We start from the raw sequence: 144,179 nt of genomic DNA on the forward strand, positions 1-144,179 counted from the left end.
TTTCACCCCTATTATATTTGCTGTACGTATCCGACTTGCCCACTACTCCTAACGTACAACTTTTCCAATTTGCTGACGATACAGCATTTCTGGCTATCGGTCGGACAATTACTTCTATTCAATATAGCCTTCAACTGGCCATTGATGCTTTTGTTGATTGGTGCGACATCTGGCGCTTGGCAATCAATGCTACGAAAACGCAAGCGATCGTTTTCTTACCATCTGGACGACGATCACGGGTGCATCGAAATCCCCAACTGCTACGTCTTCATGTTGATAACAGCCCGGTTACAATCCATAGTACTCTTAAATATCTTGGCGTTGTATTTGACTCCAAGCTCACTTGGATGCCTCATCTTCTTACTGTCATCGAGAAAGCCAAAAACCGACTCAATTTACTAAAGCGCCTAACAGGTACCACGTGGGGTCTAAACTCTTCTCTCCTTCTCAATACCTACAAGGTTTTCATGCGCCCAATTCTAACCTATGGTCACACAGCCTGGATATCAGCTCCCTCTAAATATTATCTTAAGTTAGCCATTCTTGAACGCCATGCGTTTCGTTTAGCCTTCCGCATCCGTCTTCCGCATCCGACACGCCTTCTTTATGAACGCATCAATTTTCCTCCACTATTATCACATCTTGAGGCCCTCCGCTCAAACTACGTTCAGAAACGCATTGAAGCTGCTCATCCCATATTCCTGAGCATTCTCCGCAATGACCGAGACCATGACACTCCCGCTGTATATTATCCCACACCTCTTCAGCATCTGATGACCCTTTATCATCTCAACATCGGCCAAGACAACATTGATCCAGAAGTTTATGACATTTATCATCCTGGCACAGTTTCACCACTCATCTATCCATCTCATGCACAGTAAAACCATCCACTAACAGGGCTGCCTTTGTCTCCATCAGTTCCTGCGTCGCCCCAGGAACAGAAGATAACAGCATTTGTCTAACTAACATCACCCATGTGTTGTGGCGTCGTAGCACTTCACCCTCATACCATCCATCATTACAGATATAATGATTGTCATATACTTAGCTGTTAAAAATCATGCTCTCATAGCTCTTCATGTATTCAACTAACCACTATATGTTTGCTATATCTATTCATTTCAGGCACCGCAGTTCCAGTAAGATCATAACTTGTATGCCAGCCAGCCAGTCTGGACCAGCAACCACCGTAACTGAGGCTTGTCCTCACACAATTGATGACCCTCCCTATGCAATATGAAATATGAATAAAGTTCCAAATGAATTGATTATTAAATAGCACCTAGACCCTCTAATGATACCTCTGACCTCTTATGCTTTTCTCTCTCTTACCGAAGAAAGGGCGCAACCCTTTGAACGGGTAAACGTAAAAAAAAAAAAAAAAAAAAAAAATCTTTGTTGTTCGCATACTGATCCAAGGAGCCTAACCTCTCTTGTGTATGTTAATGTGCTAGCTAGGACCAAGTGTAGCATACGCATTTGTGAGCACAGCACACGTACAACACTTAGAGGGTTGACGGAAGTTTTCACTTTCGGAGGGCAAACTTGCTTTTTGAATCTCATTAATAATCTTCTCTTTCATTTTCATCTTCGTTTGGGCTTCGGCCCTAGGATTCATCATCACTATGTCGGACTCTGGCAATTCACTTGGACAATCGAATCTTGGTCGACATTCTGGCTTACCTCAAACTCTTCATACTAATCCAAGCACTTCACTATCACAACCGGCATACCGAGGACCATCCACTCGCACCCGGCATTTCTCGTGGGGAAACGAGCCTTTGCCAAACGCATCTAAAGATCGGCATCCATCTAACGAGTCTACACAATCTGCGAAACGTATACGGTCCCGTTCACCTCTCGCTTCAATGGATATCGAGGTCGATCCACAGCACAACACTACTGCGGTGTCTTCAAATCTTGTTTCAACACAAGCTAATATCGAACTTCATCACTTCCTTCTTACTGACTACGACGTTAAATACACAAATCCAAAAATGATCTTTCTTCAAATAATGAAGTACGTTCCTCGAGTACGGGACACCCTAGCTCAAATAGTTAAGACCAAAAATGGCTATATTCTTAAATCGAAGGATCCAAATTTTGGAATAACTATACGGAATAAAGCTTCTTACGAAATCTTTGGTAAGAATGCTAAACTGTCGAAACTAACGGACAAACGACAGAAGCAGCCTCCGCCACCTAGAAAACCGCCTTTTCTATCAGTTGTGATCAAAGGTGTTTCACCCGATCTGACAGATGCAGAAATTCAGGAGGAACTTAAACAAGAAGGCATTTCAGTTGACAAATGCATTCGCATAAGAAATAATAATGGCCCGACATATCTAGTCCGCGTTCTGTCACAGCGACAAGACACAATTGATTACCTTCTTCGTTTTGGTGCACCTATATATAAGCGAATCCATCGGGTTGAACCGTCTAAAACTAACGGACCATTACCGATTCGCTGCGAAAAGTGTCAGATATACAATGACCACAATACAGCCAACTGTCCTAATCAACCGAAATGTGGCTATTGTTCGGGGCTCCATGACACCAAAACTTGTCCTAATCTCAAAGGGCCACCTAAATGCAACACATGTGGTAGTGGACTTCATCCCACGTACAGCTACCGTTGCAAAGCTAAACCAGCACCAGCACCTGAACGTCCAGAATTAACTGTGCCATTAAAAACAACAGACACTACAGTTCAACCCAATCAGTCCATATTACCTCCACTCACAGTAGAAGATTTTCTCCGCTTCACCAGTTTAGTTCTTCAAAACATTTTTCCATTCCAGAGAGCCCATATTACGCAACATATCATTTCTGCCGCAAAGTCAATTTTTCACATAAATCTTCATGCCACCTACTCCAACAATTATGTTCACTTCCATGTTGGATCTCTGGAAACTGCAGTCTAAATTCATATATATACTTTTCATTATGAAGATTAGTTTTCTCTTTGTTAATATTCGATCATTTTTTCAACATAGACGTTTATTAGAAGCTCTGTTACTCGAGGAACATATCAATGTATTTGCACTCAATGAAACAGCGTTGAAATCAAATATATTAGCTCGCATTCCTGGATATCTACTACTACGTCATGATTATCATGACCACATGGCTCGTGCCCAAGGTGGAGTCGCAATAGGACATTCTCCAAAATATCCGATTAGAACATATACCCCACAAGCTTTCGATAATATCCCGGAATACCTTCTTTGTTCCATATACTTCCCATCAATAACCATAAATTTCAGCACAATCTATATTAGACCACGCCAACCTATACCGTTAGAATATTTCAGATACATAGCGAATACCCTTTCCAATATCATTATCATGGCAGATATTAATATCCACAGTCGGAGTGCTCGAGAGAAAGATGAATTTCAACAGTATATAACTGATCATCATCTTTATATGAATGTTCTTCCTAAGCACACCAGGCCTATAAGCCAAACTACACCAGATGTTGTCATTACATCTCTGAATCTCATAAATAAGTGCCAGCTTGAAGTGCTTGATTCTATTGGTAGTGACCATCATCCAGTTAAACTAACGTTAACATATGGACTTCCAGCTCGTCCTGTTATTGCGCCTCGCTCTGTCTTGAGATACGATAAGGCTCATTGGCCTGAATTCCGACAAGAAATTGAGGATACTCTTCATAATGTAACACCACCTACGAATGATATCGACCTCGCTTCTTGTCTCAATACTATAACTACTGCAATACAACATAGCTATCAACATCACATTTCAATAGAACAAGTTCATCCTTATAAACCGAAATTGCCTCCAAGCTACCTCGCACTTGCACAGAAGGCGCGGCAACATCTTCGCGATTATTATCGAACAGGAAACCGTGAATCTCTTCAGCACCACCGTCAATGGCAACGCACAGTTAAGAACTATCTGGATGCATATAAACGCAGGAATTGGATTAAAACCTGTACCAACTTATCTGAGGATGCACATCCTTCTCGATATTGGAAGCGTTTCAATCAACTTTCTGGAAAGAACACCAAAACTACCTATCCTCTCATTGACCATGGCACACCTCTGTTTTCGGATCAAGATAAAGCAAACGCCTTTGCTACTCAGTTACAGTCAGTATTTACTCCCTCTGCCGCTTCCACACGTTCAGAACGGATAAATATATCTAGCATCCCTGCTCTGCAGCCCTCCACAGAGCATGTCATAGATCCGGAACATCCTCTTACAGCACCTATCACCACTGCTGAACTTCACACCGTACTAAAGAGGAAAAAGAATACAGCACCAGGAATTGATAATATCTCTTACCGTCATATCCAAGAAGCTCCACAATCATTACTGGTCCTCCTTGTTGCAATCTTCAATTTCATCCTACAAACTGGTTACTATCCACTGGAATGGAAAGTATCGAAGGTCTGCATGTTTCACAAACCAAATAAGCCTATACATTCTGTCAGCTCATATAGACCAATCCAACTTACTTCAGTGTTCAGTAAGCTAGTAGAGAAAATTCTCGTGTGCCGGCTTCATTCATATCTGGAAGAACGCAACATACTACCTATTCATCAAGCAGGCTTCAGACCACGTTTCTCAATTAATGACCAATTGCTTCGCCTTAGCACTATAATCACAAACCAGTATAACAAAGCATTCCCATCATGTCTTATACTCATGGATTTAGAAAAGGCTTTTGATAAGGTTTGGCATTATGGACTAATTCAAAAACTTCAGTCACTCAACCTTCCTATGTGCTATTTGAGGCTCATTCATTCTTTTCTTACACATCGTATTGCTTACGTCACTGTTGGTAATGTGCTCTCTTGGCCTATATTTCCGTTTACTGGAGTTCCTCAGGGATCAGCTCTTAGCCCCTTACTTTATATACTTTATTCTTCCGACATACCTCCAACTCCGCACAATGTATTTACTTTTCAATATGCGGACGATACGGCTTTCCTTGCTCTTGGCAAAACTGTACATCAACTTAATACTGCTCTTCAAACTACACTTAATAATTTCATCACCTGGTGTAAGAAGTGGCATCTAACTATCAACGAAGAAAAAACACAAGCAATAGTGTTCTTGCCACCTAAAAGACGTTCCAGAATTCACAGGAACCCAACTCTTTTCCGAGTCACCGTAGATGGATATCTTATACATCCTACATCAACTGTTACCTACTTAGGCGTGGTCTTCGATTCCAAGCTCACCTGGAACGCCCACTTGAAGAGACTAACAGATAAGGCTAAAAATAGATTGAATCTCTTACGCCGACTCACTGGAACAACTTGGGGCCTCAAAGCGGATGTCTTGCTTCACACCTATAAGGCGTTTCTCCGCCCCGTCCTCACTTATGGACATACGGCCTGGTGCAATGCTTCTGCTTCATATTACGAAAAGCTCTCCATACTGGAGAGACACGTGATTCGTCTAGCCTATCGCCTTAAACTACCATATCCCACATGGCTCACCTATGAATACATCTCCTTTCCGAAAATTACTGAACATCTGGCAGAACTACGTATTAGATACGTCAACTCTCGCATACACACAGGTCATCCGCTCTTTTTAGACATCCTTCACTCCGACGCTCTCACCGACTCCACCTTTCGGTACAAACTTTCACCATTAAATATATTTATATCTATATATATCAACAACACGCACCTGACACCGGACGAACGAGAAATCTACGACATTTATTTCATTGGTGATCACATTCCTCATCTTTTTCCATTATTGCACAGAGATCCTTACCATTAACAAGGGCTTCCACCTGTGTTCATCAGTCCCGAGTCGCCCCGGGACAGAAGATATAACCCTGCATCTGTCTGATTAACACATTTATGTTTGTGACGTTCAAGCACTTCATCTCATTTCTCATCTTCATTACTTTACAATTTCTCTGGCCACATGTTGCACCTATTCCTTATCTTTGATTCTCTTGCACTATATCATATATATGTATGTTTTTTGCACTATATCATTATGTACTGTTACAGTTATTCTAGTTATATATATTATGTTTATTAGCATTAATAAAAATAAATGTAAAATGTTGATATGAAATTAAATGATGACGAGTTCACAACCCTCTTAATAGATGTTCCACTTCAGCTGATAATAAAGAATACCTCATAGCCCATCCCCTACCTTTTATTGCACCTATTTTTGTATATAAGAATCACATGCCAAAGAGAGGGCGTAACCCTCTGAGGGGCAGGAGGATAAAATCTATTACCCACAGACTCGAATTCTCTCTAAGAGTAATTATAATGTCTCTTCCTCCTTAACTAACAAAAAAAAAAATTGTTGTTATAGATGGTGTTACTGCGTAAGACACCAAATATATAAACTCTTTTCTTCGTTGTCTCTCGAATTTGCTTTTACATCACCTCTGTGCTACGAGGAAATCACCTGTGCACTACATGTAAGTCATCTGGGTACTGCTTCAAATCACCTCTATCGTACATGTAAATCATCTGGGTACTGCATGTAAATCACCTGTGTGTTACGTGTAAATCATCTCTGTCCTACATGTAAATCATCTGGGTACTGCGTGTAAATCACCTATGTGCTACGTGTAAATCACCTGGTTACTGTGTGTAAATCACCTGTGTGTTACGTGTAAATCATCTCTGCCCTACATGTGAATCACCTGGGTACTGCGTGTAAATCACCTGTGTGTTACGTGTAAATCATCTCTGTCCTACATGTAAATCACCTGGTTACTGCGTGTAAATCGCCTGTGTGCTACATGTAAATCACCTGTGTGCTACGTGTAAATCACCGCTGTCCTACATGTAAATCACCTGTGAACTACATGTAAATCGAATACGTGTTACTTGTAAATCACCTGCGCGGTAGGTATAAATCACTTGTGCAGGACGTGTACGTGTGCATTGCACATGTTCTGTGCACGTGAAGATGTTGAATAGGACCTGGCATGTATATGTGCATCACATGTACAGGCGTGCATTTATACAGATGATGCACATGTTGCATCTGTGCAATTGTACATGTACTATACGCATACTGTACGTGCATTGTGCTGTCTGGGTTGCTGTAGTCATTCACTAAACCTTGTCGTTAACAATGCAGCCACCGTATCTCAGTACGCCGTTTCATTTTTTGTATAGTTAAAAAAACTTTTACTTTTCTTCGCGTCAGTTCAACGTTGGGCCATAATAAAGGAACATATTAGCAGTCTCATTGCACCACAAGGTGGGGAGCCGAATTGATGCTCTGACTCAACTTAGATACCCAATAGGGGAGGTTTATGATGCCTTACTTCAAACAAGTAATGATAATAGAACAGATAGAATATTTGCCCACGATGCTCTGTGTATAACAAACCAGCTCCGTGACTTTTCTTTCCTTTACTCATTCGTTATCTGGTATGACTTTTAACTCCACATAAACATAGTAAGCAAAAGTCTCCAAAGCATTGATTCTCATGTGTTGCATGCAGTCGGGTTTCTTGAAGTTATATGTAAGTACTTTGAGAGGAGCAGAAATGATGCAAAGTTTCAATTTTACTTAGTTGATGCGACGGAGTTCGCATCAGCATTAGATATGGATGATTCACGGACAGGTAATATTTTTTCTACAGTGGAAGCTCGAAGTCGAAAGAAGAGACAGTTTAAGTACGAGGCAGAGGATGAATCTATTGAAGATCCACAAACTAGATACAAGATCGATTTTTATTACAAAGTTCTACGTAGGCGTGATTGTATTAGCTTTAAGAGAAAGGTTTGGACAACTTAAACATCATAGCGGGTACTTCGGTTTTCTTTACGATATCAATAAATGATAATCTGATAGATCAGCGTTTCCCAACCGGTGTGCCGCGGCACAGTGGTGTGCCGCGAATGGGTCGCTGGTGTGCCGCGAGGAAATCGAAACAAAACTATTAATTCTATAGCAATAAATTGCAAGACATAGAGAAAAAGGTGTATTTATATTTCACATTACTACTATGAATCTAAAATTTAAAGTTTCATACTGTGTTACTTTTCTGTAGAACATCTTTAATTTTCTGTAGACCATTTTTCTGTACATTTCTAGTTTTTAGAAAAGTATCATTGTTATGACCATTATTGCTTCTTTATTGTTGCAGACTATTTCGTAACTTTAAATTTTAAAATATTATTCAATCCTTCCGGCAAAGTAAACGCATACGAATTACCTACATTTGTGTTTTAAAAGTAAAAGAGATTCGTTTATTCGTTCGTTATTTAGTGATCCTCCTCCTTAATGAAAGGTTGGATACAGTTTTCGAAAAAGGTGTATTTTTAACAACTTCAACCCTATATTTGATTGCAATTGTTTTCTATTTTTAAATTAAAATGAAAAATAAGCATAATGATTTACCACGGGGAAAAACCAGTGAACGAGCTTTCTTCTCTGTGAGAAGGATGTCAGTAATCAGAAAAAAAAATTACTACAGTATTTTATATTTTCAAATAATAATAATAATAATAAGATTAATAATAGCCTAATAATAATAATAATATGTGTGCCGCGAGAATTCAAGTTACCCTGAAGTGTGCCGCAAGTTGAAAAACGTTGGGAAACGCTGTGATAGATGATAGTCTAGAGATGATATCAATAGAACACGAATTGGCTGAAACGTTGGACAACGCGAATGTGACAAAGGAATTTGCTCATATCAAAGCAAGAAAGGTTTCTTTCAATTAAAATATGTTAAATTTATGTTCAATTTTCCATTCATTTAAAAGCATGGGACATCTTACTTTTCGTGACACTTGAACGTCTTCTGTCAAAATAAGGTTTGCGGATTAAAGAGGTGGCATGTGAAAGTACCGCCCAGGGCAGCAAAACTGCGAGTGCCGGCCCTGTCCTGCATGTATCTAAATTTAGAATTCAGGAGGTTCCAGTAGTAATAATTTCCTATGTAAGGGTTATTTTGGATCTGTGCGAAGTAACCCCTAGTAGAGGCAGAAACTGCCTTCTCCCAGTTTTACTTTTCTTTATGACTTTAAAACGTTCCACATTTCAATTTCAACTATTGCATCAAAGTCCCATTATAGTATACACAGTAGATTCTACGAAACTGACTTAACTTTGACGGAAAATCTTGTACGTGATATCTTTCATATTTTGGTGGCCTTTACAGTGACTGCTTTCCATATTTCTACAACAACAAACCCTCAGGGGAATTAGAACTGATGTTAACCGCCTACATTATAGCCAAAATACAGTTAGATGTTCTTTCTTACGGCGGCAGTTGAAACTTCCTCTTTACAGTTCATGGTTTTACCGACAGATGACTGTAAGACTCTTTACATATTTTGTCTTACGAAACTAGACAAATGACAAGCAATAATGATTTTCTGGAAATTTCACAAAAATTTGTCTGCAGCGCTGCTGTACAACTGTATAAGAGAGGCCGCGTTAGTTTCGGGAGAGGCGTGGATACACGTGCTCATAACTGGTTGCGCAACTGCCTGTATATAAATACGATGTTATGTTTTGCTTGTGTCCCAACGTTGGTTTACGTTCAAAACTTCAACACAACCACAATAACATTGGACATCCATTTTGGTTACTCGGCAACAGTGACACTTAAGTCACCTCCAGTAAATTGTTAGAAGGATGATATTTCTTCCAGAAAAATTACTTGGGGAAAAATTCCTCGTCAACACTCAAGATTTCATACTCTGAACAATAAAAAGCTTTTTTTTCTTCCCTTGCGAGTTGCTGTAAGAAATTATGCTCAATAGATGGCAGCATAAGTACATCTTCAATTACATTAGACACACTGCATTAACTAATGAAAAATAGCTTTCCTTCTTAGAATCTGTAAAATATAGTTAAAATTCGAATCAGTAATATTTAAATTGTTGTTTATACCTGAAATAACAGATTTAGTATAAATGAATTATTATCAATTCACGCAATATCTTTATTACACATGAATAAAGGCGAGGTAAACACAGGTGCCGAGCACCTAGGACAGAAGACAAATGCAAGACTTTTTTTACCGACCCCCTGGTCGGTGGTTTTGATTTTTTAGAGGGCACAGTTGAACTACAGTGCTCGTTTTTTATTAATGAATTACAGAGTTATATCCTCAACCATTCCGTATTGGTTTATTATAAGCGAATAGGGTTTTTAATTATGTTTACTGAATCATTTGTAATTTTCATTTATTTCTTTTTATTTGCCTTGATCGAAATGTGTGAGCGCTGAATAACGAAATGGCAACAACCAATTCTTATTGTTTGGTTTTGCAACTGTAGTTGCAGAGAACTGGGCAAAGAAAAAAAAAACATTGCACTTCTTAAGTTTGTGATTTCAAGTTTTTTTTTTTTTTTTTTTTTTATTGATATGCATATATGTGTTTGCAACATCTTGCGTTTTAGTAATTGTTAATTACGAAAATTTTCTTTCACAGCACATTGCCCAACAACAAATGTAATAAAAGTTAATTGATGCTTCCACATCCCAAGCCAAGAGAGAGGGCGAAACCCTCTAGTGGCAGTTTTTCATATTTCCAAATAGGCCTATTATGAGACAATAAAGATTTCAATCAATCCTGTCTCCCTCAAAAAATAAATAAATAAATAAAATAAAATAAAAAAATAACGAGAGAATGTAGAAAGGAAGTTACGTTGTTAGAAACAGAGTAATTTAAAAATACATTTTCCTCCTGCTTTGCTCCTCACTATCTCAGAATATGAACTATTGACAGCAGGGTTGCCAACCGTCCCGATTCTGTCGGAACTACCGATTTCTTACTGATTTGTCCCGAATCCCGACCGGACACTCGTCGGGACGCATATTGTCCCGATTTATCGATTTTCAAAGTTTATAATTAATATTTTACTGGGCCAATTTTTATAAAGGAATAACTTATTCTTTTACAGTTTTATGTATACAATCAATCTAACAAATTTGTGTTTTAATTTGACATGTTCCGGACAAATGTTCGGAACCGCTGTTCTATTGACGTAATAAGAGCTGAGCTATTAATTTCTTTAAACTTGAACATATCTTATGCTGACTTTTACAACTTATAAGAGCAACCAGAAATTGATCAAGGCTACTAGGAGTACCAAAAAGTACATTTTCAAAAAATGTTAAATTCTGCAGGAAGAACACAAAGCCTCTCTTGTATTTTTTAAATTTAAGTTTACCAAAGGCAATAGCCAAAGAAAAGACTTGTTTATTTAATAGTTTGTTTGTCATTATTTAAAGGAACTCATTTGTTTGTGATAAAAACCAAACATTCTAATATAGTTTTTCTTTTAAAGGTTGCATATGCTAAATAAATCATAATTGTTTTGGTTTGAATTTGTTGTAAGAGGATAGGCAAAGAATAAGATTGGATTTTAGTAATACCTTTTGTCAGTAATTCCTTAACCATGTTATGCCCTCATTTGTGATAAAGAAAAAAATCTATATAGTTTCTTCTCTATACTTTGTTTATGTTAAATTGCACTGGTTTTGGTTTTAATTTGTTGCATATTGCTTACACCCAGTGACGGATCTAGCCCGGGGCCGGGGGCGGCTATCTCCCCAGTATTCTGAGTGACAAAAATAATTTAAGCTATTATTTATATATTTCGAAACTTTATAGTAAATTCATGGTACTATCATGGTACAATTCATGGTATCGTAGTCCGAAACCTGGTAGGCCCCCCAGTTCTTACCTTCTAGATCCGCCACTGCTTATAGTGATGAACAGTGATGGGAAAAATAAAAATATAATAGGTCTAATCATAAGGTTCCCCTTTCATTCAGGTCCGTGTTATTCAGCTGATTTTTTTCAACGACTCGCCGTACATGCAGTCGTCTCCGGGGGGGGGACTCCAACAGCGATTGTCCCGTCTCTATTTTTTCTTAAGAAAAGTTGGCAACCCTGGCTGACAGTGTTGTTCGATAAGATGTAGTAAAATTGCATTCTTAGTTTCAACATGCTCTCGAGCGTATCTAGCGTTGGGCGGTGCTTTACATTGGCGTAACTATGATATTTTTCTAGGGGGGCCATAGCCTCTCAGTTCTGAAAATTGGCAGAACCTTTGAGAAGACCTTGCTATAATGATTTTTTATTTCCTTTTTAGTCCCCCTTATCTCTCACTCATTATCATCTCTTCAAGTTATGTAGCTCTCTTAACACGACACTATCATGTAACAGTTCTGTGAAAATCTAGTATATCAGAAATTTTGCTTAAAGTTGTATATTTCCTATATTCTATTGCTACTAAATAACTACCTAAAGTCTACTCTAATTATAAAAACTCATAATTTTATATTACTGTTTTACTCGTGTAATTCTGAGCGAAAGTACATTATTCGTAAACGTTAATTATCATGTTCTTAGTTTACTCTTATATCTAATGGAAACAAATAAATAGACAAGCAGTGACATAATTTAAAATTATAATTTTTTAAAAACCAGTTATGGGCTAATATTTATTCATTTCTATATTTAAAGTAAAGTCTAAAATCTTTTCATTTTATCATAGGCGTGCGCAACGTGGGTGCCATGGGTGCCTTGGCAACCCCATTAGACAAACTTTTTTTAATGTAGAATTATTACAAACTGAGAAGAGATTACGTGTAAATTATTTCCGTCTGCATGTGTGCCGTGCGTCGCCGACGCAGCGTCGGGTGCAACGACGCTATCATTTCTTAGGGGAAATGGGGGGAGGAGGACGACATTCCATATGGTGCTACTTTAGATCTGGTACCCACATTCCCAATGTCCTGCGCACGCTAGTGCTATTATGTTTTTACAATAAATCGTTGTTGTTTACTAAAGTACGGAACGTATAACGTCTTTGGCTTCCCGCGGAAAGTTGTAGTGACGTTTATGAGAAGTGGCCAGCTTGGTTACTCGTGGCTCGCTGAGCGCGGTGAATGGTGGGTGGTGATTGGCTATCCTCTTACCACACCCCTAGTGACGAGCAGGTCCAAGTGCGGGAAGTCAATGACGTTATACCTTCTGGACTTACAGTGTTGAAGCTTAATTACACAAACCTTTTGCGAACAAAACAAATACAACCATTTTTTATACACAAAACATTTTTAACTAAAAAAAAAACTAATAATGGTATGTAAAACTACCGAATCGGAGAAATATAGTTGGCTAATTTTCCGTAAAACAAATATTTTAAAAAATAAAAATGAAATTAGAAGAGAAGCAGGTGAACAATACGGAAGGAGACGGACTTGAGGGACTCCTTTTGCTATAAAAGATGTTTGTTTTCCATTGTCTTTTCAATGAAATATTAAATTACGCACCTTACAATTTAAAATTTTCGGGAGGACCTATGGTAAGTGGCCCTGATGGACAAGCAAAAGTGATTGTACAATTTGAAATAACGAAAGTTTAATGAAACAAAGATTTAACCAGCAGAATTGATTGATAATAATGTTGATCGCAATATTTTAACCAAGAGAGAAAGAAAGCGAATTAAATTGTATAAATCATTAAAACAGATTTTATAAGCAATATATTTAACGTTTTGCAGCTAGGGATGCACGCGAGATGCGAGAAGTCTCGTCTCGTCTCGCATTTGCGAGACGAGACACGAGACGGGACTGAAAATTTTATGCGAGACGCGAGACGAGACTCAGTTAAGTCTCGCACGAGAAGTCTCGCGAGACTTTTCGCAATCTCGCAACATTTATGAATTACATGTAATTATATATTTAGTGATTTAACATTTATTGAATTTTCTAAGTTGAGCGTTAATGCCTCCAGGAACAAAAAAGTGATTTGGGCAGTAGCTATTTTATGAGATTTATTATTATTCAAGGTTGATTTTCAGAATTAAAGCCTTCTTTAGTTTCTAAACATCATTAAAAAAGAAAAGCTTTATAAATTGGAAATTTATTACAACATCGATTTAGGACTTTATTTTGCGACACAAACACATACACGCGGGCGCGCACGAATACATGAACTTCTGTTTTTTGGTCTGAAAAGCGAATAAGACTCCCTATTGCTGCAAAATGTGATATTTCTGTTGTTTCTGTCTTTTTCACATTACTACTAGCGATTTATGTTGGGGGATGGCGGGGAAATCCCCTCTCGTCAAAGTTTATCCCGGGTCCGGCTCGCAGAATTAACATGATATTTTTACATGGAATAAGTATTTTCTTTCTATATATTTATCAAAAACATCCCCCTCTAGTTCGGAAGTTTGATTCAAACACTGGTTTGGTAGGACGGCCCTATAGGTTTGATGCGAGATGGTAGGAATGGCCCTATATTTGTCAGTAATTTTATTTACTAGATTTGGCAACACTATATAAGTTGAAAGCGAAAGTTGATAAAATGCGATAATGCAACATTGCTACAAGCGCGAACGAACCAAAAGAATTGGGTCGTATTGTGTTGTGAGTTCTTTTGTTGTCTACAAGCGCTTTTGGTGGTATAAAAACATCTTTATAATGGAAAATCACCCTTTAAGGAAACGACCAAAACGTGTAAATGTTGATAGTGGCGACGATATTTTAGAAGAGCCAAATATTACTGGAGACCTCTAAGCTGGAAAACAATTTTGGAACCAGCAACAATTTATGCTGGTTTTGCTGTAAATTATGCTATTAACCCTTTGGGGATCCCATGGTACAATCTGTACCATACGGGGTGTTTCATGGTACATTGCGTTATAACTCTCCTATTTGAGCTTTTTCGTCCGTTTTTTTTGTTTTGTTTTGTTTTGTTTTTCAAGTCCAGAGGCATTGTAGAAGATCTTACGTATGGTTTCACACCTTCCTGCGTCGAGACATAGGAGGTGATGACGTCATAATTCTAAAATATATATTTTCTTTTAATATTGCGGGGCCGGTTTATGTTCATTATTTTTTGGCGGGCTTATTTTTACACGTAGAAGATTGAAATTTTGCACAAACATTCAGTCCACCGAGTAGTATTTACCAGATTTTTTCAGGTTTCTGCGTTAAAACAAGGGGGGATCCAGAGGGGCAAAAATTTGAAAAGAGGTATATTTACCAAAAATCCCTTTCTTCGCGATTTTCCCGCCTTAGATACATGATGGAGACAAGTGAATGGTACCGCCTGAAAGGCAGTTCTATTCTGAAGAGAATGATGTGCGACACATGACCCTAGGGTAATTAGGGAAGTGTCAGAGAATTTTTATGAAAATATACTTCTGTATAGGCGAATTTTGGACATTTTCGGTATTATTTTTTGCGGGCTTATTTTTGCACCTAGAAGATTGAAATTGTGCACAAACATTCAGTCCACCGAGGAGTATTAACGAGATTTTTTTCGTACTTCTGTGTTAAAACATGGAGGTACAAAGGGGCTAAACGTTGAAAAAGGGATTTTTTTACCAAAAAATCCCTTTCACGAGATTTTCTCGCCTTAGATACGTGATGGAGACAAGTGAATGGTACCGCCTGAAAGGCAGTTCTATTCTGAAGAGAATGATGTGCAAACCATGATCCTAGGATAATTAGGGATGTCTCAGGGAATGTGTAAAAATTTCCCTCTGTATACGGGAATATGGGACATTGTCGGTATATATATTTTTTGGCGGGCTTACTTTTGCACCTGGAAAATTGGAATTGTGCATAAACATTCAGCCCACCTAGTAGTATTTATCAGATTTTTTCAGATCTCTGCGTTAAAACAGGGGGTCCAGAGGGGCTAAAAGTTGAAAAAAAGGATATTTAGACCCAAAAATCCCGTTTTAGGAATTTTCCCGTCTTAGATACATGATGGAGACATGTGAGTCATACTGCCTGAAAGGCAGTTCTAAGCTGAAGAGAATGATGGGCGAAACATGACCCTAAGGTAATTAGGGATGTCTCAGGAATTTTTTTTTACCTGAGATCATGGTGTTTTAGGGTAATTTTGGGCATGGTGGGAATTCCTGATAAAATTTCTTCCGACCTTACTATTCAAGATAGAAACTTGAAATTTGGCACACATATTTAGTACACCAAGTACTATTTATCAGATTTTTTAGATGGGTACGTTCACACAGGGCCGCACCAGAGGGGCCCAAAGTGCGAGAAAAAAATTCCCTCCTTAATTTTCCCTTTGACATCATTTTTCCCGCCCCTGGTATATGATATGAGCATGCAAGTGGTACCATTTGAAAGGCAGCTTCATTCTGAAGAGAATGAGGTATGAACCATGATCCCAGGATAAATAGTGACGATGCAGTAACTGCTTGACTGAAAGTCTTAAAAAATAGCCCATAAAGCCGGGTACCGGAAAGGGTTAATTTGAAGAAAATTTATGGTCCAGGAATCAAATTCCAGCACAACTTTTCTTTTAATTTCGAGCGGAGGGGACACAAGTTCGAGTACCATGTTGAACTCTAGGTTCCGTCTCCTTAGGATGTTATGAACATTAATCCATGGAAAGCAATGGCAAACCACCACGGTTCACCTTGCCAAGGGACTTTTAGGTCAAATACCTGCCTTCGGACAGAATATCACATCATCATTCATTAACAGCCATAGAATAACACATTGCAAAATTTTGACTAGACTATATGCGAGACTGCGAGACCATGCGAGAAAGTCTCGCGCGAGACAAGACTCAAAATATTATGCGAGACGCGAGACGAGACTTCAGATTTGCGAGACGAGACCAACATTTGAGGCTGCGAGACGAGACGAGACTTTTCCATTTCTCGTCTCGTCTCGTCTCGCGTGCATCCCTATTTGCAGCATAGACTATATAAAACAAGTCTTGTAATATTCCTGAATTACATATGAGCTTCTTAGCGTACTTGTAGTTGCATCGTTAGTATCAATCGTCGGGTAATATGTAGATGCCAGGGGGCACACACGGAGGAATCCACTGGATCCGGACTCTCTCTCTCTCTCTCTCTCTCTCTCTATATATATATATATATATATATATATATATAGAGAGAGAGAGAGAGAGAGAGAAGAAGTCCATCCAATCTGGACCGCATGCAATCGTAGTAACTTGACAGACATTTGTGCACTCTATTTACTTTAACAGAGAAATTATTAATGTGGCTTAAAGATTTGATCTTGCACTATATCTGTATTCTTTCCTTTCTTATAAAAGCAATCTAAGTAGTTCTTTATTTCTTTTTTCCTGTGAATATAGGTAAGGTAGGGAAAGTCGTGCGTTCCAGAGACATAATGTATCAAGGGCACATGGTACCTACAGCTCTCCTGAATTTCGTACCAATTTTGCCTTCCGATCACTGAATTCAGTTTTCAATATTTCATTTGGGTAACATAAAGTAATTGCATATAGAGAGAAACAAGTGAACTGGAGGGCAATTGTTTCTACTCTCTGTTCAGCGTAAGCTCTAATCTCCGATAAACAAAATATTTGTATCCTTCTGCTTGTCACAATTACGATTGACTAGTAATGTATCACTCTCACTCCCCACGGGGAAGAGCAAATTATACACGTGCATTTTGACAATACTGTCGTGTTGTCTAGATACTTACAGCAGCAGCAGAAAAGAAAGAAAAAACTCGGAAGATTAAAAAAACAATTGAATTTCGCTGGTAAACAATTCTTGCTTAGTCAGTAAAGGTTTACCTTGGTGTTTTACCACAACACTTTCGACTCGCGGAACCGGGATTCATTCTAGCCGTCTTTCAGGCTTGAAGGTAAAACGCCCGTCCACAGTTGAATTCGCGCCATAATTACTGCGCATGCTTAGTGTTTATTTCTATTGTTTCATTACCCACACTCGATTGCAGCATTATTATATAATCCGTATTATAATTTTTTCATTTCTAATAATGTAGTAGTTTTATATCGAGCTTCATAGTGAAAGTAATAATCAAATCATATGAACTATTTTGCGGAGGAGTACAAGCGTCGCTAGGCCAACAGAAAATCCGCTACATTTAATTTCGCGTGGCTTTGTTTATTGCAGTTTAGAGCTTAGGCCAAACAGGGATTGGTATATCAAAGTTTTTTTTTTTTTTTTTTTAACTGACATTTGGAGAGTTTTTCTTGCTGCGCATAAGTGGAAGTAACAAGTAAATGCTCCAGCATATATGTATTGCTTCTACATTCTGATCATTTAATTCATTATGCACTCCTTTTGTTAAATTTACTTTTATTTATAAATATATACCAAGAGACACCAATTTTATTTGTTGTATGTAATATTATATTCCTTGTAGTTACCGGTACCAAGTTACTTGACAATGCAAAAATTCCCATTCTATTGACAATGAGGAAGCAAGCTATGGTTTCTGTATGGTTATTCCTAGGTACAATAAGTTACGTCTCTTGGTGCATGCCCCCCTCCTCCCCCGTATCAAGAGACCGCATGACTTGCTCGGTTAAAATTGCTCTGGCTCTTGTTATTGCTGCGATACCCATGTGATCTTTACAATATGAAACTAAAATATCAGGTTACCAGAAACATACTTTTTATTTTCTTTACTTATCAAAAGCAAAATAGCCTATAAAAAGTGTTCCTGAGGTACACGACATCCGCTACTTGGAAATTACACTAGTTAACAAATTTAAACCTTTTGTTTGTTACATGAGAAAAATCACCTGATCTTAAAGGAACTTTTTGCGCTGAATTCGAATATGCACTCGGTTTCTATCCATCACGTACAGTTTTCCCGTAACAGAGGGATTTTCGGGAAATTCCCTCAAAAATTTCCCTTTTTCAGATATTTTATTCCCCTAGCTCCTGTCCCCTTACATATAGTATCATAGAAATTATACCTAAGTATACCTTGATTTATATTTAATAATGATTTATATTTAATAATGATTTATATTTAATAATTTAATAAACCCTAAAAGTTTCGTAAAAATCGCTTTGTTCTTTCTAGAGAAATAAATACTGTATATTTGTATGTATGCTGTGTGCACTGTTTATTGCACCTGATAGTAATGCTTTCAGATCTCCTGAGTTGGGGTAAAAACTATTTGCTTTATTACTACAAACACAGACATAAAAATGAATATTTACAATAGTCAACAACACACTTGTATTGCTCTCTGTAAATTAGAAACGTGTATAAAAATAGAATGTACTTCCAACGTATATTTTTTTTAAACGTACAGTATATATATATATATATATATATATATATATATATATATATATATATATCTTAATACATATATATATACAATTCTCCAAGTTTTTTTCGTTTTGTTCATGAAATGGTTATCAATATTTGTTATCAAATGTAACAGAATGCAAAAGAAAGAAAGAATGGAATACAGACTCATTGTTGACAACAATGAACTAATGCAGTCTGAATTTTCCACTACGGTATCGTTTCCCCCCTCCCCCCACGCATTTCTTTCTTTCTTGTGTTCTTGACACCTGGTGAGGGAGTTTTGTACATTTTTATATTGACGTGTGGTTTAACACTACTTCACTTTCAAAGTTGTCTTTGCTGCTAAGAGTGCTTTCATGTTTGATCTTAACGGCATTATACCCAACTAAGACCAGAAGTTTGGTTTGTGATCAGTACAATGGCGTCAAGAGGACGGCGTTCGTGTGTTAACTCACCAAATAGTTTTTGTTATGTGTGTGGCCAGTTTGTAGTTAAAGGACAGTGAAGATCAATTACGCCATCGGTGAAACTAGCATATTATATATATTTCGGATGTCGTGTGGGAGATCAGGACAAAACTTGGGCACCCAACATAATTTGTGCGTCGTGCTACGTCACTTTACTTGCATGGGCCAAAGGGAAACGGAGGTTCATGAAATTTGCTGTACCAATGGTGTGGAGAGAACCCACCAACCATCTGGATGATTGTTATTTTTGTATCACAGTAGTTAAGGGACATTCTAAAAAAAACAAATACACAATAAGTTATCCCAACGTTAAATCTGCAATTAGACCTATTCCGCACGGGGATGAACTTCCACTTCCCGAGCCCCCTACCAACTGGGAAGAGATATGGCCAAAAGACTCTGATGATGATCATGACCTTGATGAACCATCGACATCAACATGTACATCCAAGGATCCAACGTTCATCCCTGACTGTGTTCGCGAGCCACATTTCATCCGGCAATGTGAACTTAATGACCTAGTCCGTGATTTGCACCTGACAAAATAAGAGGCGGAACTTTTGGGATCAAGGCTCCAGCAGTGGAACTTATTGGATGCAGAAACGAACATATTAGTGTACAGGAAAAGACATGTTCAATTTTCAAGCTATTTCTCAATGCAAGATAATGTGTGCGTATGTACGGATATAAATGGGTTGATGGCGGAGCTAGGAATTCCTTACGTTCCAGAAGAATGGAGGTTATTTATCGACGCGTCAAAGGTCAGCCTTAAAGCTGTCCTTTTACATAATGGAAATAAAAAACCTTCTATACCACTTGCGCACTCAGTGAAGATTAAGGAATCCTATGACACCATGTCAACTTTGCTAAATCTTATAAATTACAAGGACCATTGTTGGCAAATATGTTGTGATCTCAAGGTAGTTGGTATTTTATTAGGACTGCAGTGCGGTTACACGAAGTACCAATGTTTTTTATGTTTATGGGATAGCCGAGCTGATGACAAACATTATGAAGTGAAGGAATGGGAACCTAGAGTGAATTACGTACCTGGAGAATGCAACGTCAAATACGCTCCTTTGGTAGATCCTAATAAGATATTACTACCGCTACATCATATCAAGTTAGGACTTATGAAAAACTTTGTCAAAGCCATGGACACATCTGGTGAAGGTTTCAAGTATTTGCGAGATAAGTTCCCTAACCTGAGTGATGCTAAGATTCCAGCGGGAGTGTTTATTGGTCCCCAAATTAGGAAATTAATGCTTGATGATAGCTTTGACAGCAAGTTAAACAGTGCTGAGCTAGCTGCCTGGACAGCATTTAAGTGTGTTGTGCGCAACTTTCCGGGCAATAACAAAGCTGAGAGTTACACAGAAATCGTACAGGACATAATACAGAAATACAAAGAGTTGGGTTGTAGGATGTCTTTAAAAATCCACTTTTTGCACTCCCACCTCAGCTTCTTTCCTGCTAACCTAGGTGCTCTCAGCGACGAACAAGGGGAAAGATTCCACCAAGATATAATGGCAATGGAGAAAAGGTACCAGGGACGATGGGATCCTTCAATGATGGGGGACTATTGTTGGGGTCTTGTTAGAGAATGCAACATTTCTTACAAAAGAAGGAAGTAGTGTACGTTTTTGTAACCCAATGGAAGTTTCATATATTGTGATAGTTTTGATTGTCTTTTCATGACCTTTTGGTACATTTGTACCGTGTCCTGCGAAAACGAACTAAGCGCCACTTTCATACTTTTAAGAAAATTACGTTTAAAGGTTGATGTCCAGCATTAATGTAGCCGTAATCAAAAGTGAAATTATGTTCCTTTTTCTGGAAAGGTGTTGGTTTTCCTCTCTTTTCGATTGTGCAAAACTTTCTAATGCTTATCAGGAACCAATCGTCGCATTTACGTGGATTTTCAAAATTTGGCGCTTAGTTCACTTTTGCATAACACGGTACATTTGTATTATTGTTTATTGTAAATTGTCACACTTGTAAATTATATTGTATTATATTTTATATATGTGTTTGTGGTAATAAAGCAAAACGTTTTACCTCAATTTAAGAGATCTGAAAGCATTACTATAAGGTGCAATAAACAGTACACACAGTATACATACAAACATATTTATTTCTCTAGAAAGAATAAAGCGATTATTACGAAACTTGGAGGGTTTGTTAAATATGAATCAAAGTATACTTAGGTATAATTTCTATGTTAGTATAGGCAAGGGGACAAGATCTTGGGGTGTAAAATAAACGAAAAGGGAAATTTTTGAGGGATTTTCCCGAAAATCCCTCTGTTACGGGAAAATCGTGCGTGATGGAGAAAAACCGAGTGCATATTCGAATTCAGCGCAAAAGGTTCCTTTAAGAACAGGTATTTCCTTTGTTGTAACAAAACCTTTGTTAACTAGTGTTATTTATCGTCTACTCGAGTGCAGAATAACGTCGCGTCTTTATCTTGCAATATTGTACCGATCCTAGTTTTCGACACCCTGCACAAAAATTTTTGGGTGCCCGCTTAGTTACAGTTTATACCTTAAGAATGTAAACACAAACTTCAGTTCATAAATAATAATAATAATAATAATAATAATAATAATAATAATAATAATAATAATAATAATAATAATAATAATAATAATAATAATAATGAAAAGCAATTAACGAAATTGAATAGTGACTTTTGAATGGGTATTATATGCCTTTATATAGAAGGCAACAATCACTTGCGTTTAGCAGTTCAAGAATTCGGCTCCTTCTTTCTTTCCTTTCTGTTGTTTTTAGTGTACCTTAATAATTTGTTCTCAGAATCTTAACTATACAAACATTACTATGCTGTGAATAAAATAATAACAATAAGACTGGCTTATCATACATATAGGCTATAAACAAGAAAAAATTAAAAAAATCGATGGGCGGACGAGTATAGACACTATTAAATATGTCGAATGCAAGCACCACTAAAAGTTATGCAAAAATTGAGATAAATTAATAACGTTATTTTCGTCCAGTAGAAAAATTCTGGGAAGAGTCAGCTTTGCTTCTGAGGGGGCAACCAGCCCCCTGGCCTTCCTCTAGTTTCGCTTATGGTGTTTCGTTAGGTGTTCCCGGTGAAACAGAAACAGCAATTGAATTTTGTTTCTTTTTTTATTTTTTGGGCTAATGTAAAATCTAAGAGAACAGAAGGACCACAGTTTGACAAACGCTGAGATAGACAAGTAGAAAGAATAGACACATTTTTTATTTTACAGATTACACTCCTTATCCTGTGTCTTCTTCAGGTCGGTAGCCAGCACAAAAATGTAGGGGGGGGGGCGATCCAACCATATTATAGTTTATCACCATATTATAGTTCATTTGCAAACCTACCGTGAAAATTTTAGAGGGGGGAACACAAAAATTTAGGGGGACGGCCTCCTAGACTCCCCTGGATACAGGCCTGCCACGATTCCCGATAACAGAGCGAACTGGAATTAGCTAATTCCTTAAAAAAACAAAAACAAGTATAGATAAACAGTGAAGGGGGAAAGAGAAAAATGATACAGAATATGACGAATCTTTTCCTTTTTTTCAAATTTCCAAACTATTCTGTGCATCAGTGGCGGATCCAGGGGGGGCTATAGCCCCCTAGAAGAGGAAACTTTTTTATTTTATATATATAAATAAAACCCACCCAGAGTTTGAAACTGTTAAAGGTAGTTCTAAGTAGCAGTATGACAACCCACCGCCCCAGAAGTCGGTCCTAGATCCGCCCCTGCTGTGCATAAGTATCGGAAAAGGTACAGAACGGTTATGTCTGTCTGTCGATATCTGTCACAGCAGAAACGGTAAGAGATCTAGAAGTAGTCTTCTGCAATCGATTCAGAGTCCTAAGAATAGGTTCCATCTCATTCGTTAACCCGCTATTCAAGCCAGAAGTGGTAGAAATGAATCATTTCCGGTTTCAATGTTGATCGTCATAGAACGGTAATAGATAGCGAAAGCAATTTTGTGGAATCGATCCAATGTCTGAAGGAAAGATACATACCATTTCCATTATCATTAGCTTTCTACTAAATCGGAAGTAGAAGAAATTTCTACTTTCGGTTTAAATACTCCGTAAACTGGGTCAACTTTGGCTCTTTAAAGGCAACTTTGGCCCAAAGAAAGAGAAAGATTTGATTTTTTCCTATATGGTTACTATAGATTCCATCAGTAAGAAAAGTTGTGGATCGAATTATTAGAACATTGAGAACATGAATATTGACGCTAGTGATTTGTTTCGGGAACGTGGGAAGCAAAATGCTAGCAATTGTTAGCAAGTAAACATTTATTATATTTCAAGTTCCATAAATTTTGTTTATTGCATTAAAGTGACACATCTTGAATTCACAAGTAAGTAGAATATAAAAACATATTCATTAGCGGATATTGAGAAGCTAACACCTTAAATGTTTGTTCAATTATGCACAAATTATTAAGCGTTTAATTGCGTGGGGGTAACATTGGCCCAATTTTGGGGGCAACATTGGCCCTACTTTGTAAGTGTTGAAAATGGCCCAATATTAAAGATGAAATGGTGTACAAATGGTACGATATAAGGAAGAAAAGCCCCACTAGCTTGTAAAAAGAAGATACTATACAGTGCAGAATTGCAAGAATTTGCTTCCAGTATGATACCGGTAAAGTACTCTATCGCAATGAAGAATATGGTGCTCTCATCCACTTAGTAAGATTTTCATTCAACGATATTTTTGTTTGCCTCTAAATTGAACAAAGTTATTTCACTCCTATGTTTCCAATACAGGCACTTTCTTTTATAGATGTTTCGTATTCACTCATGTAGAATACAAGTATTTTCATTGAACGATATTTCTCGTCAGATTGAAATTGAGTAAAAACATTGATAATTTCACCAATGTGCTTATAATATCCTATTCTTCTCTTCTGTTTCTGAAATGCAATATTAAAATAATATTTGCGTGTATTTATTAATCATTTTGTCAAATGGGCTAAAGTTACCCCAACCATGATAAATCTAGCATGGCATCAAAAAATTGAAACTATTATCACCACTTTTGGTCACACTGATTATTTATTGCTTTCAAAAGAAAGCCAAAGGATTGCTTTTTTTTCTTAACAAGGAGAAATGTCATTAAATTACCTCCCTAATCTTAAGAGATATTAGAATGGGAATTTTGAAAATAATAATAATTAAAAAATGGGCCAAAGTATACCCAGTTTACGGTATTGATCACCAGAAATTGTAAGATGTTGCGAATATGGCTTCCTGATATGGAAGCGATGTTCGAGGAACAGATTCTCTCTTTGGTCTTACTGCAACTAGAAATTAAGATGTGTTGCTTCCACTGTTAGTATTGAATTCATAGTTTGTAAGTCTACTGTATTTTCATACTGTTAACCGAAATTCACTCGTTCTTATTTCTATCCATTCGTGAATTTCAGTTACTACAGGCACGTAGCCAAGGGGGGTCCGTACCCCCTCCCCCCTTCGAAACTAGAAATGAAAAAATATAAAGGAAGGATTAAACAAAAAGAAACGAGAAAAAGAAGAACCAGTGTTAAAAATAAAAGGTTACGCAAACGGTTGCTTACTCTTTCTTATGAGGAGCTTTACGTGGAATGCATTATCCGAATTACTTACAATACATGGTGGCGAATGAGGGGGATATCCCGGAAAAGTCTGGGAATTTGACATTTCTAGAAAAGTTACGGAATTCTCAAAATTTCTGCTACTAATCAGAGAAATTTCAAGTTTTTGAAAACATAGTGCCGTTCTGTAATAGTGTAGATATTTTCTATCATAATTTTTCATCATCGCTTCTCTGCAATGTCAAACATGTTATTTCAAAAACAGTTTTAGCTACTGCTTTTTTAACTTGTCAATTGGAACAGACAGTATTCTACGGAATAATGAACCAAAAATGTTATGTGGAAAGAAAGTTCTGTTGCTATCATTTGATTCAACAGACAAAGGAACGTAGATATTGTAAAATATTTTACAAGACACTATTGGATATGCGCTTTGTATAATAGTGGATGCACTGTACTTTATATATGTAATTGTTGAGATCATAATGAAAGGAAAATTTTTATATTTGAATGAACAGAAGAAGGAACGTAGCTATTGTAAAAAAAAAAAAAAAAAAAAAAAAAAAAATCCTTTTTTTATTAGTCGAGATTTTTTTATTTTTGTTATTAAAATACATACTAACATATCTTCATTTTATTGTCCTAACAAATCAATATATGTTGAAGTAAAATAGTTTAAATTCATCGAGCCGTTGGTGTTATAACCACCGTATTTCATGTCACGAATACCCCCTCCCATTACGAATTTCTGGCTACGTGCCTGGTTACTACCATGAAAATTAAACTGTGCCCAGCCATTATATTTATAGATATAGAATATAACATTGCAAATGTATGTAATGACAGGGTTTCAACCGACCTGGAAATCCTAGAAAACCTAGAAAAGTCAGGGAATTCAGCTTACTTGTAAAAAGTTGTGAAAATCTGAACGAAATCTGGAAAAGTCATGGAATTTTACGCATTTTTACTTCTCAGTACTTTACCCGTTTCACTTTTTGCTTTACTCGGCTATTTGCTAGGGGAAATTTTATAAAATAAATGAGTTTGCTTTGAAAAATTTATCTATCTACATACACACTATATACATGTACGTACATGCTTATTATACGAGACATACCCAGCTTGGGAAATTATAGTTGCTTCTTAGGCTTTATATAAAGACTTGGAAATTTGTAAATCATGATCTGGGAAACCTGGGAAAGTTAGGAAAGTTGTGATTAGCGTTGCCAACTCTGGAAAATAAAATTACCGGCACCCTCTCAAAATTCCCTATGATATAGGCCTGAAATATATGTGTGAAATATCTCTGTTCGGACCCATCCATAGGAAGGAAATGTATTATCGTGGACAAAAGTGCATTAGCATCTCACCTGTATTCTGCATGTCCTTAGTACATTCATTAATGAGTTTAATAGATGCATTGTGCTAAAAATGAGAAATTGAAGTCGGTATTGATAATTCTGTTATATTTACCAATAATTGCCATTTCTTAACAATTATCGAAGCAGATGAACAAAAGTATACTAATCCTTACGTGACAACTTTGGATTTACAAAATGAAACTTACTCTTTCAACTTATATTTCAACTACAGGAAATTGCTTTAAGAAGTCCTTAGGAAGGAATATCTTAATGTTATATGTTTATCTTAATGTTAAGGATTAATTAAGATATGTTTAAATGAATCCCAAAGTAAAGTCCGGGTAGGAAAATATTTGTCCACGAGCTTTCACGTCGAAAATGGCCTGAAACAAGGAGATGCGTTGTCGCCATTATTATTTAACTTTGTTCTGGAATACGCTATAAGGAAAATCCAAGATAGCAACTAGGGCCTAGAGTTGAACGGTATTCACCAGGTTATTGCATATGCTGATGATGTAAATTTAATAGGTGATGATAGGAGAACAATAGAAAGAAATGCAGAGATCTTATTAAACGCTTGCAGGGACATGGGTTTAGAAGTAAATGCAGATAAAACTAAATACATGGAAGTGCATCGGGACCGGAATACAACAAATTATGGATGCGTTAAAATATTAAATAATACTTTTGATAAAGTGGATAGTTTCAAATATCTAGGATCAATATTAACAGAGGAAAATCATATTCACGAAGAAATTAAATGTGGACTAAAAGCAGGGAATTCGTGTTACTATTCGGTTCTAAATCTCTTGTCGTCGCGAATTCTGTCGAGGAATTTGAAGCTTAAAATATACAAAACGGTAATCATGCCTGTTGTTTTGTATGGCTGCGAAACATGGTCCCTTACTCTGAGGGAAGAACATAGACTGAAAGTATTTGAGAACAAGATCCTGAGACGAATATTCGGACCCAAGAGGAACGGGAATGGGGAATGGCGGAAACTTCATAACGAGGAACTACATAATTTATATGGTTCACCCAACATTGTTAGGGTCGTGAAGTCTAGGAGGCTTAGGTGGGCGGGTCATGTAGCTAGAATGGAAGAAAGTAGAAATGCTTTCAAAGTCTTGACTGGAAGACCAATCGGAAAACGACCATTAGGAAGACCTAGGCGCAGATGGGAGGACAATATTAAGATGGATCTCGCAGAGATTGGAATACAAAGTAGAAACTGGATGCAGTTAGCTAAGGATAGAAGTCAGTGGAGAGCTTTTGTGAACGCGGCATTGAACCTCCGGGTTCCATAGGCCATAGAGTTAGTTAGTTTTAGTTAGGAAGGAAGTTGGAAGTTTAAGAAAAATTGTCATATACAGCAGCTAGGAATGTGAAGCTAAACAATGCAAGAAACGTTGTACTAACGAAATGCCTAAGAGATACTTTCCAACAATCGATGATCAATTTAAATTTATCGGTATATGTATGCCGCCCAATTATGACAAATTATACACTTCTGTCTGTATTGTTGAAAACAATGTTTCACAATAAAATCTAATTGTTATCAAATTTCGTATTTTAAGTAAAACATAAAAATGCCATAGATTTTTTTAAAAAAATCGCTTAATATATAACACAACGGAAATTTGTATTTGTAAAGGCACTGTTGAAGAATATCAATGTTCGAGGTTTTATTCTGAATTACAGATTTCAAAATACCGGTCATAAAGGGGTGGTAAAAAGTTTATACCGGTCACTGTCCTTAATCAAAATAATAGCAATATTTCCGGCCAGGCCGGTGAAATACCGGCCAATTGGCAACCTAAGTAGTGATCGCCAAATAAGTGGTAACCCTGAATGAAGAAGAAATAGTGATAATCAAATACTAAATAGAAAGATTTCTTTATCAACACCAGGGGCGGATCCAGGCGGAAGGCGATCGCCTCCCCCGTCCCCCAGAAGAGGAAACTTTATTATTTTATATATAAATAAAACCCATCCCAGAATTTGGAGCTCTTAAAAGTAGCTCTAAGTAGCAGTATTACAACCCACCGCCCCTCCAGAGAAGTCCATCCTGGATCCGTCCCTGATCAACACTAAATGATTACATTATAATTTCTATGCGGAATCTAGTATTCCTGAACAAATGATGCCTACCTAGATAATTCAACAGACGAATACAATATTCAGAACAAAATTATTAACTAGTATGAAGTTTTCGGTGATTTAGATCTTTCTCTGGCAAAGACAATAAAATACGAAAAAAAAAAAATGGGTGAAGAAAGAAGCAAATTTCCTTTGTTGCAAGTTGACTGTAGTAACTGAAAAGAAAAGCGAAGAAAGAAAATATATGTAATTAAATAGGAAAAGAAAATTAAAACATATTTATATTAGTGAAAGTGTGAAATTGTGCCAACAAAGAATCATAAGCTTCAGACTAACATCCATATACGAGGTTCTCTTACTACGGTTGCCAGATAAAACTCAAAACAATTCTGGAGACCAGCACATTTGTGTAACTGGAGACAAAGATTTGAAACTGAAGCAATAATTTCCTATGTACACTATTGGTTTTCGAGTTCTGAGTAATGAAACTTCGGGTTTGAACAGTCAAATTTTCGAAAACAAAATGTTACTTAGAACGAAAGTACGTATACAGACAAAACTTGTTAAACGGAAACTTCAACCATAAGAAAGTAAGTGATGAGATAGTTAACAGAAAATTCATTACTTACCAATATACAGGGTGTTTCAAAAGAACACCAACATAGTTTGCGAGGTGAATCTGATACAAGATAAGACAAAAAATATAGACCAACCTGGATGCAGAAATCCTTCTTTTCGGAGTTATAGGCTGCTGAAAACATGAAGAAAAAAATGAAATTTAAAGGTGCATAGCTCCAATACTATGGGATCTACCGTAGTCAGATCAAGACTTCACTTAAGAACTAATTTGTGCGCTATCGAAAAATACATGTTTCAGAATCCTGCGGTACTCACACAACAATTTTTATGGAGGGAGTTTGGCTACGGGCATATAATTTGAAGTACTCACCAACTACCTCTATAAAAATTGTTCCGGAAGTGCCGCAGAATTCTGAAACATGGATATTCGGATAGGGCACATACTAGTTCCTAAATGAAGTTTTGACCCGACTACGGTAGGTCCCATAATATTGGAGCTATGGACTTTTAAAGCTTATTTATTTATTCATTCATGTTTTCGGCAGCCTATAACTCCGAAATGATAGATTTCCGCACCACGTTGTTCTATACTTTTTATCTTATCTTTGTGTCAGGAATCATCTCCCAAACGTTGTCCGTGTTGTTTTGATCTTTTGATCTGGGAAAACTAAATATTCTCTAAGAGTATCTGAACAAGCTGGTTCTGTCTTCCGTAGTAAGATAACAAGGATAAATCTGTGTGAGAGAAATAATATAAATGGTAGTTAACCAGATTTTATCAAAGTTTCCAGAATCCATATTTAAAGCCGATTTATATTTATGAATAAAAATTATTCTTTAATATCTTTTCTTTTTATTATTATTATTATTATTATTATTTGTTTTTCCTGAATCTATCACATTAACCTGATTTATATTATATACAAGTTGTTTTAAGTGAAGTGACAATCTTGACATACCCTCTCTTGTAACTTTTTTGAATTCTTGTAATGTGTTCTTTAATTCGGATGTTAATATTGTATTTGGTTTAACCTAGATATGAAGAGTCACATTCACATTCACACTCAGCACGATAAATACCTGGCTTATATAGTGGATCAACAAAATAACTCTTGAAGTCGATGAGGTGCTTTTCTAAACTTTTGGAGGGATAGTGGAAGCAGATATATTATGGTTTGTAGGAATACGTTGACGTTTTGTTGATAATTGTTGAAAGTAAGGAATTCCTATCCAATCTTTTGCTTCCTTTAGAGTAACTTTTTTTATGGACTTGTACCGATCTACGTATTTCATTACACGATTTTTTCTGATGGTTAATTAGGGATGTTCTAAATGCAGTGGGTTCCGTACATTAAGATTTTGCTAAACTCAATAAAGGACGATTTCTTTTTCCCGTTTAATTATTATCAATTGTATCTTACTCATAATATTTAATCCAGAAACAATCGTGTGATGGAAAAACTCCCTCTAGCGGAAAGATCTGCTTCGTTGATTTTTAGCAACCCTTAATTCTAAATTCACACTGCACTAACCTTCCTTAATAGGTTTGTTAAGTTCAACCACGAAATTCGGTATCCAGTAACTCGGGAAATAAACGCCTCCACCTGACTAAATCTGAGACGTTGGTACACCTTAACAAGCTCAATACGAATGCGAAATACCGTGGTGGTTGAACTACTAGCTATCAAACTTCAAGTTTGGACTCAAATAAGTCCAAATTTCAACTTCAATATCAAGTAACTAGAGGATCAAAGATCTGCAAAACATAATTCATATGCGAAGTACGCTCATGAAGGTCTTACCTCCATGTCAAATTTGGTTAAGATGGGATGTGTTCCATCCATCACTTTTAATCACATTTCTTGACATCACTGAATTCAAACCCAATTTCGATTAGCAATAACTTGGAAACTCAAGATATGCAGGTTATACCATAATATTTCATGCTATACTCGAATGTATACAGAGATTTTCAACTTGTAGAACCATAGCAAGATTCGTTAAGATCGGATGAGTTTTGTCAATAGTGGTTTGTCGACATTTAAATTTGGTGGTCAATAATAACTTTAGAATCAATGATCTGTATACCATAATATTTCATGAACGTTCTAAGCTACGACAAAATGTAATATCATTCCAATTTCCGTCAACGTTGGATAAGTATCGTTGATAGCATACCACATATTATAAGTTTTATTTAAGTCGAACCCAAAATTCGATGGCCAATAACTCACGCCTACACACCAAAACATTTCATATGCATACTAAGTTCGTGAACTTCTTGACCAAAATTGGAATGGTGATAGTTCAAATGAGCTCTATCTATCACGTATGATATATAAGTACTGACCTGATATTGATTTTTTTAATGCAAACCATTCCGCTGCCTAGAAGTCTAAACTTCAAAGTTGGGCCTCGGCTAGGAAAGGAAATGGTGCAAAATAAGGACACAAGGCACGAAAAAGTCAATTTTTCTGAACAAAATAGAAAGTAACTAGCAAGACAACATAATCTCGTAATTATAGTTGTAAAAATTAACGGTAAACTACTATAATCGTTAATTTATTTATTTCTTCAAAGTCAATACATAAATAAATAAATAAATAAATAAAGTTTAAATTACCAAAAAGGAATCTCTTACTCTTTTAACTTTTTAAGGCCCTCGGTTTCTAAATCCGAGCAAGCCTACTTTACATTGTAACAATAGTAAATCGTAATCATCAGACTATTTATACACAAGAACCTCTTATTAAGAGTTCTCCAGACTGAACTAAAAGCAAGCTCAGAAACTAGCTGCATTTCTGTAATTGGGAACACAAATTTGAAATTTAAGATTTAAAAAAAAATCAAAGTACGGTCCCATTCTGTATGTCTTCGAAAAATTTTACGTTAGCACAACACAACACAAAAATTGACAGAAGCAGTTTCAAAGGGTATAAATTCGCGCAAATTAAAACGCATATATATATATATATATATATATATATATATATATATATATATATATATATATATATATTTCCTGTACGTTGACACAAAACCCGTGCGGAATGAGACCCTATATGAAAATAAGACAAAACATTAAGGATTATAGATGCCTACCATATTATTCACGTCTTTTGGAGTTCCACGCTGCTGAAGAAGAGTTCTGTTTTTTTAGAACCATTTTGTAGAAATCTTGATAGGATATATTCAGATATATTTGAACACAGCATGTCAACAGAACATGTAACAGCCAAAACTTATCATCTCATCACAAAGCTTTCATTACAGAACACTTGTTTTACTGACTGACATGTGTTGCGGTGTTTTGATCAAGTTTGGGACCTCTCTTTTCTTGAAAAAGGTACTCTATAATTTAGAACTATTATTATCCTTCTTATTAAGTTTGATATTATCCAATATAAATTTTGGCTTTTTTTTTGGGGGGGGGGGTTAAATTATAGACTTCCAGTCAAGTAGGTACAGCATCATCCCTATTTATCATATTATCATGGTTCGAATCTCATTATCTTCAGAATACAACAGTCTTTCAAACGGTATCATTCACATCTCCCTATCATATCCCTGAGGTAGGAATTTTGAGAAAAATCCAGATTTTTCCCGAATTTTTAAAAAAAGTTTTGAACCACTATGTATTCCCCGTCCCCTGTGTTAACGCACAGATCTCAAAATCAACTAAAACTACTAAATGGTGTACAAAATTTCAAGCTTCTATATTGAATAGTACGGGAAGAAAATATCCCAAAAGATCAGGATGTAATATAAAAATTTCCTCAGACATCCCTATTTATCCCAGGTTAATTCTCTTCTGAATAGAACAGCTTTTCAAACGATAACATTCACATGTCTCCACCATGCATCTGAGGTGGGAAAATCACGAAAAAATTGATTTTTTGTTATATATATATATATATATATATATATATATATATATATACATAGCACGTCCAGAAAGTAAGTTCCGTTTCAATTTATCTGCGCTGCAGCGCTGCGATCGCAGTTCCGCACATGCGCGGTAGACGCTCTGTATCAAGGAGAAGAAACGTGCGCCATTTGGAGATCGCTGTCAGTCACATACGCTTTGTTGTGCTTGCTTACAATGTCGGTGTTGATTGAAAATCCCGCCGCTTGTGAAACCAGAGCGGTGATTCGTTTTCTGAATGCGAGGAAAGTGAAACCAAGTGAAATTTATCGGCAAATTTGCGATGTTTACGGACAAAATGCGATGAGTGATTCAATGGTGAGAAGATGGGTCCGACAATTCAATGAAGGACGTAGTGACGTGCACGATGAAGAACGAAGTGAGCGTCCATCTTTGGTTACAAAAGAACTGGTTCCTTGTACAGCCCTGACCTCGCTCCTAGTGACTTTCATCTGTTCTTACATCTCAAGTCTTTCCTTGGCGGTCAACACTTCAACAATGACGACGAGCTGAAAGAAACTGTTTCCAACTGGTTGAAGACAGACGGCAAACTTCTATGAAGAAGGTATACAAGACCTTGTGCCACGCTATGACAAATGCCTGCAAAATTTCGGCAGTTATGTCGAAAAGTAGTTTAAGAGTTGTAGAATTTTGTGCAATAAATATTTTTTCTGTATCTGTACACAATTTAATTTTATTACCAAACGGAACTTACTTTCTGGACGTGCCTCGTATATATATATATATATATATATATATATATATATATATATATATATATATATATATATATATATATATATATATATATACCTTTTTGCCCCTCTGCACCCTCTCCCAGGTGTTAACGCACAAATCTCAAAATCAACTGAAAAATACTAAGGGGTATATTGAAAGTGTGTACAAAATTTCAGACTTTTATCTTGAAAAGTACGGTAAAAAATAATTACGAATGTGCTGCTAAGAATATCCCCGCAATACCCCAGATTCCAGCATAAAACAGGATCTCAGGGAAAAATTTCCTCAGACATCCCTATTTGCCCTAGGATCATGGTGCGTACCTCATTCTCTTCAAAATACAACAGCCTTTCAAACGGTACAATTCACATGTCAACATCATGTATCTGAGGTGGGAAAATCGCCGGTAAAGAAAGTTTTTGGTAAAATATATATATATATTAACCTTTTTGCCCCTCTGGACCTCCTTATGTTAACGCAGAGATCTGAAACAAATCTTAAAAATATTAAGGGGTACGTACACTAAGTGTGTGTGCGTGTGAATATGTGTAAATTTCAATCTTCTAGGTACAAAAGTAAGCCCGCCAAAAATAATAAAAATAGGCATAACCAAAAATATTAAAAGTTATGACGCCATCATCCCGTATGTCTTGACGCAGAAAGGCGTGAAACCACACGTAACGTGTTCTATAATGCCTCTAGGCTTGAAAAAACACAAAAAAGGCCGAAGTAAAAAGCTTTATTAGTTCTTTGTTAATCGAATAATGAAGCCACTACCCTATCACCTAAAAATAGGTGATAAAATTTAAAAGGATCATAGGTTAGAAAGAAAAAAAAAACTCATTGTACAGTCCGCAACAAAAAACCTGTAACATGAGCATGTAAGTTTATTGTGAAACTACGAAGTCTTTTGCTCCGAAATAAGTGTGCAGGGGAGGACGCCGAGGTTTCTCCTTGCGTGATTCGTGCCACTTAGACGTTATGTTGATTCCCTGCTAAGTTAGGCGTAGTTTCACAATAAACTTACATGCTCATGTTGCAGGTTTTCTGCTGCGGACTGTGCAATTCATTTCCATCGAAACTAAAGTTATTCCCATCTCTACTAAACAGTGTTGTTGCTTTGCGACAATACAATTGTAATAATGTAAAGAAGTTATACACAACCTTTCATTAAGGAAAAATAAAATCTTTGTAAATAAGGAAGCATAACTAACACCCAAATCCCAATGAGGTAATGAGGTAACCTCCCGAAATTCCAGTGAGGTACCGACAAGCCAATTAACTCACTATACTAACTGCTGTTATACTCTTTGATTACTAAACGATTGTTAGTAAGTTTGATTATTATAAATCTGCTTCCAACCTTTACGTATCTTTATTTTCACACTAACTTTTATTAACTGCACCATTTATACATATTAATTCTACAATAATATAATATTTCATCAGTACTAACTTCAGTCCGCTTTCTCCTATCACGAAGTTCCTAAAAACTCAACCGTCTACATAACTTCTGCGTCAAGACCAAACATTGACCTAACATCTTTCATTTGTTTTTTAACTAACATGTTATTATTCTTAAACCTTTTATACCGAGCTGTTAAACTCCCAACAACCACTCGTACCATATCCAAAAAGCCAAGAGCGTTTTGCAGAAAATCTACTTTAACTTTAGCAACATCATCTCACGAACGAAGCCAAAATAGAACAACTTAGAACATAGATTATGTCACTTTGACTTATTTTACACTTCTCCGTAGGAGTCAGGCGTAGAGGACAAATGAAACTGACCTCTTAGTTTTCCTATTATACTTTTCGTCCTTCACTAATTATTCTTCAAAAATAAAGGACACTAAATATGGTAAACGTTAAAAACGCGTATGTTCCAAATGGATCTATTTGGCTTCGTTTGTAAGACATCGTTGCAAACCTTAATCAATATTCTTAAAAACGTGCCGATAAAATGTTTAACTTTTTGGATATGATAATCAGTTCAGTGAGGGTTATTTAACGAACTAATTAGCTCTTTGGTACCTCACTGCCATCTCGTTGAGGTTCCAGTGTAAGTAAAATATACAGGACGTTTCAAAAGAACACCGACAAAGTTTGAGAGGAGATTCCTGACACCAAGATAAGACGAAAAGTATAGACCAACCTAGGTGCACAAATGCTTCCTTTCGGAGTGACAGGCTGCCGAAAACATGAAAAATTAATTTTAAACGTCCATAGCTCCAAAACTACACGACCTACCGTAGTCGGGTCAAGACTTCACTTAGGAAGTAATATGTGCCCTATCCAAAAATACATGCTTCAGAATCCTAAGGCACTCATACAACAATTTTTCTAGATGGAGTACGGCATATAATTTGAAGTACTCACCAACTACCTCTATAAAAATTGTTGCAGAAGTACCACAGGATTGTGAAACTTGTATATTTGGATAGGACACATACTACTTCCTAAGTGAAGTCTTGACCCGACTACGGTAGGTCCTATAGTTTTGGAGCTATGGACCTTTAAAATTAATTTCTTCCATGTTTTCGGCAGCCTACATCTTCGGAAGAAAGCATTTGTGCAGCCAGGTTTGTCTATACTTTTTGTCTTATCTTGGTGTCAGGAATCATCTCCCAATCATTATCGATGTTGTTTTGAAACACCCAGCATATAGTGTAAGGTGACCATAGCGTAGACAATTAATTATAAGTAATTTAATATTTAAGTCTGTAGATTTAGTTTGTTGCCCCATAGACCCGTATATATATTTCAAACTTGGATACTTCGGGTGGCACCTGGAGATCTGGCGGTGCTATCTCTAATTAAAGTCCCCCACTTATGGCAAAAGCAATCTGTTCAAAACATGCTGTTCATTCGTGAAGCCATATTCCATTCATAAAGACACAATGATTCTGCTGTAAAGCGCTCACCTCCAATGCGAAGGCTCGTTGGTTCGGTCTCAGACCATATTGGTTCATGGCCGAGATCATCGTTTTCGTGTACTGAATTTCCTTGATGCTCTCAATCTACCAATTCTTTTCGGAAACATTCATTAGTTTTTCTAATTCAACATATTTTCCTTCCACTTCTCTACAAATAATTTACTTTTATTGGTCTTCGTACTTCACTTATTTTCCTTTCAAAAAGCCATCAGGATAATATATAATATGTCGTACGTGATCTACAGAATTCACCTGAATTTGACCAAACTTGGCACGTAGGTAGATTTCAATCATCTTAGAAAGCATGTGAAATATTTTCCCATGTAGAGCTTAGATTCTTGACTTATCGGCAATCAAAGTTCGGATTTGAACTTAGATGTTCGCAGAAAAGTTCACGAATTGTTGCCTGAAACAAAACTATACAGAACAAAATCTGTTAAATGTAAACTTTAATTATAAGAAAGTGAACTATGAGATGATTAGTTAATTATGTTGTAAATTCAGTGTATACGTACAATTTAAGAATTTGCTAAAATCAATAAATGACTTTTTTTCTGCTTAATTATTATCAATTGGTCCTTAGTCATCATCTTCAATCTAGAAACAATTAAATAAAAACATTACATATTCATCATTATTATTTACCACAAAATAGTAAAATGATTCCTCTACACGCATCGGCCAACTGTTGCCTTAAACAAAACTGGTAGCTATCTAGAAGTTTCCAACCTCCGAAAGGGGCCTTAGCTAAAGGAGAATATGGTGCACATTGAGGGCACAGAACACATTTTTTTTTTTTTTTAATGAAACAGAAGCGAATTCCTGTGGCAATATAATCTTGTAACTGTAGATGTAAAAATTGTTTATACTAGTATAGTCGCTAATTGTCTATTTCATTTCTTCTAAGTAAATATATAAATGCATTATTATTATTATTATTATTATTATTAATTTTATTATTATTATTATTATTATTATTATTATTATTATTATTATTATTATGTAAATTTTGTCTTTCTAAATTACCAAAAGAAACCTCTTACGCTTTTCACTGACTAGAAGGCTTGGGGTTTTGAGTTTGGATCATATTAACTTTCGTTAATTACTTCATCAGACAGATAGTAGGAAGAAAGAAAATGTAAAAAAAACAGAAACAACATTGAAAGTTGTGACTGGGTTTCAATATGATTCCGACTGAATCCACCACAACTGTTTCTCTTCACTATTCTTTAATTTATTTTCTTTTCATTTATCTTCCTTCTTCATCTGTTAGCAATTTAGCGAAAGTGGGCTTAATGAACTTTCTATGTTCCTTAGTGCTCTTCAGGGGAGCCAGAACCGGGGGGCAAGGGAGGCAGTTGCCCTTCCTGGAATTTTCAAAGGGGGCAAGATACTAGTTTTGCCCCCTCACTTTCAGACTGCAAAAACATCACACAACACTGATTATATGAAATAAGTTTTGTTTTTTATAGTAATGTGAAAAAAATTCTCTATTCCAGATTCATCTTTCTCTTTTAAACAAGGGACCGAGCGCTTTTTCTGCCCCCATGTTAGACAGAAAGAGTTAGGAAAAAGAATTGAAAATTATCTTTATTTCCATTAGTGTACATTCTCAAAACACTGTAAATTCTTTTAAAATTGTTGTTTAAGTAATCGTAAGTCTGCAATATGAAACGAGTCGTTGAGCGAGATTTTAAAGTTAGAAAAATATAACAGTTTAAATGAGTAACAGGACATTAGGGTCTAAATACATTTTCCACAAAGTTAAATTAATGTTCTTACAAACAATATGCAGAGTGCAGTAAGTTTTATAGTGAGGAGGAAAAATGTATAAGGTAGGATTAATAATTCAGAGCATATAAAAAATGCGAACTCTATTGTCGTTCCGTTCGTTCAATCCTTTCACTACCATTTTTTTCGGAGTGAGAAACATTAATATATGGCTATTTTAAGTTGTTTTCAAATGTATAAAAATATTTTTAAAAAAACATTTTCCACCGTTTCGTTTTTTGATGTGGGAAGGGTGGGACAATATGTATCCCTCTGATATTTTTACGTTGGACCTTATGTCCTAGTGGTATTGACACGAATGATCATCTTGTATTTTCACTTATGAAACTCATATTATCAGAAAAACAATTGGGTCGTATTTATGATTACAAATATTTTACATTTCGGCATCATTTTCCAAATTACAGTACATGAAGCCACTGCTTTATCATCAGCACATTGTTCCTCAACTTCATCTGTTCCATTATCACTTTCATTGATCACGTCCACTTCCACTACTGTCTATTTGATAAGGTTAATAAGAACTCTGTGAACCATTAGCAGGCTTCTCTTTACCAGTGGAACATCGATTCATAACAATAAAATGTGGTAAATCACCAGGGGTCCTCTGAGAATGTATCTTGGGACAATATGTCCCAGTGGTAGTGAAAGGGTTAAGATATGAGTGCTGAAACAGAACACCTGTTTCAGCTCTCCTTTCAGACCAAGTTTGTAAACAAGAATAAGGAAGACAGTCACTGCTTATAATAACTAGTAGTGTTAGATATTTAGCTCGCAGTGGTCAAGCAATCAGTGGACATTTGCATAGTACGGGTAATTTGATGTCACTCCTGGATGAAAGAGAAATGGATGTGCCTGTTCTCAACCAATGAATGTGCCTGTTCTCAACCAATCGACAGGATAACTGGCTTAGTGCTGATTGAAAGAATGAAATTTTAAAGATTATGGGACATGCAATATAGAGAGACTTGGTACCAGAAGTTAAAGAGTCTCCATTTTATGGAATCATAGCCGACTCCACGACTGATATTTCAAAGAAAGAACAGTTGTCTCTGTGTAGGCTGTATTGACTCTGATTCATCAAACCCAACAAAATATTTATGGGAATGATCACCCTATATGGCACAAAATTCGGAAACAGAATTCACGATCAAAGATATTCTAACGAAACCTAACCTGAATGCAGAAAATATACGCGAACAGTGTCATGATGGTGCAGCTATCATGTCAGGACGAGTGAATGGTGTGAAGAAGATAACTTCGACTCAACATCCGAAACCTGTATACATTCATTGCAATAATCATGCATTAGATTTTCCATTGCAAGAAGTAGCACGAAAATACGAATCTTTGTGTGACGTGCGGGTCATAGTGAAAGACGTTTGAAACATCAATCTGGATTCTGCAAAACGATAGACAATATACTCACGCCGACATTGTTCTTGAACCCCGTAAAACTATCAACGAAAGTAATCCTAAACATTTGCTGCCTGTTTGTCCTACTCGCTGGTGTGTTAGGCGAAAATCTCGAATCAAATTTCAATCTACTACAAACGAATTCAAATCACGTTGGAAAAGAATCATCAGTAATACAAGTGGTCCAAATGATGGTCAAAAAGTAATTCTAAAAGGGTATTTGAAAAGAATGAACAAGTTCGGAATGATATTTTTTTCTGATAGTCAGTGTACGTGCTTGTGTACCTTGCTGGCGAAAGTGCTTCAAAATTCTGAAGCTTCTGCTTCTGGAGCTAAAAGAGCAGCAGCAATTCTATCTAGAGGATACTCTGAGAAACCTACGAACGGACAGTGCATTTGAAAACATTTATAACGAATCAAAGGAAAATGCAGACTACACTTAAAATTGTCCACTTCATCAAGATCAATTAGGTTGGAGGAGAGTGATAATCCTTCTATAGCAGTTACTCTAGAACCTGTATCAGATCTTCCAAAAATGAACTTTAAAATCATTGACTATTTGTTGAATGAAGTGCAGCGTCGTTTCAATCAGCCAGACCTCAAACAACTCATAAAACTCTAGAAGATACTTTGTGAAGGAACTATATGGGCTGGTGGTCCTCTCTCAAGAAAATATTTGAAGCACTTGTTCACTTGTCGAATCTTAACCTGGATAGATTATGAGCTCAGCTCAGGCTGCTTCCACCTACTTTGATGACGACTGAGTCACTCACGACCATCAGAATATTAAAAACTATTAGTGCTGAAACCCCAACTGTTCGCAGCCTTCTCGACTAAGTTGTTCGTCTAGGGACTCTCGTTCTCACTATGCTAGCTTCTTGAGCATTTGCGAAAGATCATGCGTATTATAACCAATTATTTAAATCACAAAATAGCACTTAAAATTCAATATAAACTTGAATTATTTCTTATTAATTGTGTCGTACTTTATTAGTGTGAAGTGAAGTGAATATAATGAGATTAGGAAGAGAGGTGAATGTAATAACAAACTGGATATACTGAAGTAAGTGTAGTAAAAAATACAAATAACTCTGGATAATTAGTGTAATTGAATTTTCTATATAAATTTTATGAAGTCTTTAGTGAAAATTCCATTTTTCCATTTCTGGTACGAAGTCAAGTGGGTAGAAAAAAATATATTTTCTTATTTTTTACTTAATTATGTAGTCTGTTTTATAATGTACAAGTTACTTTCTACTACAAAGTGCTACAAAGTTTGTAGTTCTAAATAGCAATTTCTAATATTACAGTCTACTGCAACATCAGAACTGGATTTTTAAAAATATAATTTTAATTTCCTCATTTCCAAGTGATTTAAGAAGCTTTAAGATTCTTTAATAGTGTCCGTCTGTCCATGTCCAATACAGTTAAAAATATGTACTAGTATATAACATGGTAAAAATTGTACTTACAAACAGTCATTGTGAGCAGTACAAATTTTACAATTTTATGTTTTTTATTCTGATTTCAGTGGTTGAAAATTTCTGCACCAGATCAAAATCCAGCACAAAACTAACACGGGATTAATTAATCTAAAAATGTAAACTAAGATCCCTCTAATATATGAAAATTTCACTCTCACGAAACTGTTTACAGCTTCATTATATTATTATTATTATTATTATTATTATTATTATTATTATTATTATTAGTAGTAGTAGTAGTAGTAGTATTAACCAATCAAATCAAATTATTGTTACATTACAAGCATATATTCGTATTATCTTACCTATGTTACATTACCGTGTCTATTTTCAAGACAGCAGTTTGCCCCCCCCCCCCAGCTGAAAAATACTTCCGACGCCACTGGTGTTCTTACTAGGTTTTCACTACTTTTTTCATAAGTATTCTCTCATACATTATTATTCCAACGTTCATTTCTTGCTGAAAATTATCTTATTATGCTACGCGAATATGAACAGAAAATCTGAAGGAATTATAAAGCTTACAAAGCACACTAACAGAAAGTTATTCCTTAAAATACAGTTCATTGACTCTCAATAAGCGTCGCAACTCAACGAGAGACTTGTTGTTGTTAACTCAATTTATCGTTTCTAATTTGTGGTAGAGAGTCACCGAGAGTCACCTAAAGTTATTTTCGGTGGTGCTCGAACTCTCTTACTATTACCAATTCACACACAAACACATACACACAAGGGCGCCCATCAGGGGGGGCAAGGTTGGGCGCTCGCCCCCCTAAGAGGAAATTGTACTTGGGAATATCGAAAACCCAATAGAATTTTTACATTAGTTACAGCTAAATTTGAAACTATACTTGAAACGTCGCTTATACTTCCCCCCTCTTGGAAACTACAACATGGGCGCCCTTGCTTACACATATCAACGTTTTATTTAAGCGGCATCGAATCTTCGTTTCCTACACAGATTCATAAAAATGCAATGCAAATAAAAAAAAAAAAAAGAAAAATGGATTGCAAAATGCGATACATTGACGTTTATAATGTATTACCGAAATAAGCTATTTTTTTCTACAGGAAACTATATATCATAGTCTTTCCCTCATGACAGAATTATCTCTTTCAATATCACAAATAGTTAAAGCTCAGTAATGAATGTTCTCTGGAAAACCCTTTTGGGTGCCTTCTAAGTACCTATGAACACAATCTACTACATACTACAAACCATATATACACTTTAGAACTTGGAATTGGCGACGAAAGACAGAAGTACCCACAGGTGGGATTTTCGGTGCAGTTTGCGCCCATAAGATTTTTGGGGAAGATAATTTTTCATTCAAAATTGCTCAATTGAACTTTAGATCCTAGGAGTATTTAAATTGACAAAGCACTGTGTCCTGGAGAAAATAAGGGTTATTTTTATTTTATTTTATTTTTTTTTTTAAAGTAATATCTTCGTTAGTTTGTACTCTAAACGATTTAAACTCTCAGAAATTAAAGAAAAAGTACCAATCTACTAGAAGATGCCAGATTCCGTTCAAGACATTTGTGAATAATCATTGCATACAATAACTTTATTTCTTGCAAAGTAATATGCTTGAGTGTTGTGAATGATAATGACACTTTCTTTAGTTCTCTTTTTATAATGACTGAAGTTACATTGTTGGATCAGGTTAGCCAGTAAATAATAAAACATTTTAAAAAAAAAACTCAAAATTACTTTTTCAAACAAAAGAGCATACAACATTGATTTTTGGTTGGTATTTTACATTTTAAATGGCCGTGTAGTTAGCGAACGACACTCGGATTTAACGTAAGCTTACAGCCTGTCGTTCCGGAACTACAGTAGGATTGAAAGTGTTAATTGTATCATAATGATGCTTTTAAGAATTCTAATTGTAAAAAGGAACTTAGCATGAATAATATTTTAAAATAATTACACAGCAAATTGTCCAACAAAGAACGCGTTATCTCTTGATAGAAAGGACAAAATCGTGGCGGGAGGCGTAAGCGAATATAGACTGATTTTATTTAAGAAGATAAGAATAAGTGACGTAGCCTTCTATACATTTTTATTTCAATTCTTTTGGGGGAAGGGCGTTCTTCTGGATAGCATTTTTGGGGTGGAGACAGGGGCGGATCCAGGACAGACTTCTGGGGGGGGGGTCGGTAGTAATACTGCTACTTAGAGCTACATTTAAGAGCTCGAAACTTTTTATGTATGGGTTTATTTATATATAAAATAAGAAAGTTTCCTCTTATGGAGGACGATCGCCCCATCGCCCCCCTGGATCCGCCCCTGGGTGGAGAATGGTAAATTTGGGGGTATTGCACCCAAGCACTTGGGGGGATGAAAAGCTCTAGCTCAAAATGCAAGATTCTGAGCTTATTTTGTAACGTTCACTATTATAGTTTACCGTAATATCTTTTTTTTCTTTCTGTTACATTTATTGTCCACAGTTCGAATAATAAGATAAGTCACCTTAATTTATACATATAATTACAAGAATTAGCGAACACATCACAACTATCTTTTATTCTCAAATCTACATGGATATCCCTTTTTAGTTGTCATAGCAACACGAAAACAAAACTATCATTACATGACTATATATCTATCTCAACATATATTCTACATTTTTTCTTCTTCTTCTTCCGAACAGATTGTGCACTTTTAAGCGCCGTTGCCCAAAATAGCTACAATTAGAAATAGAAGTAATTATCAGATATTTCACAGATATCAGATATACAATATCGTTTTAATTTGTCCGAAATTGCATCAGCAAGTAAAATACGTCACTCTAGCGGTACAATCACAGATATTTCACAGATATTTCACAGATATCAGATATACAATATCGTTTTAATTTGTCCGAAATTGCATCAGCAGGTAAAATACGTCACTCTAGCGGTACAATCACAGATATTTCAGATATTTCACAGATATCAGATATACAATATCGTTTTAATTTGTCCGAAATTGCATCAGCAGGTAAAATACGTCACTCTAGCGGTACAATCACAGATATTTCACAGATATCAGATATACAATATCGTTTTAATTTGTCCGAAATTGCATCAGCAGGTAAAATACGTCACTCTAGCAGTACAATCTTTCTTCTGTTATTCCTTCTTTTCATAGCTATTTCTTCGTATTGGCCCAGAAATAATATATTCGTTTTGTTATGCTCTCTTGCTTTGTACTGAAACAGCGAAAGGAAAGTAGAGTTCGGTTTAAAAATGTCAAAAAAAATGGAAACGTATGAGATACTGAGAGAGAATCGTTCTGTCATGAAGGAAAGATTATAATATATTGTTGCAAAAACAGCTCCTTACAGTAATAAATTATGAGCATAAATATATTGTATTTTGTGATCAAATTTTTCATTTACATCACATTTCTATGATTCTGTGAAGCACACTAAGATGCAATACTGGTAGAATAAAGCGCTGATTTATATATATATATATATATATATATATATATTGGTAATACTGAGAGACTTATTAGTAAAACACATTGGCTTGAATTTGCTTATGATATTTACTGAGAGCTAGCGGATTATGCTTCAAGAAACCATTATTTGTTTTTGTGGTTTGTAACTTGTATCTGCTTCTTCATTTTATTATTTTTTTTTCATGTTCTGACGCCATAATAAATAATAAGGTAAGTTTCTGCAAGAAATGAACGCTAGAATTATAATGTGTGAAAAGATACTTACCTGAAAATAATTAAAACTCAATGGCGAAACTGAAAAACTTCATTAAGTCCACTTTCGCTAAATTGTTTTATTACATATATCAGAAATGAAAAGTAGACGGGGAAAAAAGAGGAAAAAACTTTTGTGTATACATATAATTAGTTGGAAAAGGAATTCTCACTGGGCATGAGAAAAAAATAGCTACTCAGAAACTGAAAAAAAAAAAAATGTTCTGAACATGGAAGGAGGTATCAAAGTATACGTACTTTCGCTCAATATTTCATCATAGGATAAGGGAAAGAAAGTAGAAAGGAATAAATAAATAAATAAATAAATAAATAAATAAATAAATAACAGAGAAATAGTTAATGGATGCCGTTAATTGATGCTGTTAGAATTAAATTGAAAATCAGGGTCATAGCTTCACTATTGTTTCACTGTTCTTTTACGTTTTATTTCTTACTTTTTCTTCTGTTTGATGAGATTCTTAACAAACATTAACAATATGACTGGTCTTTTACGTGTTGACTAGCTCGGACTTTGAAACCCAACGTAAATAGGCAATTAAAAGAATAGGAGTCTGTTTTTTGGTAGTTTATCAAAAAATGAATTTTTTTTTAAAAAATGAAATAGACAATAGCGATTATACTATCATTCTATTTACAGGTTTCTGTAATTCATGAATGTTACGTGCAATTCCGAACTCTCAATTCTCGCTTGGAGTCTTGGTCACGAAGGGTAAAAACAGGAAAAATGAAAACATTGGGGAATAAAAGCGAACTAACTTAACAAGGTTTTGAGTAGTGATGAAACACATTTTCTCAAGTTCAACGATCACACTACAAATCCTCGTAATGCAAGTTGCAATATGGTGGATTTGATTTGTGCGCTCTTTTGTTCTTTAGTAGAAGGTTGTCAGCTCATGCTGGTATCTCTGTTGTTACGCCAATGCTGTGAGAATTTTAAAATTTACTGCTTCCCATTCATAACTAAACTATCCCTTATCTAAATTTAATTTTGGTTTTCTCAAAATGAACAAATACATTTTCAAATATGAATGTCTTCACTTCATTTTTTGCCCCCAGTAAAATTTTTGAATCTTCTACCTTGTGTTGAGTTTCTTTCTAGATGTTTCGATAATTTTTTTCCACTAAAGAAGGAAAAAAAAAAAAGACGCATAAATCAAATCCGCTATATTGCAACTTGTATAACCACCATTTGAGGTTTCATATTTGAATTTCACAAAGTGTGTTCCAACACCGCTTTTCCCTTGGTAATTTCGTTCTATTTTATTTCCTAATGTTTATATTTTTAATTATCCTGTTTTTATCCTCCATGACAAACACTCTAGAGACGAGTTAAAAGCTCGGAAGTACAAATAATATTCAAAAATTACAAAAAGTGAGTAGAATGATAGAATTCATAAGCGTGATTTTGACTTGTCTGAAGCGCTACACCAGTTTACATATAACTTTTACATTTATAGTTACAATATTATGTTGCCACACGAATTATTTTCTATTTCATTTGGAAAAATTGACATTATTATTATTATTATTATTATTATTATTATTATTATTATTATTATTATTATTTCGTCTTGTATCCTCAATTCACAATTCCTCTCCTACTCAAGACCCTTTCGAAGTTAGGGCTCCTACGCTGGATTGGATCGGATTTGAGTTTAATCCCGTTGAAGAGCGAGGCTGTATCAGACGTAGACTAGCAGCTTAACGTGGGATCCGAACCACACAAACTCCCGCCGGGAATCGAACTCGGTTTTTCCATACCAAAGGCGGGTGCATTATCTACGTAGCCACGAGGAAACTCGGGGCTCCTAGGCAGTACTCAAGATTTTTTTTTTTTTTTTTTGTATGAGGCAAGAGTTATCTGCTGCGTGCAGGGAAATCATTTTATTATTTTCTTGCAAGTAAAAATAATGAATATACGATGTTAATTCTTTTACAAGATTCCGTTGTTTCTGGAATCTTACGGGGCAATTGGTTAATTAGTAAAAGGAAAAAGAAAAATCCAATCCTTTATTGATTTTAGCAAATTCCTATTGTAGGCCTTTAAAATATAGCTAAAAATTAAACATCTCATCATTTACTTTCTTATGGCTGAAGTTAACGTTAAACCATGCCTAGCTTGATCAACTCGGATGATTTCTGTAGATCGCGTACGATATATTGTATACTGTACTTGCGATTTTTTGGATCAAAGGATCCAATATATTTCAGTCAAAAGTTTTCTTGTAGGCCTTATACCTGGAGAACTACATATAGTGTAGCTAAACCCAAACTATCACTTATCTCAGTATGATGTGTTCATTCCGTAAAAAAAAAAAAAAAAAAAAAAAAAAAAAAAAAAAAAAAAAAAATCGAAATCTCGATTTAGAAGCCATTCAAAAATTTTGTGGCCCCTGACCCAAAAACTAATTCTTAGCCAAGATCGCAATCTTTTGACGCTTTTTTCTTCTTTATCATTCCTAAAATTCTTGTTTTTAAAGGAAATCAATGTTTTTTTTTTCTTTCACGCATGGTTTGATGTTTTCTTTCACGCTTATAAGTGAAGAAAACGTGAAATATACTGTGACGAAATACATACACGTTATTCCAAACACAAAGAAACATGGAGCTGTCTGTTCTTAACACTTCCGCCTTTCCTCTCAAGCATTGGATGTCTATTGTTGTCAAGGTTTACCTCCTGCCTACTTTGGACCCTTCTTGAAAGCAGGATATATCTGAAAACTATATTGAAAACATATCTGAGAATTACATCCTGTGGGGAATACCCTCTATACCTATTGACATCTGATGAAATATGCACTTTTCGATTGTGTATGCGTGGCTTCCTATACGCTGATAAGAACCACCATCTACAGTTTGTGGAATTCAAAATAAAACCTATTGAAATTTAGCTTTTCCGATTTTGGACAGATCTAGCTCTGAAACTATGCACTTTTCGCCATAGGTCCATATGAACTTTTTCTCTTATTTTGATGTGAGGAATTACCTCTTACTGTTTGTCGGTATAGTTCATTAACTCCCTGTATGTATATATATATATATTCTAAAACTAATTCTGAATATTACAGATTAATTTCCTTTTAAAATTCATTTTGAAAAATCATAGAACAGTGATTTTCAATCACACAATATTTTTGTCTAAGCGTAATATAATTTCACGTACGCCAAGTATAATTTCAACTTTGTACAAATCTACTAATGACAAATTCTTGATAAAATGCGAAAAGTGAATGATATTGTTTCATAATCTTTCTAGGGTATTCTAAAACTTAAACTTAATGACTATGGTGAAAAGGGTTATTAACTCATTAATTCAATATTATTTGTTAAATCATATCCAGGCTGTTGAAATACTTTTCAAATTTTTAGTTTTTGGCTAATCACAACCTTTCCTGAAAGATATATCTTCCCTTTCCGAAGATGCCTTCTCTTTACCAAAAACTCAATAAAATGCTATATTCTTTAAAATTCAACAAACATGTTTTAATACTGGATACAACTGGCAACTTATTTCGGCGCTATTTAAGTATAGTCTAGTTTTCTGGTAAACTCCGAAAAGTAACATATGGTTTGCTATTATTATTATTATTATTATTATTATTATTATTATTATTATTATTATTATTATTATTATTATTATTATTATTATTATTATTATATTTTGAAGTTTTCATGACTGTAGCAGTCATCAAAATAAATAACTTGTGCACACTAATTACATTTATCATGAACCTGAAAAATATTACATTCATCATCCTTTTAGCTAATAAAAAGAAGCTATCTATTGGCACCAGTGGCGTATTTACAATTTTGTTTCGGGGGGCTTTGCTAACTTTCGGGGGAAGGGCTTTGCCTGAAAATGTGAAAATTCTGCAAGATATTTAATATACTTTACTATAGTAAGTAAGATTTTTGGGTGGGGGCTTAAGCCCGGAAGTCCCCCTAAATACGCCACTGATTGGCACACAGATTTTATTTCGTAAACGAATTCCTAGACAAATGGTGAATATATTTATATATTAGATACATAACAAGTATATTTCGAAGTATTTATATGACCTATCTTTATATAAGCTTACGATATCCTAAAATTAATTAAGTATACTCAAAATACAATTATGTACGTGTTGTAATAATATATTATCTTTTTCATTATCACTCATAAGCACGAATAAATGCAATATGAGTATTTAACAAGAATTTTAGAAATGATCCTAAACAGTGGATCAAAAGATTGTGATCTTGACCAATAATTAGTTTTTGGATCAGGGGCCACAAAATTTTTGAACGGCCCCTAAATCGAATTTTCGTATTTTTTACGGAATAAGGATATCATACTGAGTTAAGTGATAGTTTGGGCTTGGCTACACTATATGTAGTTCTCCATATATAAGGCTTACAAGAAAATTGTTGTTTGAAATATATTGGATCTTTTGATTCAAAAAGACGAAATGAATCAAATTGAATTTTTAAATACAAGGGGCAGAAGATGAGTATAAAACAAATAATATTGCAGGTTTATCGGGCTACGTGCTGAAAGAAAATGCAATGAATTCGGAATTAAGCATCTTGGTTTTAAGAGCAAACATATTCATAAGATCATTACAGCAAATAGTGACCAGTAAATGGAAATTATTATTATTTGATACATTAAGGATCATGTCCCTTAGTACAACATTCACCCTATTCATAAACAAAAGGCAATTCAAGGAAAGCGGGTGTGCAATGAATTAAAGATATCTAAATATAGAAACAGGACATCTTAAATATACTGTAGTATTTGCTTGTCACTTTCACTGTGTATACGGCAAGAAAAACTGTTTCAAATGTTTAACAAAGAATTATTTTTATGCACAAAAATTAGAAATGCCTTTCTCGGTGATATCTTTCGACGCTGTATGCATTTACTTCATAGCAAATCACCCATGCAAACATGACTTCATTGAAATGAATAAATAAAATAAAGTCCAGGAAATTTGGGACTGTAGGTGCCTGTCTCCTGGTGCATAATTGTTCTTTGGTTGAGCAATTTACCTTACGCATTATCCTACTTCTAAGTGATCAATCGTATTCATACACATTTGCAAGAACGGTATATTTAACAGTAATTCGGGTTATAACCATCAGTGAAATTGGAATTTCAAGAAAACAGAAAAGCTTTTATTAATTAGCAGAATGTACAAGGATTATTCATAGACAATTTGATGAAAGTTTATAAATCCTATTGTTTTAGAAAGTAACGCACTGATTTTCAATTATGATAACTGACTTTATCATACATCATAATTTGTGTTCATTTGAAGAAAGTATTAATTGTTCCTCATAGTATTTCCCATGCAGAAATCATTATAATGAAAATTTTTGATACGAAAATAAAGGACAGTGTACTGGGAAGCTAGACTTCATGCGATAGTTGCTCACAAAATTATGCATATAAACAGAAAACATACAGTAACCTTACAATTTGATGGATGGAATATCGTGCATACAGTTTTTTTTTTTCTTAGGCTTCACTGTAATAGTAATCCGACCCTTTCTCTACATCAGTTGTTCCAAACTCAAAATCCACATCATCGAGATCAATATCATGGTGGTAGACCCATATATTTCTACCGCGACTTTTCGTTGGACACTTTTTAATTCCAGGCAAATCATCTTTGTCGAACTTGAAGTAGTAATCCACATACTGTGAAGCCTCTCGTAACATTCTCCGTCCATCATCCCAGTTGTTTCTGATGATAATGGATTTATCAACAGACGGTGGAACTTCTGTAAGATATACTCCTTGACCAAAAAAGGCATCACCTTTGCCACCAGTCGACATGCGAATTCGTTTAGAGTTCAGGATTCCTTTAGCTCCATCTTTATCAGTATAGTGGTACACAGCCATGATACACAGTGTGTTCGACTTCTAGAAAAGTAAATATAGAAATATCTTATTAGTTCGATTTCAATTATAATAATATAGCATAATAGATAAAACTCATCGAAAAGTAAAATTTTTTTTTTTTCTCTTTCCCTAGCGATAAAATAGAATTGTTTATTATGGCGCATACATATTCTTCGATACAATAACTAGTGATACATTGATAGTACTAATATTCGTTCTGGCATAAGCAGGGCCGGCTGCTACCATATGTGCAACACGTGCATTTGTACGGGGCGACAAAATCTGTTCTAACTACAGCATTTTAAATAAATATTTCTTGTTGGAAACCCACTTCATGATGATGATAGTTAAATTTATTCAGTTGACCTTCTATTTGAATACTACATTCATAAGTAATGTTTAGGTCGTATTAATGTCACGTTTAGGTCATGTTTAGGTCACGTGGACAGTGCTAAAACAAATGGTCAAACAAGTTTCAGCATGAACTGCTTGGTTGTTGTCACATATAAGAACTCAATTTTCGAACAGTATCGAACACTTGTTTCATTTAGTCAGTTACCACAGTTTTAATATGAAAACTAGTGTTGTCTTTCTCATAAAGAAGCTCTTTATCATTGAAGATGGAAACATTTCTTTTTTAATTGTTATTAACAGATCTAAAAGGAAAATCAAGAAACAAAGTCAAAAGAGCTAGTCGCACTGGAATTGCAAACTGATATATTGAGACTGAAGCTAGATATTGAATTCCATAAAAAGGATTACAATATTTCCTCCGCAGATGTGTTTGCTTTATCTTTTTTCTAAATATATATATATATATATATATATATATATATATATATAACAACAACAACAACAATGAGATTGTATTTGTAGTGTTTAGGCCTTTGTAAGTGCGAGTGGGGCAGCATACTTAAAATCATCGCTTTTAAGATTTGTTCTTTCTGGAGAAAGGAGGGGGGGTGGGACGAAAATGATCCCATTGCGCGGGGCTGTAAATTGCCTAGAGCTGGCCCTGAATATAAACAGATATAAGTCTCCACGTATGACAAAAGAATTGAAAAGCTCATGTTCCGCTGTGACAGACAGATCCATTCCGGTGATAATTGTGCGAAAATCTATAAAAGGCAATACAGTAATGTTAAAAATAATTCATTTCTCCTTCAAAAACTTTCCAACCTTTATCCGTAAATCATAATAGAAGCAAACAAATACATAAAGGAGATTTATTCTTTTCAAGCATAACTATATTCCTTTCAAATATTTCTCTTTGTTTATAGTCTGCGTTTATATATTCTTAATGGAGGCACCCTTAATTTCCTAGGTAGCCCAAGGGGATGGTTCGGGGGGGTCTGGATATACCCCTTTGAAACCAGAAATGAAAAAAAAAAAAAAAAAAAAAAAAAAAACATGCCCTTCTCATTCTTCCCTCTGAACTCCAGCCTTGCGAGGAATGCATTGCTTGTAATACAGGATGACGAATGATTGGAATATCCCGGAAAAGTCAGGGAATTTGAAATTTCTAGAAAAATTACGGAATCCTCAGAATTCCTGCTACTAGTCAGAAAAGTTCCTAGCTTTCGAAAGCATAGTGCCGTTCTGTAATAGTGTGGACATTTTTTTATCATCATTTTTCGTCATCGCTTCTCTGCAGTATCAAACATGTTATTTCAGAAACAGTTTTCTACTGCTCCTTTAACTTGTCATTTGGTACAGACAGTAGTTGACGGAATAATGAAAACAAAAAGTTATGTGGAAAGAAAGTTCTATTAATATTTGATTCAACAGAGAAAGGAACGCAGATATTGTAAAATATTTTACAAGACATTATTGGATATGTATTTCTTATAATAGTGGATATGTACTTTTTATAATAGTTCAGATCATAATAAAAGGAAAATTGTTGTATTTGAGTGAACAGAGGAAGGAACATAGATAATGTAAAATCTTTTCCAATACTCTTTTCATATTCTTTTACTTGACATTTCTTCATAGTTTGTTATTAAAATACTTACCAACATATCCTCATTTTATTGTGAAGTAGTTTAAATTGATCGAGTCCATGGTGTGATAACCACAGTATTTCATATCACGGACAGACCCCCATCACGAAATCCGGGCTATGTGACTGTAGTTGAGTATCGCAAGTTTTAAATATTCACATATATTATTAATTCTTATATTGAAGCATAATAATTATTTTAGGAATACAATCTTAATTCATTTAAAAACAACGCTTTAAAATTGCAACCTACTCTATCGTCTATATTTATATCAGTCAGTCATTTTTAATGAAGAATTTCACAATGAACTTTAATTGTATATTATGCAAGATAGTGAAAGATAAATGACTAATTAGCTCTGTATTCTACGTAATCTTTTTTTGAACTAGAGAAACAGATCACTGAAAAAAACCAACGTTTATTTATAAAATAATAACTGTGTGACAGTTTCGCCAACTAATTTAACATGCTGGCTTCATCACATACTTTAAAAGCAAGGAAGAGTTGCATCTAAATATAACTGAATGCTGGAAGATGGTTCTGAACGCTGATTTGCTGACCGAAACGGATTTAGCCAATCATAACAAAAGTTGACAAAAGTGAAACTAAACACCACGCTAAAATTGGGGTATTAAATTCCAAATTTAGTATGTAGATATCATTCAATAAAATTAAAACTAAGTCCAATGCAAGCTAATGTTGGAAGCTACGTATGCAGTCGATAAATTTTGCCAATGTCTATCAATATATTTAAGCAACCTTGGCTTCTTTGTAAAACAACAGATATTCAGGCAAGCAGAAATACACAATTTGGCTTCGTTTCGTATGTTTACGCTTAACATCTTTATATAATACTGAGGTTATCAAGAAGACTTTCGCTTTAAAGTGACATCCAAACCGCTACTTGGTTTACACATGAAAGAAGGGTTGTGGTTCCACCGAGAATTGAACATGGGACAGAGATAAAACTAATGCAGATGGTTTGATATGTGGAAACGTCACCATGAAGTTCACACGATTTAAAGCATTTTTCATTCTTTTTTCTTTTTGGTTGAAACTTTTTTTTTTTTTTTTTTTTTTTTTTTTTTTTTTTTACCAGTCAACCCTGTTCAAAAGCTTCATGCTATCGAAAACTAGAATGTATTGTATAAAGGATAGATTCAGGCCATTTCGATAACAATTTTTTTAATTGTAAAAATTTCGCGACACACCCCATTGAACTGCGCGACATAGTGTGTTGTGACACACTTTGGGCAAGCCTAATTTACACTGTGGTCGCCGAGAACAAACATACAATATTACACAGTAAGGCCATGTTTTCCAAGTCTAAAGAGGCAGCGCAATTCCGATTCTTATTTTTAGGAACTATACGCGGAACTATACGTTTATGTGCTCTGTGGCGTTATGCTGGAGGTTACACTAAGCCAAGCCAATTATGTGAGACAACTTTTAATCATCATAAAAATACTGTCTTTTGTACGTTTTGTATGAGTTTGTGGGCAGAAAGTAGTGCAGTGTTCTTGTGTGCTTACTGGAATTTAATACATAGTTCCAGAAAATAAAAGACTAAACTCTGCAACTACAACAACTGAAATGACAAACTGAGAAGCAGAACTGGAACCTTGCAATACAAGAATAATGAACCTCCGGACTATGGAAGTAAATCCTATACCCTAAATTACTCCGGAAATAATAAAACAGAGGCCGTAGTGGGTGAGTGGTAAAGCGCTTGTATCTGATGCGTGGGATCCTTGGTCTGACTCCAGCTCCCGTCAAGTGAGTTTTGTGGTACACAAACACCGTGTGCGTGGTTTCTCTCGTGGTTCTCCCGTTTCATCTCATTTTCATCATTCCACTATTATTATCCATCTCATCATCATCGTTTCCTTTAGCCTTAGCCTTCGTGCATAATCGTGAAAAATGAAGCTACAAATAAATAAATAAATAAATAAATAAATAAATAAATAAATAATAGAATCAAGATAACCAGTCTATAATATTGTAATTTTAGGTGTTACAAACGGCAGAGAACGTGCTAAAAGATAGGGATAAAGAGATGAGAGAGGATATTCCTATAAAGCTTCCTTGTACATAAGTAAAAGAAAATTATAGGATGCAGAAGCATTTAGATGGCTACCTTATAATCAAGAGTCACTCGAGCTCAGGCTTACTCTCCTCAAAGGAGCTCGCGCTCACGAATCTCAATGAGGCTTTCTCAGACTTATGCTGTCTAGATCTCATGCTCATTATTTTCAAAGGGGTTCGTGCTCTCTCCGTTTCATACTGTCTAGAGCTCAGGCTTATTATCCGCAAAAGGGCTCGCCCTCACTAATCTCAATGAAGCTCACGCTATCTCAAGACTCACACTTTCTGAAACTTCGGCCTACTATCCTCAAAGGAGCTCGCGCTCACTAATCTCAATGAGACTTACACTGTCCAGAACTCAGGCTCACCAATTCCAAAGGGGTTCGCGCTCGCCCGACTCACACTGTCTAGAACTTAGGCTCAATTTCCTGAAAAGGGACGTCCCCACTAGTCTCAATGACACTCACGCTATCTTAAGACTCACGCTGTCTTAAAATTCTAGCATACTATTCTCAAAGAAGCTCATGTTCGCTAATCTCAATGAGACTCACGCTTTCTCAGACTTATGCTGTCTAGAAATCAGGCTCACTATCTTCAAAAGGGCTTGCGCTCTCTAATCTCAATGAGGCTCACGCTATCAGATTTACATTGTCTAGAACTCAAGCTTATTATCCTCACAGGGGCTTGCACTCACTAATCTCAGTGAGGCTCACGCCTTCTCAGACTTATGCTGTCTAGAACTCAGGCTCATTATTTTCAAAGGGGTTCTACTCTCTCCGTCTTACACAGTCTACAACTCAGGCTCACTTTCCTCAAAAGGGCTCACGCTCACCAATCCCAATGAGGCTCACGCTATCTTAGATTCATACTGACTAGAACCCAGGTTTATTGTCCTCACAGAGGCTTGCGCTCTTTGATTACAGTGAAGCTCACGGTTTCTCAGACTTATACTGTGTAGAACTCAGGCTCATTATTTTCAAAAGAGTTTCGCTCTCTCCGTCTCATACTGTCTAGAACTCAACAGCTTATTATCTTCACAGGGGCTTGCTTTCAATGAAGTTCACATTAACTCCATCTCTTACCCATTTATGTAATTGGGATTGGGCTGTGATTTAGTATCGACTCTAAGCGCTTGTGCTCACACGTGCTCGCGCTCGATTATTGAGTTCGAGACCGATTGACACCTTTGATTATAGAGTACTCGACTAAATTGTAAATCAAATTATTATTATTATTATTATTATTATTATTATTATTATTATTATTATTATTATTATTATTATTATTATTTGCAAAATATGTATTCCTGTTCAAAACAAATAAATAAATGAATAAATAATAAACAATTACTAGTGCCGCTTGCACACCACGTGAAGGAATTTAGTTTGTATGACGTTATATTTTCTCAATTATTACTTAATCCTTAAGTGATAACAGACGTCCACTATTTCCGGTTTTATTAGATTAGTGTGGAGATAGAATACATGCTTAGGGCACTTAACTGATTACAAAAAAGCACTTCTAGCTATCATAATTTTCGCTCTAGAAAGATCAAAGATAAAACTGGAAATGATTGATTTTTATCACCTTCGGATTTAATATTTGCTCCATCAACGAACTAGATCCTTAATTTTTGACTCTGTATTATTGGCCAAAGCCCATCCTGATCTATCAAAGTACTTCTCGAGATATTTCTCCTCAGTCAAACGAACACACAGATGCACGGATATAGTACATACATAAAAGAATTTTGGTAAATCAAACTCCTTAAAAGTAATAAATAAATAAAAGAACTTGGCCACCACTTCTCTTGAAAAGCCCTACACCCTTATTTACAGTTCGAACCAAATGAAACAATTGTAGATTTCTTTGGCGAATTAAGTCCTTTAATAAAGCCTAAGTGATAGATTTTTCGACGTGTGGTTCCCAGGATATGACCTAGAACAAGGTGTGTGGACAAGAGCTTCTGGAAGAAGACTATACGTACCATGGGCACCCGCAGGATTTTTCCTAGGAAGGTGCAAGATATACACACTCACACACGCACATATATATATATATATATGTATATCAGGGCTAAAATTTCCGGTCGCCAATGGCGACTAGAAATTAAGAACTGGCGACCAATGTTCAGTAGAAATTTTTCTCCCTAAACTCTCAGGACTGCGCAGTTTCTGTTTCGCACGAAAAAAATTGTCACTGGGTGAGAGAAAACACCGAATGTGCAGTCTTCACAACGGACATAGAAAGTGAAGTCTTCACAAGATTGTAATTCGCCCCTCCTTTCCTGCCCTCAGAGTGTCTTAGCAGAGTGGTAGAATATAAACTTTGTTTTCTTCACTGACGTTGAATCAGAGACTCAAAAAGATTTACAATGAAAACTTGATTACGAGTTACCCTTCTTCCAATTGTCACATTTTGTGCAGTTTTACCTGTGAGTATGCTTCATGTAAGAGAGGCTTTGGCAGTTTCAACAGAGTTAAGACTGCAAACAGGAATTTACTGAAGACCGACACTGGATGATTTGCTGACAATTTTCATCAATAATCCTTCACTTAAGGACTTTTACCCGAGAACTAAATCGACAACTGATACTTGAGTGCAGATAGAGAAAGAACGTTACATAAACGTGGTATTTTAAAGATATTTTTGAATATTTATATGAATTGTGGAAGGGGTGAGCGCAACAGTGGCCTAACCCACATTTTTTTTAAAAAATGGAGAAAAATCAAAGTTAAACACATGTGCTTTTTGTACAATATACCTAAAGCAACCACAAGTTGTTGAATGTGTCATACATTGTATATATATATATATATCTATATATCTATATATCTATATATATATATATATATATATTGTAAAAAAGACACATGTGTTTAACTTTGATTTTTCTCCATTTTTAAAAATGTGGGTTAGACCACTGTTGCGCTCACCCCCTAAATTCAAAATTGATTATTCTGAATCTACTTGTCTGGTTTTGAAATTTTATGCCCTAATGTAAATCTCTTTCTTTGTCAAACCAAAGAATGCCTTGGGAGGGCGGAGGGGACCTCTCATAATTTATACGTGATGTATACTGATGACCATCATTTTTGGATTGGCAAGTGCGTCTGACTTTGAAATTTTGCGCCCTGCATATATTCCACTCTCCCTCACACAATCACCTTAAGAGACGTGTGCGCATAATCCTTCATATCAAACTGAACAATTATTTTAGCACATAGTATAACTTCACGTTTTCAAAAGAACCAACAAAAGGTGAAATTATGTTTTCAACTCAACTGACGGATACTATCATTCAAAATACTTTGTCATTGCATTCATCAGGCTGAATATAATCATTACTGGAAAGAAAATGTAAAACATCACACAGGGGAAGGGAGTGATTACAATCTTGGGGATGGGCTCGACTAAATTTTGTTACGCCTAATCATTTATTTGATTGTTGATTTTGAAAGCAAACTTTTATCAATATAAGAGTCTATAAATGTTAACCTGTTTCGAAAATCCAGGGAGGGGCAATTGCCCGCTCTTGCCCCTCTCTGTGGGCGCCCATGATACGTACTACCTAGCCACTCATCTTCTAGAAATGCCTATTCGATTAAAAAGACATTGAACTTAAATTGCTACTTCGTTAAACAGAATTCGAAATACTATTTTGGAAAATCAGCTCATTAACACCTTTGAAAGTACTTACAAGTATAATTCCTGAAGTGGTATGAGTTGTAACAATTTCCTCGCACTTTGAATCCTTATCAGTGAGATCTAGTTATCCAACTGGTTTGGAGGTCTCTCAAAACTTGAACACTGTAAAATGATCCTTTATCATACTTTTACCAATATACAGTGAGAAATCTGACTAATATGAGCTACCAATGTTCTATATTAGGCTATAATTAAAGCATACAAAGTACAAGTTTTAAAATACCTTCTTTTGTTTTGTTTGATTTATGACCCTAGTATTTCCCTTCTTTTTTTACACTGGAAGCATCTTCTGAGGGATGAACCACTAAAGAAAATACCAAGATTCCATTCACATCCTACCTTATGTTCAAAAATTATTCTTAATTATTAATTATTTGTAAATATTAATTTGTAAAAATTATTCTTACTATTTACACACTAAATGAACATTCTTATTTACAGGCCATTATATACGTATATTACTTTAACTGTTGCTACAAAATTAGTATATTAACATTTCTGAAATATACATAACCGTGAAACAATGTAGTTATTTGCTGAAGTGAAAGTTCATAGATAACTGTTAAAAAAAATATTCAAGAGAAATTAACTTATTATTTAATCGAGATTTTAAAGCAGATTTCGTGATAATTCCTAGATTAATTCCAGCTTCCATCTAAAGAACCTTCTTCAAGATTTAATTCTGGCATCTTAGTCTTAATAGAGTATGATTCATGTATTTGCAGTGTTGAAGAATGTTTCATGGAGTTTTTTTTTAAACGATTTTAATGACGTACTTTCAGGTTGCCAAACGTTTGATAATCTGAAACAGCAAGATCATGGTATTTTGGGTACCCAACACTGATTAAATGAAAACAATAAAGATTTCGAAAACTACGGAATTATTAAAATATTTAATTTTTTTTTAAACAAATTATTTCCAATTTCAGGATAAATATTGCAAGCGGATTGAAGGTTTGGTTATGGGAACTCGTTCATCTCCATTATTATGGATATCATTATGAACCATTACAATTCTATTATAATAAATAGCTCAAATAAATACTATAGACATGTGGATCATATTACCCTTCTACAGAGAGGATGAATACTTTCAATACTCAATGAGGATCAGAAGAGTAAAGAATTACATTAACCCATTTTAATCCAGCGTTACCATTTGGTAAAGTAAAACATATTCATCCTTTTTAATTTTTAGAAAATGTTAGGTATACAACCCTGAAGAGCTGCCTCTTGTGTTGTAGTGTAGGATGACTGGAAATAGTAGTGGTACAGAGAAGACGGTGTCAAATTTATATTTGTGTGAGTGAACTGCGTCTCCTTCGTTGCCCTTTCCGAGAATTCAAAAATGACTCACCCGGAGGGATATGTTTGCTTTTTGTTTCCTCTTATGTCTTGTTCTTTCCATTTTTCCCGCATGTTTTGATTCATAATACATCGTTAAATTATGTAATGTTACCACGATTAATCAAACTTCATTTTCGTGCTCTCTGTAATCGATTGTTTTTGTATGTTTCCATTTGGTAACGCTGGGCTTTTACCGTATCAACTAGAGCAAAGCACCGTGTTATAAAAATAATAATTTTACAATGTAGGTAGAACGTAGATTACAAGATTTTATATGAATTTTGTAAATTCCACAAATATTCTTCTTCTTCTTCTACTACTACTACGACGACTACTACTACTACTACTACTACTACTACTACTAATGTGGTTTTAGTATCATTTTTCCCTCACTTCTCTTCATCTTCCACTTTAGTTTTATTATCAACGGAGGCTGTGTAATTGATCTCGTTTATATCCCTCTCGTTCTTACGGAGGATTGATCCTTTCCGAAATTATTGATGAACTATTGAAGAAGAGTCTTCACCAAACATAAAGAATATTTACATAGAGCCACCAGAGTCTCATGTTCTTTCCAATGAAGACTCCGGGGATGACGGTGGAAGCTTGCTGGGCAATCTTAGCTCCCGCCAACTTTCTGCAGATGTTAAGGCGGTATGTACGAACAACTGAAGATTAGGAAGTGAGTGCAGACCAAATATTATGATGGATCGCCTGCCAGACGAAATAAATTCAAATTCAGAGATCGATTCTTCTCAATCTCAAAGCTGTAGTTTTGATGAGCATTGGGCTGCCATGAAGACTTGTTCCCCTTTACATGGATCTGACATTGTTTTACAGATCCCAAGCTCTTCATTGAATGCACAAAAGCGTTTCTGTAGTAATACAAATAACAACACTACGTTTGCCATCAAATAGTTCTTTCCGAAAGAAGGAAAAAGATCTAGTAAAAATCATACAGTCTTTGTAGAAAGTAATTTTTCAAAGTTCTCTAATTTCAAAAGATGAATTCAAGTGTTTCTTGAAGATTCTTTTGTCTGGGTATAATTTACTTCCTGGATATCGATTTTACTGGGAATAAGACTTAGATATGTGAAATCAACTTGTGTATGATTTTATGAGGCGCAACAGAGTACGGGAGATAATGCGTTTTGCAGATAACAAACACAAGGTTGATAGATCAGACAAAATGTAGAAGCTGTGCCTACTAATAAGTAAACTCCAAAATAACTTTATGGAACACTTTATTCCTGTTCACCACCTTGATTTTGATGAATCAATGATAGCCTATTGTGGCAGATCTTTCTGTAAACAGTTTATTAGGGGAAAGTCGATTAGATTTGGATTCAAAGCATGGTGTCTGAATACATTCAATGGTTATCTGGTCAATTTTGATATATAACAAGCTAAAAAAAAACCAGAGTGATGACTGTGACAAAATATTTGGCAAGCCTTCAGCTACTATGGTTCGTATGTTGAATCAATTACCCATTGAGAAGCTCCTTTATCATTTGCATTTTGACAATCTATTCACTAACATGAACTTATTATCAAACTTAAAAAAATGTAGATAATTTTCTACCAGGACTATAAGGGAAAATCATGTTCCTCAAGACTGCTAAATCATTTCTACAAAGGAAGTAAAGAAGAAGGAAAGGAGTTTTCTGATTACAAAATCAGCGATGACGGTATTTTGGTAGCTCATTGGCAAGATAACAGTTACTGTTGCCTAGAGATGCAAAAAAGCCGGCTTTTTTGAATCGATGGTTTTTTTCACATAAAAAGCCGGCTTTTTTGGGAAAAAAACGAGAATTTTGGAAATTTTGGCTTTTTTCAACTTCATGATTTTTCTATCAAAATAGCTTTCTTATAGTATATTCTATAGTTAGATAAGAATTCCATGACCTGAATGTCATATTTCGCTCTGAAATTCACCATCAAGATGGATGGAGCACATGTTTTACGAATTAAAGCTAACATGAAGTATGTAGTATTAGAGGGTAATTTTAGAGGCTATTTAACTTTATTTTAACTTTTGAGTTATCGACATCTTTTTTCTTCTCTAGTTTGTCATCCGTGTTTCATTTCTAAGAGCTTTTAGTACTCTAGCTTCTAGCGCAAAAGTTAAACTTGCCCGTTTTTCTATTTATCCGTCAAAGCGTACGTTTTTCAATATATCCGTTAAACCGTACTTCCACATTTCTGTTATACTGTAGCTGTGAAGTGATTTAGCATTAATTTTCCGGACACAACCTTGAATACCAATTTATACAAATAATCAGTAGCGGATTTAGAAAAGTACTTTAGGAGGGGTTTTTCTGATTGTTTCGTTTCCTAAAAAGTCCTAATTTTATTTGGGAAGTGCTTGAAGTTTATGAGTACAGGTATAACTAATATTTCGCTTCGTTTATATGTTTAGTAATAATCTTCCGGATACAACTTTAAAAATCATTTTATACTGAGAATCAGTGGCGGATTTAGAAAAGTATTTTGGGAAGGGTTTCTTACTAATGTTTAGTTTTTTTAAGCATTCGTAATTTTTATTTGACGGAAGCTTAAAGTTTATGAGTAAAGACATAAATAATAGATATTTCGTTTGTTGCAGACATTCCGTAACTTTGGGGAACGGGCTTCAGTCCGAAAGACCGCCCCCCTAACCTTCGCAAAACCGTCACTGCTGGTAATTAGTAATAATAACGATTTAAAAACAATAAAAAAGGAAGTCGCCCAACTCACAGTACACGCACTATTTCTACATTCACAGATGGAGTGAAGAAAAGCTTTGTCAGAATGGTCGAATGCTGGTTGAATCCCGGACTTCCCGATAGAAGCTCAAAAGCTAATCACTCAGTCATGTTTGTTGTGCAGTTGTATTTAGCTTAACTTAAATATATTCCGTAGTCTTTTTTTTTGGGGGGGGGGAGTTCCGTAATGATATGTTGAATCCCTCTTGTTAAAAATTCAGAAAACTTGAGGATTGGGTAAACTGTGATGGTGGTTCTATAAAACTTAACTGTAGAATTTCAAGAATATACAGAACCAAAAGCTCTAGATGTTCAGCCTTTAAGTGTATCATATAAATCTAAGTATTTCTCTTATGTTTTATTTTAATTTTATTTTGTTTCAAAAAGAGGGTATGGAATATTTTGAAGTAAAAATACTACATACTATTGTGCTAGTTACTTGTGTATTCTTTAAAAGAAGTGTTTACTTTTAGTGTTGGCTGGTTAACACCAACTTTTTTTTAATAACTGGTTTAAACCACAAAAATAAAAAGAATGAAAAATGCGAATCGTGTGAACTTCATGGTGACGTTTCCAGATATCAAACCACCTGCAGTAGTTTTATTTCCCTTTGACCTTTTAATCAAGGTGTCTCATGTTCAATTCTCGGTCGAACTACAACCCTTCTTTCATGCGTAACCCAAGTAGCGGTTCGGATGTCAGTTTAAGCGAAAGTCTTCTCCTTGATAACCTCGGTATTTCGTAAGGATGTTAAGCCTAAATATACGAAACAAACCAAATTGTATATTTCTGCATGCCTAAATGTGTGTTGTTTTATAAAGAAGCCAATATTGCTTAAATATATTGATAGAAATTGGCAAAAGGAGGTGGGCGGATAAGGGCCATTTTTCGCCCATCAGACAACTGACAAATGAAGTGTCCGATTCTGACAAGTTTGCAATGTATTTGTATACTAGAAGATATGTTGCATATGTAAAGAAAATAGATACGCGATAAAGAAAATAGTAAGTCATAGAAATGAGTGCCCAAAAAGAGTTCGTTTCAGCGTTTTACGACATTTTGGTAATGTTTGCTGTCTTTGATGGAGGCTTTTAGGAAGAAGGAGTCGATGAACCAAAATAAATCTGACTCGTCATAATATAACGCTGTGTAACCTTTGATATGAGTACTAATTAATTTTGGTTCAGTGTGTCCTTCTACCTATTAGAGAACAAAATGTATTGCGTGAGAGTATATAGCGATGACTACCGTTCATACGCTGTAATGTACGAGTTCAACTGGAGACTCCAGCTCTGATGTTATTTACCGATTGTGACTGAAAATACATGCTCACCATGTCAATAAAATATATAAAGAAAATGTATTGTTTGCGCGGATATGTGTGTAGGGCAGCAAAAATAGAGACAGCACGTTATGGAGTATTGAGAAAGCGTGTCATTTCTGAAAGTGGTATGAGTAAAGGTGCGAGCAGGAAAACCAGTCGCAGAATGGCATGAATTTCTCATATATATATATATATATATATATATATATATCGAAGAATCATACATACCACACGTCAATGAAGTACCTATGGGAATTCATTGATACGCTATATTGCAATACTAAGGGAAAGATGAAAAACAACGACCAACAATAACTACCTGATGTATCCGATCCAAGTTAATACATACCCATACCCACAAACACCCCCACCCCCCCATATATATATATATATATATATAGCCAATCTTACACTCACGAGCACTTAAGTGACGAAGGTATGTACTCTCTGTACATACATCATGACGATGCTTCTGTTCTCCGAGTTCAGTTACGATCACGACACATAAAATTTAAAACCTATAATATTTGGATCAAAACAGAGCAAAGCAACATCGCACACATACAATGGTACTGTCAATGTAAAGTAGGCCTCGGGTCGTTAGATGTTGTGCGCATGTTGCTTCCGTACTATGGTTTCTGGCTTACTGGCGCCACAATTCCACCGCAGTTAAGAAACCAAGTCTAGAATATACTCACATACTACAAGATGGCGCCTGCAAGATGGTCCAGTGGCGATTCGGATGACGACAGCAAGCACGATGCCTAATCTGCAAACTAGCTACAAGTGTCTCCAGCTGTCTGATTATTATCTATGCTTGATTATTTCCGATGTAATATATTGATCTCTTAGTCGTAGTAGACTTCATTCTTCTTATTCTTGCCGTTAGTGTTATATTTACTATTGCTTTCTCGGATTACAACTCATGACATTAGTGTTTAGGTTCCATCATTAACACACGACTTACCTCTTTGTTTATTTTTTTACCTCTCACTTATAGCGCTTTCCGTTAAAATATATTTGTTTTCTTATTTTTATGAGGTATACTATTGAAAACCATGCATTTCACATCTGGGGCCTGATGGGCGAAAAATGGCCCTTATCAGCCCACCTCCTTTATCGATTGTCTACGTAGCTTCCAACATTAGCTTGGATTGGACTTTCAATGATATCTACGTACCGGTACTAAATTTGTAATTTAATACCTCAGTTTTAGCGTACTGATTATGGTACGTTGACCTTTAAATTTTACATGCAAAGCAATAACAGGATTTTCCCGTTATTGTCTTACATTTCAAGTAATGACGGGATTTTCCCAATGGCTAGGGCGGGAGATTCTCAACTTAAGAAATTTACTGACCGCACTTCTTTAAGCTTATGGGAGTTCTTCCGGCATAACCCCGCTGTTGCATAATAACATCAAGGCGAAACAAACTTATTTCTGTGAATATGTAATATAAATACATAAAGCAAAAAATCTAAGTCAAAAAAGCCTGGTTTAAACCAAAAAAGCCTGGTTTAAAACATCCCCCAAAAAACCGGTTTTCGGCATTTTCAAAAACAATCACGGTTCTTGCCAACTCTGCTTACTTTTGTATATAGGAGGTTAAAAAATTCTTATTATATACATTGGTTAATCCTGTGGAATTCATAATGTAAATATGTTGAAGAAAAATTGTTTGAAATATTTTTTCGAAATTCATAGTTTATTTTCGATGTTTTATACTATTATCAGCATCAACCACTAATTAAATGATTTTTTGTGTTATAGAGAAGCGATACAAAGTCTGTTTTATCAATTTAAAGCAGTATTTTGAAAAAAGCCCAAAATTTCCCAAGCAAAAAAGCAAAGCAGAAAAAACCGAGTTTTTTTCCAAAAAAGCCGGTTTTTTTCCGAGCCCTTGCATCTCTACTGTTGCCTCTACTGAAAATTCAGTACAACCAATCAACCATGTAAGAAGATATTCAAAGTCGGAAAGAAAGATGGTTTCTCTGGCACAGGTTGTGTAAAGTGTGGTGTTGGGCTTTTCATCTCTTGCTTCCACCCCTACCACAAGAAATACAAGTTTTGTACATGCTTCCTGTAGTTCCTTATGCGATAATTATTTGATATTTTTATTATTTTGTTATTTTGTAAAATGCAAAATTACATTTGAAATAAGATAAAGAGAACGATTAACTTTTGTGTTTTCTATTAAAAATCTTTATGTAATATGTATAGTACCTTTGTGGTATCACACATGTGGAATAAACTCATATAATAACCACATTTCCAATGATATTTTATTAACTCTAAGTTACCATATGGTAACGCAGCATCCCAATGAAACAAAGTTTAATTGATATTGTATTAGCCCAGCGTTACCATTTGGTAACGGACCCCCTGGGGAAATGCCATGACAAAAATCGAAAACAACTGCGTTTTGTTTACAAAAATATGTTTAGTGTGGTAGAATACTCAAGATGAGCAAGAAAATCGAAAGTTGGAAAACCTGGGCTATTATGGGTTAAAAATAAATTTATTTATTTATTTAGAAAACAACACAACATGCTTAATGTCTAATTATAGTGTCGTATAATACATACATATACATATATACTTTTACCCGTACGATTAATCAATGCACTTCGAGTGTCAGGTACTCGGTAATAATTTTGTTTCTAAATACATATTCTGACATATTGAATATATCTAATACATCAGTTTTATGACTTAATTCATTGTAGGAGTCACACATTCTCCACAGCGGAGATTTACTGAGAATATTTGTTCGTGCCTTTTCACAGAAAAATATACCAGCATTCCCTGGTCTTATTCTGCCTGTTGGAACGCTCAGATATATTTTCGTGAGTAGCTCTGGACAGTCAATTTTATTATTTAATACTTTATATAAAAATAGTAAATCAAACATCTTTCGTCGATTCGTCAACGTTAGGAAATTCAAACTCCTTACTAAGTCCACGTAGGGAATCTGTTTGGGATAGAAAGCTGTTTTCTTGTACGTAAGCATTTTTAGAAATTTAAATTGTATGTTTTCTATCACTTGTAAGTATTTATTTACATTCGGTGTCCAAATAACGCACGCATATTCTAATCGGGACCTTACGTACAAATTATAAAGTTTAATGAATGTTGACTCGTTTCTAAACTCTTTACCCATTCTATAGATAAAACCGAGGTTTCTGAATGCAGCGTTAGAGATTGCATCAATGTGATGAGAGAAGGTGAATTTTGAATCAAAAATTACTCCTAAATCTTTAACTGAATTTGGTTTACACAGAGATATGCCATTAATTATATACAGATGATTGATGGGATTTTCTTTCCTTGAGAACGATAAAGACTTGCATTTAGAGATATTCAATGAAAGTTCGTTTTTGGCACACCATTGCCCAACACCCTGTAAATCCTGTTCGAGTTGTGTGCATCTATTGTGCTTATTTTAGAATATAATTTGAGATCATCGGCAAACAACAGAAAGTGAGAGTTTTTAACATAGGTTGAAATATCATTAATTACAAGAAGAAATAATAGCGGACCTAAATGGGATCCTTGAGGAACACCTGATAATGTGGTAAATTTCGTGGTAATATATCCCTTGTAAGAGACAACTTGCTCTCGATTGCACAAGTAGGAAGAGAAGTACTCTATTGCTCGTTTAGAAAAATTGAAAGATACCAATTTCTGTAGTAGCACGTCATGGTCAACTCTGTCGAAAGCCTTACTGAAATCCGTATAAATGACGTCCACTTGACCGCCTTTGTCTAACTCTCTTGCTATGTAATCCGTTATTATTGCTAGATTGGTTGTTGTGGATTTATTCCTTAAAAATCCGTGTTGATGCTCAGATATGACAGGCTTTACATGGTTTAAAATTCTGTTGTATAATATGGTTTCAAGAACTTTTGCAAAGGAAGATAGGATGGCTACGGGTCTGAAGTTCTCTATCTCATTCCTGTTTCCAGATTTAGGAATAGGGCAAATGAGACCTTCTTTCCATTTATTCGGAAATATATTCGTTTTAATGGACATATTAAAGATAATGTGGAGTGGATGCTTGAATATATCTAAACAGCCCTTCACCACATACGGTGGAATGCCATCTATACTACAAGATGTTTTGGGTTTCAGCGCTTTAATAGCCTGCTCAATTTCTTCTAATTCTATTTCCTTTATATGAAAGGTGTCTAATATACTACATTCCGAATTATTTGTTATTAGATAATCTGTGTCGTATTTAGCGGGTACACTACTATATACCGACTGAAAATAAAGCACGAATGCCTGAGAAATTTCTTTGTTATGTTTTAACTCGTTACCATTATATGTTAGAGAATCTGACGAAAGATGCTTGGTTTTACTTTTAATAAAATACCAGAACTGCCGTGGGTCTTTTTCTACAGTAAATTCAGAATGTGAAATAAATGCCTTGTACGCTCTCGAAATTTCTGATTTAATTTCTTTTCGTAGTTCCAGGAACTGTTCACGATGGTATGCAATATTATTTAGCCCCTCTTTCCACTTTTTACGATGGTAAGATTTCCGTTTGATTTTTTTGATTATATCATACGTAAACCAGCACGGATAACTGGCATTGACGTGCTTTTTAGCAGGGACGCATCAGCTGAATACGTTATAAATCATTTCGTAGAATTTTGAAACAGTACAATTAACATCATTATTTTGAGAAAGGCAATCCCAAGATAAGTTTGACAATTCTATATACAATTTTGTGAAATCAGCCCTTTTAAAGTTGAAACCAGTTACTTTAGGAACTTGCTTTAATTTAGTAATATGATTAAGCGTTAAAGACACTAGGATTGCTGGGTGATGTCTATCCTCTCGAACAAGTGGATACTCTTTAGAAACAACTACATCTTTGATATTAGAAAGTACTAGGTCTAGTGTGCGGCCATTTGTGTTTTGTATGTCGTTGAATGATGATAAATTGTATAAGGACATAAAGTTATACACATCTTTACACTTGGTTGTTGAGGACATAAGATCAAAACAAGAATTTGTAATTTCTGCAATATTAAAATCTCCGATACAGAGAATTGTGCTTCCTGGTGGACAGTTACTCTCGATAAATTGATAAAACTCTTCGTAAATTTTTAAATTTGAATCCGGTGGAATATAAATGGCACAGACAAATACATCTAAAGAAATGGAAAAGAATAAAATCGCCATGGAAATAGAAAAGAATAAAATCGAGTGCCTAGATATTACCATTTTCAGAAAAGAAAAAATAAATAAATTTCATATTAACATCTATCGTAAACCAAATGCTTCAAACGTTTATACTCACTGTAAGTCATTCTACTTACGAAGTTTTGGAATTCCTGGATATTCTTTACACTTCGGAGCTTTCGACTCTCCCCGGGAGTCTTGGTCACGGAGGATAAAAATAGGAAGAAGGAAAAGGAAAACATCAAGGAATAAAATGGAACGGACTTACCCAAGGGAAGAGCTACAGATGACAAGGAGTGATCCTCCAGCTTGGGGCTTTAGGTAAGGCCAATAACCTCATCCTTTTAAAAAAGGCACTTGTTCAGAAACATTTACAGAAGCCTCGGACAAGGACTGATAACTTGGCACAACCTCAGCAAAAGAAAATGGACATGAGATTTGGAACATGGAATATTAGAAGTCTTTATATGGCAAGCGCATTAAAATACGTAACAAGTTGAGTTTAAAAAATACAGGATGGACCTAGTAGGAGTTCAGGAAGTTAGGTGGGAAAAATGGAACTGAATTACGGAAATTTTACGTTCCTTTACGTGGAAGGAAATAAAAAAATCACCAAGTAGGAACAGGGCTTTTTCTTCACAAACGAATAATATCAGCAATTAAGCGGGTTGAATTTGTTACTGACAGATTTTCTTTTATTACTCTTAAGGGTGTGGTGTGATATTATCGTTTTAAATGTACATGCCCTAACAGAATATAAGGATGACGATATAAAAGACTGTTTTTACGAAGAAGTGGAACGGATATTTGACCAACTTTCGCGATACCATTTGAAAATTCTACTAGGGGATTTCAATGCGAAGATAGGACCACAGGATATTTTCAAACCGATTATAGGGAACGACAGTCTGCATAAGGAAAGTAATGATAACTTTGTTAGACTCTGAATTTTGCAACATCCAAAAACCTTATCGTGAAGAGTACAAAATTTCCACATTGCGACGTTCATAAATACACTTGAACCTCACCAGACGGAAAAACACACAATCAAATTGATCACGTTTTAGTAGACAGGAAAAAACAGTCTAGCACAATCGGTCGTTGAGAGGAGCTGCTTGTGATACTGACTACCACCTGGTAGCAGCGATAATAAGAAATATATTATCGTTGGACAAAGGAAGTATTCAATGTCTGAAAACGGATAAATTTAATTTAGAGAAATTAGAAGAGAGCCAGTTAAGAAAGGAATACCAGATTGAAATTTCGAATAGATTCTCGGCTTTAGAAGATTTGGAGTACACTAGTGTTGAGGATACTTGTATTAAAATTAGAGATATCATTAAAATTTCAGCAAAAGAAAAATTGGACACGCGGAAATACGCAGGAACAAACCATGGTTCGACCAGTTGCATTAAACTACCAGAGAAGAGTAAACAGGAAAAATTACGATGGTTACAAAATCTGAATGAAATAACTACAAAATTTCGTAGACATCAGGCGGGAAACTTCCAAAACTTTTAGTACAAAGAAACGTGATTTTTTGAAAGCTAAAATTAAGGAACTTGAAGATAATAGTAAATATGAAAACATTCAGGACCTGTATAAGGGGATCAACGATTTTAAGAAAGGCTATCAACCTCGTGCTTATATATGAAAGAAAGCTGACGGAACAGTTCTCACGGATACAGAGAGCATCTTAAATAGGTGGAAAGATTTATTTGATGATTTACTTAACACGCAACGAAAAACTAGTTTGCGTGGAGAAAGGGAGATATACATTGTAGAACCGTATATTCCAGAACCCAACCGAATAGAAGAAGAAAACGTTATAAAGAAATTAAAGAAATACAAATCTCCGGGTGTAAACGAAATTCCGGCTGAGTTAATTTTAGCTGGAGGCGAAAAATTGTGGAACAAGATACACAAACTCATTCTCCTTATTTAGAACAAGGAAGAATTGCCGCAAGAGTGGAAAGAATCAATCATTGTTCCAATTCACAAGAAAGGCGACAAAACTGACTGTAATAATACGAGGCATCTCTCTTCTGTCAACATCCTACAAAATCTTTTCAAACATTCTATTTGCAAGATTGACCCCATACCCAGATGAAATTATTGAAGATTACCAGTGCGGATTTAAACGAAATTGATGAATTATCGACCAAATATTTACCATTCGACAAATACTCGAAAAGAAGTGGGAATATAATACCCCAGTAGAGCAACTATTTATTGATTTTAGAAAGGCTTACGACTCGGTTAGGAGAGAAACATTGTACAACGTCCTTACAGAATTTGGAAGATCGAGAAAGCTAATTAGATTAATTAAGGTATGTTTAAATGAATCCCAAAGTAAAGTCCGGGTAGGAAAAGTTTTGTCCACGATCTTTCACGTCGAGAATGGCCTGAAACAAGGAATTGCGTTGTCGCCATTATTATTCAACTTTATCCCGGAATATGCTATAAGGAAAATCAAAGATGCAACCAGGGTGTTCACCAGGTTATGGTATGCTGATGATGTAAATTTAATAGGGGATGATAGGAGAACAATAGAAAGAAATGCAGAGGTCTTATTAAATGCTTGCAGTGATTTGGGTTTAGAAGTAAATGCAGGGAAATTTAAATACATGGAAGTGCGTCGGGACCATAATACGACAAATTATGGATGCTTTATAATATTAAATAATACTTTTGATAAAGTGGATACTTTCAAATACCTAGAATTAATATTAAGAGACGAAAATCGTATTGACGAAGAAATTAAATGTCGACTAAAAGCAGGGAATTAGTGTTATTATTCAGTTCAAAATCTCTTGTCGTCGCGAATTCTATCGAGGAATTTGAAGCTTAAAATTATATAGAACGCTAATCATGCCTGTTGTTCTGTATGGCTGTGAAACATGGTCGCTTACTCTGAGGGAAGAACATAGACTGAAAGTATTTGAGAAGAAGATCCTACGTCGAATATTCGGACCGAAGAGGAACGGGAATGAGGAATGGCGGAAACTTCATAACGAGAAACTAATAGTTTATACGGTTTACCCAACATTGTTAGGGTCGTCAAGTCTAGGAGGCTTAGGTGGGCAGGTCATGTAGCTAGGATGGAAGAAAGAAGAAACGCTTTCAAAGTCTTGAATTGAAAACCAATCAGAAAACGACCATTAGGTAGACCTAGGCGCAGATGGGAGGACAATATTAAGATAGATCTCACAGAGATACGAATACAAAGTAGAAACTGGATCGAGTTGACTAAGGACAGAAGTCAGTGGAGAGCTTTTGTGAACGCGGCATTGAACCTCCGGGTTCCATAGGTCATAGAGTTAGTTAGTTAGTTTGGCAGCCTCGAAGCACTCCATTAAACTGGTAAAAAGACCCTGTGAAACATAATCGGAAATAGAGAACGCCACACATGAATCATACTTTAATGGAACTAAGATGCCAGAATTAAATCTTGAACAAGGTTCTTCAGAAGAAGCCGAAACATTAGGTATCTAGTAAATATCACCAAATCTAATTAAAAATCTCGATAAGGAAATAAGTTTTTTTTTTTTCAGTACTTTTGTAGCAGTTATCCATTAATTCTCAATTCAGGAACGGGCTAAATTGATTTATGGTTGTGCAGATGGAAGAATTGCTTTCTCTTGCAGTATCAGTTAACATTTTTTCATATAAGGGCTTGTAAGAAAAATTTTCATTTAGTATGTAAATGGTAAGAAAATGTTTACAAAAGTTTTAAAAGTGTCTTTGAATATAAGGAAGAAGACAGTGTGGCAAGTATATGAATGCAGGATTTAGGATTTAGATTTCTGGGCTATGGGCATCTATGTCCATTTAGCCCATCACGTATGAGGGATGACGTCCCTCGGCGAGCACACTATCCGAGGAAAGGGAAGCGGCCTGGGACCTATAAGTTAGGTACCAGCCCGACATTTGCCCGGTGTGAATGAGGAAAATCTTATTCTGGATGGCTGGCCTTTAAAGCGTTTTATATTCTTTCGACCGAGTGACCCCACCGGGAAACGAACCCAGGACCGCTCGCACTGAAGGCGAAAGCGTTAGCGACTACGCTAGACGGGACCACCAATATGTGAATGCAATCGATATTTGCTTCAGTAGTTTATCCCTCAGAAGGTGCTTCTAGTGTAAAGTAAGAGAAATATTAGGGTCATAATTCAAACAAAATAATGCGAGGCTTGTTAAGACTTATATTTTCTATACAATATATGATTACGTAACCAAAATAAAAACATTAGCATATTGTACCACATAAGCAATTATGAAACATAGGCTTAAGAAATAAAGAACATAAATATTTTACTTTGCAACATGTATTAGTAGATGCTTTAGAGCAATGGCGAATGCAAAGGGGGGGGGGGGTTCAAGATTTAAACCTATACAACAAAACTCACTTTTGTACTGAAAGAAAAAAGAAAACAAACAAAATGACTGCTTGAAGTCCCACATCCTTGACGAAATTTTGCGTACGGCATTACTTTGGAGATTTTCTTTAATTTTTATATTTTGTTCTTAAATAGTTTCTGGAGAGTAAATCATTTCGTTTCTTGTATCGAAAGTTGGACAAAAGAATTAGAAATATACAAACATTGGAATCAATCAATCTATCTATCTATCTATCTATATCTATATCTATCTATCTATCTATCTATATCTATCTATCTATCTATCTATCTATCTATCTATCTATCTATCTATCTATATATATATATATATATATATATATATATATATAAGCATATAAATATGCATGTGGTGAGTTTAACTTTGGAACTACGTATAAGTTAAATAAAAATAAGATCTGATTAAAGCAAACTCTTACTATTACGAACTTGAGTGAAGACTTTGGTAATATGTCATTGTCTTCATCACACAAGGATAATGTATCTGATAAAGGCAATGATATATTGGCGAAATTTGTAGCAAAGATCAGTACTCGTCAATCATATTTTTTTTTATTCAATAATATAAGTATATTAATAAGTTGCATATGATTTATACTACAGAATGGAAGAAAATAAAGAAAAGCACATTTTAATCTCAGAATATTAGTCTCTGCACTGAGTGATTTAAGCAGAACTGAAACAGTTGCATTCCCCTTTGTTCTCTACTATTTTCTAACTTGCATAATTAATTTTCTTATTGACACATACAATTAGTTAATTGTACATCTGGTTACCTAATCTGTTCCATGTTCGTAATAATCTAAGAAAAGCTTCCTTGTACAGCGGTGGACACTTCTAAATGGTACAGCCATATGGAGATTTACGGCTAAGGTGTACCATTTAGAAGTGTCCACCGCTGTACATAAAATTTCCAATTTCTGACTTTTTTAAAAGTAATTTCTTAGCTATATTTTTAATTTCCTTCTTAAATGCCGATGTCGAATATATATCTACAGGGGACTTGTTATACATTTCGATTACACTATATTTAACACAACTTACTCTATGAATTTAGTTTTGATGTGATTTATATTACCTTCATTTTTTTTTTAATCTGGTATGATATATGTGAAATTCTTTTCGTTAATGCAAAGTGCCAACACATTATATCTGTACATAGAAGAAATGAAATTTTTGAGTGTTACGTCCCACGGCCGACTACGCTAAAGGAGACGGTGATGATGAGAAATGAAGGAAATGGTAGAATGAAGAAAATAGGAGATTCCCGAGGAAACCCACGCACACGGTGTTTGTCCACCACAAAGTTCATTTGGCAGGAGCAGGGCTTGAACCTGGAACCCCATGCGTCAGAGGTGAACGCTCTACCACTGAGCCACCGCGGTCCCACCTGTACATACAAGAGTGTATTTGCTTAAATAATACTTCAAACGGGAATAGTATTTCATTCATAACAATCCTGCTTGTATAGTATTGCGAATAACCGTAAATGTCCCTAAGTTGTCAAACAGAAGCACTGTATTGTTTTGAGTATTCCATTTTGAGCATTGACGACTTCTAATATAATTTTAGTAGAAGCGTTATATATATATATATATATATATATATATATATATATATATATATATATATATATATATATATATATATATATATAATACGATCTACAAAAGAAAATTAATAAATCAAATTAAATAACTTTGTTTCTTCTTCAACATACAGAAGAGTTTAATTTTAGATCTGTTTGTATGCTCACAGATTGTACATAAATACATCAAATGACTGTATGTAAGCATTATATGCCATTATTTTCAACTTGGCATACAGGATAACTCTAGATTCTTATTTTGATTCTTTCTATTCTTGACAGGCTATAAAATATTACGTATAAAAATTTTTCTAAATTTAGCGGTTAAGTTCATACACATCCAAGAATGCAGGATGGAGATACTGCATATTTTCTCCAATTCGTAATTGTATCTGCTTTACGGAATTGCATCGTTACATAAAGAAGAATTATTACGCTATACTTCAATGTATTACGAAGAAATTTCATTTCATCGTACTTCTAAACAAGCTTAATATAGCTGCAGTCAGAAAAGGTTGCTTTCTAGTTTTGACCTTAATATAAGTCAGTATAGGCTATATTCTAATATTCACATTCAGTTACATGTTTTCACAAGTTATTGAAATGTGCAAACGTGTTTTTACTGTGGAATTTTTCTGAATTTCTTAGATTTTTTTCCTTCAAAGACATTGGATATTTAAAAAAAAAAAAAAATGTACTTGCAAAGAAGTTGATAATCCATAATAAGTAAATTTGTAACAATCGCTTAGAAGCAATTATGATTACATATGTAAATTATGTGCAATCAACTCGATATTAAAATTTGAGTTAGCCAAAATATAATTTTCTTTTCCTTTAAAAAGTAAACATATTTATTTTGCGATTCAACCAGCTTCGATCGCAGGTAACGGAAGGCCAACTTTTGTGAACAATAGATCCCGTTTCTTTCTGTCCTCGTGGTCCACACACAGGCTTGAGCAATTAACAGTTAAAATTCTCCGAGAAACTGTTAAAACATCATTTTTACATCGGAGACATTTAGAAACCCTTTGCCTTTGTAAGAATGGGTCATAAGCTCAACCTAAAACGTTACAACGAACTTTTTTTTTTTTTTTTTTTTTTTTTTAACAGAACAACGAAAACGGCCACCACAACAAACGTTGGCCACGAATGTATTGCAACTGCCACTGCTTCTTTCGGTGTTAGGGCGCGAATTTCAAATTTTTTGAAATAAAAGAAAGAACTTTTTGTTAATAGATACATACGCGCCCTAACACTGAAAGAAGCAGTGGCAATTGCAATACATTCGTCGAATATTACACACGGCCGTTCTACACATATACTTACTCTCTCTCTACCAAACATCAACGAACTTACTATTTTTCAAGTGATTCTTAGTTAAAAAACTATGTGCTAGTGCATCACCGCCATGGTGCTTGTTAGGAGCCGACCTGCTAACACTTCATATTTTTCAATTTCGTTCAAACGCGTACACTACATTGATAAATATTTTCGAATTATTTTCTTTTAAGAAAAAGTGTCATCAAAAGCAGAAGTGGTTTGTTGTTAGTGACGGTGTTCGAACTACCTATGCTTCTAGTTGGTAATCGGTTGCTGAATGCCTATGCTTCCAGTAAAAATAGAAAAGGCTGCACATGTTTTGATTTTGATTTGATTTATTGATATATAATACAACAGGCACAGGCCTATTTACAGTGTTACACAGTATATACGTTATACAGATTATATAGGTTAATAAAACTATTGGTAATAATTGCATTCGGCTTATAGAATTAATAGACTTCTTAAAACTACTTACATCCATTGCCAGTACATCAACGTTGAAATTTTCTTTAACTAACCTGTTGTAGGTTGCACTAACTCTCCATATAGGAGATCTGCTTAAGACGGTTGTTTTCGCTGCCATACCAAAAAAAAAAAGTATTTTTCGAAGCAGTGCGCAATTTAGTGGATGGTACTTGGATACATATTTGTTCGTTAAGATCAGGACAGTCTATTTTGCCATGAAAGAGTTTGTGTAAAAATAATAAATCAATATTTCTTCTCCTGAGTTCTAATGTTTCAAATTAAAAATTTTCAACAAGGTTAATGTAGCTTTCAAATTTTGGGTAGAATTTTGTTTTCTTAAATGTAAGAAGCCTTAAAAACTTATTTTAAATACGCTCAATCAAGAATGAGTATTTCTGTATATTAGGGTTCCATATATTACTACAATATTCTAATTTCGATCTGACGTATGCACAATACAGCACAATTAAAGTTTGGTCATTTTGGAAATCTTTACTGACTTTATCGATAAATATATCCAAGATTTTTGTAGGCTTCTTTGCAAATAGTTTCAACATGTTGAATAAAGGATAATTTTGAATTTAAAAAAAAAAAAAAACCCTCCCAAATCCCTTATAAAATCAAGCTTTTTCAGTTTCTCCCCTAATATTGAATAATTATATTGAATATATTTTTCTTTTCTAGTGAATGTTAAATAACTGAATAGAAAGCATAGTGCAAAGTGTCAGACAAATCCAGAGGAGAAAAGAAGCAAACATCTACATCCCATGGAAGCCCTAGCATCAGGGTGTCTACTGAAGTTTCATTTTCAAAATCCCAGTATATTCAGTATAACTATCAGCAAAATTGCAGTACCTAATACAATTATTTTTTTTTTTTAACATTCTTTAGGAATAATCACACTCTTAATGACTTGAGATTTGTAGTTGTTTTACCATCAAAAGAATATTTTATTTGTAATAAATTTAGTTAACCTTGATTTTTTAAAAATATAAATGGTTTTTAACATTTTTAAAGGGCCTCGCCACACCCCTCACAGCCCTCCATTCCACCCACTGCTTTAAATGCCTAATTACAAAATCTACACAACTCTTGCTTTGGAAAAATTTACAATCTCAAAAAATACAATCTCAATCTCAATGAATGTTTCTAAGACTATTAAAACAATTACAAAAAGTATTGACAAATTACCAGTTTCATGATTTTTCCAGTATGTGGATCAAAATTCCAGTATATTTCAAGTATTTCCAGTATAAAGATTAAATTCCAGTATAATTCAAGTATTTCCAGTATCAATAGACACCCTATAGCATGTGCTCTTTGAAGAGGCAAATGAGCGACCAGCCGAGTATCCAGCCCACGAGATGCACACGTCGGGGTCCGAAGCAAGAACTTCAACCATGGAACTGTGACAAAAGCATGACTCAGATGGAAAGGAGCAGGAGAAGTAAAATGCCAGTGATATTTCTTCTCCATTATGACCCAACGCTGAACTATTTTGGCAGATGTCATCGGTCGATTTCTTTACTTCATTCCCCAATCGGTTTGAGACTGATGGTATCGTTTGATTCTCCGTTCCCATAAGAAATGAACAATTAGCGTGCCTTAAATTTCATCCAATAACCACAAATCCAGTCAGTGATCCATTTTATTTTATCGATTTATTTTATTGAAGAAATCACACATTTTATTGCATAACATTTTGAGTTCTTAACTCCTCATCATATGCTAAGACATTCTGTTATATAACTGATGAAGAAAGGCCAGAATAAGAAGCATATTGGTATCAAGCCCTAATATTTAGAATAATATTCATGTGTGTGGAAATGCAAATTTGGGAGTTGCAGTTTGAATAAAATATAAATTAAATATTATTAGTTGTTCGACGATGATTGTCTGGATATGCACTTCATGAACGGAAACGAATTGTAGTTGAACATCTGTAAAAGTTTTTGTAAAAGCAACACTTACGGCCTATCGGTAAATTAGATACTATACACAAAAGTTAGGATAATTCATCAATAAGTATCTAATTAAGTGATACGTTGTGCAAATGGACTCTCATTACTAAAGACAAAAAGTTAATTGATTCAAAGTAATGTCCAATTGATGTCCCAACTACAGATGGTGATCAGAAAAATGGAAACACCTGAACGAAATTACAACTTACCAGATTAATATAGTGTCGGGCCACCTTTCACCTTCAGAACAGCCTTGATGCGACGTGGGATGGAGGCATAGAGGTCGTGAATGGTAGCAAGTGGAATTTTACACCATTCTTCGTGCACGGCATCGGCCAGTTCTGTGAGAGAGGATGGAGGTGGAAATCGTCGCCGGAGTCGTGTTTCCAAGACGGACCACAGATGTTCAATTATGTTGAGATCTGGAGATTGGGCGGGCCAGGGGAGGTATTGAATTTCATCCCGATGTTCCTCAAACCACGCTCCAACAACGCTAGCTGTGTGAATGGGTGCATTATCATCCTGGAAGATGGCGTCATTGTCCGGGAACAACATCCGGACCATAGGATGCAAGTGGTCTCCTAAAATTGCGACATAATCGTTGGCATTGATTCGTCCGCTAAGTGTGACCACAGGACCCAATGAAAACCATGATATTGCGGCCCACAGCATCACCGAGCCGCCGCCATGTTTCACAGTTGGGCGGAGACACTGCAGATCATAAGCTTCTTTGGGCGTTCTCCACACATAAACACGGTCCGTGGTTGGGAATAGGGTGAAGGATGACTCATCTGACCATATCACACGTTTCCAGTCCTCAACGGTCCAAGTTGCATGGTCGCGGCACCATTTGCGGCGTGCGAAAGCGTTATGGTCCCTGATGAGCGGTTTGGTCCGTGCAACACGACCCCGTAAGTTCATGTCATGTAATTCGCGGCGGACTGTGATTGTCGAAACAGGGTGAGGGAGGTGCTGATTGAGTTCCTCCGTCACTTGCTCCGCAGTGGCACGACGGTTCTGCGTGACAATGCGTTTTAATACCCGGCGTGACCTGTCACTCATGGTTTTCTTCCGCCCACTGTTCCGCTTCCCCGATGCGGTTTTCCCGTGTGTTGTGTAGGCCGTCATCACCTTCGACACTGTCCCACGCGACACACCTAACACAGTAGCCACTGCCGTCACACTCACTCCACATAACCAAGTGGTAGTCAGTACAGTATGTACCATAAAAACTGCATTAGTGAGAAAATTTTCTTTCGGCTTTGCAAAGTGTGACCATTCTGTGGAGGTTGCGTAAACCAGATTTCATTTTGTTTTATTTAAATTCTAATTAGCTGCGCAACTACTTTTTCCTAGCGCCATGGTTATATAGTTTTGGGGGAAAAGTAGGACGCCGAGATCTGTATATCATTTGAAGTATTACCTTTAAATTTCTCTACGTTTCGTAAATCGCTAATTGAACATTAGACTTGGAGACCTAAGGTTCGAGCCCCGCGGCATTAACTTCAGCTTTCCATGCTTTAGCTTACTATCGCACCGGTGCAATCTTCGGAAACAAACCATCAAAAGCGCAGCCTTGGTAGGTAAATATAAATTTACATATTAATTTATTCAGATCTGGCGAACCCCAGCAAAATGTATGTCATTATGATAATTATCTGAGGCAGTGGCGTAGGGAAGGGGGGGGCCGGAGGGGCCGGGCCCCCCCCAAAGAGGTCCGACAATGTACTTTAGTACTTTGATGTATGTAATTTTTTATATATTTTTATGTTTATATATTTTTTTGTTTGTAATTTTTCTATATGTACCTATAACAGCACTTGGGCCCCCCCCAAACACACCTCCTGGCTACGCTACTGATCTGAGGCTAATATTCAGGAATCGAGGTCAAATTTACATGTCTAATATATTTGACCAGACCCAGCCGTTTACAAAACTTGGCACAATCGAACAAGGACAACCGAACAACAAGTTTACAAATTGTTGGATAAAGATGTTTGAAGTTATATACAATAAAGATACAATGATATAGATTGCAAAATTGCATCTACCAACTACGTGCCAGAATTTTCCTTTTCAATTGATGAATTGGTGTATATTCAATAACTTTGTGCTGCATTGCAAATAATTATTAATTACAATGTTCATATTATTCTGAGGAAATTCAATCTATTAATCTACTCTAAACTAACCTAATGTACCTTACTGTACCCTTTAACATGCTGGTCCTATTCTGCGGCACAAAGACCTATATTCATGATTACGTATTATATTAAAGACATACCATGTTTGTCCGAAAAGTAATGAGACTGGGTTCAAGGAATAAAATTTATTGCTTCATTGGTACCATTGGTACAACTTGTTAAAATTCTTTGAGGTACTCTCCTTAGATATCGACACGCCGCTGCCAGCGCGATTGACACTCAGTGTACGCCTTGTGGAAGTCAGCTTTCGACAACTTCTTCAGAACATTTTTCGTTCCTACTTGGATGGCATAAACAATGTTAAAACAGTGGCCTTTCAAGCTTCTTTTAACCTTGGGAAATGGATGAAGGTTCGCTGAGTTCATGTCGGGATTGTCCGGTGTCTGAGGCAATGTGGCAACGTCAATCCTACATGTAGGAAGTGATCACGTCACAGCAAATATAGTGTGCTAAATGCTAGAAGCTCCATCATAATAATGTGCAGTCAATCACTGGTCGGGCCCGATTGACTGTCCCGCAGACATCTGAGAACTTCCACGTAGTAAGCCATGTTGACAGTCTTTTCTTGAGGCAGAAATTCTTTGTGTATCGTCTCTTTCTTGTCCAACAATAGAATGAGAAATGTCTTCATCCTGGATTTCGACATCTCTGTCTCTTTGGTCTTCCTTGCCTTGCCTCCTTGATGTCCCACACTGAACTTTGGCATATTGGGTTGTACCGGAACACCCATGATTTGTCGCTTCTTACGTTGTCTAAGAGAGCCCGGTTCTCTGTCCACTTGCTTCAATATTGACGGGAAATGTCAAGTCACTTAACCTTTCGTCCGTCATCTAGCATTTTGGCACCAATTTCACACAAATCTTGACATGTTCAAATTTTCTCTAACAATTCCATGCACCATTGTTCTGAATAGAAATGAAGTGAAATCTTTAAGTTTTACGTCCCACGGTTATGCCGGCTAGGCTAAAGGAGACGGTGAGGATGAGAAATGAATGAAATGGTAGAATGAAGAAAGTGAGAGGAAACGGGAGAACTCCGAGGAAACACGCACACGGTGTTTGTCCAGCATAAAGATCACTTAACGCGAGTTGGAATCGAACCATAGACCCCATGCAGCAGAGGTGAATGCCCTACCACTGAGCCAACGCGGCCCCTATGTTTTGAATAGAATTATCTATATTTGAACTACTGACGAAAGCTGATAGCTATTGTTTCACACAAGTGATATTTTCACATCAAACGAGGTTGTTTCTTGGTAGGTAAGATGCCACTGTGATTGTTTCAATGTCGTACTCTTTTTCTGGTGTGTTTTATGTATTATTAGTCGGTATGTGTTTTATTTTACTTATTTTGTAATTTAGGTAAAAAAAAAAAAAAATAACACTCCTCTTTGCGCGGATTTGAACCTTTGATCGTTGGAGTTGCCAGTTTTTTCTATTATTTTATCAATGGTCTATCTGTCCGATTGTTGTATTGGGGTTTTGGATTTTAACTTCCTCCATCAAAAGACATTATAGGCCCTATGCAAAAATAAACATTTACTATACTACAATACAAAAATCTTGAAATGTTATGAACTCGTGACGTTGAATGCATCTTGATGAAATTCTGCGTACGCCACTGCTCTTGGGTAGCAAAAGTAACAAGCTTACATTGTTATTTACTCTTCACAGAGCACTTCTCTCTCGCTTTTTTTTTTTTTTTTTTAAACTGTAAACCCTACATGGTGCTTTTTCTCTCCCTGAATGTGGAATTAGCTCTATAATATTAAGTAATTAAATTTAACTAGATTCAAAGTCTTTGGATTTTCTCTATGGATTTGACATTGTCTTCAATAATTTCAAAATAAAGGAAAATGATAAACAGTGTCAAGTTTTCCAACAGAATAATGGATATCTTCCCTCCCCAGTGGTTCCCAATCACTTGAGAGTTACGGACCTCCTTTACATTTTTTTAACCCAATGTACGGACTCCATATCTTTAAATTTTGGTACCTGCGTAGTAGTAGTAGTAATTGAGAATTAGATAGAAATATCAATAATCACATTACGAACCTTTATTTATGTTATAAGCATACAACATAGCCTATAGTACATACATAACTTATGACATCTAAATAACGCCACAAATCCTCGAAATTTACTCCACGGACCCAGGGGCGGCGATTAGTGGAGGCAGGAGGGGGTAGCTGTTCCCCCAGTTCTTTAAGTGACCCCTTAATGTAGGAGTGAAAATTGATAAACATTTAAAGTGGACATCGCATATTCAACATGTAGCCAAGACATTAAGAAAATTGCTATATAAATTTGTACAATTAAGAGGGTGTTTAGAATTAAAAGTTTTATGTATGGTATATTATGCACTAACACAAAATATATTACAGTATGGTATCTTAAGTTGGGGATCTGCCTATGAGACGCATATAAGACCTTTAAAAGTTTAGCAAAATAATATTATAAGAATATGTTTAAATAAAAACAAAGAAGACAGTCTAGAAAACCTGTATAGAGAATTTTCAGTCTTAACTGTTGAAAAATTATATATAAAAGCAGTCCTACTCTATGTAAAAAAAACATGAAAATGAATGGAATAAAATTTCTCATGGGTATGGAACAAGAAAAGTAACTCAAAAAGATCTTGAAACAATAAAAGTAAATAAGGGTGTATCACAAAATCAAACATATTATTTGGCTCCGAAACTTTATAATAATACTCCAAAAGAAATTAGGGAAGAAGGAAAAATGCATAGATTAAAAATACTAATAACTAATTGGTTAAAGGAAATAAAGAATGATGACTTAAGAGCGTTAATGTATTAAATTAACGTATTAAATTAATGTATTAGTAAATAATCGACAAAGTCACTTGAAATATGCTTATCTACAACTACTGGGGTTTATTTTTTTATTATTTTTTTAAAAAAGGAAAAAATAGAGAAGGGGAAGGGAAAAGAAAAAATAATGGAGGAGAGAAGGAAGAAAAAGAGAAAAAAGAGGAGAAAATGATAAAATTTCACTTATATATACTTTATGAAGATGGTTTCTCACTCACAAGCGAAAGCTTCTGTGAAGAGCCATCTATCATAATCATATTATGTCATTAGGTTGTATTATGTATGTGTCTTCTTGTTGAAAGATAATGTAAAATTAATAATAAATTAAATGATAGTTAATTAAAATTGTAGTAAAAAAGTAACAGTTATAAAAATGATTTATAATATAATACTGATTAATATTAAATAAACCCTGCCAAGGACTGGAATCTCAAGGAGGTCCGGAGGTTACCAGTCGTAGTGCTAATAAATGTAAAAGAAAAAAAATTAAATAATTTTATAGTTGTGGTGTGTGTATTAGAAATGTTGCCACCAATATATATATATGTATGTGTCTGTCTGTCTTTATGTATTTCATAGTATGTGTTTTAATGTTTTTTTTTTTTTTTGGCCTCGTGGAATACCGGAGGCCATCCGGCCATATAGGCTGGTAGGTAAACTAAGTTTTTTTTGTATAGGCCTGAAAATAAGTCTGGAGTACCGGAGAATTTCCGGCCTAAAAATAGATACACTATTTGTGTGTGCAATGTGTGTGTCCACTATGTTCTGTATTGTTACTTGTATAAAATAAAAAATAAAAATAAATGTATATATTTTCATTTGGAAATGTAACCTTTTTGTATGTATTACTGGTTCATAGAAAAAAAATGGTGCCATATAATATTTGCCGTTGAGTGTATTTGTATTGGTTATCTGTATTCCCGTGGAGTTAAGAAAGCTACGGGAATTGCGTTTTAATTTCAATTCAAAGCAATCAATATTGCAATTGCGTATTTCTTTAAATGTCGTAGCTTGTGGTATTTACTGTTTTTCATTTTCTGAAAGTAATAACATACATTTATTAGCATGTGTGGGAAGTTAATCCCTAGTTTCAATATAACTTCTGCAAAATAAACCTCATTATTCATTACTATGAATAATATTATCAATTCAATTTATTACTTTTGCAAATTTGTTATTAAATAATATGATCACACAATTTCACAGACAGAATTTTGAAATGCTGATGAGCAAGGAATCAAATCTCTTCTCACGCTTTCGTAGTTTAAGAGTACAAAGGGACCTACTTGCGTTGCTCTTGTCAATTTACTTAATAAAATATGACATACGATATACGGTATTTTAACTGAAAAAGATAGTATCCTATTAGTTATACACCTTTTGTCAAGCAGAGTTAGAAACAACCACAAAACTAATACTAATATACAAATATTCAGATCATGTCTTGCTCCCCCCATTTATCGTGCAATAGCCGTTTACTGCACGGTTTAGGTGTTCGTGCTTATCAATTCACGTAATAATTGTAATGTTGATACAGATGGCAAAATAATGTCCTCTCAAGTGATTGAAAATTATCTGTATAATAACTATTATTGTAATTAAGTTATCTTTATTATTTCTTGAACCTTTTATGTTATAAATAGTATACACAACACATGGTACATAACTAACTAACTAACTAACTCTATGGCCTATGGAACCCGGAGGTTCAATGCCGCGTTCACAAAAGCTCTCCACCGCCTTCTATCCTTAGCCAATTGCATCCAGTTTCTACTTTGTATTCCTATCTCTGCGAGATCTATCTTAATATTGTCCTCCCATCTGCGCCTAGGTCTTCCTAATGGTCGTTTTCCGATTGGTCTTCCAGTCAAGACTTTGAAAGCGTTTCTACTTTCTTCCATCCTAGCTACATGACCCGCCCACCTAAGCCTCCTACACATACCATCAACACATAGTACATACATACAGAAACTTCACCTCATTATTTGCATACATAAATTGTAAGATGTCAATAAGGCCACAGACCCTTAGCAGGCACGTAGCCAGGATTTCGTGAAGGAGGGGTCCGTGACATGAAATACTATGGCAATCACAAAAGGTCTCGATCACTCTAAATTATTTTACTGGAACATATATTGGTTCGTTTAGCCAGGATTTCGTAACGGGGTGGAGAGGGGGAGTGACATGAAATTCTGAAGGCCCAGGAGCTCGATCAATCTAAACTACTTTACTATCAACATATATTGGTTTGTTATGACAATAAAATGATGATATGTTGGCAAGTATTTTAATAACAAAGTATGAAGAAATTTCGAGTAAAATAATAATAAAAAAAGTATTGAAAAAGATTTTGCAATATTTACGTCCTTCTCCTGTTTATTCAAATATAACAATTTTCTTTTCGTTATGACCTCAATTATTATAAAAAGTACATACTGAATACTGTCTTGTAAACTATCTTCTAATATAAATAAAATAAAGAGTTTGTTTGTGTGTTTGTCTGTCTGTCTGTATGTGTGCGGCCTGGGGATCAGACGTGTGGACCGGGAGTTTGCAAATTTTGGTCAGGGGTACCTTGGCCCAGGCCCCAGATCAAGACGAAGCGCTTTTTTTTTTTTTCAAATTTCGAAACAATGGGGTCTCAGGGGGGCGTTTACCGGAACCCACTTGGGAACCGGACAAATTGACCGAGAGTTACCAAATTTTAGTCACGAATACCTTGGTCCAGGCTCCAGACCAGAGTTAAACGTTTTTGTCGAAATTCGAACCAGGGGGTCTCGGGGGGGGGGGGCGTTTACCGGGACATGTAAAAGTAGTAGAAAATGACCGATATTTATTTATTTATTTAACAATCACCAGATACAGCTCAGAGGCCATTTTACATTGGATATTCAACATTAACAATGGAAGGGATTTGGGAAGGTGTCGGCCAGGGCCTGTTTAGTAGGTGCCATCCCGGCATTTGCCTGGTAGGACTGAGGGAAACCGTGGAAAACCTCAGTCAGGATAGTAGGCAGCGGGATTCGAAGCCACGATCTCCCGAATGCGAAGCCAACGCTCTACCACTTGAGCTATTAGTGTCGAATTCATATTTTCTCGGTCGCTGAAATCAATGGTGAAACTCCAGTCACATTAACTTCCAAATTCACGCTATTCGGCTCCGGTCCGGGGGTCACCGGAGGGGGGGGGGGTGAGATACCAAGACATATAAAAATAATCCAAAATGACCGATATTATTATCAAATCCATAGTTTTCGCGGTCGCTGAGATCAATGGTGATACTCCCACAGGCGTTGACTTCCAAATACAGCCCCTGTGCGAAGCATTATACATTCAACTAGTTTTACAATATATGCGTTCCTTTCTCTGTTGAATCAAATGCTAACAGAACTTTCTTTCAACATAATTTTTTGTTTTTATTATTCCGTCAACTACTGTCGGTTCCAAATGACAGGTTAAAGGAGCAACAGAAAATTGTCCTTGAAATAAAATGTTTGATACTGCAAGGATGGGATGACGAAAAGTTATGATTAAAAATGTCCACGCTGTTACATAACGGCACTTATGCTTTCGAAATCTTGAAATCTCCCTGACTAGTAGCAGGAATTCTGAGAATTCCATAACTTTTCTTGAAATTTCAAATTCCCTGACTCTTCCACAATACCTCGCTTACCTCGCCACCATATTGCAAGTTATACAAATCTCCTCATAAGAAAGAGTAAGCAAAAGCTTCCTGTAGTTTTCATTTTAATTTTTAACGCTGATACTTCTTTTTGTCATTTCATTTTTTTTTAATCCTTCCTTAATTTTTTCATTTCTGGTCTCGAAGTGGGGGTCCGGACACCCTTCCTTGGCTACGTGCCTGCCCTTAAGGGTCCATGGACCACTAATTGGGAAAGACTATACTGCCCTAAATCTTAACGAGATCGATAGGTAGAAACTTAAAAAAAAGTACACGTAATAATTATAATATTGATAGTAGATGGCATCTCCGAGTTTTCCACGTGCTGGGAAAATACCTGCACAATCACGGACACTCTGGCAACTTTCTCGAAAGAAATTACACGTTAAATAAATATTTATTTACAGAACATAAAGCTCTGCTAATAATATGTGACTATCAAATATATAATCTGTTAAATATAAACGGCGTACACAGGTTATAAATAAGTTTCCTTCGATTTTTAAAGAACCGAAGAAGAGGCTCCCCGACATACTTTCCAGAGGTTTGCCTCTGAAGCGCCACCTACTTAGAACGGTGACGGTTTTTGAAAACCTTCCTACTCCTGATCCCGGGCTTTTCTCCGCGTTTTTTCAGGACACTGTTCATCAGACTTATCTCAGCCAAGGGTGTACAGTGTCACTGCATTAATAGGGGAACTGCCTTACCTGGACTACTATCCAAACGGGTAGTCCAACCTTGCTAACATCACATCACATCACATCGTATACACAGCATTTGGGCATCTGCCCACCAGATAGACTTCACTATGGCGGATCATGGCACGAAACCTGGTAAACGAATTAGCGGACGACACACGAATCTACCTACTGTTGTCGATGGACCATCTGTTTGTCCCACGAAGGTGGGGCCACGGAAGGGATCATCAAAGACACAAGCGAATGTTTCTGGCTCTCGCCAACGGAAAGATTCTCAAACTTCTTGTGCATCTGTCGAATCTTCTACATCAGTCCGATCCAGGTCGCCTCAATCAAAGGGTAGCTATGCTGCCCGAGTTCAAAACTCACCGCCGAAGAAAAAGCATCATACTGAATATCCGACCAATGACGCTATGGATATAGGACCACCAGCAGATTCTACTCCTCCATCTGTTCAGTCATCTTTTGCCATCCTTCTCCGCAATTACGACACGAAGTTCTCAAATGAGAAATTTGTTGCACTCCAACTAAGGAAGTATCTTCCACGTGCTGCCATCAGGGAAATAGTGCACACAAGAAATGGCTATATCTTTAAAACTTCTGACCCAGATCTATACACGACAATTCGAAACAAAGTGCCTATCGATACTTTCGGAGCACAAGCCGAAATCACCAATCTCACTACTTCGACACGCAAGCAACCCCCTCCACCACGGAGACCCTCGCTTCTTTCTGTAGTCATCCGAGGTGTCGACCCGTCTTACACAGACGAGGAAGTTCATGATGAACTAAAACTCGAAGGCTACACCATTTCTAAAGTACTCAGAATTCGTAACGATCGTGGGCCCACTTTCATGATTCGCATCCTCACACCCCATCAGGAGACAATCGACGATTTGCTTGCACATGGAGCTTTCATATATAACCGTAAACATAGAGTCGAACCATCGCGTTCAATGGCACCCTTACCAGTTCGATGCGAACGCTGCCAAGAATATAATACGCATAATACAGCTGACTGTAAGAATGACTTCAAATGCGGTTACTGTGCAGGACCACACTCAACTCGTTTATGCACTAATTTGCACCAACCAGCGAAATGTTCTACATGTCCGGACAGCCACCCTACTTATAGCTATAAATGTAAAGCAAAACCGGACCCAACGCCGCAACATCCGGAACTGGTTGTACCCTTGCGTACCACATCGCTTGTTACCACCCCTCCGCCCACAGTAGATACCCCAGTCACAATAAATCAACTCCTTACTTTTCTTACTCTTTCACTGCAAAATATCCATCCTTTCATCCGGCCACACATCTTACAGCAAATCACCCTTGCAGCCAAAGCAACATTTCATATTCACTTCACAGCAACATACTCTGGAAACTCAGTGCATTTTCATGCTTCTCCAACACCTCAAACCGGTTGAATTTAATTTCATCATGGCTCTAAACTTTCTTTATTTGAACATCCGATCCTTTACTAAAAACAAACCTTTGTTTCAAACCCTGCTACTCGAGGAACATATAACAGTTTTCCTCTTAAACGAAACATTCTTAACCAAAGCAACTCCATGTCGCCTACCAGGATATACCATTTTACGTGCAGACAATTTACAGCCCGCACAGCGCGCTAATGGGGGCGTAGCGGTTGGTTTCTCCCCTTACTTGCCTTACCGTCAGTTCTATTATACTCATACACCATTACCCGAATATATCATTTCCACTGTATATTTCAAATCAATTATCATTACCATAGCAACCATCTACATCCGGCCTGGCCATCCTCTCCCAATACAATTTGTACAACATATTTCAAACACCTATAGCCACTATATCATAATGGCAGATTTTAATATGCACAGTCGCTCAGATCACGATCGTACCAATTTCGCAGCTTTCATCACCACACACACCACTGGAACCATTCATCAGTTACCAAAACCCACTCGGCCAATCTCTGACACAACACCAGACATCGTTATTACGTCTAGCAATCTAATAACTCGTAGCACTATTTCCGTACTTGATACCCTGGGAAGTGACCATGCTCCTGTTAAACTCTCAATAAATCTTCACTCTTCTGCTTCACCTCGTCCTCCATTGCCTTCACGCATCTGTTTTCGCTTTGATAAAGCTAACTGGAACTCCTATCGCTCTTATCTTACTAAACGCACTCAACATCTTTCATCGCCTACTTCCGAAGACGACCTCTACAGCACTGTCGATACACTCACTTCTACTATACAGGAAGCTAGCACTCTTTACATTCCTACCACCAAAAACATTCCATATCAACCTCGACTGCCACCACATTACCTGACTATGATCACACGTTCTCGTCAACTTTATCGAGATTACATTCGCACTCGAAATCCTGATGCCTTACACCATCATCAACAATTGCAGAGAACTGTGCACAACTACATTAGGGCCTATAAACTCCGGTGTTGGGTGAAAACCTGTAATAATCTGTCTACCACCAGTCATCCTACCAAATTTTGGAAAAAGTTCAACGGTTTATGCGGCAAGTTCACAAAAACTCCCTACCCCATTCTGATCGGCAACTCCGCAGCTCACACAGATACAGAGAAAGCAAATGCCTTTGCAGATCATCTGCAGAACATTTTCACACCGCCACCACCTGGAATTACACCCCATGTTGCAGACAAAGCTGACACTTCTCCATTCTTGCAACCCAATACCATGCATGAACTCAATGTCGATCAACATGTTACTGCACCCATCACTGTCCAAGAGGTCACAGATACCATAAAATGTAAACGAAACACAGCGCCAGGCTTCGATAATATCACCTATCGTCAGATCAGGGAGTGCCCCCCTACACTTCTCATCCTCATTGCCAATCTCTTCACCTTTATACTCCGTACAGGCTACTTTCCTATGTCTTGGAAAACGTCTAAAACACTTATGTTTCCAAAACCACATAAGCCTCCTCATGAGATCGCTTCTTATAGGCCGATCCAACTCACAAGCACATTCAGTAAAATCCTCGAACGCATTCTCGTCAAACGCCTTCATATCTACCTCAACACAAGAAATATCATTCCTCTCACTCAAGCAGGTTTCCGTCCTTCTTTCTCTATAAACGATCAACTCTTACGACTCACAAGCCTTATCACCACACACTATAACAGAGTGAAACCATCATGTCTCGTACTATTCGATCTCGAGAAAGCGTTCGATAAAGTGTGGCATCTCGGACTTATTCATAAACTAATCAGGCTTCAGCTTCCTACAACATACATCCGGCTTATCTTTAACTTTCTTTCAGGTCGTCTTACTTATGTTGCCATCAATGAACATCTATCTCATCCCATATTCTTACTATCCGGAGTTCCACAGGGTTCCGCCCTCTCCCCACTGTTGTACATTCTGTTTGTTGCTGACATGCCATGTCTCCCAGAACAAGTCTATTCTTTTCAGTACGCAGATGATACTGCCTTTCTCGCTCTAGGAACATCCATCCAGCACATAAATAATATCCTACAAACAGCCATCACAGATTTCAGCTTTTGGTGCCGGAAGTGGAAACTCACCATCAACGCTACAAAAACACAGGCCATCATCTTTCTTCCGCCAAATAAAACAACTAAGGTTCGCCGCAATCGCCGTTACCTATCTCTTCACGTGGACGAGGTTCCACTACGGGCTACTAAGGCAGTCACCTACCTAGGCATCACATTCGACACACACCTCACCTGGACGCAACATCTTAAAACAGTTGTGACCAAAGCGCATAATCGTCTGAACTTACTTAAACGTCTCGTAGGAACGACATGGGGTCTCAAATCACACACAGTCTTAAACACCTATAAAGTATTTCTCCGTCCTAGTCTCACCTATGGTTTCACAGCTTGGATTGCAGCATCAGACAAATTCTACAAGAAACTTCTTATTCTCGAACGTCATGCTCTCCGCATTGCCTTTCGCATAAAATTACCTAGCCCCACACAAGACTTGTATCAACGCACTAATTTTCCTACCTTGCAATACCATCTTGAATCCCTTCGACTCTCCTACATACGACGCCGATTTCAAACCCAACATCCACTACTTTTCGACACAATGCACTACATAGCCCTACATCCCACACCCGCACGGTATCTTCACACGTCATTATCTCTTCTATTTACATTATACCATTACACGCTTCCTCCTGATGATCCCTCACTCTTGCTTCTGAACGATTACGTCACTCATGTTCATTCACCTCTCATTTTTCCATCATTTCATGCACAGTAATTTTCTCATACTAACTTGGGTTCATCATGTCTCTCATCATAGCCTAGAGTCCCCCTAGGCAAGAAGATAACTGCATTCGTCCACTAATATGTTCCTATGTGTTGTCCTGTGCTTGCACCTCATCTCATACTTCATCCTCATTAATTATATTACTCTACTATTGCGTTATTATACTCTAGTTTCTATTTCCTGATTATGTTTATTGTATATGTTACCTCAATTGTGTTTCTCATTTATTGTACTGTTGATCTTTGTTTAACTTCATCTTTCATAACAGCTATGTATGTATGTTTATGTTGTCTATATGTATTTGTCTATTTACTCCACCTCATGTTAAGGAACGCAAAGTTCCTTAAGTCCATTACTACTATGAAAGAAATTCAATAAAGCACTTAGACCAACCAGAGATCTCACAACCCTCAATCCCTTCACATCTCTTCCCTAAAAGAGGGCGTAACCCTCTCAAAGGTAGCTAGCCTCAGCTAGCAATGTAAAAAAAAAAAAAAAAAAAAAAAAAAAAAAAAAAAAAAGAGGCTCCCAACCAATACACATTAACTAACAATAAAGTAATATATACGTATTTTTTTGGAGATAGATATATTCAATACCACTTTGGTAATTAACTCTCTATCAAAGTTTGTTTGATTCAGTGATGCCAACCCGTGGGAAAAATTCCATACTGTGGGGTTTTTTGACAATAAATTTTCGAAATGGGATAAAGGGAATTTTCGTCAAAAATGGTTATCATTTATGGAATTTTTCATATATCGATTTTATTGACACCAACAAAATTGCGGCATAGGTAAGAAGTAGACGAACGAGTCTTTAATAAACTTGATATTAAGGCCAACTGTCAAATTTTGTTAGTATAAAATGCAGTTAATGCAGTTTAATTTTAATGTTAGTGATTTGTGAATCTCAAAAAAACAAGTGGCAAGGAATGTTAATTGTACTCTGGTATTTAAAAACAAAAGAAAGAAAAAGGAGACATGAAAGAAGTAAGAGTTAACGGAACCAAATAAAACGAGAAACGTCCAACTTCCAAATCGTTCTATACGAAATTATTGAAGAATGAAGTGTGGTTAGTTGTATCACGTTCAGAAGAAGATTATCACAGAAACGCGTGATGGACATATTAAACTCACAACAAAATGTACTAATTTTCATCAGCTCTTTCAATTAAGGAAAATACTCCTTCATAAAATGTTTGATTAACATATACGATCGGAAATTTTGAATAATTCACTCATATATTGAAGCAAATTGCTGCTATACACTACTTTAACTGTTCTTGTTTTCTAAGTTTAGAAAAATTTTGTCATTGGTAAAGCGTGGGAAATTCAAGAGTATAATGGGAATTTCTGCCTCTCGAGACATTTTATAACGTTTGAGGTTGGCATCACTGATAATAATTAATATAATTTTCATATCAATCCCTACGAATTATACAGAGGAAGTAGAAAAAGAATGAATTAACGATTAAAGGGGGGATGGGGACGTCAGCAGTAAGGCTGTATGTCCCTGTCGGGCCGGCTTTAAGCCGATTGCTCCCAATCGGGCCCCGCGCCTAAGGAGGCCCCGTGCTAGTGTTGTCTATTCTACTGTCCAGTCTAATCTACTCCCTAGTGTCGTTATAACAGCATATTAGGCCGCAGAGTAAACAAGTGGGTTGCACATATAATAATAATTATTATTATTCACCGGTTGTACATAGAAAAACGGGAGGCGAAAGGAGGGCGAAAAAATATTGGGGTGGCGGTCGCCCCTCCTCGCCCCACAGTAGCGCCGCCACTGCTTACAGGAAGGGTTTTATTTAATGAGAAACAGAGATAACTGTTTCTATTGCATAGCCTGTTTCCTCTAAATTCTCCTACTGACATTTTAACTTCCCTTAAAAAAAAAAAAAAAAAGTTTCTAAACTTACTAAACACGAACCTCAATACTCCCTTCTCTAAGAACAAGCTGTTAAGATATATTTTGAATAACTTCAAGTTCCAGTGGCGTAGGGAAGGGAGGGGCCCGGAGGGGCCGTCCCCCCCCCCCGAAAGAGGTCCGACAATGTACTTTGGTACTTTGATGTTTGCAATTTTTTATATATTTTTATGTTTATATACTTTTTTGTTTGTAATTTTTCTATATGTACGTATAACAGCACTTGCTTCCCCCCCCAAACACACATCCTGGCTACGCTACTGTCAAGTTCTAATGCAAATTTTTAATTCCTAATTGGTTGTAACTTTTTTCTTTCTTACTCCCACCCCGATAATTCCAATAATACATATTGTGTATGTATAGAGTACGCGCACTCATAAAATTTTGTTGCGAGGGGCCAAAGTTGAAGGGGGGGGTCCATATTGAATCAGTGCTAGTCTGCAACGGAAAACACGATCAGTAATCGTTAAATACTTCTACTTATATTCTCAGATAAAAATGTAGTAGATTGTTTGCATTTATAAAAGAAGAAGAAGAACGGAACTATAGATGAAGTGTAAGATCGGGTCTCTGTTACATCAATCATTTCTGTGCTAGATAAGTATAGTTTTATCAGCGGCGCAAATATGTCTTCAACGTTGGGGGTGACGGGTAAGACAGTTCCCATTTTATTTTCTTTTTTAATTTTTGTTTAAAGCAATGTTCAACATTTATGAAGATGAAGAACAGTGCTGTGGAGGATCTAGGGAGAAGAGTTGTCTTCAAGTGGAGGAAAATCTAGGGATTGAGAGATCCGCAGATTTGAGGCTTATTCTGGGGGGGGGGGTGAGGGGTGGATGAGGCTCATATTACGGTAGATGAATCTGATTTCTGACGTGAACTTGTTGTATATTATATATCAGGCGATGTAGACAAAGTGGCAGTTGGAAACAAAGCATCACATTTCTTTTATTAAAAAAAAAAAAAAAATCAAATCGGATTATTGGGGCGGATAGTCCCCCATCCCAAGATTGAGGGTGACATGTCCCCCTCATCCTCGCGGGATTTCTCCCAGTGAGTTTTATTAAGAAATTGTGCAAATGTATGTCAAATTACTTTTTGTAAAGATTTGAACCCGGTGGACCCCGCGTGGGTGCGTACCTGGTCTAGAGTGACCATACGCTACGACTAATAGGGATTGCCCCTTTTTGAGAACACAATTATTCCTGTCCCGATTGTTCTTTTTAAAAGGAAATAACACAGTGTGTTCCTATTTGGTACAACATATACAACCTTTACAAAATTTACATTACCACAATGATGAATTGTGACCCATTGACAAACTATTTAGAAAATACTTTACTACAACATAGCACTAATTGATGCAACCAGAACAAAGTGTCAATATAAAAATTTCAGTGGTATGTCTTCCAATAGATCGATGCAGGAGCGTCATTTGGGATAGCAAAGGGTAATTCAAGGTGACCAGAATTTTCACTTGCGAAAACGGGACCCATACGAATCGGCTAAGAGGGGGGGACGAGGTATCTGACTTCCAGATTGCATTTTGGGACTCCGCAGTGTTCTCAATTTACAAAATACACAAGTTAAGAGTGATAACACACTGTTTCTAACTTTATGTGTACCACATAACAAATAATGGTTCCCGATTGCAAGTTCTACCCAACAATTCTTTTAACTAGTTGGACACTCAGAATTCCCACTCAATTCCCACTTGAACCACGAACACTCAATTCCCATTTGAAAATTCAGAAGTTCTAGACACGGCTGAACCTTGGCAACGAGTGTTGGAACGGAAGAGAGTAGAATTTGCATTGACGATTTATATTTTGAGTAAAAATTACGGGACACCTAGGTCATTTTTACTTAAAAACGGGACATTTAGGTGTCCCGTTCGAGAATCAGAAAAAACGGGATAATGGTTGGAAAAAAGGGACTGTCCCGGCTAAAACGGGACGTCTGGTCACCTTGGGGTAATTGCCTTCACTTTATTTTGATACCCATGCTTTTTAAATAAATTTAAGTTACTGTACTAATAAAAAAAAGTGACGGTTGACTATCTTGCTCGTCTGGCAAAATCTGAACTGATGCTACTGGACCGAAGACAGGTGTATTATTTCGTTCCCTATTTCAGATTTAGAAAGTGTTGTTGTTACTTTTAATGGTATATTAGTAAAGCTGATAAATATATTAAATGCAACATAAACTTCAAGCAAGTAGATATGATTTTAGTAATGAACATAACTAAATAATTTGCAATAAATGAACTAATGGCAGTATTTTGGAACAGTCCTTTTTGTCATTACAAAAGACAATAATTACGTCTTTTTGTATGAAATGAAATACTTCAGTTTAACGTCCTACGATTATGTTCTTTGATTAAGAGAAAGGCAAATGAATGATGATGGAAGAATTGCTTGGCTGAGAAAGTGAGGAAACAGGAATACCCCGAAAGCCGAAATCTCAGGGACACGATGCGACGTCTTATTGTAATGTAACTATTATGTTCATTACGTAACACTGTTTTATTATGTTTCCAGCTACACAATAAACATTGTTTTGTTTCACATTTACATTTTGCAGTACTGTTTTACTATGAAATTATTAGGAATATTGTTATTGAAATCATTAATTTATTCGAAAATAAACTTTTTCTATTCTTTACTTTTGGTGTCTCACTTTTAACTTTTCACGTTGTTTCTGGAAAGGAAAGAAAAAAATCTTACGTTCCGGGCCATATTTTATCTATTCTACTCCAACGGTGGGGCCCCTGTAGCTCAGTGGTGCCAGTGGGTGTAGCAGAGCGGTCTGAGGCATCTGGCTGATGACCGTGAGGTGGAGGTGAAACCCATTGAGGGTTTGAGTCTCTTTGCAAGGGAAGGACTTTTACTCTCCTCGATGTTTCTGTGTTCGTGTCCCTGTCGTGTTTAGATATCTAGTAGTCCTTAAAAGTGGTTGAGGTAGAAAATAAGCCAGGAAGTTTATATATATAAAGGTGGTAATGAATTCAGTAGCGTCATTTCAGATTTCGCATGGGGGGGGGGGGCAAGACTCCTTTATATAAGTAAAATTTCGCGTTTTTCACCGACTTACTACTGTTCTATTGATAAAATCTATATGAATCTCACTCAGGGAGGGGCACCCCTAAATGACGCCCATGAATGAATTCATCTTTGGTGCTGGGGTCCTTAGTTCGATCCCAGGTTGTGCCTAGTGAACTTTGTTGTCGACAAACACCACGTGCGAGGTTTTTTTTAGGGTTCTCCCTTCTACTCCCACTTTGTTCATTCCACCATAGCCGTGTATCCGTGAGACGTAAAATTTAAAGGTTCCATTTCCTACTCCAACGGTAGGCTATTGTATTGGACTACAGATTAAAATGGATTTTTACAGTCATTATGCCACAACATATAATGGCTATACACTAGGCTATACACAACTATAATGGTTATACAGTGACTCACATTAATATTCGGACACTTGCATTTTGTTGAAAGTAGGAAGGATTATGAAATAAATGAGAGCCGTGAGAGTGAAAAAATGAGGTATTTAGATATTCATATACTTACCGAAAGAAAAGAAGTACAAATACGATGTCTTGAACAAAAGAAGCAGAAAGAACATACAGATACTGATGACACTGTGCATTTGCAACGTCACTTTAATATTCGGACACCTACTACATAGATGTTTTGTGTCTATTGTTTCTTGCTCACAAACGCTTCATTAGTACTTAGAGGGAAACACACGGCGTTTCATGACTTCCTGTAAATGGTTGGACATGCTTCTAACAAGTTTGTTGGTAGAATGGGGCGATATGTCTTCCCATGCTGCGCAGAGAGACATTTTCAAATCGTCTCGTGACGTTACTTGTACCCGTTTGACCTTACGCTGTACTTCATCCCAGATATGCTCTATAGGATTAAGGACGGGACTCTGTGGTGGTGTTTCAAGCACTTTCAGACAATTATACAGCAACCATTCGCTCACCACATGCGCTTTATGCTTCGGGTCATTATCATGGTAAAATTTAAACATCCCCCTAATTCCTAATTTTTCAGCACTTTGATGGAGATTTTGCCGGAGAATATTCAAGTAGACCTCCTTTGCCATAATCCCTTCAAAAAACACGAGTTCTTACACTCCCGATGTAAAAATACACCCCCATACCATCACACTTCCTCCTTCGTGCTTTACAGTAGGTTGAAGATTTGCAGGATTTAACTCTGTATTTGGCTTCTGCCAGACAATTACCTTGCCATCTTACTCATGCAGATTGATATTTGATTTATCCGTGAATAACATGCGATTACACCAAGTTGCAGGCTTCTCAATATGAACTTTAGCGAACTTAACTCTTTTATCTTTGTTAATTTTACTAACAAAAGGCTTTTTCCTAGCTATTTTCCCATTAAACCCTTCATTTCACAACACTCACCACACAGTTTGTAGATGCACCGTCTTCCCTGTGTCTTCATACAGCTCTACCGTTCATTTCGGCGCAGTTATTCTGGAATTTGTCCTCACTTTCCGAATCAATTTGCGTTTCTCTCCATCATTCAGTTTCACAGGTCGACCATTTTGATTCACTGACTCGATTCAATCCTCTCTATTAAATCTTTGTACAATGTCATAAACGGTGCTTTTGCAAATATTGGGTAGTTCTGTAATTTTCCTGTACGATAGCCCTTTCGCATGGTGAAAAATTACTACCTGCCGTTGCTTAAATGTTGTATTTTGTCCCTTCCGCCCCATTTTCCTTTTGTCCTTTCTCTCGGCCACACTAACTACTCGTAAACTAAGCAGATACTCACGTCCTGTCTCGGGACAACTTAAACTGCAATTGAAACTCTTCCACTGTCTCGTTTGCTATTGATAAACAAACGTCGAAATAACTGTCCGAATATTAAAGTGGCGTCCAAAATACAGTATATTACAATTGCGTGCTCATAAAGTGGACTTAGTTTGCATAATTTAATTAACTGATAGCATATTTGCTTGACTAAACCATTGGCTTTTTGCTTGTTTTCCGTTGGTTTCCCATTTATTATTTTTTCATGTACAGCAAGCAAATTATGTGTAATATCTATGGTGTCCGAATATTAATGTGAGTCACTGTACATGATAATTATGCGAGTATTGCAATTCTCTTAGTATGGTTAAAGAACATGAAAGTAAACTGGCCTATTATAATGAATCATGAAATCAATGAATTTTAATTCATAATGTAATGATTACTTACAGATACAGAAAGATCTTGTGCTACGTTCTCCCGCTAAACTCCTCTTGAAAGCTGACTTCCAATACGCTTCCAGTACGACACTTTTACCACTCACTTCAATTGTGTGCGTGCAGTGCAATCTTATTCAATATCGCGTATTTTGTGTAGTGTTGCAAGCTGTGGATTGGAAGTTCACGGCAAAACATTATTACACAAAGAATTACTATATGAATGGCGGCGATTCAAGAAAGCCACGCCGGTTAAAATTAAACTAGTCTTGCTTCAGAGACAGTTAGTATTGTATACAATAATTAGTACATTGCGTTAAGTTTTCTTCCCTTATTCTGTAGTGATAGAAGTTCGATTTTAACTTAGTGGTAGACCCGAGTTCGATTCCCGGCCGGAGCTCATGTGGTTCGGATTCCACGTTAATCAGTATTTCCCGTCTCATAGAGCCTCGCTGCTGAAAGGGACGTTAAACTCAAAATCAACTCAACTGAGCTCAATTTTAACTTACATCATTTCCTTCAAGAGCTAAAACTATTCTATACAATCCAACCAATTAGTAATTACAAATATACAAGTATAAAATAGCAATAATAAAAATACACTAAGTACCTTATCATTGGTTGTTTTTCAGCCCCCAAGCACCTTCGAGATTATTTACACAGTAGGCATATGTGTGCTAAATTTAAAGACACAAAGAAAGTGGGCCAGTAACTATTGCTAATATAATTTTAATAAATAATAATAATATAATCATATAGTAATAATATTAATACTAAGTTAATTACAGAACTGGTTGTTAAATGATTTGCATGACATCTCTACCTACAGGTGTCCACAAGATGTAAAAAGAAAAAAGCTTCTTCAAACAAGCTGGAAGCGTACATCTCTATTTACTAGGATTATTCAGAACCAAGAGCAAGAGTGTTTTCTCTGTAAATTTGGGGAGCCGCATACAGATGCAGAAGGTATATATATATATATATATATATATATATATATATATATATATATATATATATATATATATATATATGAGAATTTTGAGACAAATTGCATTCAAATTATGCCAAATATTATATATTCATAAATAGGCCTACAATAGGGGGGCCCACATGAGCTTTGGGGGACCCAGCCCCCAGGATCGGCGCCCTTAACCAAGAGACAGACAAAAATACTAGTCACCATATTTATACCAATTTGTAGATTCTATTACATTCTCAACGTATAGTTCGAGTAGAACTGCGTCACCACAGTTAATTGACTTTGACTCACAACAAAGAAACAGCATTTACAATCTACTGTGAAGTCAAGACAACAGGAGATTTGTTCTTTTGTGTATAGCATGGGCGAAGGAGAAACGGTAAGAGCATATTTTGTCTGTGAGAAAAAGTTTTCAAAAATCGAAATTTAAGGAAGCGTAAAGAAAACTGGTCCACCTTACTTACATATTACTGACTTCAAATTAGGGAAAGTTAGATTACTTTGCTTAAGTGTGATAAAATACATCTACATATGATGTAATAAATGTGATTTACTGATAATTTGCTCTTCGTACATAAGAAAAATATAGAATTCTTACAATTTTATACGTGTAATTTTATACAGTTTCCTTGATCCTTGCAAAAGTTTACATCATAATCGACATTTTACTAGCTATGCTCCGTTAACCTAAAGAAGCTAACTTAACCTGTACTTACTTTTCATAAGCAGAAGTCCAGCTGAGATTTACTTTTCCAATATGAAAAAAATATAAAGTATTTATATTAACAAAGTATTCAGGTTCTTCTGCTATTTGTTACTAAAATCAACATAGTTTTAATTAACCTAGAGAGAAGTTATCTTCAGTGCGGGCCAGTCAACCAGTACCTTCCCAATCTAACCCGAAATTCTTAATATTTGTGGTCGAAGGTCCTTCGTAATCATTATTTATTAGTCATTAAGCAAGTTTATGTTACAATGGATTCCATCAATTCAAATTACAAACTTTACAAAGGTTATTAGCATACTTGATATTCTCCTAATTCCCAAAAAAAATAATTTGGCTTAGGTTAAGTTGTTTTGCGTGATACTTAGCTTGAACTATACACGTAACACGTCCACAAGCTACTACTTTTGTTCCTTATATTGTATGTAGGGTTGTACTCAGATCAGGAGTAAAAGTGGATCTAAAAAGGTGGAGGGACGGTAGGTGACGGCAAGGGCGCCGATTTCTCTGTAAATTTGTGGGAGAGGGGCATTCAGATGCAGAAAGCATATATGAGGATTTTAAAACAAAGTGCATTCAAATTGTGCCAAATATTGTAAATTTACAAATACGTAAGGGGGCCACATGCGCTTTGGGGCGGGGGGCTCGGCACCAAGGGATCGGCGCCCTTGGGTGACGGCATGACGCTACGCCATTCCCCCTGCCTATTTTTGCCCATTGTGATTTTTTTTACAAACTGGGGGACGCTGTACATATTTTTTCGAGGTGGGGGGACAAAGTCCCCGCACGTTCCCCCTCACTTTTACCCCTGACTCAGATGGGTGTTTAGTGATAAGTCCTGCGAAATATTTCTTATTTTTTATAAAATAGTAAAATTTATGAAAATTGTATTATTATATTCCGAAAGATCCTGTAATTTTTTCCACGCCGAGAGAGATACATTTATAAATAATTAAAAAAAGTGTAGATATGAGATATATTTTTTCTTGTCGTTGTACGAAAAAACCCGCATATTTTCCCAAAACGGGAATAAACCCGGGTTTAAACCCAGAGGAAAAACCCAAAAATATTTTACCGGTTTTATGCCCATCACTAGTTACGGTTGTGAACCAATGCGCATTGCTCGATACTACGGCTTGGATATAGAGGTGAAATCAAAGGGTTAGCAACTCTGCTGGCTGTTGATACAAGTCTGGCGAAGCCGAAAGATATGATTCATTCGGCAGGAGTGGAAACATTTTCAATGTATTTTTCTCACTTAGCTTTATGACTGACAAATCACACTATGCAACACGTGTTTTGTTTCAGGATCTTTATATAGACAGACTGAGAATACTGTTATATGGTCATTTATATTTAGTATTAGTATTAGGTAAAAGTAGATAAAAATTTTGATAGTAAGTAGGTAAGAGCAAAAGTGTAGCTTTTGTCTATTTTGATAGTATTTGACGTAGTCTTATGATATTGTACTACTATTAGAAAAAAAAACTTCATGTAATTAAGCAGATCGAGATGCATGCATATCAAATATCAAGCTCACATATTGTTAAGCCGTGAGCTGAAAAAATTGAAATATCGGGATTTTAAATGGTATATACATGCTTTATGTATGCAGAATTCACTATCAATATCACTGCCATAATGGGGAGGAGATTGAGCCGAGTCAACTCCATTGGCTACGCCATTACTACAGAGTTATTAGTTTTGCGTAAATATTAGATTTAGAGGTGAGGAGACGATGCTAAGAACCGGTTCCGGGAACCTAAAAATAATAATAATAATAATAATAATAATAATAATAATAATAATAATAATAATAATAAATAAAAAAATAAAAAAAGAAATATAAATTGGTTCGGGGCAGGGCCGTGCCGTGGGGGGGAGCGGGACGACGGCCCCGAGCGCCGAAGTAGAGGGATGAAAAATTCGGGAGAAAGAAGGAAAAAGATAGGAAAAATTGCTTAGGAATATATGTATGGGGGCGCCGTTGTATACTCTCGCCCCGGGTGCTGATTTTCTACGGCACGGCCCTGGTTCGGGGTATTGCAAATCGACTGAACGATACCATTCCTTGAAACTGTATTCCTGTATCTCAATGCTATAAAATTCACAACGAACAGCACAGATTAAACAGTACTGTATTTTGAGCAACTAAAATAAATCACATTTTCCAATCCTGCTTTGGTTCTAACTGTTGATTTCACTTGTATATACAATCGGGAATTCCCCGAATTTACCGTCGTTCTTGGTCCGTTTCTTATTATCTCATGTCGTGAGGGAATGCAGAATACAATGTAATCAATGTTTTGTCTGTGTGGCGTCATTTGATTACTATGCAACTAATCGATAAAAAAAAATATCGTTTCTGTTTGTTGAAAATAAACGTCAGCAACCTATGTAACATGCATGCCGCTCTTAGCATGTCGACGAGCTGTCGTTACAAAGTAGACAAGGAGACCAGACGTCCTGTTTTAGCCGGGCGACAGTCTCTTTTTTTACAACCATTGTCCTGCTTTTAGTGAATAATAATAATAATAATAATAATAATAATAATAATAATAATAATAATAATAATAATGCACTTTTCTTTGTCTTGCTAATTAAATTTTTATTCAAAGTGCTCCCCTCAAAACGTTGCGCCCCTAGACTCGGGCCTAGTGGTAAATCCAACTCTGCCTAGTCGTTTATTATGTTTTGTTCTTTGGGTATTAGTCATTCATCACCAGATTAGCAGCCACCTCTTATGCCAAATGAATCATTTCCGGATACGTTTATAACTATTATTATTATCACGTAACGGGACTTATAATATTGTATTCTTAGTCCGTCCGTCCGTTACTCCTACGATAACTCTTGGACAAATGCCAAATTGTTATATTCTGTTTTTGCAATAGATATGTGGAGCGATTATGGTATCTCGTCCGAGTTCGTTAATGGAGACAATTAATCAACCGGACGTGGTAAAAATCAACCATTTCCGGTTTTAACGTTGCCATTATAGAGCAAAAGCCATAATAGATAGCGAGAAGGGTTTTCTCAGATCGATTAAGTGTTCCAAGAATATCTTCCATGTCCATCCTTAATACTGTATTAAAACCGGAAGTGGTAGAAATCCAGTACGACTTCCGGTTTCAATATTAATCTATATAAAGAAAACCGATAAGAGAGCAAGTTCGATTTCCTTGGAATGGACTTAGCGTTCTAAGAATAGTTCGCATTTTCTCTTTTAACACTTTATTCAAATCGGTAGTGGCAGAAATCAACCATTTCCGCTTTCAGTCAACTGTGAGAAATCAACCATTTCCGCTTTCAGTGTTGATCGCCATAGAATAAAAACGATAATAGATAGCGAAAAGTGTTTTTGTAATCAATTTAGCATTTCAAATATATGTACTATCTCCCCTCTTAACCCTCTATTTAAACCAGAAATGGCATAAATCAACTACTTCCGGTTTAAACGTTGATCACTATAAGGTAAAAACAGTAATAGGTAGGGAGAAGCGGTTTTCTGTAATCAACTGTGTCTCAAGAATAATATTTCATCTCGACTCTAATCTTTTTACTAAAACCAAACCTGGTACACATGTACCATTTTTGGTTTCCAGACTAATTTGAAAAAAATATTGGCACGCTCCACTTTATTGTCTTTACAGAATTATGTATTATTATTATTATTATTATTATTATTATTATTAATAATAATAATAATAATAATGATATTAATATTATTTATTAAATCATTAAGGAAAGAAGTAAAGGACGGAAATATGTTGTTGACAAAACCAAATATATATTTATGGGATTCTTTGTGGCTAAATGCTTAGAACTTGCACCCTTGCAAGAGTCGGGTTCGATTTCCGGTGGCAGGTACTGTGGTTTGTAGATCTACGTCCCATGTAGCCTAGTAGCTTAGGTGTTGAAATGAAGTTGAACTCTAAGTAATAAAAATGAAAAGTTTTACGTCCCACGGATATGCCGGTTAGGCTAAAGGAGACGGTGATGATGAGAAATGAATGAAATGATGGAATGAAGAAAGTGGGAGGAAACTGGAAACCCCGAGAAAACCCACGAGCACGGTGTTTGTCCACCACAAAGTCCACACGGCGCGAGCTGGGATCGAACTAGGGACCAGAAGCACCGGAGTAAGTAATAAAAATATATAGACAAAAATATAGGTAAGTGGAAGAGTATTACCTGCGTCTAACAAAAGAATATAAATTGAGAAATTAATTACAAAGTTTATGTTGACTTTGGAGCTGCAACACCTAAAAAAAAAAAAAAAAAAAAAGTATGGAAATAATATGCATATGTATATAGTCCTAATGACAGGATTGCTCCCATGCAAATTCTCCTCTAAGGCAAATCTCTTAGCAGAAAGAGAGCCGTCCTGTGAATCCTCAGGAACCTCATTCAAGCTAGTTCAGGCCAACTGTCATCCGGGGAATCTAAAATATCCCCCTTCATGTCAGCATCTTCAAAACCCAGGGAACTCACTCAATTAAAAGGATTTAGTTCTAAATATCTAAAAATTTTCGACATACGGAAGTAGTTAAAGAACTTCATTTTGTCTGCACAGAGATCACGATACAAAGTATGATACAGGCCAGTTTGCAATCTCGTTGATAGCATAGGATGCACGGACATTCGTTTTTTCCCCTCTACGTTTCTTCTTTTTGAGCAGCAAAATAAGAAGTGCTTGCTTACTATTAACAGCCATTTCTCAAAGTGGAAAGAAGCCCTGGTACCTGCTGTCGGTTGTTCGTCTTTTCACAAACAGTGGCGCAACCAGTGGCGGACGGTGGTTTGTGGTTTCGGGTGTTGCAGTATGAACGATCAGAGACAGAAAATATAAAGTGGACTCATTGACTAATCAGCATTAATTTAGATGCAAATACTATGTGACATGTTAAATAAAAATCTGTTTTTAAAAAATAAAAAATGCAGAACATTTAATCCGATTAATCACCTTATTTAATTAGTAAGTTCATTCTTCTCTCTTTGATTGGAGCAAAACTGTCTAATACATGCTGGCTGAACTCTAGTATTCTTATTGTCAGGTCTTTTTCGATGGAAAGCATAACCAATGGTGATAACCTTTCTTGGGATATTCAATTTTTTGAAAGTGTCAATTCTTTTTGATGTGAAAAAGAACTTTTCGTCTTTTACTGACGCCATAGGTACAGTTAATATTAATTGCAGAAGCTTTGTAGATTCACTAAATATTTTTTCTAGATTTTTGTGAACAATTCATTCTAGCAAACTCAGTTCCTGGCAGTGATCCGAATTCCTCTTCAGTGTACATTAATGTTATTTAAAAAATGTACATTGAACACGCTTTATTCACAATTTATCTAGGAAAATTTCAAATAAATTGTGGAAATGTACCTAGTGCATACAACATTACTGCCATAAGGTGTCCCGTAAACTTAAACCTTTTTTTTTTGTTTGTTTTTTTGTTTCGAACACTCTCCTGAACTGCACTTTGCTTGTTTTGTCTAAGCCTTAATTGTAAGTTTTTCCTCAGTTGGAAGCTGTTTTTTTTTTTAAGTTTTTTTTTCAGAAGTCATGATATGCAATTCATTCAGAATTTGTAGGTTATGTACAGAATTAAAGCACACGCAATAAAATTAAATCTAATAACTAATAACCAAAACAGCTGATACAAAAGAGATACTAGTATATGAATTGCGAATGTCATATATTCATACATAGGGCTGTCAACTGGCCGGCTTTTCATTGGCCTGGCCGGAAAAATTGATGTGATTTTGATTAAAGCCGGTGACGGGTACAAACTTCTCACCAGCCCCTTTATAACCGTTTTTTTTTTTCAAATTTGTATCTAGTTCGAAGTATAGATATTGAAAAGTAGCTGTCATTCTGTAAACTCAAAACTGTTACCTTTCACCATGTATCAACGATTAATATATTTTGTTCACCTGTTTAGAAAATTTTAGAGAGATGACAGGGACTGTATCAGGGAAAATTTGAAATTTACTTTCAAGGAATTTTATTAAGAGTGGAAAAGGACTTCTTAAAGCAATTTCCTATAATTGAAGTAGAGACTATATGTTTAAAGAGTGAATTTCATTTTCCAAATCCAAAATTGTCACGTAAAGATTATTATACTTTTGTTCATCTGTTTCGGTAATTTTAAAGGAATGGTAGTTACTGGTAAATACAATAAATTGATCAATGCCGATTGATCAATTTCAGTTTCTCATTTATAGCACAATGTATCTATTAAGGTTATTAGTGAATGTTCTAAGGACATACAGAATATATGTGTTAATGCACTTTCGTTCACGATAGTACATTTCCTTTCCATGAATAGGTCCGACCAGAGATACTTCACGCTGAGACCTATATCACAGAGAATTTTGAGGAAGTGTCGGTTCTTTTTATTTTACAGAGTTGGCAACCCTATTCATATATCAACACACACACTTGTGCGTAAAAGAAAGAAAGAACTACATTCCAAATCATCCGTCTTGGTTGTTACGCAATGCACAATGACCACAATATACTTCCACATGAGACGAAACAATGTTTATCAACGTTCTGGAAAGCAACCTTGAAACCCGCCAGATATAGGAACATGTTAGCTGGGAGGGGTCCAAAGTATTTGAGGAAGGTGCAATACGTCTACGTAATAACGAACCTGTCTTTTAATGTACCCGAAAAGATAAGTAATTCTTAATTACTGTCACCTATATTTTTAGAAAAAAACGATAGAACGATTATTTCTATAAGAAAAGAAAGAGTACATGATGAGGCGTAAAATAAAATATTTAGCTTACATCAATCATTTCTCTCTTAAACAAGTATAGTTCGTTAAGAAAGTCTACAAATGCTAGTTGAGTTTCGAAATTTCGGGGAGGTCCGGACCCGGTGGACCCCCCTCGTGGCTACGCCTCTGAGCATTGCTAACTAGTCCCAAATTCATTGTGGAGTTCCCTACCATACAGTTCTATCAAGAGTATAAAATATACTTATTTTATAAAAGAAATATGTATATACTAAAATACTATCCACAGATGAAGGGGGGGGGGATTCTGCATATTGACTTATTAATATTTGGTTCACAAATTACTGTAGAAGAAATTTTCATTATCTATATAAGCTAAGAATTAACTTGTAAATGCGGATCTACTTTCATTTGATTTCTGCTCTACTATATATTTTCTTTTTTTATTTTGTAATTCTGCTATCACTTTTTTAAATTGTCATTATATTGATTTGCTTCAGTATTAGTACCGTAATATAAAAATATGAATGCATAAAAACAAATTCCATTTGTTAACTGCTAGTGAAATAAAATTTAGAAATCTTATTTAGCGCGAAAAACCTTCTCGTTCACTGGAAACCGTGCTGTGTTGCAGAAGCACTGCAACGACCAGACCCTTTAACTTCTGAGATAGGGGAAAGGGGACTTAACATTTGCTCCAATTCCCGCGCTGAAGGAATCTGGTCGTTGCATGCTCGCTGCAACACAATATAAATTAGAGACTCTGTGACGGATTATTTTTCGCTTTTTAAAACGGATTAATGAAACGGACAGTTAGAGAAGTAAAAAAAAATGTTATTTAAAGTATGTATGGGAGTATTAGAAAGTATTTTTTCTGTTCTTTACTACTATTGCTAATAATACATTTTTCTTGAAATACTTTGGTCGTTGCGCAACAATGCAACACTAACATTAGCCGCCACTGGGCGCAACTCAGTGTTTCCACTCAGTGGCCGCGAATGAAGAGGACCTAACGGGAGAATGGTCAATGCAAATTCTACACTCTTCCGTACCAGCACTCATTGGGAAGGTTCAGCCGTGTCTGAAACTTCTGAATGTTTAAGTGGGAATTGAGTGTTCTGTGGTTCAACTGGAAATTGAGTGGGAAGTCTTCAAGTAGTTCAAAGTAGTTAAAAGTATTGTTGTCTAGTACTTAAGTTAAAAACGACGTGTTATCACTCTTACTTGTATATTTTGTAAATTGAAAACAGTGCTGAGTCCCAAAGCATAATCTGTCAGATATTTACCCCCGTCCCAACCATCGCCGATTCGTATGCGTGCCGGTTTTGCAAGTAAAAATTCTGGTCAGCTTGAAGTAAATAAACAAATAAAGGGTGTTTTAGTTACCTTTTAATAGCGATATTTGGTTTCATTGTTTTCACCTGCACGGACACAAAGTAACATATTTATTAAGGTCCGTAGCTAGGGATGGCCAAAAGAGACTGAGCTCCCCCTGCGACCACCTTCAGTCCCCGTGAAAGTTTCAGTTGTCTATTGGTATGTATGTATGAATGTCAAGTGAGCCCTCTCAAAATGATTTCGGACTTTTTCCCCCTTCATGTCTTACTATTCTACTACGAAGCTGCATTTATTATTTCTATTTAAAAATATCAATCATAAATGCGATACTTCACACCCGTTTTATATCTAGGCCCTGTATAATGGGAGGCCCATAGGCAGAGCACTAACGCAAAGGAACGAAATCATTTTTGGGTGGGATTTGATTTCTCTTTATATTTATAGTAATTAGAACAATGGTTCTCAACCAATGTGTCGCGACTTCATTCGAATGTGTCACGCAGTCCTGTAAGGCGTGTCGCAAAATTTTTGTATTTAAAAATCATGAAGCATTTAATAATAATTAGTTAAAATTGAGACAAACTGTACCAGTCAACACCTCCAGCGTTACCAATGATGCACAGAGCTATATAGCGTTATTACAAGAAACTAGTGGTTTTCACTATTATAATTTATTATTATTATTATTATTATTATTATTTAAAATATAAAACAAGTGTCCTGGACCTTAAGTAAAGTTCTCCGTCAGTCATAAAAGGTTGAGAACCACTGAATTAGAACATTCGGTAACTTCTTTCTTTATAGTTTTTAAGCGGTAAAACATACAATTTTAAGTAATGTGACCTCCCTCACCAGGCGCTTGTGCTTAGTACACAAATGCTATTGGGGCCGCGGTGGCTCAGTGGTAGAGCGTTCACTTCTGGTGCAGGGGCTCCTCGGTTCGATTCCGGCTTTCGCCAAGTGAACTTTGTGATTGACAAACACCGTGTGCGTGGGTTTCCTCGGGGTTCTCCCACTTTCTTCTTTCCCCCATTTCTTTCATTTCTCATCATCACTGTCTACTTTAGCCTAGCCGGCATAAGCGTGGGACGTAAAACTCAAACATTTCATTTCATTTTACAAATTGCGTATTTCAAATTATTATGAAATATGATTTTACTTAATGGCGTACGTACAAGTAAAGATTTTGGAAATGCATTGAACAATTAACACAGCTGAATGTGATATGATAATATTCTGAAGATTGAAAATTGAGTACAAAATGAATAATACTGCAGAAGACAATGACATCTAAAACTTTCATGAAAAAAAGTGAAGGAAGGGGAGAAAAAGGAAGTTGCGCGAAGCAGGGGCGGATCCAGGACCGACTTCTAAGGGGAGGCGGTGGGTTATCATACTGCTACTTTTAAGGGCTCCAAATTTTGGGATGGATTTTATTTATATATATAAAATAAGAAAGTTTCCTCTTCTGGGGGGGGGGCGATCGCCCCCCCCCTGGATCCGCCCCTGGCGCGAAGTAACCATATTAACCTATACTATATTAAACTGTTAGGTTTATATGTTTGTCTCCAAAGAAAGGTTTATATGTTTGTCTCCAATCCTTTCGACAATGAGATCTCGAAAACCACAAGTGCTATTTTCACAGGTCGACTCCAAATTTTGTGTAGATTGCCCAGTTCTAATTGAATATTAAAAAAAAAAACATGGCCATTATTTCTTTATTACATTTTTAGTGGTACACTAGAAGTGTTGAAATTTTAAAAAGTAAAGCATCGTATCCTAGGAGTTATACATTCCAACACAACATAGTTGCATATCTCTCACGCCTTTGTTTCATGGCTAAATGATAATGAAAAACGAAGGATAACCATTTCTCAAGGCTAACATTAATCTTTATTGTTCGGGTGTTTTGCCAAATGAACACCATATATAACTGACATTATAATTAATTGTATATGTAATGTATTTCCTTATTACATACTGCATGCAAGAAGAAAGAAAACACTGGTCATACATGAATTAGAAACTCCAACCCTAAGTAGGCTCAAATTTTGCAAATGGTATGAAATATTGAACAAATAATCGAAAAAATCTCCTTTTTATCGCACCTCTTGCCGATTTTTATCAAGCTGTCTTTCACTTGTGTCTGTAAAGGAACATGTATAGATGTTGTGAGGAATTACAATAAGATTCATGCTTATATGTGAATGATGCGCTGTAAAAAGATGTCGCGTTCAGCTAGTATAATAAATAAAATTCTTGTTTCCTAAAGAACCCTTGAATTTCTGGAAGTATGAAAATACTAAATCTTTCTCACTTTCAGAGATGCAAGAAATCATTACCAAGCCCATAAAGACAGTGTGAACAAAGAAATCTCCACGACAGCAGACCAGTTAAAATGAAAAAAAAGAAAAGAAAACCGTTGCTTTCTCGCGAGGAAGCATTTGGATAAAAGTAAAGAAACATTTAGTTGAGTTCAAATGAAATGAAATCTTTCAGTTTAACATCCCACGTTTATACCGTTTAATCTAAGTACCCGGCTATTGGCTAACGTTTGCAAAGCGTATTTAGTGCTCTTGCGTACGTTTGGAATACGCTGACCATGTATTTAAATGTGGATGGCTAATCGCAGACGCGAAAGCAATAAAAACACGGAGAAAACGTCAGCTCGAGCGTATTTGGTGCGTTTCGGAACAATAGACCTCCTACTGTTTAAAAGATGTCTAAAGGAAGGACAAAAAGGAAAGACGTGTTGCCAGGCAAGGGGATTTTTAGAAAGAAACAGCTGCTCGGAAGATGCTTTGTGCAGAGTATTGGAACTCTGCTAGTATAGACCTGGACCTGACAAAAAGACCAGGAAACCCTGACTGGCTCACAGTATGATTTATACCTCTGGCAAAAGTAAAATTACCGAGTAGCCAGTTTGACCGCGTTCCCTGCTGGGGGTAACGCATTCTCAAATAGCCATACGCTAAGCGAAAAGGAAGATTAAGGTCAAGTGAATGACGATGGAAAAATTGGTGGAGTGAGAATGTAGGAACAGTTTCGTACAGGCAGGTGCTTCAGGCTGTGCGCCTCCTCTTGCCCTTCTCATTAGTTTGACCATGTGTCACTGTCCGCCCTTGGCTACGGGAATGATTACTTTTCGATGCATTGCGTTACCCATCCACTTTTTCCGTTATAAATGTTGCCATTCTGTCATTTTTTTTTTCCAAATGAAGTTCAAATGAAAGATATTAAAGGTGAATACTAGGGTTAGCCAAACTTTTCCGGAATCGAAAGTTTCACTTTTCGGGTTTCGGAAAAATTCCGGAATTTAGAAAATATCTGGAATTCGAAAAATTCCGGAATTCGGAAAGAACCCAGAATTCAGAAAAAATCCTGAATTCGGAAAAAATCAGGAATTTAGAAAAATCCGGAATTCGAAAACATCCAGAATTTAGAAAAATCCGGAATTCAGAAAAAAATCCGGAATTCAAAAAATTAAGCAATTTTACGGAATTCCGAAATTTTTCCGAAATCCGATCTTTTTAAATTCCTGATTTTTACGAATTCCCCATTTTTCTGAAATCGGAATCTTTCCGAAAACTGGGGTTCTGGAAAGTAGAAATTCCGGAATTGGTCATCCCTAGTAAATACTTATATCAACGTGGTTTACAAATATAACAATTTTCTTATAATATCATAGTATTTTTTCTACTGTTTCATTTAATTTTTTTATGATTTTACTGTGATGGGAAATAGCTATGATTCAAAAGCAAGAGGAATATTTTAAAGTTGTATTTTGAGTAATTTCAATAATAAATTATGCTTAGGTTATATGTTTAACGATGGATAACAAAGTAACACAGAGAAATCGCCACTGTGTGCAAAGGTCATTTCACTTTCTTACAACACACTTCCTCCCCACATTTTTCTTCAAATTTACATTACAATATTCCTGCAAACATTTTTTATATAATGATGGATTGTTTTCTATTTTTTAATTAGCTTTTCAATGCTTTCATCACCATGTAAACACATGCTGCCTTATAACGTGAATTTTTATTTTTATTTCTTTTTTTTTAAGATTATAAGTTTTTAAGTTGAGTTGCAATTAGTACAATCTGTACCGTGAATTGTCGTTGACAATTATTAAAAAAAAAATTAAAAAGAAAGAGAGAAAGCAGCTTAATAACGGCCTACTGGAGATACGTGATATTAATTGGTTTACATGCTTCCCGCTAGTTTGTGCTGTTACTAGTCCTTCCTTAGAAACATGCTGTTTGTGTCTGCCATCTGGTGGGAGAACCGTAAAGGTTTAGAAGCAGTGAATTAAACAACAGTTTATTAATAGTGCTGTGTCTTTCCGTTTGATTTGTTTCCGTTTCGCCTACCGACGTTCCTGCAATTTATATCATTATCTTCATCGCATCTTATCTGTAAGTGAAAGAGGTATTCCGGTTTCGCCTGCGCCCCCTCGACAAAAGATATTTAGTGTCTGTGGGAATTTTTGAGTAAAGTTTCCTGGCAGGGCAGTTGGACGGTATAATGGTTCATCTCTCAGAACCACGGGAGTACCGACCAGCCTTCCGAGCCGTAACTAGAGGGGGCGAGCGGGGCAGTTGCCCCGGGCGCTGATAGTAAGAGGCCGCTGAACGAGCAAGAAGAAAGAAAAAAGTGTTGGAAATGAGTTAAAGACGCGTCGCCCTGAAAACGTATTGGAACCCTTTAAACAGTAGCAGCTAATGTTAGTGTTACAGCGTTGCGCAACGACCAAAGTATTTCAAGAAAAAAATATTAGTAGCAATAGTAAAGAACAGAAAAAATACTTTTAACACACCCATATATACTTTAAATAAAATATTTTTTACTTCTATAGCTGTAAAATCCATTAATCCGTTTTAAAAAGCAAAAAACAATCCGTTACACAGTCTCTAATTTATATTGCGTTGCAGCTACCATACAACGACCAGATATCTACAGCGCGAGAATTGGAGCGAATGTTAATTCTCCTTTTCCCTATCTACGAAGCTAACGGTTCTGGTCGTTGCAGTGCTTCTGCAACGCGCCACGGTTTTCAGTGAATGAGAAGGTCTTTTGGGCTAAATAAGATTTCTGAATTTTATTTCACTACCAATTATTTATTTATTTATGACTTCTTTTATGTGGCGAAATTAAGACTCTGCAGCCTCCTCCGAGCATTTAACCACATGCCTGCATACATTTTTCTTTTTTTAAAAAAATGCACGAACACATTGAAAATATTAACAATTACAAAACAAAAGTATTGATCCACATAAAAAAAAAGAATATACAACTTACCTGGTAAGCAGTGGCGTATTTACGATTTTGTTTCGGGGGGGGGGCTTTGCTAACTTTCGGGGAGGGCTTTGCCTGAAAATGTGAAAATTCTGCAAGATATTTCATATACTTTACTATAGTAAATAAGATTTCGGGGGGGCTTAAGCCCGGAAGCTCCCCCCCTAAATACGCCACTGCTGGTAAATAAAAAAAAATAGTTAAACATCAAAACAAAAATTGAGAATAATATACAATAGATGAAACAAAATAACATGGAGAAACCTAAATTGCATATTGCATATAGCGGTACTAGAAGTATGAACATATAAGCTGTACAAATTAACATAGGTTACCTATTGGTTGTGTGTTCATATATGGGTTATTAATAATCTGGTAAAACGAAGATAGCTCACGTGCTACCAGTATCCTTATCTTCACTTAAGAGAAGGGGATTTACAGATTTTTTAATTTTGGCAACTGTGGAAACGTTGTGTATTAATTGAGGTAAACTGTTCCAGAGGCGTGTAGTACTTAATATGAAGGATTTTGAGTATGAATCAGAATTGTGACTGGGTATGGGCAGCAAGAAATTATGTTGTGATCTTGTGCTTCTAGCATGAAAGTCTGATAAATATAAAAATGTACGGGCTAGGTACGATGATTCTGACGTAGTAAGTATTTTGTACCATAGAGAAAGATTATGTAAATTTCTTCTTTCAACTAACGTCAGCCATGACAGATTTTTATAAAATGATGTGAGATGTTCCCTGTAATTTAAATTGAAAATAAACCTAATGTCGGCATTTTGAAATCTTTGCAAACGCTTTGATTGATTTTTCGGTTAGATCAGAATAGACTGAGTCGCAATAGTCAAGATGTGCAAACACCAGTACCTTGACGAGTTTGATCATCAGAGATATTGGTAAGAAATTTCTTAGTTGATTGAACGTATGCAGGGCATCAAATGCTCTCTTACAAACTCCATTTATTTGATCTGACCAGGAGAGATTTTCGATTTAGTATGACTCCCAAATTTTTGACAGTTGTAGAGAATGGAATAAAAGTATTGGACAATTTTATATTTGGGAGCTGATAGATATAAATAGAAGAGAGAATTCTTGGGGAGCCAATTAAGATGCACTGCGATTTTGTTGCATTTAATTTTAACCCGTGAGCCGTAGGCCAGTCGCTGATTTTGTTTAACTCGGTATTTATTTTTCCAATCGTATTATTAATATTTTGTTGGGGAAGAGAAACATATAACTGAAAATCGTCAGCGTAAATATGGTATTTACAATATTTGAGAATTTTAGGGAGATCATTACTGTAAAGGGCAAAGAGAAGGGGACCTAGTACGCTACCCTGCGGCACTCCACTGTTGATACAATGCCATGTCGATATGCGATCCTTATTGATCACTGCTCTTTGTTTACGTTCGTGGAGGTAAGAATGGAACCATTTAACCACTGATTCAAAAAAAATAAACAATAATGATAATTTCTGAAGTAATATGTAAAAATCAATCGTTTGATATGCCTTACTATAGTCAAGTAGAGTAAGGAGCGTCAGCTTTTTGTTATCAATAGCCTCTCTAATATCATCCGTTACATTTGCTAGTGCAGTGCGTGTGGTATGATTACTTCGAAAACCAAATTGAAATGTAACCAATAAATTATTTGTTGTTAAGTATTCACGAATATGATCATTTACAATATATTCAAAAACTTTTGAAAGAACGGGAAGGATACTGATAGGACGATAGTCTGCGATATTGTCAGCGTTGTTCTATTTTAGAAGTGGGCGGACCTTAGCGGATGGAATTTCGTTTTATGCATTCATATTTTTAAATTAGGAGATTATACTGAAGCAAACTAATGTAAGAACAATTTAAAAGATGTGATTGTAGAATTACAAAATGAGAAAGAAAATATGTAGTAGAGCACAAAACGAATGAAGGTAAACACGCATTTACAAGTTAATTATTTGCTCATACAGATAATGAAGACTTCTTGTACAGTAATTTGTAAACCAAATATTATGAAGTCAATATATAGAATCTCTCCCCCTTGGGTGGATGATATTTTAGTATATACATATTTCTTTGTAAAAATAAGTGTATTTTATACTCTCGGTAACTTTCCACATAAAACTGTATGATGGGAAATGCCACATTGAATTTGGAACTAGTTTGCAATGCTCAGGGGCGCAGACGAGGGAGGTCCACCGGGTTCGGACCTCCCAAAGTTTCGAAAGTCAGCTAACATTTGTAGACTTTCTTAATGAACTATACTTATTTAACAGAGCAATAATTGATGTAGACTAAATGTTTTATTTCACGCCTCATCATGTAGTCTTTTTTTTTTTTATAAAAGTAATTGTTCTGTCATTTTTTTCTAAAAAAAATATAGGTGACAGTAATTAAGAATTACTTATCGTCTTTTCGGGTGCAGAAAAGACAGGTTCGATATCATATATTCATATTGGATCCTCCCAAATACTTTGGACCTCTCCCAGCAAACATTTCTGGGTGCAGAACTGGCAATACTGTTTGTTTTGACTTTGGCTTCTGCTACATGCTGATTCTACATCTGGCGGGTTTTAGCTTGCTTTCCAGAACGTATGACGTTGACAAGCATTGTTTCACTTTATGTTGGAGTATATTGTGTTCATTGTGCATTGCTTACATGGATGATTTCGAATGGAGTTTTTCTTTTACGCACGTATGTGTGTTGGTGTGTATGTGACTTCGATTCATATACCTCTTTTGTATCAGCTATTTAGGTTTTTGTATCAGCTGCTTTTTTTAAATCAGCTGTTTTGGTTTATAGTTACTAGATTTAGTTGCATCATTGTGTGTGCTCTAATTCTGTAAATAATTCTGAATGAATTCTATACCATGACTGCTGTAAATTACTTTAAAAAAAGAAAGCAATTTGCCCAGCTCTTCACTGAGAAAAAACTTGAAATTAAGGCTTATACAAAATAAGCATAGGGTAGTGCAAGAGAGTGTTCGAAAAAAATCCGGTTTAAATTCACAGGATATTGTTTGCACTAGATATATTCCCACAATTTATTTTAAATTTTCCTAGATAAATTGTGAATAAAGCTTGTTCAATTTACTTTCTAATGTATTTTTTTTTAAACACAAATCTCTGCCACGATCTGTCCTCAGTCTATGGTGCAGAGGAATCTAGATCACTGTCAGGGACTTAGTTTGCTAGAATGAATTATTCGCAATAATCTAGAAATATTATATAGTGAATCTACTGAACTTCTGAAATTAATATTAACTGTACCTATGACGTCAGCAAAAGGAGAGAGACGTTTATGCACATCGAAAAGAATTGACACTATCAAGGAATTGAATGTTCCAAGAAAGATTATCATCATTGCTTATGCTTATATTTAACTACTAGGAGAGACTGGAAGATTGGTAAGTACTAACTTTGTGGTATTCTTGTTTTATACTTGTTCACTTTTTATATAGGAAAGGACATTGGAAAATGAAATACATGTAAAACATATTGTAATTGTCGGGAGTATAAGGAGACGGAAGTGTTTGTCTTTTATCGGAAATTGATTGCGGATTTTCCGGCATTGAATACCATATGACTCGGTGTACTTTTATGGAATTATAACTTGAGTAAGATATAGTATAATGTAATATAGAGAGTACAGGAAATTACATTAGAATTCTCCCAGGTGGAGAACCGTATGCTAAACATTTTGCTTGGAGTGCGGAGGTTTTACTTATAAGTGTTATAAATGTTACTGCGTATGAACAAACTTATACTGAACAGGAAGTCAGCAGAATCCGCGCCTGGAATCGAACCAGGGCTCTCCGGCCCACGTGGAGAACCGTACGATAATCCTTTTGCTTAACAAGTTATGTTACTTATATGTAGCTATGAATTGTGTAAAACGTATAACTGGTATTTATAAATTATATATTAAGAAGGAAGTTATATTGGATAGGGAGCCATGACACTGCCGGGACTCGAACCAACCGAACGCTAAACCCTTTGCTTGCACTGTGGACTTTTCAGTTATAAATGTTGTAAATTTTACTGTGTATGAACAAACTTATATTGGATAGGTTGTTAGCAGAATCCGCACCGGGAATCAAACCATGGCTCTCTTACATGTAAAGCCAATATGGTTGGGAACGTTAGTGCTACGATGAATATCATATTTTTTGTAATTTGAAAAGTCGTAATACGGTAACTAATTGCAGTTTTATTTCTTTTCTGTTCTAGATGGTGAAGCATATAGAAAGTGTTATAATCAATAAAAACACTGAAGAATAAAGCTTATTTTGTGAATTGTTTGCTGTTGAAATATAGCGGTGTTTTTAGAGTAAAGGAGTTATAGATTGGTTTTAAAACATTGATTTACTGAAACCTTTGGATCTTAGTGCAAGAGGTGAAAGTGATTTTACAGAGTCGTCATCTTTCCAGGGGACAGAGTTTTCAATATTGCTGGAAGTGACTCCGCAATTACCCCACTGGAAACAGAAGTTACCCTGATCAACGTGGATGTATTGACGTCTTTATCGGGGACATTCCATCCGGTGGTGAGCCCGCAACATCCGCCGCTGGAAACAGAACTTATTCCGTCACTTGATGTTGGTTACGAAACAGAAGAATACCCCCTACACCTTCATCAACATTGAGTGATTCCCCGGTGCAGAATTGGGAGTTGAAAGAATTTTTGAAGTTACCATGTGTGTACTGTAGAACGTACATCATTGGATTGTATAAAGGAGTGTGTAATATATTGAAAACCAGACGATATTTGTATTTGTATTGCATGCGGTTTTTTGGAAGGTGGAAAGTCAAAGCATGATTGTTTGATGTTGGATACGGAATCGCTTGAATGGAAAGCTATAGATGCCGTAACAAAAGCTGAGATTCATAAAGAATTATTATCAATTTTCAGAAAAAAGCATGGACATTTGTTTTTGATTACATGGAACTTTATTGAACGTTTCCGAGATCTTGTGTGTGACTTTGAATATAGGCCGACTTGAGTTAAAGTTTCACTAGAGAAAGATTTTAGGAAATATACTGATATGGTGTAAACATGTACAAGAGTAATGTACGAAAGTACGTTACAAGTAACCTTAGTGTGAGTAAAAGATTTCTTAATCTTGAATTAGAGTTTGTACATTATGTGTAGAAGATATTGCCAATAACAATAATAAGACAAATATATAATTTTATATTTTACTATTATACATTTATGTATTTTATTATAATGGAATATAAGTTCATGGAGTGTATTTGGAAAATAATAGAACATACGTCGTAATGTCATATTAACGAATTGTTTCTTGGAAAAGATTTATTTTGTATCGCCTTGAAACATTATTAAACAGGAAATTCGAATAAAATATTATTTGACTTGTAGTATAAGACAAAGAATGCATAGAACACTTTATTAGTGTAAGGAGAAAATGTGTTTCACACATATGCAGAAGCTTCTATCGTAAATATATAAACAGATGTATCACACTTGAAAAAAGGATGTATTTCATTCGTTTTTGTTGAAGAGCAGAAAAATGACTATCAGGGAAATTGCTTATGTTTCATCTAGAGAAAAATAAATTCAACGTGAAAACGAAAAACCTATAGTGTTAATTCACCCGTCTGACCCCGATTTGTCAGGTGAATTACGTGATAAAGTGAGAATTGTATATCCATCACAAGAAATAGAAGAAGTGTATTATTTCAGACGCTATAATAGATATAATGATGAAATACTCCCGGAAAGTGATGATGACACTGTTTCAAATATTAACTGCTTTGAAGTTGAAGCTAATGAGTGCGAGTGTTAGTAATGCATGTGTTATACAATTATTTAATGAGTACACACCAAATTCAGTATTGTTATGTGAAGCATGTTCTGAACATAATGAAAATGAAAAAGAACACAACTGTTTGCTGCAGTATGATTACGAATTATTACAAAAAGTGTGGACGATACTAATTAAACGTGAAATGAGAGAGAAAATTTATAAACTTTATTTAGAAAGCATTTTAAAAGTTGTAATATTAAGAACACATACTCTGGATTAAAAAATAATCTGGTAAATGAGTACAGTACAGAGTGTGATTGTTATATCAAAGAAATAGTAGAAAATATTTTTGGAGAAAGGTAAACAAATATTTAATTCTGTAAATGAACACTGAGACACTAGCATATGCATTCGATTGTGTATGAATAGAAGAACATATTTTATTATCATATATTAGGGCTAAATACTTTGATGCAAGTTGTGAAATTACAAAGTGTTACAGAAAATTGAACTGTCAACTATATTATTTTATAAACTGCTCAATCTGTAGTATTGTAACATTAAGAATTCAATAGGTTACAAACATTGAACTAACACATGTAAATAATAGATCTAAAACTCTGAATTACTGGCAAACGAATTGTCACTGAGAGTAATGTATTCTTTTCTTTTAAAAGAAATAAATTCATATTAAGAAATATAATCTGAGTTTGTTTGTATGCTATATGAAGGAAGTGGTGTTTAAAAAGCAGTGCATTAGAAGAAAAATAATTGTATTCGAAGAATATGGTAGGAAACTGAAAGTATTTAATACTTTATTTTAGATTTCTACAGACATTACCAACGTAAGTGAATGATGAATTGTTCTCCATTGAACACTGAGGTTGTACCTTGTGTTTAGTTTATCGTATGAAGACTTTAAAACTTTTCTTTAATCATTTACTTTAAACGAAAAACAACATATTACCTTGTATGCAAAATACACTGATTTGAGGGTGCGCCAACGCGAGGGATCCATTGGAACCGGACCACATTACAAACATTTCAACACTTTCTTAAGAAAATTATGGTTGCGGTAGGAGAGAAATGCATGACATACTGTAGAAAAGTTTATGTTGTACTACCCTTGTACTCTTTCTTTTCTTATAAAGAGAAGTTAGTGTACTCTTTTGCTGAGAATATAGATGACAATATTGTAAAATTACGTATCATTTTATTGAAAGTAGAATAATGCTACTTCAATAATGCTTAAACACAGTTACTGTTAGTGCTGAATCTACCCTTCAAAAAATTTCAGGGTGTGCAGACCCTTACTTGGTATATGCTTTTAAAAGGAATAGTCGTTAGAGCTCAATAGTTTGAGGTAAAAGGATAAAATGTCGATGAAATGCACAGGAGTATACAGTAAAACACTTCTTATTAAGATGATAACGTGAAATACTTATTCCATTTTATATAGTAAAAGGACAAGATTGTACTGTTGTGAATAATCACCTTGGACTTGAAAATTAAACACAACCCTTTTGTTAGGCAACCAGTAGAAAACCTTCGTAAAACGAATTAACACACACAGCAGACGCTTTTCTTTTTTCATCCTGACAATAACCATTGTATGGTAACCTCTTGAAAACTTGTATAGTCACCCACACTGAGGTATAGTCGGATATGGGAATAAGGATTCATGCTTATAGCAGAATGATGTAGTATGTGGAAAAGCAGGAGGGCACAGTGACACAGTGGTAGAACGACAAACTTTGATGTTCGTGATTTAAAACCGACCAAGTGAACTTTGTGGTGGACAACATCTTTTTTCTCCTGGTACTTTCATTTCCTACAACATTCATTCATTGGCTTAATTAGCCTTTCCCTTAACTCAAAGAATTTCCTTCAGAGTGAGGAAGCTACCATGTTTCATAATATACATTATAACAGGCACGATTATCGTTGTATAAATTAAACCCTCCACTTCCTCGATAGAATTTTACGACGACAAAAGATTGTGAATTGAATAATAATGCGATTTCCGTGCTTTTAGTTAACATTTATCTTCTTCTAAATATGGTTTCGGTAGATTTTTATCGAAAGTATTATTTGATATTAAACGTATTCACTTTATCGAAAGTATTATTTGATATTTCAATGCATTTTATAATTGTAGCATTACGATTTGATGAACTCTCGTGTACTTATTAGTAAACTCATGTCCCGGCAAACGTTTTAATAAGATGTGACTTTCGAAATAAAATTCTATTTGTGAAACAGGTACATTTATTCTTTCAACAGATTGAATTAGTTCTAGTTGTATATAAAGGATTTTAATTTCATTTTTCTTTCTCTCTTGCAATAGAATCATTACGAGGCTATGATCATACGTTATAATTATTATTAAATAATATTTACTGAAGGTTTAATTTACTTCGCAATTTCTTTGGAAACAATAAAAAATCTTGAGATGGATTGATTTCTCTGGAAGGAAATGTGAGAATCCTGAAAAAAAAACTTGCTTACATGCTGTTTGCCAACCATAATAACCGCTTGGCGGGCTAAGATTGAACCATGGATCCATCGCGCGCCAGAGATGAACGATTTTGCAGGCAGTGAAGAATATTTTATAATCCCACAGTAGTATCAATAACTGTTTGAGATTCTTTGTATACTATGTGATGCACAGGTTACATTAATTTTATTTTGTTCTTTTCGGACTAATGTTCAAAGGACCAGAAGGATAGATTTCAAGAACTACCTATGGTCCACGGACCACAGTTTTAATATTACAGCTTCATACACTTGCATTCAAAATTACAGGACCATTAGATGGATGTATAAGACTCTTGTTGGAATAAAGGTTTTCGCTGTCTTCCGCCGTGGAACTTTTTTTAAAATTTATTGTAAAACTAAATATAATGAAGAAAATAAGAACATGCTGAGGTGAAATAAACATGAAAACTCCCGCCGTGCAAAAGAATTAAGGAAAGTAGCCTCTGTTTTCAAGCTAAGACTATCCGTGGTTGAGATTGGCTACCAAACATAACGATTACTTTTCTCAGATGATGAGTTCGTATGCTTATGCCAGTAGTTAAAATTGGAAAAGTGAACCAGGTAGTGTTTGTAAAATGGTATTACATGGTTCATTCTCAGAACATGTGCTTATCACTATCGAAACGCCGAACATCTATTTCAGACTACCACTATCTCTGATTTTGAAAACGCTCCTACGTAGATTATAAGTAATTACTCGGCATCTTGTATATCACGTCGTCATTAACAAATCATATATAATAACTTTCTCAGGTAATAAATAAAAACTTGTGCCTTATTGAAACGTTTGTGTTGCGAGCGGAGCAAGCAAGAAATTTTTTTAACTAATCTACTTCTTTGGAAACCGACAACAATATTGATTTAATAGCAGTGGTGGCCGGTGGATTGTGATTTAGGGTGTTGCAGAACGAACGATCGGAGACAGAAGATATAAACTAACTCACTGACTAATCAGCACAACTTTAGATGCAAATGCTATATGACATGTGATATTAAATAAAATTATACTCTTTAAAAATAAAAATAATGCAAACCATTTTATCCGATTAATCACCTTACTTAATTAGTAAGTTTATTCTCCTCTCTTTGATTGGAGCATATCTGTCAAATACATGCTGGTTGAAGTCTGGTATTATCAGGTCTTTTTCGATGGAAAGCATAAGCAATGATGATAATCCTTCTTGGAACAATCAATTCCTTGATAGTGTCAATTCTTTTCGCTGTGCACAAACGTCTCTCTCCCTTTGCTGACGTCATAGGTACAGTTAATATAGATTTCAGAAATTCAGTAGATTCACTATATGATATTTCTAGATTATTGCAAACAATTCATTCTAGCAAACCCAGGCCCTGACAGTGGTCTAAATACCTCTGCACCGTAGACTGAGGACAGTTCGTGGCAGAGATTTGTGTTGAAAGAAAAAAAGACATGAGAAAGTAAATTGAACAAGCTCTCTTCACAGTTTATCTAGGAAAATAAATTGTGGGAATATATCTAGTGCGAACAATATCCTGTGAATTTAAACCGGATTTTTTCGAACACTCTCTTGCACTGCACTATGCTTGTTTTGTATAAGCCTTAATTTCAAGTTTTTCCTCAGCTTAGAGCTGGGCAAATTGCTTTTTTTAAAAGTAATTTACAGAAGTCATGGTATAGATCTCATTCAGAATTATTTACAGAATTAGAACACACACAATGATGCAACTAAATCTAGTAACTAAATACCAAAACAGCCGATTAAAAAAAAGAAGCTGATACAAAAGCCAGAATTAGTGCTCTCAACCCGACCCGACCCGAATTGACTGACCCGACCCGATGACCCGACCCAACCCGACTGACCCGAACCGTGATCCGACCTGATTGACCCGACCCGACCCGACTGACCCGACCCGAGCTGACCCGATTGACCCGACCCGAATAACCCGACCCGAGCTGACCCGATTGACCCGACCCGAATAACCCGACCCGACAACCCGACCCGACCTGACCCGACTGACCCGACCCGACAACCCGACCCGAGTGACCCGACCCGAGCTGACCCGACTGACCCGACCCGACAACCCGACCCGAGTTGACCTGACCTGACCCGACCCGACCCGTAACCCGACCCGAGCTGATCCGAGTCGGGTCGGGTCGGGTCAACCCGATCCGTTTGAGAGCACTATGGTCACAACACTGGGTGAACACCAAAATGCACTCCCATTGGGAATTGAACCTGGACCACGTGTACCGAAGTCTTACACGTTAACCACTAGCTAGATCAAGCGGAGATTTGTATATGCATCTTAATGAATATTTGGCACCTTTGAGGTTTGGTTCTCTCTTTTTATAACTGATACCAATGTCCGACGTGGGAGAAATTTATTTTTATTTTTATTTTATTTATTTATTTATTTTTATTTTATTTTTTTTCTTTAGTTCTATGTGACGAAATTTTTCTTCAAGGTCAGTGTTCTCACCTGCTGGGACGGCAGGGCGTCTTCTCGGAAGGCAGTAGCAAGAGTCTCTTGGCGGAGACAAAAGGAAATCGTTTAACTACAATGATAAGGGTTGAGGAAACAGGAGAACACCTGTGATTTTTTCCAACCCTTCAACTTTCATTCCAAAATAGGTCCTTATGATTCCGGGACCCGTACCACTTTGATTTTTCTTTCTCGGTAATTAAAACGTATTTTACAGTAATTATATATAGTTGCACGTAAGAAGATACATAATATGAATTTAAAAATACAGGTTGATATTTAATTATAAAGTACTAATTTTATTTCATCACTTTCAGCCCAACAAATGAAATTCAAACAATTCGCTCCCTAGGTCTTGGTCATCAATACTGCGTCTTATTCTTTGTCTTGCAGTCAAGTCGTGGTCCTGCATTTCGTAGTCTTGGTGATCTTTCATGCTATACAAAAGCCAAGAATGCTCACCTCATCGGTACAAATGAAGACCAAGTGTGATTTTGATTATGGTATTTCATACTATACGGAAAGCTAGAAAATACGCTCATCGCTACTTGGTGATCACCAAAACAAGGCCAAGAGCAAGATTACTATGCAATTCGTCTTGCATATCCAATCTTTATCTTGTTCTTGTATCGATGTCCTTGGGCTTGGTGAAATAAAATGAAATATTCACTTTAAGCAGGGGTGTAGCCAGCAGGTTCGTGTAGGAAGGGCCCGTCGTTTTTGAGGGGGGGGGCGGCTACAATGTACAAAGAAAAAAATGTGTTGCTGCTAGTGTTTTTCAGGCCTAAAAGAAAGGAAAATTTTGGTTTCCTTCTGGAAAACTAAAAACACTATTTTATCTTATTTATTATTACTATTATTATTATTATTATTATTATTATTATTATTATCCATAAATTATATTCAAGATAGTTTTTATTATGCTTAATCAAGAACTACTGCCCGGGACCAAACGCTATACTTTTGTGCATAACTATAAAGATAACCAGAAAGTTCTGTTCCGTTTCGTGGAGGTCTGTGTTCAATTGGACCTCACACCGTGAGTTGAATGCGAGTGGAGATAAGGCGAACGTCAGTTGTTGGTGTGGGTATATCCAACATACTACCTGGTTGTGGCAATTCAGATACACAGTGAACTTGCGTAAAGACAGAAAATGAAATCTGTAAGTTTTACGTCCCACGGTTATGCCGGTTAGGCTAAAGGAGACGGTGATAATGAGAGATGAGTGAAATGGTAGAATGAAGAAAGTGGGAGGAAACGGGAGTACCCCGAGAAAACCCACGAGCACGGTGTTTGTCCACCACAAAGTTCACTTGGCGGGGGCTGGGATCGAACCCGGGACCCCAAGCACCAGAGGTGAACGCTCTACCACTGAGCCACCGTGCCCCCCTGCGTAAAGACAGAGGGAACATGGGACATCCACAGAGCGTCATAAGAGCATGTATGCTGAACGAGTTCAAATGGAGGTCAAACGCCGCTGTAGCGGGACAGAAAATATGCCAGGCCTTTGTTGAGGGTGTCGTGACGACGCGGACAGTGCAGCGATGGTTTAACCAGTTTAAGGACGATGACCAAACACCCGAAAATACCATATGCCAGAAGACCAACACATGTACGTACAAACAGGAACTGGGACTACAATTCAGTGTGTGGAGAAACCATTCGGCAGCACATCCATCAAGTTGGGAAGCACTACAAGTTGGGTCTCACATGTTTTGACTCCGGGCCAGAAGGCAACGCGACAGTCGCATGGGTTTATTTACTGTTTCGGAGCCATTTCTGGACAGGGCGTTGACATGTGATAAAAAGTGGGTCCTATACGAAGCTCCACGGCGCCGTCATCATTGGTTAGCATTGGTTAGCAATCCCATGAACCGATTTCAAAACAGCCGAAACCAGCACTGTACCAGAAGAAGGTCCTTCTGTGTGTTTGGTGCATCGTGCATCGGGAACTGCTACCAGCTGGTCAGAGTATCAATGCAACTGTGTAGTGTCAACAGTTGAGCTGTGCTCAACAAAAACTCAAAACTCTGGAGCCATCACTTCTGAATTGCAAATGGGTCCTCGTTTACGGGACAACGCTAAGTCCCACGTGGCTAGGATGACTCAGGACACCATTCTCCGCCTTGGATGGGAAACAATATTGCAACCACTATATTCCCCGGGTATTGCACCGTCCGATTATTACCTGTTCCATTCTTTGGACAATCACCTTAGAGGCCGCCAATTCAAATCCCTAGTAAAAGTCCAAAATGCACCTGATACCTTCTTCGTTTCACGGCCCACCAACTTCTACCGCGATGAATTCCATGGCCTTCAGGAACGTTTTCAGAAGGTCGTCGATGTTGATGGGGACTATTTTTGATCTTCCAGGTTAGGTGACGTATCGATGTTCGAAGGTGGTGGGTGAAAAAGCAACAAAACTTTTCTTGGTTACCTTTTTATTTAAATTTAAGACCTTGTATACAGAACCTATGTACATGAGATTGATTTTCTTTAAATTTCACTTAATTTCTTTATAGTTTCCTGACAAAAATATTTATTTATTATTCGTGACTAAAAAAAAACATTTTATTACACTGAGTAGAAATAAAAGAGAGCGAATGAAATCCAAACTGAATAAAAACATTGTTTCTCACCAAATTTTCCATTCTCTGTCTTTTAAAATACTTGTTAAAACATATAAAAATATAATGTACTTACAAATCAGTTTAGTACCTTTGTTTTATGGCTGTATTTATAATACCTTGTTAAAATGTTTGTCTTTAAACTGTCAAATATAAATCGCAGTAAATTGTGTAGTCTGCTGTCACAAAAATGTATCCTATTTTTCGATCGGTATGGAAAAACAATATTTCTCCATACTATTTTACCGTAAATTATTAATTGTCAATAACTTTGTTACTTTTAAATGAAGGAAGCGAGATAATTTTACTATGATGTTTTTAAAGCTGGTCATTTAAGGGGGGGGGGGCAGGAAACCATTTGGGGGACCTGGACCCGATGGTTCCCCCTTGGCTACACCCCTGAGTTTAAGGTCCCTCGATTCTGCTTCGAGGCTAAGGGATATGGTGCCCATGAGAAATGAATGAAATGGTGGAATGAAGAAAGTGGGAGGAAACAGGAGAAAACCCACTACACGGCGTTTCTCCACCACAAAGCCTACTTAACACAAGCTGGGATCGAACCATGGACACTATGCACCAGAGATGAATTCTCTACCACTGAGACACCGCAGCCCAGCTTGGGCTTGGTCGTCCATATCCAATCTTTCTTTTGGCCTTGCTTAAACAACTTCTAGTATTGTTCTAAATCCAGACTCCATATTGGCGTAGATATTAATATTACAGTCGATTGGTAAAATCAATCTTCCACATTTAAAAATTAAAGTACACACAAGTACAAAAATAAGCATTTACCATAAAAACACTAGCTGCAAGTGTTCAAAATACATTTATGGCTTCTATAAAATCAATTGAAAATTGTTATTTTTAATTAGGCAGCTAGTGTAAAACAGCAGTTTTCGACTCCAGCCGAGTTTAAGCTCAACCTAAACTTAGTTGACCAAAGTGAACTGACCCGACTTACCCGACCCGACAACCCGACCCGAGCTGACCCGATTGACAACCCGACCCGAGCTGACCCGATTGACCCGACCCGACAACCCGACCCGAATAACCCGACCCGACAACCCGACCCGACCTGACCCGACTGACCCGACCCGACAACCCGACCCCAGTGACCCGACCCGATAACCCGACCCGAGCTGACCCGACTGACCCGACCCGAGCTGACCTGACCCGACCCGACCCGTAACCCGACCCGTTTGAGAGCACTAGCCAGAATAGCTGGTACAAAAGAGGTATATAAATCAAGAAGGACACATATACACCAACGCACATACGTGCGTAAAAGAAAAACTTCATTCGAAATCATCTGTTTGGGTTGTAAGCAATGCACAATGAACACAATATACTCCAACATAAAGTGAAACAATGCTTGTCAACGTCATACGTTCTGGAAAGCAAGCTGAAACCCGCCAGATGTAGAATCAGCATGTAGCAGAAGCAAAAGTCAAAACAAACAGTATTGCCAGTTTTGCACCCAGGAATGTTTGCTGGGAGGGGTCCAAAGTATTTGAGAGGGTCCAATATGAATATATGATATCGAATCTGTCTTTTTTCTGCACCCGAAAAGACGATAAGTAATTCTTAATTACTGTCACCTATATTTTTTTAGAAAAAATGATAGAACATTTACTGTTATAAGAAAAGAGAGAGTAGGCCCTACATGATGAGGAGTGAAATAAAACATTTAGCTCACATCAATTATTTCTCTGTTAAATAAGTATAGTTCATTAAGAAAGTCTTCAAATGTTAGCTGACTTTCGAAATTTTCGGGAGGTCTGAGCCCGGTGGACCTCCCTCATGTCTGCGCCCCTGAGCATTGCAAACTAGTTCCAAATTCAATGTGGCGTTTCCCATCATACAGTTTTATGTGGAAAGTTATCGAGAGTATAAAATACACTTATTTTTACAAAGAAATATGTATATACTAAAATATCATCCACCCAAGGGGAAGAGATATAATATGGGACAATAGGAGGATAGTATAAAGAAATGCAGAGGTCTTGTTAAACGGTTGCACTAACTTGAGTTTAGAAGCAAATGCAGAGAAAACTAAGTAGGTAGAAGTTCGTGGAGATCTTGATACAGGAGAACTCCAATTGTCCAAATCAATTGGGACCGGACCACATTCGGATAATTGAATTTTTTCCGAAAAAGGGGTCTGTTCTAATTAATTACTTTATATATGTGGAAAATGAAAGTAGAAAAACTATTTTTAAAGAAGAATAACTTTAAATTATTTAAATGAAAGCGTAACACTTTTACATATTAAGCATACTTACAAGTGCTGTAGATTAGTACAATATGCACGTCCGTAGCGTACCGGGCTGGCCACCTGGCGACGTACGACCTGCACTATAAGACGGGGTGACTTATTATCCCAGTAATGTTTGCGCTGCGCCTACACTAGCTTCGCGGAGGGAAGGACAATAGCGCGCGTACACAGAATCATTATTTTGCGAATCGCAGTACGTTTCTGTCTTATTTTTTCTCATTCTTAATGCGATTCGGATAGTCGGAGTTCGGATAATTGGAGTTCTACTGTACTGCAAATTACGAATGCGTTAAAATATCAAATAATACTTTCTATAAAGTGGATTCTTTCATACATATCTAGGATTAATATTAACAGACCAAAATTATATTCGTGAAGAAATTAATGTCGATTAAAAGCAGGGAATTCATGTTATTCAGGTCAAATTCGTTAACTCTCACTAATTCGTTTGAAGAATTTTAAGCTTCAAATATATAAAACTATAATCATGCCTATTGTACTGTATGGTTGCGAAACATGATGACCTCCTCTGAGAGCAGATTTTAGATTAAAAGTTTTTGAGAATTAGTTCCTGAGACGAATATTCGGACCCAAGAGGAACGCGAATGGGGAATGTTGAAACTGTCATAACGGATAACTGTGTAATTTATATCGTTTACTAAACATTGTTATAATCATCAAGCATAAAATACTCAGGTGAACAGATCAAGTATCCAGATTGGAAGATAGTAGGAACGGTTTCAAAGTTTTAACTGAAAATCCAATTGAAAAACGATGATAACGAAGACCTAGGGGCGGATGGGAGGGTAGTATTAAGGTGGATCTCACAGATATAGGAATACCAAGTAAACTCTAGATTTAGTTGACTAAGGACAGAAGTGAATATAGAGCTTTTGTGAGCGAAGCGTTGAACTTCTCTTTTCCATTGGTCATACTAACTAACTAACTAACTCTATGGCCTATGGAACCCGGAGGTTCAATACTGCGTTCACAAAAGCTCTCCACTGACTTCTATTCTTAGCTAACTGCATCCAGTTTCTACTTTGTATTCCAATCTCTGCGAGATCCATCTTAGTATTGTCCTCCCATCTGCTCCTAGGTCTTCCTAATGGTCGTTTTCCGATTGGTCTTCCAGTCAAGACTTTGAAAGCGTTCCTACTTTCTTCCATTCTAGCTACATGACCCGCCCACCTGAGCCTCCTAGACTTGACGACCCTAACAATGTTGGGTAAACCATATAAATTATGTTGTTCCTCGTTATGAAGTTTCCGCCATTCTCCATTCCCGTTCCTCTTGGGTCCGAATATTCGTCTCAGGATCTTGTTCTCAAATATTTTGTCTATGTTCTTCCCTCAGAGTAAGTGACCATGTTTCGCAGCCATACAGAACAACAGGCATGATTATCGTTGTGTATATTTTAAGCTTCTCCATTGGTCATACTGTTTAGTTAATTAATTGGAAATGGTAAATGTAGGGAGGGGATACTGGTACTTGAAAGTTATTATTCGAGGTTGAACATAGTAGCAACCCAATTCCATATATATTGAATTTTATTATGTTTGAAATGGCTTATTATGTTAGGCCATATGTTATTTGTTAGGCGATAGATGGCAGCGCAGTTTCAGACTAATATGTTTTCAAAGTTTTGGATACATCGTTAGCTCTTTGAAGCAAATTTCGAAGTCCTATTTACAAAACAAATAATACTTTGGAAATGATCACTTAAGAAATCTTCAACTTTGCCTGATAGAAGTGTGCCAAATTTTTAAGCACTCATTATAGTAAATGTAAACTAACGGAACGAATGTAACACCCAGACAACCCGAGTTACTTGGACATTTCCTAAACCGATTTGATATATTTTTGTAGGTGGAGTAGCTTGTTTGTATACTCTATCACTAAATACTGTTGCAAGCATTAATTAACTTCCGAGTGCTGGGCCAGTGTTGCCAGAGCTACTGATTTTTCAGATGTCCTGTTTTTTCTACGTTCTACTGATCTACTGTGGAAGAAAATAAAAAGTAAACAATCTCCTGCTTTCTCCTTACTTCGAGAAGTTAAAGAAATATATTATTATTAATATTGAATTTTCATCTTTTCCTCACATAAAAAGCGGAAATTTCTGTGTATGCATACACAAAGCTCTGTAAAGCATATAGTTAGAGAGCTTTGCTGTATCTAATATGAATACAAGGATACAACTGTACGTCATCTTCTATGTTCATTATGCTTGGCGATCTTTATGACTTACTTTAAGATTTACGAGTACGTGTTGTTTAGATTGGGACTTGGATTGGAAGCAGGGGTAAAAGTGAGGTGTGATGCGGGTGGACGTCGTTCACCACGTCTTACTTCACACACGTGTGTATCAAACATTATTAATATAAAGGTGGCATGATTGTCTTTTTGTCTCCAAAAGATTACCTAATCATCGGAAAATATTTTTTTTATGAAACTTATTTGGAAGTAATTAAAATTCAAATTTATGTTTTGTATATATTGTTTTATTTTGAAATGAAAGGGATAATGAATTCTGGACCGCTTGTTTTGACCACTGTCCCCTTAATAGTGGCAAATTTTCTGCTCTACCTGGATTTGCACTCAAATGACGCCACTTTATGTGTCTACTGTTTTCTCCTGTTTTTTATCCTTGCGTTTTCTGCTTTTCCAACTGATCGGTCTGGCAACACTGTGGTGGGCTCTCCATAGAAACAATGATGATTTCATCTAGTGCAGCAGTTAGTGCTTTAATAGTTTGGACGCTAGAAGCAAAATACTGGGGGGAGGGGCACTTCTAGCCCCTCAGAAAGCACTAACCATTAAACCTAGTACATTCGATAGTGCATCGTTAATGCTTCTAGGAAACTAATAAGTTTCGTTAGTGCTTCATTATTAATGTAGATATGGCCAATTATGTGTGACGAAACTCTTATTAGAAATACATTGGGAATGTTTTATTATGCCAAATTTCCGCCAAATTCAAAAGCGCTAATGATCTATTCCAGTGCAATCGTTAGTGCTTCCTAGAGCACTAACTTCCAATATTAGAAATGCAATAGTTTTGACACTAGAACCAAAAAACTTTGAGGGGCTAATGTGAAGCTAGCCCCCACAGAAAGCACTAGTGCTTCGAAACTCCCATAAGAAGTACATTGGGAATCCTTCATTGGGTCAAATTCCCGCAAAATTCGGAAGCATTTATGATCTCTTCTAGTGCAATTGTCAGTGCTTCATTAGCGCTTAGTCAGTGCTTAGAACACCATCTTCCAACATTAGTGCTGTTATAGTTTGGGCGCTGGAAGCAAAAAACTTTGCCACCTTAAGAAAATATTAACGATGTAACCTAATGCAATTGATAATGTATCGTTAGTGTTTCTACAAAACTAATAGTTTCGTTAGTGCTTCACTATTAGTGTAGATATGTCCGATTAAATGGAAGAAACTCCCATAAAAACATAAGGGAAATTTTTCATTGCGTCAAATTTCTGCCTAATTTAAAAGTATAGTGTTAATGATCTCTTTTAGTGCAATCATTCATTCTTCGCTATGCTTGCTAATACACCAACTCCGAACATTAATGCTTCTCATCATGAATGCTTCTGTGGGAAGGGGCTAGCGGGTAATTTTGTTAGTTTTGGTAGTTATGAAGAGATGATTATGGCCAACTTAAATCAACACCCGCGACCAGCAAACAAAAGAGAAGAAGTGTCTATTCCCCCTCCCCCCGCCACGAACATCACGAGAAGAAGGTGAACAAGATCAAGAAAACTCGGGTGCTCAGAGTGTGGTTGACAGTTGCTCGATAGGTGTGAGTAATTATCAAGAAGCACTCAAGTTTATTGGTAACACTATGCAACACTTTTTTTTTTAATTGTCTTTCGGTTGTTATTGTTGATTCGTTAGTTATATTCATTGAACATTTACGAAAATGTGCATATTTCTCATGAAACTTCGCTTTTGTACGTTTAACATAGATTTGTTTGCAAAAACAAATAACGCTATGAAATGTATTAGATATTGCATTTAAATTAGATATGCAAAAAAGCCGGCTTTTTTTGGGGAAAAAAACGAGAATTTTGGAAATTTTGGCTTTTTTCATTTTCATGATTTTTCTATTTAAATAGCTTTCTTATAGTATACTCGAAAGTTAAATAGGATTTCATGACTTAAATACTATATTTCGCTCTGGAATTCACCATCATGATGGATGGAACACATGTTTTATGAATTAAAGGAAACATAAAGTACGTAGTATTTGAGTGCAAGTGTAGAAGATATTTAACTTTATTTTAACTTCTGAGTTATCGACATTTTTTCTTTTCTACATCATTTCTTTTTAGTCATCCGTGTTTCATTTCCTAGAGATCAGTAGGCCTACTCTAGTTTCTAGCACATAAGTTTTTTTTTTTTTTGTTCCGAGCCCTTGCATCTCTAATTTAAATTAATTAGGGAAGTTTGATAGTAAGTTCTTCAACACCCCTATTATAACATCGAAAGAGTAACTACTTAAATACATAACTTGGGTACATACATATCAGGGCGCCCGGAGAAATTCTTTTTAGGGGGGAGGCATCTCCATGGTTGCCATATGACGTCTGATATTTCTGGTATTTAGTATACATGGTTTGCTACATTGCGTATACATTGTTATAAACCAGGGGGATGATAGATATCCATGTGCATTTGCGTATTCCTTAAAAATGTGTCCTTTTCCTACATTTTCGTTGATGCGTATCATCATTGTCATGAATTAGCCCCAGATATAGTTCCTCATCATGTTCTCGTTATATTGTCCTTGACAACCGCGTTCGAAAATCATAATGTCTTGGTGGAAACGCTCACCGTGCTCCTCTGTACCCATATTTTCCTTAAAACTGTCCAGATGAGAGACAAGAACATGTGACTTAAGTGACATCCTATAACTCGTTTCGCCATAATTTGTCACCATTTTCATAAGTTCCACATAATCTTCAGCTTTGTAATATCCTAAGAAACACTGAACGACTGCCACTGAACGGTGCTCCTCCAGGCTTCTTTTTCAATCTCAGTTATCAACGTGAGAACTCAGTGAACTGAATCATTATCACTACTTGCGGTCCTATAAACAAACACTCTAGTCTCCATCTTAGCACGAGATGGCTGCGGAAACAATTCTTGTAAAAACTTGAATGTGTCAGAATCTCTATCCAAAGCTTTCACAGATTGCTTGATAATGCCAAGTTTAATATGTAGAGGTGGTAACAATATCATTTTACGGCCCACAAGTGGCTCGTATTTTATGTTATGTGTCCTCAGAGTGTATCCTCCCGTTGTGGCCAGTACTATCTCCGGTGTCTCACTAACAAAGATAATATGGGAATTTTGTGAAACCGCCCTGCAAACTTATGAGTAAGGCAATAATTTTGAAGTCCCCTATTACTTGCAACCCATATTTTTTATACTCAAAATTGTCCAATAAGGTCTTGAAGCTATTAAAGTCTTCCTTCATAGAGACGGAATGAGTCACAGGAATAGGCAGGTGCTTATTCCCATTGTGCAGATGCACAAACTTGAGACTTCTAGACGAGCTGTATATAAACAAATGCCACTCTTTCAGAATGTAGGGTATCTGTAAAGCATAAACACTTATAAGTACAGTCCAGCTTTCATAAAAAAAATAATAAAAAAAAAACTGTTAGTGCCGTCTCCTTTGAGCTGTTGCGTTTACTGATTTATCAACTGTGTTCAACTATTTTACTCACCATTTTTACTCAGACTTAGATCTCGAATAAGATCATTCAAATCTGTTTGGTTAGGATAGTAGGGTTGTCTAGTAGTAGTTCATATCAGCAAAGTTTAATAAGAAAGGCATGCTGTGGCACAATTGCACTATAACAGGATATTCTAGGGTTATAAAAATACAGGGTCGCTCAAAAATAGGTATATAGTACAGTACTGATTAGCTCATTCCATTTTATATCATATCTTATTGTTATCCATCAGGTAGAATTAGTTTCTTTATTATTTGTTCTTAATGTGTTTTTACTTACATCTTAAGCTCGGAAGAGTCGAAGCAAATAATCCATAAACTAGAATGTTATACTTGATCAATGCAGGGATGTATACCTCCTTTTGGGACACCCTGTCTATACACATACCTTTACATCCTTACAAATAGCCTTAAAACACTCTGCCCGATGCATGTTGATTCTATCGGGAATCTCTGTGTTGGCAGGTTCTTCGATCAAATTTAAATGCAACTTAACGCATCACACGTTTTAAGATGCGCATATAAATTCATTAATATGGGACACATTCCATATTTTCGATGTTACTACTCACATAAGCGAAATTTCCTGAAAAAAAAATACACCTTTTCTAGTCACTTTCAATGTAACAATAGAGGAAATCACTATTATAAGACAAGGACAAAATGAGTGTTGCATAGTGTAATACACTCGACGTAAAAAAAATGGTAAAGGCAAAAATAGATGTAGTTAAAGAGGAACTAACAAAATGACTTATCTATCCGGGATGGAGGAAATCATTGATCATATTAAGGAAGAAAATATAAAACTAAAGGACGAAAATGAGAAACTTAAGACTAGACTAGTCATTGCTGAGGAAAAAAAATAAGAAATCAAAACACTGTTTCATGCACAACTGCTGATCCCAAAACAAAAACTTTTGCAGAGATATTAAAAAAACAAGAGACTGTAAGAGCAAGATCAATTAAAGAGGCAATGGCCAAACAAAAGCCAGTCATATTTCTAAAAGGGAAGGAGAATTAGTCCATCAAAGATCTTCAAACCAAGCTTCTGAAATGTTTTAATCCAATTAAGGAAAGAGTTAAAGTTGTTTCTGTCAAACCGGTGAGTGGATCACTGATTGTCGAAACAGAAATAAAGAAGATATAGAGAATATATATATATATATATATATATATATATATATATATATATATATATATATATAATAAGAAGGTGATGGAAAAATTCAAAATTGTAGAAGAAAGGAAGGAAAGACCATTGGCCATTATATACAACGTACCGGCAGAAATGAAAGACGCAGATATTGTGTCTACAATTATCGAGCAAAACTTGGAACATAACGATGTGGAATTGGCAAAGAAAGAAGAAAACCGAAATTCAGAACAGGACCAAAGAATGACCCCAGGTGCCATTTGGTAATTGAAGCACCCAATGAAATCTATAAGAAACTACTTCATACAAATAGGGTATATCATCTATACGAAGCCTTAACAATCAAAGATTTCGTTTCAATTCCTAAATGCCTTCGTTGTCTTGATTTAGGACATACCCAAAGGTTCTGCAAGGATGACAAACCAACTTGTAAAATTTGTGGACAAAAAAATCATGAACAGAAACACTGTCCGGAAAAAGGTAAACCCAAAGTTTGCATACTTTGCAAAAAAAAAAAAAAAGAAAAGAAAAAAAGAAAAAAAGAAAAAAAGAAAAAAGAAAAGAAAGAAAGAAAGAAAAAATGTACGGCTTCCAACGAAAAGGAATGCCTAACATACAAAATGTTGTATGAAAGAGAAATATCCCGAATTGACTATGGATAAGCGTTACTTAGAACTGGTATTTAGACTACAAATTGAGATCATCCTAGAAAACAAGAGAAACAAAACCAAAATCGGGAAGACAGACAGTGGGAATCGTAAAGAAGGCTAAATATGGATGAGCACGTAGATTTACGTATCAATCTGTATCAATATAGTTTTGACAATATAGAACATTATGCTAAAAACTGTATTGATACAAGCAATAGGGAAACTTTTTCAATTTTATATTTAAATGCTAGAAGTACACGAAATAAAATTAATGAATTAGAACTACTGTTACATTGAATACATATTGTAAAAGTTATAGCTATTGTTGAGACATATTTGTATTCTGGTGAAATTGAATACTATAATATTAATAACTATAATAAGTTCTATGTATGTAGGGACTATAATCGTGGTGAAGGAATACTTGTTTATATCAGTAATGAATTAATATGTAGACAATTATATATTATAGATAAATCGCATAGTGTTCTAGGAATACAAATAAAATTTGTCGAAAAATTTAATGCTTTTAGTATATATAATCCAAACAAGAATATGGTTAATGAACTGTTAGATGACATGAAGATTGTGTTAACTAGTTGTAAAAGTTCATCCATTCTAATGGTAGGGGAGTTTAATTTGACACATTAAGCAGAGATTTAACTGAAACTTTGAAATATGTACAGTTTTGTGGAAATTATGGCTTCTTTCAGGCAAATATTAAATATCCGACCAGTCAGACAGATAACAGTAGAACCCTGATAGAACATGTATTTGTAAACGATTTAAGTGAAGTGGTTTCTGTTAATAATATACTAGCTGATATAAGTGACCATAATATATTAATATGTAACATATTTCAACGAGTACAATATTATGTAAACAATATGGAACATTCACGTTTACCTAAAATAAATTATAATAAACTAAATAATTATTTTAGGAATACAAAACTTTCTTTAACTACTAGTTGTATTGATGAACAATACGGTCAATTGATAAAGTATATGTCAGAAGGGATTGAAATATCTAAATATAAAAGTACGCATAAGGTCTGTAGGAAAGGATATAAACCTAAGTATCCTTGGATAAACGAGGAATTGTTATGTTTAGTAAAAATGAGAGATAAATATTACTCTTTAACTAAAAAATTCCCAGATAATATAGATATACGTAATGAGCATAGAAAACTTAGAAATATGATAAAGTCGAGACGGCAACCGAAGAGCGAGTGTTATCACAAAAAATACAGGAATCTTTGTCTGACAGTAGGAAATTTTAGGGTATTGTTGAAGAAATATTAACTAATAAGATAAATAATGATCTAGATTGTATAAAATTGAAAATAGGAAATACTTTAGTTGATAATGAACGTATACCAAATGTGTTGAATGATCATTTTGCAAATGTTGGTAAAACACTAGCATCAAAGATACCCTCACTGGAAAATACAGCATTGAATACGGGTATACCATACACTTTATCTGAATGGGTAAATCTTTCCTTTACTCTAGGCGAATTTCCAATGCAATGTAAAACTGCCAAAGTCATTCCAATTTATAAGGGTGGAGATAGTTAAATCCGAATAATTATAGGCCAATATCAGTATTAAGCTGCATTTCCAAATTAATTGTGAAGCATGTACATAATAGAATGTTAACTTATCTAGAGTCTATAAATTATTTTTATAAGTATCAATATGGTTTTAGGAAAAAATCACGTACCTCAAATGCTGTAACTGATATAGTAGTAGAAATTCAAGAATGTTTGTATAACAATAAACTTGCCGCAAGATTGTTTATTGATTTAAAGAAAGCATTTGATACACTCAAAAATAACATATTGGTTCAAAAGCTAGAACATTTAGGATTCAGAGGTATATCTCTTTCATCGTTTAAAAGCTACTTTTCTAATAGGTCACAATAGTATGTCTTAGTAAATGGAAAAGAAAGTGATGAGGTTCAAATTGAGTATGGTGTTCCACAACGTTCCATATTGGGAACCTTACTGTTCTTAATTTATGTAAATGATGTTCATCTACTTAATCTAAGAGGTAGAATAACTTTATTTGTTGATGATAGTGCTATATTCTATAAAGCTGATACTATAGAGGAACTGATATCATACATTAAAGAAGACTTATCTACATTATATCATTGGTTATGCATAAACTCGTTGTCATTAAATTTAGAAAAGTCTCATTATATAATTTTTCACAATCCGTTGTTAAAGATAATTTTGTCCAACAAAATTGGTATTAAGAATTTGGAGGTGAAAATAGTCGAATACACTACATATTTAGGGATAATAATAGATCAACATCGAACTTGGGAATTACATATTAAAAATTAAAAAAAGAAAATAACTCCTATTGTAGGTATTATGTACCGCTTTAGAAAAACCCTAACAACGAACTTAAAAAGAATTGTGTACAATGCGTATATACAAAGTCATTTGATATATTTATGTATTATTTGGTGACATGCTAATAAATAAAAAATACAACCACTCATAATATTACAAAATAAAACTATTAGAGCTAGGCATGTTCGACCTATGGACTACCCAAGTAAGAGTTTATTTATGGAATCAAATATACTGCCATTCGATTTATTAATTAAAATCCAATCCTGTATGTATGTCCACAATGTACTTTCAAATAATATACTACAACAGTACGTTGTATAGGCCTATTTGTATATTTTTACTACTTGTAAATCCTTATTTTATTAGGGCGTAAGATATTTTAAAATAGGTACTAGGCTGATTATGCAATTCGAAGAAGAAAAAGAAAAATGTTAATTATAATATCGATATAAAAAGATATTCATATGTTTTATATGTTTTTAAATAATAGGATTTTGGAATGTCGTTGTCAGGACAAAAAATATAAATAAATGGATTTTTAATCAACGGAGTTTGGCACTTTAACGGCTCAATAATTTAAAAGAACCGTTCTAATACATAGTAATCTACTTCTAATAAAGAGGAAAGAGGTACATAATTATAATACTATAAAAAGAATGATTTTGATACTTGTTAATGTTAATACAACAAAGTATGGTATAGCGTTAAGCATAACATTACACAAACTAATAATAGCCTGCCTAAAGATATAAAGGATATAAAAGCAATACCTTTATTTGAAAAAGAAATCAAAAAACACTTTTGGAATAAATTTGCTGAATAATCTTGTAGCCTTAAAAATAATAAATGAAGACAGGGGATACTGACACATTACTACAATAAAAAATAGCAAAAAGAAATACTTAGTCCCTTAAAGTGAGCTATTGCTCGTTGGGACAATATTTTCCATCTTCTACTATCCATATGTTATACCTGTCAGTCATAGGGAACTTGGAGTTCCCTTTATAATTTAGACATATTAAGTGTGGGAAATTTGGAAGGCCGATTTCCCTAGTAATGACGTATGTTAAATGTAAGAAATTAGGATATTATCAAAATAAATTGTAAGAAATTTGGATTTCCAATTTCCGTATATTTCTGTTACTTTTTGTTTTTCTTTTCTTTTCCCTGTTATTTTTTGAAAAGATTTGTGTTAGTAAAAAGATGTTTTGATTGTCATGGTATAATATATTGAGAACAAGTAGATATCATGTATAAAATCTGTTAAAAAAATAATTAGCATCACCCAAGGTTTAGCTTCTAGCATCCATACTATTGAAGCACTAATGTTGGGATTTCTGCAATAAGACTCACTAACGAAGCAGTAACCATTACACTATAAGTGCTTGTAAATTTGGCGAGAATTTTACAAAATGTAAATCTCCATGTTAGCCCGGCACGCATCTGAAACACTACCAACCTTGTCACATGGTTAGTGCTTCGTTAGTGCTCATTAGTGCACTAAACATTTCCGTTAGTGCTATGACAGTTTAGAAGTTATTAATGAATAACTCGTGCGGGGGTAACTTTATATTTTTAAACTTTTACGCAGTTTTACACTAATTGTTAGACGGAAATGTGAAAACACCACCGGTTAGTGCATTGTAGGCGCTCCATAAACCATTTAGCACTAAGTTTACTGCTATAAAAGTTTAGGAATTATTAGTGATGACCTCGCGTGGAACTAAGTTTAAATTGATCGAATTTTACCAGAGTTAACCTGAAAAGATGTGATAAATGTCAAAAGTAAGTGCCAGAGTTAGCGTGGGTCAATGAAAGCTTGACCCACGACCCACTGACACACCACCCACCATGACCCACTCTGGCCTACGACCCACCATGACTCATCAACCACCATGACCCTATCTGACCCACGACCCACCACCCACCGTGACCCACTCTGACCAAGTCTGACCCACCACCCACCATGACCCACGGTGACCCACTCTGACCCACCACCCATCGTAACCTACTCTGACCTACCCTGACCCACCACCCACCATGAACCACTCTCATCCACTTTGACCTACTCTGACTCACAAAAATCCGTCGTCAATCAACTCTGAACACGATCCACGGCCTCTTCTGAACTGACTAAAGAGTTTACACTTGTAATAAAACAAGACTGTGAAATTGTCACTAATCGGAGTTTGAATTTCTAGTCAATCGCTCAAGCACCACTCTGTTACAATAACGGTGAATCTGACCTTTAGGATATAAAATGGTAAAGGGTTTATCAGTGAGGAAATTAAAACAGTTCGAGATGGGGGGAAATTAGTGTGTGCCTGAAATATATTTGTACTAAGAGAGTATTCTTGCAAGTGTTAATTTCTGAACGCATTCCACAAGAAACTTCTATTCGAGGGAAAATACCCCTGTACAATATGGAAAAGGTTATGGTTTCTCAGTTCACAGTATTTTTCTCACAAAAGACTTGAAAAATCAGTTGTTCATAGGGTATAAAGGTGCTCGGGTACCCTATGTGAGAGTATCTCCATAAAGTATGCTCATAATTGTAATTTGTGTAATCACTAAAATACCACGTTAAACTTAAGTTAATATTTGCATAATTGCAATTATTATGAATATTTATTCAAAGTAGTTTACCTAAAGCAAAGGAGAGACTTACTAAAAATTAGGTACATAGTTAAATAACACAAATAAGCCATTAGTAATACAAGTATACATTTTCCGTAACTCGTAATTTTCCAACTTAAAACAAATCTGAAATCGGATTTATTTCCTGTTGGTAACTTTTTGGCGGTAAATCATCCGCAGTGGAATGATGTCCATCCTTCAGCCAAGAAATAACTAGCTCGTCTACTTTGAGCTTGTCTAGCAGTGGGCCATTAACATTGATGAGCAACAAGTTAGACAATGTTTGAGCACTTAGTCTATTTCTAATATCAGTCATCTGTAAATTCATAAGGGGAAATCCTCGTTCGCACTCTGTCGTGGAAATTGATAATACTTCTACCCGATTTCTGCAACTTCTCATCGACAATCTACTTGTTAGACTGTCGGGTCACAATGGGTGGTGGGTTAGTTGATCGTGGCTAGTTTTTATTGTCCCACGCCCTCCTTGAACTAGAGTATTGAAAATTAATCAGTGAAAATCAATTGCAATTGATCAATCAATTGAAAGTAATTGCCGTGGAAATCAATTGCAATTGAATTAATTGCTAAGTAATTTCAATTGCAATTGAATGACTGAATTCGATTGTAATTACTTTTCACTGCAATCACTTTCAATCGATTGATTAATTGCAATTGGTTTACCCTTATTAATGGCCAACTGCAATTATCAATTGACCATTACTTACTTCAATTGTTAATTGCAATAACAATTAACTTTACAGATTAATTGTTAATTCAATTG

The 144,179-nt window shown here is 35.8% G+C and overlaps 1 protein-coding gene across 2 annotated transcripts; it reads right to left on the bottom strand.

Moving 5' to 3' along the window:
- Positions 1-50,316: 50,316 nt before the first annotated feature.
- LOC145689014 (uncharacterized) lies at positions 50,317-100,237 on the bottom strand. 2 transcript variants are annotated; one of them, XM_081763153.1, is made up of 3 exons: positions 100,083-100,237; positions 58,857-58,966; positions 50,317-51,089 (listed from the first exon to the last, which is right to left on the bottom strand). In XM_081763153.1, the coding sequence occupies exon 3, from the start codon at positions 51,066-51,068 to the stop codon at positions 50,682-50,684; it is 387 nt and encodes a 128-aa protein (XP_081619279.1). In that variant the 5' UTR covers positions 51,069-51,089; positions 58,857-58,966; positions 100,083-100,237; the 3' UTR covers positions 50,317-50,681. The 2 variants fall into 2 exon arrangements, with proteins under 2 accessions (XP_081619279.1, XP_081619280.1); XM_081763154.1 differs by lacking the exon at positions 58,857-58,966 and having other exon boundaries at positions 100,083-100,232.
- Positions 100,238-144,179: the final 43,942 nt, after the last annotated feature.

The sequence above is a fragment of the Thermobia domestica genome, chromosome 7, assembly GCF_964235325.1.
Source record: "Thermobia domestica chromosome 7, izTheDome1.hap1.1, whole genome shotgun sequence".
In the NCBI taxonomy this organism is placed as follows: domain Eukaryota; kingdom Metazoa; phylum Arthropoda; class Insecta; order Zygentoma; family Lepismatidae; genus Thermobia; species Thermobia domestica.

Bases quoted from the DNA above. Each gene is read 5' to 3' on its own strand.
- LOC145689014 (XM_081763153.1), bottom strand. From the start codon at position 51,068: ATGGCTGTGTACCACTATACTGATAAAGATGGAGCTAAAGGAATCCTG.